This window comes from Siphateles boraxobius, unplaced genomic scaffold (assembly GCF_051911475.1).
Source record: "Siphateles boraxobius isolate OS27281-9 unplaced genomic scaffold, OSU_SipBor_1 12, whole genome shotgun sequence".
Lineage (NCBI taxonomy): Eukaryota > Metazoa > Chordata > Actinopteri > Cypriniformes > Leuciscidae > Siphateles > Siphateles boraxobius.
The window spans coordinates 26,423,905-26,568,083 of NW_027508722.1; the positions used below are offsets into that span (position 1 = coordinate 26,423,905).

The 144,179-nt window shown below is 38.8% G+C and overlaps 1 protein-coding gene and 1 long non-coding RNA gene across 4 annotated transcripts; both read left to right on the plus strand.

Moving 5' to 3' along the window:
• The first annotated feature begins 3,339 nt into the window (after nucleotides 1-3,339).
• LOC143723980 (uncharacterized) lies at nucleotides 3,340-48,039 on the plus strand. Of its 3 annotated transcripts, XR_013197212.1 has the most exons (5): nucleotides 3,340-3,404; nucleotides 3,494-3,635; nucleotides 5,418-5,458; nucleotides 31,079-31,265; nucleotides 33,834-34,476. It is a non-coding gene; the product is annotated as an uncharacterized LOC143723980 (long non-coding RNA). The 3 variants fall into 3 exon arrangements; XR_013197210.1 differs by lacking the exons at nucleotides 3,340-3,404; nucleotides 3,494-3,635; nucleotides 5,418-5,458; nucleotides 33,834-34,476 and adding exons at nucleotides 10,907-11,013; nucleotides 47,950-48,039; XR_013197208.1 differs by lacking the exons at nucleotides 3,340-3,404; nucleotides 3,494-3,635; nucleotides 5,418-5,458 and adding an exon at nucleotides 10,907-11,013.
• A 92,613-nt stretch (nucleotides 48,040-140,652) lies between these two features.
• pou3f2b (POU class 3 homeobox 2b) lies at nucleotides 140,653-141,792 on the plus strand. Its single transcript, XM_077205167.1, has one exon. It carries the CDS (start codon nucleotides 140,668-140,670, stop codon nucleotides 141,790-141,792), a length of 1,125 nt encoding a protein of 374 aa, XP_077061282.1. The 5' UTR covers nucleotides 140,653-140,667.
• The last annotated feature ends 2,387 nt before the right edge of the window (nucleotides 141,793-144,179 follow it).

Here is a 144,179-nt window from a genome sequence, read left to right on the forward strand (position 1 = left end):
AACTTTTTCATGTAGAAATAACATTGTTTTTTTCTGTAGTATTTGCTTCATCACATAAAATAATTTTTATCAGTGTGTAGACCGCATCAGTGATTTATAATCTATTTGCTATTCACATGATGCTGGTATTGACAGGTGTCAACCATGGGCGGGGCTGTCATATGCAAATGTATTTGTCCCTATGACATCACAGACCCTGTTTACACCTGGTATTAAGATGCATTTTGGTTGATCGGATCACAAGTGGACAATGCTAAATACAGACGTAAACATGTTCTAAAACGCTTTGAGTTTGTCCACTTTCGACCACTTTCAGAGGTAGTTTAAAACGCATTCGACCGGATTACTTTCGTAGTGGGCAAATGCATTCGAACAGCCTCAAAAGACTTAATGCGTAAACATTATGGAAGTGTGCTAGTCAGGTGGGATTTAAAGTTTGGTTTGAAGACAAAAAATGTACCAAGCACAATGTTCTCTCACCATTCCTGATTTTTAACATGCACTCACCGCTTTCGGCCTGCTTTTGTGGCTATCAGAGCAGAAACGAAAGCTGATGGTCTGTGTGGTTTTCCGTCGTCTCTGGTCACATTCATATCTTGCGTGAACTCATTTCGCCCATTAGATTGAAAGACCTGAAAAAGCCCATACATTTATCCGCGCATAGACCCTCCACTCGAAGAAATCAGGACAGAAGTGGTTGAAAGTGAGCAAAAGAGAAATGGATATGCGTCTCCCTCATCTACTCGTGATCTGTTCAACTAAAAAGCATCTTAATACCAGGTGTAAACAGGGCCTCAGATCCCACAGCTATTTATGGAGTTTGATTAAATAAATGCTCTGTTTATAATGAGGAGGACGTTTTAAGCTATGAAACTAGCAGGAAGATTTAATGATACACAGATACATGTAAGTGTCTTAAACTAAAATTTTAAACAATGCACTTTATGTGTACACTACAAAGACTGAAATAGTATTTTCTTCGTATTTTACACTTTCAGATTTAATTCAATGTGCTACTTGCTGGTTAACCCACCCTTAAACCTCACCATCCCACAAAACCTGTCCCTAACCTTATCTGTATTCCACCTCAGTGGTGGCAAAAGTGTTTTGCAATACAGTATGAGCACAAAAAGTACACTGTATCAAACAATTAATCTTTTAATGCAAGTACATATAGTTAAAAAGACTATGTTGGGTGGTTTCCTGTACAGGGTTAAATAAAGACTGGAGTAGGCCTAGAATAGTTAATCGTGGCTTAAAAAATGGCTTTCTGAAACACAGATTAAGTACAGATTACTTGCATCTGGACTATAGAGTCCTAAACTAAAATAAACAAGATTAATTTTAAACCAACTGATCTAATCTGAATTAGCATGACTGAGGTTGCCTATAAATCACGGAATAAACCAAGAAAAGCTTAAAATTGTATGCAACTAAGAATCAAATCAAAGTAAAACAATGGCAGCAGAAAAAAAAGACTGCAATCAAAAAAACTTTACTGAACAAAAGAAAAAATCTTTTTAAGCAAATAGCAAAGAAAAACTGCACACATCAGCTGTGGAATCAAAGAAAAGAAATGCATGGAAATCTATTTGTAGTTAATTTAATGCAAATGGACACATCTACAAGAAAAATACAACAACTTAAGGTAAGAATGAATCATCAGCTTTATTACCTTACTGTTTTGTGGAATCCGTGGGTTGACATTACCGTAGTTATTCAATACAGGTGCTATGGAAGAATGTAAAAATAAACCACAAAAAATGGCTGCTGACGCTTGAAGAGAGAGGTTTAAGACTGGTGGAGGAACTGCAAATAAAGATACTAACCAGTTGGATGAATTACTGACAGATGTATAATTGAGAGTCAGTAACCTTTGGAGAACATACCAGATGACAATGATTTCCTGGAGGAAGACTAGAGCTAATCCAGGAATAAATTGAGGCTAAATTAAACCTATCAGGTTTAACTTCAGATTAATTTAGTGTTTTATAGGACACCGACACATACATAAACATACACGCACACGCACGCATGCACACACAGTCGCATACACGTATGTGTACTGTATGTATACGTCTATATATATTGATCTTCACTGACATAGTCCAAGTTATCTATGTGTCTTCTTTAATCACAACATTAAACTGCCTCCTGTTCCACAATTTATTTCTTGAGTAGGTCTAGTCTTCCTCCAGGAAATCAGCTTATTAAACTCTGGACTAGACTATGTCTATATAATCTGGTTTAAAAGGCCATTTAAATCTAGAAATAGGCTTAATCTCTGTCCGAGAAACCACATTTATAAGTATAAAGTAATGAGAGTATTATTTAGTATAAACTGGGCCCAAATAATTTTGCTACAAAAAGAATCAAATAAATCAAAATGTCCGAACATTTTTTCACAAACACATTCACTAAAATGAATCAAACAGACTTCTAATGCAACATAAATGAGTTATTGATGAAATGAAAATCCATTTTATTAAAGGTATAGGGTAGGCAATTTAGGTAGGATAGCAATAGCAAGCTAGCTTTGAAAGCATGAGATCGTAACCCTCCCTTCAAAGCAATCTCCAAAGCCACGCCTCCTTTAAAACACTTGAACGAACACCGCGGAGTCTGCAAAGCGTCACGAGAAACGTTGTTGAATTAAATTACCTCATGTTTCAAAGCACATAACATTACAATAATAATGAACGTAAACAACAGGGCTCTTGTACCACCTGACTGCTGCAGATTTATTTCGGCATTGATAGTGTTGAAATAGAAACGCAAAAATCTGAGTCTGAGAACATGAACACTTCCGGGCAGAATGCCATGGGCTGCCATCTCATAATAAGGGTTATTACATGGTGTGAACGCAGCATACGCTCATTGTTTTGGTTCAGGAGGAACTGTAAAAGGTGGCTGCTGTCAGTGCGGTGTCTCTGACTCTGCTTAGAATGAATTGCGCTGATGACATGTGATGTCTGCGCGAGCAGGGTATGCGGATGTATGGGAATGCATACATTGACAGGCAGGTATCGTATCATTTCTTTCGGATCGAATGCAATGATTGGACGAACATTTTTTGATCCTGAGACTTCTACAGAAGATATATGTACATGTTTTAATATTTAGACCACTTCTATTATTGATTGCTATCAGGATGTGAAGAGCGTTTAAACCAGTATAACAAAAAGTTTTTATTAAAAAAAAATGCCTATCCTAGCTTTAATGACCCGAACATGTTGCAAAATATGCTATGGGAAATCTAGTTAAGTTGGTTACCGTTACTACTTTGAGTTAGTTGCTGCATCTGATACTCTGTAACCTTTTTTCGCTAACCTCATGTTTGTCTTCTATTCTTTATCACACAGACATCCTATTCCTGTTTAAAACAAAAACAGCACCTCCAGATTGTAGGTCCACAGCACCTCAGCAGCAGTAAGAGAGGCATTAGTTCTGCCTGTGTGTGAATGTTTACAGGATGTGTATGTATTTATTACAGTGTGCACTGGAGTCCACAGAGCAGCCCCGTCGCACAGGCCGTGGCATTACCGTTTGTGTCTGTATGTCCCCGAGGGGACATGTGTTCCACATAGTTTATGATTATGGTTTCTGTGGGGGAACAAGATGCGGCGAACTAACATGTGAGTTATACACCAACAGCCACACTCTCAAAAAACAGAAGAGACAGGGACCGCACCATAGAGCTTCCCTTCGCGAGTTCTGATGTCTTTGTTTATTTTGTTGTTTTTTTCTCGCACATTCCTTCTCTCCTGTCATCTTTTAGATCTGACAGCAGGAGTAGCTCCTGGCAGCAGCTTGATAGACATGTCAGGAGTGTAAAATACCTGTGTGGTATGAAACACTCGCACACACACGCAGAGTTCAGCTGTGCTGGGTTAGAATTATTCATCACAACCTGATCCCTGTTGGTCTCTGAACCAGAGGCTAGCTGAAGCATTAACACTGCCTGGCTTACTTTATATAGTATTCAATTAACAGGCGGCATTTCAGGATGCTGCATTTAAGACCAATTATTGGCTTAGGTGTAAAGTAACAAAATAGCATTTTTGGGTAGAATTTGTAGCATTGTCTGTGAGCCAGGTATTGGTTTGTTTTTCCAATAGACTTTTCCTGGTGTACAGACTGTGTTTTCTTAGAACTTTCCTAGACCAGTTAATTTGAATAATGGATTCAATTGTTTATGTACAATTCAATTACTGAGTTTGTTCATTCTGCTGAGATACATACTGAAACCAGGTAGTATACTCGCTTTTGCCTTTGTACAACTCAGAAAAGTCAAGAGAGATAGGAAAAAAGGAAGGTTGGAAATGAGATCTGGACATGACATAGGTCAGGCTTTGCATGTATTACTGTTATCAATTGTACCAAATTACCACCACTTTTTTGTAAGGGTGTTTGCATGTTTTTTTTTTTAGATGGGGAGTGTTTTTATTTTACTTTATTGAAATGGCAATTTATTAGCGCTTACAAAGATTTTTGTATCATTACGATAAAATCACCTATCCAAAATATAAAGGCACCCATTTCAGCAAATGACTCATATAAATATGGCAATCATAGATATACAATGGTATATATCAAAGTACCATGAAATTATGGGCATTGCAACAGTACCTCTGTGTTAGTGATGCGGACCTAATTCATTCCTGGACACAACTAACATCATCCTGCATAATCTCAAAGTTCGCTTCGTCTAAATGTAATAATCTAAATACACTAACGTTTGATTTATTGCTAGAGATGGCTGCTAGACCGCGTGAATATGGAGTAATTTTCATGGCTACAATAACAACTAACGAAACACTCCTTAATTAATGTTGTGGGTGCATTTGCATTGCGTTACACTGATACGCCCATTTACGAGAACGTTCAGGCTCAAATATGATTATCACATTAAACCCAGATATGATTAGCGTGTGTGTCGTGCAGGAGCTGATGGAGATGATCAGTGTTTTGATGGCAGTCTGAGGGGCTGATCCTGACCGAGATGCAGAGACTGAAGGCGTGTGTAATTGATAGTGACAGTCCTCTTCTACATTTAATTGCTGACCATGAATCAGATTACTTCCCCAAACTGTTTTCATTAGCGCCGAGAGATCTGTGGCAACACAGCTTGCACTGGATTCATATTGGCCTGTGGTGGATGGCTATTGGCTACCCTATCGTTGCTTATGATTCTCATATTCTTAAAGATGACTTGTTTGATTTGTGACATGATAGATTATTTTTGGTATAGTATTGGTCCATCCATCCATCCATCCATCCATCCATCCATCATGAAGGATATTATAGTTATTAATATGTTCTTTTTGAGGTACTTTACTACACTAACCAAACAATACAATGCTTTTTAGACACATAGTCTTTTTTCTTTATACTGTCTTTTGTAATCTTTTTTGCAGTTTCTTTGAGTGTCATGCAGATAGCATTGAATATGAAAATGGTAAGCAGTATGTATTACTATTACCATCATTGAACTATATTACCACCACTTTGCTTATTTGTGAGTGTGGGGTACCACTTTTTCTACACTCTAGGCAAAAAGAAATGCAAATGGATTTTAATTGATAGATGTAATGTTGATTTATTTAGCTTCCCCCTGTAGTCAGTAATTGTATCCCTTAAAACTCATCTTTGATCCCCAAAATAACATATTTAAGCGTTTTTTCCCTTTAAAAATTCCTTCATGCCTTAAAATAGCTTGAATGTAACTCAACACCCTTGCCTCATTTAGTATGTGGTTCTATGAATATGCAAATAAGTCCCACCTCCACTCACTCATACCAGCTCAGAGATCCACTCGTTGATGATCACACATTTACGTGATTGGTTACAAGGTAGTTTGTGACGTCAGAAACACCAGCGATTTCAAACCGCGTTTTTGATACTGTCTTTGGTTCACTGCAGTTTTAAGGAGAAGATACTCAGTATTGGTGCTGACTTATGAATTTACACATTTTTTGTCTTAAAGCACATTAAAAACACCACATAGAAAGTGATTTTTACCACATGGGACTTTAAAGAAATGCATTAATAAACTCTCCCCACTCTTATCATTTGCGTCTCTCAATCATAGGCAGCTGAATTTTGTGTGCCTATGCATGCATATATGGTCATTGACAATACAATTGCACAGTTTTCTAGATTAAGGGGCCAGTACAGTTTACCCCCTGACACATCTTACCCCACTCCTACTGTAGTCCTCAGTATACTTACAAGTCTATTTTAGTCAGTCATCTCTGTGAGACAGCCTACTGTTACAGCCATTTCTGGGAGGTATACTGTCATCTGTGGGAGATACTTTTACAGTCATTTCTGAGGTACTTTAGTCAGTCATCGCTGGGAAATACTGGAGTCAGTCACGCTGAAATAGTATAATATACTCTGAGGATGACAGGCATGTCATTGAAGTTGACATTTGAGCAAAAACACTTTGAAAGCAAGCCTATGCTATTAGAATGACTCTCACAGTGGGGTTTATCAGTCGTCTTCGCTGTCAAATGAAAGTGTTTTTCAGTTTGCTGTGAGTTCGTTCACAATAGAGGAAAATAAAGCATGTACGAATTTACGATGATTTTTCAACCAGACAGCGGGAGCTAAATGGCATTAGTACAGGTTGAATGGAGACAGCCTTAGTTTGGTCCACTAGTGTTAGCATTGCGGACACATGTGACCAGACTCGGACCCCATACACAGCATGGGGGAGTGTGCTAGAGCTCTCCCTGCCGCTATCCATCAGCGCAGGTCTCGGCTAGCCCGAGCTCGGCTCCCACTGAGCGTAATGGGGTGTAGGAGAGCCCAGGGAACAGTGTGCACTGCGCTAGGCTCGGGCCTGGCAGCATTATAAACTTACTGTGTGATTATTGTCAGAGCGGGACTCTAGCGCCTGGGGGTCCGCTGTGATGGGTAGTGTGTCAGAGAGGAGAGCGAGAGAGAAAACGCAAGCTGAAGGAGAGAGAGGAAGCAAGGGGAGGGGGAAGATAGATGGCGTGGTAGACAAAGGGAGCTGGAGGAGAGAAATACGATGGAAGAAAAAGGATAGAGAGGGACAAGCAATGGAGAATCGGTTAGAAAGCAACTCTATGGTGAGGGAGAGAGAGAGGGATGGAAATTAGAGAAAATTGTTAAGAGCCTGACTGCGCCAAGATTGTTTTTCCCTTGTTTTTTTTTTTGCCGCCTCTAAATGCCAGAGATGTGGCCTGTCTCTGGCGAGGAGAGGGAACTCAATTTGGGACAATTTACTCTACAGTCTTCTCGCTGATATACCTTCGGGACAGAGAATAGGGAGCGAATGAAACTGAAGGAAGATAAAATCAGCGAGACACTGACACACACAAACACACACACACTCTCATACCGCACACACATGGATTTCACTTAGTTAGCTTGAACTCTCCCAGTTGGTCGATATGATTTGGTCTCTATGGCAATGAAAATGAAAAACCTTTGAAAGGGTCAAAGGAAAGCCACTGGATTTGATTTAGCTCCAGCTTGAAGATTGATGTGGCTAGACAGGGTGTGTGTGGATGCGGGAGTGTGTCTGCTGTGGATATTTTGTGCCCTGTATTTGCATGCCACTAACCTTATGCTTCCATTTGACCTTTAACCCCACATTTAATCACACAGGACTGACAAAAATGACATTGTGGAAACAGTCAAGTGTTGGGGAAGCTACTTGTAATGACATAACTAAGTTACTAAAAAAGTAGCTAACTTTTTCCTTAAATAGTTTCAGATATGTAACCATACTTTAATATTATTTATTATACTATGAGAACCATATTTTTCTGGCGCAAAAACAGTTTTTGAATGGTTGAACTCACAAAAACCAATGAGGTTCATTCTTGGGTCAAGCAGGTTACAAAAATAAAACCCTAAATTTAATTTGTTCATCATATAAAGATGCCAGCAGCCATATCACCCTGTAGCCTAAGACTGGTTGCCCACTGAAGCTAAGCAGGGTTGAGCCTGGTTAGTACCTGGATGGGAGACCTCCTGGGACAACTAGGTTGCTGCTGGAAGAGGTGTTAGTTAGTGCAGCAGGGGATGCTCACCCTGTGGTCTGTGTGGGTCCTAACACTCCAGTATAGTGACGGAGACACTGTACTGTCAAAAAGCGCCATCTTTCGGATGAGACGTTAAACCGAGGTCCTGACTCTCTGACTTTTGTCACAAAAAATCCCAGGATGTCTTTCAAAACGAGTAGGGGTGTAACTCTGGCATCCTGGCTTCATCACTGTCTCCTCTCCACCAATAAGCCGGTGTGTGGTGGGCATTCTGGTGCTCTATGGCTGCCGTCTCGTCATCCAGGTTGGTAACCGCTCAATTTATATGGATTTATATGGAATTTATATCGATCTCTTTATGAACTTTTTGAAGTGTCAAAGTCGTAGTTGCCAAGCTGTCAATGGAGAAGTGGCTCAGATTTTATAAAAAATATCTTTATTTGTGTTCCGAAGATGAACGAAAGTCTTACGAGTTTGTAACAACACGATGGCGGGTAAATGACAGAATTTAAATTTTTGTGTGAACTATCCCTTTAACAACCATATAAACAATCACAGCGCTATCTGGATAGTTTCTGGACTTTCGGTCAAATACAGGTTGTTTTCACTGTGTGTAAAACACAATATGCTTCAAATGGTTATTTATATCTAAATATCCCATATTAATGACAAAACAAGGCAATGTAGCTGTGGAAAGAAACTAACAAAGAATAGTTTGTTCTGCATCACAGCAGTTCTCCCCTCTGTCATGTTTAAAGTTTATGGCCCGCACGACTCGAAAATTCGGATACAAAAATTATGTGAGTTTCCCAGTAGTAAAGACAACTTGAGAGGGATGTTCATGTCTTATTTTCTAACTCGTATTTACATTAATTCCGATAGCACGTGAAGGCAGAAAAAGTGCAGTAAATGGTAAAACTGTTTCGCTACAAACCAGTGTGTTTATAATTAAGGCAATACATTAAAATGCTATGGTAATAAATACAAGTTTGAAATATCAAGCAGCATAACAAGCTGTTTTGTACAGCTGAAAATAACTGGAAGCGGATGACACTGGAAGCAAGACACATTAAATTTACAAATGGATGGCCTGTTCTATGTAAAAAAAGCAAAGAAAAGAAAAGTGGATTGGGACAGGCCTTGGGACTCTAAAAGGTGAATCTTTTTTTTTTAATATGGTTCTTTTATGAGCCATCCAAACAAGCTGATTCACTTGAATAAATTGAATCCGCTCATCTTTAAAGGTGTATGCAAACACTCCAGCACTTCGATTGTTGTTCTCTGTTAACATTGCCTAGGCAAGGCAAGGCAAAGCAAAGCAATACAAGTTCATTTCTATAGCACAATTCATACACAATGGTAATTCGAAGTGCTTTACATAGAAGGAATAAAAATAATAAAAATAATTAAAACAGTTAAAATAAAAAGGAAATAAAATACAATGCATACAGTCAGATGAACAGTGGCACAGTGCTCATTCAGTAAATGCACAGCTAAACAGATGTGTTTTGAGTCTGGATTTGAATTTGACTACTGTTGGAGCACATCTGATCTCTTCTGGAAGCTGGTTCCAGCTGCGGCTGGCATAAGCAGACTCACCTTGCTTAGAGTGAACCCTTGGTATTTCCACTGGGTGTGATCCTAATGATCTGAGTGATCTGTTGGGTTTATATTTGGTTAGCATATCTGCAATTTATTGAGGTCCTAGGCCATTGAGTAATTTATATACCAGTAATATTATTTTCAAATCAATCCTAAATGTAACTAGGAGCCAGTGTAAAGACCTAAGGACCGGTGTGATATGTTCATATTTTCTGGTTCTGCTCAGAATCCTGGCAGCAGCGTTCTGTATGAGCTTTAACTGTCTTATGTCTTTTTGGGAAGGCCAGTGAGGAGTCCATTACAATAATCCACCCTGCTGGTGATGAAAGCATGAACAAGTTTCTCTAAGTGTTGACTGGAAACAAAGCATCTAAAGACGTGTCTAGACGCACGTCTTTCACAGTTGGATAGTATTTATTTTGAAAATGAAAAACGTATTTGAAACGTAAGTTGAAACGTATTTGCAATTTGATTGTAAATGCAATTGCTCTACTGAATGTCTCACCAGACTGGGTGGGAATTCGTGCTTGGGACGAGAGCAGCCCATCTCTGAACTAGCAGTAATAAGGTGAGATTGTGCCTCCAAATTTGTATCGAAAAACTGACAGAAGCAATGAAACAAAAATTTCAGTTATCTGCTATTTTAGATTTCACAGTGTCTTTAACATACAATAAAAAAATGTAACACAAGCATTATATAATAAAATGCAATATACTGTATGGAAATACATTTTAAGAGTTTGCATGTGCATTTGCCAACATTATTAAATTAATAGTTCTGTAGTTCTGCATGGACATGATGCTAACAATAAAATCCAAGTTTTGATTCCCAGGGAATGCACACAAATTTATAGATTGAATCGGGCAAATGTATAAATGTGAAATGTAATACCTATCACAAAGTTATTATGAAGTGTGACCAAATAATTTTTGTAGTTGTTTAGTTGTAGACTATTAATATACAAAAAAATGTGTTTGTATGTATGTTTGTATGTATGTATGTGTAATATATATATTTAAATGTATATCTCTAACACCATATATATATATATATATATGTATATATATATATAATGTATTTGTATAATTGTCTACAGCCATTCACTTGATTTTATGGCAAGGGCACTGAATATTTTAGCAGTGGATGTGCTGGAAAGTTGGACAGTGGCTCTTTATGCCTGGAGGCTGCTTTAGTATGCAGAGCAGACTCTATTGATGAGCTATCGCACAACGCCCAGCTACCTCAAACTGCTGACATAGCGCTTCCTCTTTCCCAGCTCTCGTTCTCCGGGTGTCTCTCCTGAGCATAGAGATCTGACTCTTCTCGTCTATAGCGTGCATGAGAGGAGGAGTATGAACATGTGTGTTTGATCTGGAGAAAGAGAGCGAGGTCAGTATCATAGTAAATGGTATCTGCATGATTTCTAAGAAAGATATAAAGATAACCTGTTTATACATTGGTCCAAAAGTCTTTTTGTGCGAGTTTGTTCTATATTTATTTATATAAATGCATATATCTTTTTATTTTAGATTTTTTTTTAATGATAAAAGAAACATTTGATATAAAATAAAGAAGGATTATTTAAGATTCTGAAGTATTTCTGTTAGGCCTACTAATCAAATAATCAAATTTTATAACATGAATCATGTTAACTTTGTACTGATCAGGTGAGATGCTCATCCTTATACTGAAGCACAAGACTCTTTTTGGATTATTAAAAACCTGATTGTGTCGAGCAGGCCAAGGGCCGTGGGAGAACGGCGCGAGTCCGGTGGCGTGATTGATAATGAGCTACACCTGCACGACGCTCACGGAGAACTGCTGTCACATATAACAAAACACAACATAAATCCAGGCCTGGCCTCTCTCGTCCTTCACCGTCGTCGCTCCTCCTTTTATGCTTCCGCTCCTCCATGAGAGATACGAGACCGGTGCAGCGTGCAGGTGTCGCTCATTATCAATCACGCCACCGGCCTCGCGGCGTTCTCCCACGTCCCTCGGCCTCGTCCTGTTTGCCACAATGATCATCAGGCTTTACACAAACTTGTGGAGTTCATGCAGCTCAAGTGCTTCTGTCATCGAAGCAAAAACTGGACATACAAATTCAAAAAACTGAGAAATTAACTTTTCATTCAAAATGTTTTGCTGTTAATTTCATTTTTAAATAAAAAAATAAAAATGCAAATATAGATGCATTTTCACCAACATTCTTAGATGTTGAGCCCCAGTGTATGTCTGTCAATGTCAGATTAAAAATGTAAACAATGAAGAGGGATTATTTTTTCCTTGGGACAGCTGCGCTTGGTTATTTATGAAGGGAGGGTAAAACACAAATTAAAGGTAGAAACAAAAAGCACACAAATGGTTGAATGAATTGGAATGCTCCAATAAATCAAATCTTGACACATCGAAACAACTTTACACAGAGGTGTGATTTTTAATTTTATGTGGCATGTTTATGCAAATTAGTTTTTTTTTGTAGAGATTCTCAACTAGACCAATGCTGAGGTAACAGGAAGAGAGGAAGCACAGATTGACATGTGTTTAGTGTGTGTGACGATTCTCCCTTCATCCCGTCTGTGTGTGTGTTTTCTTGCACACGTGCACACACTGTGGCACTGAGCCCCCCTCCTACCCAACCTGCCACACTGCTGCACTGGAAAGGGTTTCCAAGGAAACTGTCACCCATGGCGAGGTCCGGTAAGGGTGAACTGCCTCTTGCATGCACACCTAAATTCAGACCCCTAAAACCTACAACACGCCACCCCAGAGCGACAAACCCATTGAGTCAAAAATCACCTTGAATTAATTGCACTCCATGTGTTAACCATTTTATTATGCTGCTGTGTTTTTATTCATGTCTTTGAGGTGAAAACTCAAAATAGTCTATATTTATTATTTTATTGTGCTTTTATTATCAGTGCAGATTGTTCCATGCATAATAACAAAAATATTATGGGTAAAAATAAATTTCTATTTTGAAAATAACTCGCATTCTAATATAAATTACCTACTTTTTATGATTTAATCGATTTCATTTAAACTTTTTTAAAATGATTATTTACATGATACCTGCATACAATTAAATTTGTAATTATTTTCTGTAATTACATCTATTATTTCACCGTTGACCCTTACGTTACCCCTTACACCTACCCATACCACCAAACCTGTCCTAACCTTACCCATATCCCATAGCAGCACAAGTGTTTTGCAAGTTATGTTAAGGACACCTAATATAAAGTGTGACATTTCACATTATGGAAGTAAAATGAGTTGTAAATGCCTTGCGAATATTGACTTTACAACCTATATTGTTGATTTAATAAACTGTACACCAGCAATTGCCAACTCAGAAGCCCTATATACAGGGCCTAAAATTAACACTCGACAAGCGCTATATGTGAGTTAAAATCTGCATTGGCGAGTATATAAATCGGTGACACTCGCCAGTTGGCTGGTAACATATTTATGAATTCTAACAATGCAAAATTGAGGGGCCAGCGCTGCATCTTCACGAACGTTAAAGCCTTGACAATTGAAATATTTAAGTGCAGGAAGACGCTCACATCCGAAACACGTGCCCAGAAAGCCCTGACAGTGTCTCAGACAGTGCACAAATGCTAAACTGAGCTCTCTTTCGTGCCTTCTTGCACTTGAGCGGGCAAATTCACACAAAATGATGTCAATAAATAGTGTGTATCCAAGTAAATCTAATCGGTTATTATATGTACAGTGCTGCAAATACTCATTTAAGATTCTTGATTTTTAAGATTGTGAGTCGGAAGTTTTGAATGTATGACTTTGTTACTCCATGCTTTCCTGTTCACTGGAGGTCTGTAGTTTTAATGCTGCACTTTCCTCATTGAAATCCTGCAGATGTGATCCTAATACTGAGGAGAGATCCCTCCTTTGAGAGAGTGAGGTTTGTTTGTATATAGAATTCATTTAATTGTGTTTTTGTATACAGTTAGTCAATATTGTAATAGGGTTAGGGAGCACTTTTTCTTGGCTGTCGCTGTGTAGGGGGCAAACACAATTAGTCTGTTACCTGGCTAGCAGCCAAAGCCCTCACTGTGAGAGCTAGACTTGCTCCGAATATCTCTGAATGTGATGGTGGCCAGTATACAATGCATACCTATTGGGATTTTTGCGTACAGTATTGGCTACTGTTTTTTTAACAGTATATTCCATTCAACAATGCTGTTGTTACATGACCTCATTATGTTGCATGTTTAATTCAGTTTGGTATCCGATAATCATCTCACTCATAAATTATGTATTTATTACTATTTTGCAATTTGAAACCATTTTGTGTGAAATGATAAAATAAGTCAAGAAAAATGTGTTAAAAATTGTAGTTCATGTAGCTTCCAGTTCATTCGTAAGGTTAAGTCGAGGGCATTGTATTGTGGGATACAGTATTCCACACAATTATGTTTTTGTTGCAGATTTTACAAATATAGGTCATCCGGTTCTCCTGATTATTTTGGAAACTTTTTTGGAGAGGTTATAAGGATCAAAGGTCATTTTTAATACCAGTGTGCACATTATATGTATAAATGGGTTTTTAAATAATTTCCAAAGGATATATGGCAGGTTGCAGGGTATCATTTCAGACGGAAGGTCTGCTAATGAGCTGTTGATATCAAAGACCTCGCTGTCATACACTTGTAGCTATTGGAAGAGAGCTTTCTTTTGCTTGTTGAGTTTCGCATTAGTAGTGAGTGTGGCTGAGCTATTATACATGAGGAGCTCTTGCATATGTTTTGATATGGCTTCGAAACCCACCTCCATGTGTTGGTGTAAACAGCCATTATCAGAAAAAGCGTGTGAGGAAAAGGAGCGTTATTGTGTGGGAATGCTGTCGGTCAGGTGTAGGCATGCAGCCATGTTGAGTTGACCTGCAGTGGCCTCCCCTGAGCTCTCTCCCAATCAACCACAGTGCTAATTACAGCAGTAATTATGTAATTACCATGCCTCTGAAACGCATCCAACACAAGCTGAGAAAAGTCAAAGGTAACATGGAGATATGGCCAGAAAAACACACTCATTCGAACACAGAACCAGTTCTTCGACTGAAACGGTCTTTTTTCCATTTCTGTGATATAATTTCTCACTTTCCTTTTTGAATGACATGAGCCAGATAACATGTGATTTCCACATTAGCACCAACACATCGGATTCGACACAGAATCAATGGAATCAACGCAATAACTGCTATCATCTCTGATGGAAAAGTATTTTCAAAACAGTTTGTTCGTTTTTTTTCTTTCTCTTTCCTTCAGACTGTGACGTGGAGGAGGATGTAGTGGGTCTTCTCTCGATGGTGCTTCTCTTACCTGCATCACAGCCCCTGCAGGCACACTGAAACCTCGCCATGACCTTTTGCTTTAAAACACATAGAGTTGGACCCCCCACCAGCCCCTGACTTAGATACGGGTCAACTCTAGAGCAGGGCACACCAATAAACACACACACACACACACACACACACACACACACACACACACACACACACACACACACACACACGCGCACACACACAACATCAACTCTACTTTTGGAAACTGTTAAAGCTATTTAAAACTATTTACATTTGTTTATTTATTTACTTATTTTGGGTCACATTTTTTATTCATATTTTTTTTATTAATAAATACATAAAAATAAATAGAGCAATACAATTAATCTTTTTTTTTTAAACTTCAACACCCACAATTCATTTGGCCGTCCAAGGCCACTCCCACCAGTCTGCTACTGCTACTGCTACTGCTATAATGTTTGGCCCCGGTCAGTACCGCTGCTAGCCATTTTGGTGCCCTAAGCATAATTCCTTTATGATGACATTTATTTTAACTAGTTTAACTTTAACTTTTTAACGTGCAATCCAACGGACCCCTGAGCTTGGGAAGTTGGTTGTGTTTGGGGGGAGGGGTGGCGGCGGCACCATCGTTACTTTCTAGAGCAATTAAATCCGCCTGTTTTGTTATATACATCCCTAAAAAGTGCCTAATAATATTTCTATACTGAAATAATATCGGCATTATAATTATTATGAATATGGTATGATGATTGATTTTTCATTAGGCTCTTTTTGGTGCCCCCTCAGCACTTGGTGCCCTACGCACAAAGCGTGCTGCGCATGGTGGGAGCGGCGGCGCTGGCCCCGGTCACAGAACCAAGGGATGGGCCCCTTACAACACCCAACACCCAAGATTGCTTTATTTTCTTTTTATATATGCTTTTTTTCAAAACTTGTTTTTATTTTCACAAGGTTAAATTCAGTGTACCAGTTGCAACAATATAGCAAGAAATTGTAGAACAGACTAATTTTTACTATTATATTATTTATAATTAGTACTATTATTTAATTTATTAGACAATAAAAAATAAATTAAATAAGTGAATTATTAACATTAATAATATAAATGTAAATAATAGCTACATTAAAATGTAGCCTTCAAATATTTTTCAGTTTTGAGTGGACGGGAATTCTGATTTGTTGCTACACTCATATGCTAAACATATTTTGTGATTTTCCTGTTATTGGCTACAGTGCTCAGCGCTACAAACAGGAACGCTGTAAACCTGGGCCGTTTGAAGCCGTCTATCTGCGTGCATTAAATTAAGTCTCTATACTCAGTAAAACAATGCATAAAGACTGGTATCGTCACATTGGCACAATTTAATGATTTACTTTGTATAAAGTACCGGTAGGCTACTTTTGACAAGACTACTTCACTGAGGTAAAGTGGTAAGTAATAAGTTACACAGTTACACTTTTCTCTCGCAAGTCTCACCATTCTTCCTCCCCTCAAAGAAACTAGTCAGAAGTCAAAGTCTGCCCTTCTGCAGCTTTCTTTCCCTTTCCCTTTCTCTTTCTCTCCAATCTTTTATTTTTTGATAACCTGATTTAGGCTTCATGTTATGTAGTGCGAGCCGAGGCTCCTTTCCATGACAAGCTGAATTTATCCGCTTCGCAGGACAACAAGGCCAAACCATTTGTGCTTTTGATGGGGGATCGCTAACATGGGAGGACACAAACTGCTAGTCAAATAAAGAACATTTCTCAGTTTTACAGATATAAAATTGAGTCTTATGAATTTTTATTCCTACCGATAGCATAATGTAACTGTGATTTTGTCATTTTAATATTACGGATTGTCAATATATCTTTGTGCCCCTCCCCCTCCAGAGTCTACTGCCTTGCTTTAGTAGGTGACACTTCTTCAAAAACTTTTACTTATAATGCTGTCAACTAATATTGTTCCTGGGTGCAAGGATTCAAAGGATTTAGCGGAAGTTGTAAGTTCTGCCCAACCCCCAAAGCAAAACGCTGTCGTGTACAGGTAATAAAGCTGTTACCTAATAGTGTTCCATTTGCCATATTAATGTTTAAAGAGTAACGTTAGAGAGATATAGCCTACTACAAACATTGTAACAATAAAAAGCGGGTTGAAAATCGGCGAAGTTACACGTTCAGACTCGGGCAGTGGAATGGGAAAAACTCAAGGTCTGGATACGCGTTTTTTAAATGTTGATGCTGATTTTTACTTGAGTGCAGTGTTTCTCAACAGTTATACACGTCACGCGTGTTTACAAAGAAAGACAATGGAAAAGTAGCGCATTGGAATGGAAAAACGTGTTCTGTGTGAATGGCCCTGTGTGTTTGGTGATGCATGTTGGTGTTTCATAATGACAAAAACATGCTTTGCATTTAGGTTATACTTCGGTCTTAAATTGCTCAAAATGTAAAAATCTGAATTATGGCATCAAGTCTTAGTTTTGCATTAGTGCTTTACTTTTACTTTTAAATCACATTTTAAATCGACAGCCCTGCTTATTTTTCATTTAAATATGCGAATGTCCAAAATGACAACATTGTCCGCCTAATTCTCCCTTTGCCTTCTGTATCATTTACGACATTTTCGGTTGTTTTTATTTTTATGTCATTCTTTTTCCTATTCTTTTTTTTTCTTTCTTTTTTATAGATCCTAGGCACATCCGCAATCCCGAGGCCCTATAAGGAGCTTTCACGCTTTTTGGTTTGCTTTAGATGTTTAATACCCCTCTCTTTTGTGTCAGGGAGCTGGAGAGGCGTTAAGAGGCGCTGATAAACCCACTTAGATCCCTTCCTGGCCCGTCACCCCGGCCTGCCAGGATGCTTTAGCGGGGAGCTGATCTGTGACGGCCTGCCACTCAAACTGAGCACTTCTGAAAGCTAGCACAATAGAGCGAGCACCGCAACACAGAGCGCAGGGAACCGACGAGGAGAAGGAGGGTGCGAGAGAGGGCACGTTGGATCCCCTCTCTATTTCATCCTTTCTTTTTTTTCTTTTTTCTACCTCATTCTCCTCTACACTTAGGGGGCGAGAGTACCTTCGACCTTTGCTTCCCTCTCCTTGTGTTCCTCACTTTCGCTGCCCTCTGACCCTCTTGTCCTTCCTTTCCTCCTTTCAATCTCTCTCTCTCTTTGCCCCTCACTATCTCTCTTTCGCTGGCGAGTGACAGTGGGCCAGTGAGGAATGGGGACAGAAGGGGTGATATGGATCAACGGTCTGTCCAGATGAAGGGACGCACGCTGCTCGGAAGATAATGGGGAGAAAGAGAGAGAGTGAGTAAAAGGAGAGTGACAGGCACAGAGAGATTGACAGGGATGGCTGTGGCGCGCTTGCTGTGATCCCAGGGGGCTGTTGGGGGTAGCGGAGCCCGAAATGTCAGTGGTGATATCTGCTTCTCTCGCGGTGTCTGCCTGAGTCCTATCACAGCACTGCAGCTGGCTGTCCTCGCCCTCTCTCTCTCTCTCTCTACGTGTCTCTCTCTTTCTGGCCGTCTCACTCTGTGTCACTGCTTTACCGTTGCCACATTTTCTCTTTCTTTCTCTCTCTTCGTACCTCTGTGTATATCCAGCTGTGCCCTACATCTTTCACTCACCTTACTCGCCATCTAAGCGCACACAGGTTCACTGCCAGTCAAAAGTTTTGAATTTTGTAATGTTTTCGAAAGAAGTCTCTTATGCTTACTAGGCTAGATTTGTTTGATTACAAATACATTAATAACAGTAATATTGTGAATTTTCAGCAGCCATTACTCTCATGATTCTTTTATGATTCATTACTCTCATGTAATGAATAGAAAATGTATTCTAATATATGCTGATTTGGTGCTGAAGTAATATCAATTATATTGGTACTCAATTATGAATAATGGTTCTTATTATTATCAGTGTTTAAATTGTTATAATATATCATTTTTGCTGCTTAATATTTTTGTGGAAACTTGATACATTTTTTGGAACTCTTTGTGTCGGTGCGTGTGGGAATAATTCCGTGGATTCCAGTGCAAGGCGAAAGAAGTGTTTAATGAAGATAAAACATAAAATAAACAAACCAAAAAGTACATAGAGCAAGGCAAGGCAAGGCGCAAACACAAACACAACGTAACAAATACAACGAACAAGCACAGGACAGCAAACACAGGAAGTCTAAATAGGAAGGCAAACAAGGAGGGTAACGAGACGGACAGGTGGAGCAAATCAACCAATAATCAGATAACAAGTGGGAGGGGTCAACAATGACGAGAGCACATGGCTCAACATAACAAACACCCATGTGCAACACAAGACCGGACAGACATGTGACACTTTGATGAATATAAAATAAATGCTGTTCTTTTGAATTGTTTCTTTTCAATATACATCTTTTGTAACATTATAAATGTCTTTAATGTAACCTCTGGTCAATTTAATGTGTCCTTGCTAAATAAAAAAAACTTTAAGAACTACTTAAAGAAGAAATGTTTCTTGAGCAGCAAATCAGCATATTAGAATGATTTCTGAAGGATCATGTGACACTGAAGACTGGAGTAATGATGCAGAAAATTAAGCTTTGCCATCACAGGAATAAATCACATTTTAAAAAGTAATATAATAAAAATGGTAATTTCACAATATTCATGTTTTTACTGTATTTTCAAATAAATGCAGCCTGGGTGAGCATTAAAACATTACATTTTTTTTTTTGAATTATTCCAAACTTTTGACCAGTATATTCGGTAACAAATTAAGCATTATTGTATTGGCCTTTACTGATATTGTCAAATCTACATGGTAAAGGTATTTGACTGGCAGCATGGCATTCAGGCAATTGGCACGATTCAAGTTATATTTTATGTTCTTTTTTGCCCGGTGCTGATACTTTAAATGGCCAAAACAATTAAGACTACATGTAAATGTAAGTGTTGTACAGAATGCCGTTGGAAGCATTTAAAACCTTGTTTACACCTAGTATTATCATTGTTGTCGGATGGTCTGATCACGTACGTGGTCATTTGAGACGCACTATTTTTACACCTGGTAATAACATGCGTCTCAAATGTGTCTCCTGTGACCACATGTGATTGAGGGGTCGAGTTGAGGGCCTCTGATTTCATGTCTTCATACATCACTTAAAGCATCAGTATCACTACGTGTTGATAAAGCATTGAAAATTAAAACCTCCACAAAAAAATTGACATTTTGAGTGAAATAGTCACTTTAGATATCCATGTTTCATATTCATTTATGTTTATTAATTTACGAGATGCTTTTATTCAGAGTTAGTTATCCGTCACTGTATACTGCAGAAGTTCTTTGCAGTCTGTATTAAGGATGCATGTTATATTGGCACCTGCAACACTTTATTTTGATAGTCCACTTTAGACATTCTACATGTCGACTACCAGTCATTAGAGTATTAGTAGACTCTCTGCTTAATATGCTTAACAGACATTCTACTGACTGACTATAAGAAACTTTTCAAGTACATCTCAAATATTCTACTAACCTAATAGTCTATCAATACTATAACGAGAGTTAGTTGACATGTTGTTGTAAAGTTACTTATAGTTAGTAGAATGTCTAAAGTGGAATACCGAGATAATGTGTAACCTTGTATATCGTTTCATCTTTAGTCTTTATTTGCATGAGCTTTTCTACATTTTACAAATCCAATCTTTCAATGTCCCATGAAACAGGCAAACTTTAAGACCCTTGTTTTAGTGCAGATAATTAGACAGTCCATTTACACTATAAATGTAACGTGGTCCCAAATGTAGCTTGAGTGATTAGATCACAAAATGTTTCGAGCCTTGTTGTTTTCCACCTGTATTTTGTGCAGATCAAGATGCTTACACCTGGTATTAAAATAACATTTCACCCAAAAATACAAATTCGGTCATTATTTACTCACCCGCATAACGTTTCCAAACTTTCTTTATACTACAGAACACAAAAGAAGATACAATTTTGGTTACCATTGACTTCCATTTTATGGACAAAAAACAATGAGACGTTCCTCAGAGTATCTTGTGTTCCACAGAAGACAGAAAGCCATACAGGTATGTATCTACATGAGGATGAGTAAATTAACAGAATTTTTGTGATGATTTATTGCCTTGACAATACAATCACTGTTGCACCTGTGGCTAAGCGGTTAGGACTTGGTTTCACACGTTGAGCTGTGTTGCTCATTTGAGGAATGTGAGTTGAGTCCTGTCAATATTAAGGTCTGTCATAAAAGGCTGAAAAAAAAAATAATTCGGGACATCCCAAATTTTGCCAAGGCTCCTAACGGCTCAACACCCCTAACAACAAAACCTTCATTTGTCTCATCTGGTTCCCACCCAGTCCAGACACACGCTTATTTTATTCCCATCTGTAAATGTGTGTCATAACCTCTCATACATGTCCGTCTGTGTGTGTGTGTGTGTGACTGAGTGTTTGTGACTGAGTGTGTCTGTCACCTCTTAATGATGTATGCCTGACCAGTGGAGAGGTCACTGTCATAGACGAGATGGTCAATTGCCCTTGTTCCGCGAGCAGCGTGGTGAACGCTCTGTAGACTCTGCCATTAAACAGCACTGCGGCCCGGCCCAGACAGAGACGTATTAGCTCTCTATCATTCTTATTGATCACTGGAAGGCACGAGCTTCTGTCTAATCAAATGCCCATTAGTCTGTGTGTGTGCGTGCAGTGCTGCTTTTTGTTGCCAGACAGACAGTGAGATCATGTTATTCTCACTGTGTGTGTGTGTGTGTGTGTACTACTGTGTGTGTGTGACATAGAGAGAAAGGGTGTATTGCTCATTGAAGGAGCTCTAATGTAGCTTAAGCAACATTGACACAGTCGCCGTTCCCGAGTCCTGGCAGTACAACGTCGTCTTTCTTATTTTATTTTGCATTCCGAAGAGGATCTTTTTAACTGATGTATTTGGATGTGGATGGAATTGAGTGAGCGCCGTTCCGTCTTCTGCCGTTTGGCCTGAATTGTGTTTATTGCTGGAATTCTGCTAATGGGTTGCTGTGGGAACTTAGCCAAATGTCCACAGCGCTGCAAGCATCACGGACCAAACCAATGGCTCTTCACATGAATTATCATGTCCTACTTAAAAAAAATAAACAAGCTTTTGGGCCTTTTGGGAGCCTTTCACACGTATAAGTTCAAACCCAAGAGTTGTTGAGCACTGTAGTATTCTGGTGCTTTTGTTTTAAATGCACAATCTGTAACTATGTGTACGATACATTAGCCAGCACAACAAAACACTTGACATAATGTGCGGCGTAGAAGCTATTATTATTGTCATTTCTAATTAAAAAGTGGACTATAGTATATCTCTGCCAGTTATGCACACATGCAAAAAGATGCACACACATGATGAAGTGCAAACACGTTTTTAATCTTCGAGTTGTAGCTGTGTTCCAAACCCTAGTGAGATGCTTTGCTGTCTGCTGCCTACATAGACAACTGCCACCCAAGTCATCATGCTAATGCTAATGCTAACTGAAATGGAACCTCATAAATGACTGTTTTGAAATGTTACGGACAGCAACTTAAGTGAACAATTGATTTTAATAGAGTAGGTCATTAGCATGTTGTTAAGCTTATGTTGTGAAATAGTACATACATTTTTTTTTTCAATTTGTGGAAACATAATAGACATTGTACTTACATTGTACAGACTACAGAGTAAAACATTACATAAATATTACACGCATAGGCCTAGCATACAAATATTGAATAAAATAATACATTTAAAATGTACTATTTTTTTTATCCAAAAGTTTTTGGTATTGAATGAAATGTGCATTATGGGATTGCCTTCTCCATGAAGGATACATGCTAGATGCAGACACATTTTTCATTGTTCAGCAAATTTTCAGTCATTTTAAAATGAATCAATCTGCGTGATCGGGATTTTTGAGGTCGGAACATTTCCCCATGCAGATTATGCATCGGTTTGAAGTTGGTCATGTTAATTCATTGCATTGACCAACAGAAAGCTGCTTAGTTTGAAAGTGACTTCTATGTGAGCTGTCCTTTATACATTGCTACTCTATTGAATATTGACAACAGACCCATGAATTCAAAAATGGTAAAAATTCTGTAATGTGACCTCACCTTCAGCATTTGGCCAACTCGTGGTACAGTTGGATCCGAAAGTCTAACAACACTATTGAAAGTGCTTCAGTTGTGATTTATATTTTAATATATTTATTATAATATTAGCATAACATAATTTGAGTGAAAAGTTTAGTTCAAAAATTCAAAATGTCTCAGTTGCTGTCTAGGTAGGGTAAGGTTTGGAACAGCTTATGACTCTTGCATAAAAATAAAAGAGGAATAACTCTCTCTCTCTCTCTCTCTCTCTCTCTCTCTCTCTCTCTCTCTCTCTCTCTCTTTCACTTGCACACTCTTGTTCCTTTGGCTGATGTTAATTGAGTCTAATTGAAAAGAAAACAAAAGAGGGAAGCTTTTGTAGCCAGGCTCTTTGATTGGGTTGTGGTGTAGATCTTGTGTCAGCTGGAGAGGATGGAAAACAAACGAGTCTTGGCCTGGTCATCAACCGGGTCATTAAACCCACCTTCACCTACTCAGGGTACTTAACATATCAAAGCTCAGAGCTGCCCTCAATCACTGTGTATGTGTGTATTTTTGTGTGTAGGATGTTTATTTGGTGGGTGCTTGCTTATTCTGATCAGAAATCGTAGGTGTAAAATATCTTAAATTACTGTAAGCATGCTGGTGTGTGTTTGCCATTAATGTTCTTAAAGGGATAGTTCACCCAAAAATGAAAATGTTGTCATCATTTACCTATCATAAGTTCCAAACCTGTATGAATTTCTTTCTTCTGCTGAACACAAAAGAACATATTTTGAAGAATGTCAGTAACCAAACAGTTAATGAGCCCCATTGACTTCAATATTATGGGGAAAACAATACTATGGAAGACAATGGGGACCATCAACTGTCCCTTTAAGAGTAAAATGATACAGATTTTGGGCAGCTTTTCCAATATTACAGCTTTTTAAAAAAATATATTTTATCATTTATTTATGAATTAATTTATGAAAATGTATGTATATGTAATTATTTATTCGAAATTTCCTTCTAATGAAAATATGAATCCAGTCACATTTATCATTTTTTAAGTGTAACTTAAGTGTCCACTAGGGCTGGGTACCGAGTTCGATACTTTTTAGGTACCGACCGAATTGCCTCGATACTAGGGCTAGGCTATCGAGTATCGAAAAATGACATGTTGTTCGGTTCCAGATTTCGATACCTAAGGAGTTAACTCGTCAACGTCAGTGCTCAAAGAAATACATATGAAATGCACATACACGCAAACTCTACATCACACAAGACGCGCGGAACTCTCTGCGCACATACTCATATGAGACGCGCGATCGCACGCACAAACTCTCCACGCGCATACTTATATGAGACTCGAGCACACACACAAACTCGCGCACATACTCAGTGACACGCGAGCACACACACACACAAACTCTCGCGCACATATTCATATGAGACGCGAGCACACACACATAATACCTTAAAGATGTGGAAAAGTCGATCAAAAGTGTGGGAACATTTCTCCAGGCTCGATGCCAACAGCGCGCGATGCAGTATTTGCGGTAAAATAATTGCTGCAAAGACCGGTATGCCGTCCACGACAAATATGATGAAGACCTTGACAATGCACGGAGTAAACATAAAAGTTGCTCCGTCTTCGACTGGTAAATAGAGAGATACCTTGTTGATCACTCTGACAGTGTTTATATTGCAATAAATAATAACCTACTGAATGTACACTGCCGTTCAAAAATGGGTTGGTTAGTCAGATTTTTTTTCAGTAAGGAATAGGATGCATTAAAGATATCAAAGGTGACATTAAAACACGTGTAATGTTACAAAATATTTCGTTTTTAAATAAATGCTGTTCTTTTTGAATTTATTCATCAAAGAATCATGAAAAAATGTATCATAGTTTCCAAAATATTAAGCAGCAAACTGTTTTCATATTTCTGAAGGGTCATGTGATACTGAAGTAATGATTAAAAAAATTCAGCTTTGAATTCAATTCATTTCAATAAATTACAGGCAGGTGCCCCCCCACTCTAGAGCCTTGCCCCCCTAGCTGCCCCCCTAACTTTGATGATCCAAAAACTGTACTTGTAAAAACAACCCGCCACTATGTCCACAATCTTCTCAAAACAGTGAACTAAACAATACATTTATCAAAAGTGAACAATTTAATTTTTAATTTTAAATGTATTATTAGCCCCTCCCCCTCAAATACTTATGGGCCTACGTCCCTGATTCAAACGTGCAGAGAAGCGGCGTTCGCTCAGTCTTGCTGACTGGCTCACACACACAGCGAGTCTGCTGCGGTGCAGTGGCCCTGCAAACCGACTGGAGAGACTGAGCTGCCCCTGAGCCTCTGAAGGTGAAGTGAGTTTCCCCAGGTGTAGTTTAAACACACGTTTAACTTAAAGTTACATTTGTAATGATTGTATTGTATGCTAAAGACGATTCAGCATCAGCAAAAACAGCGAGTCACGTTAGCCAAAATCAGCAGTAAAATCGCTCCAGGCTCGTGATTTGTAAGAGCACTCTTCCTTTTGATTAGCCTAATTTTAATTTTAGTAAAGACAACAGCTTAATAAAAAATATAAAATATTGTTTCCACAACGTTTGATGGTCGCGGTTACGCCGACGTTACGTTACAACACAATACAGTGCCAGTTAGGAGATCGATCATTTGATTAGCTAATCAGTCCTATAAATCCAATTCCTCTCAGATATCACAGCAATGAAACCAGGTTACAACTGGGGAAATAACAAATACAATAGGATTAAGTAGTCTAAACATAACTGGTGTGTGCATGTGATAAATCTTTCTGATTTTATATTTGTTATATAGGCTACTTATAGCTACATGGCCCTTACCCAATAGACATTCTACCTACTAAATGTAACTTGTCAACTTATTCTACTAAACTGAACCCCAACACCTAACCTAACAGTCCTCTAAAACTCTAGTAATTCTGTAATGGAGTTAGTGGTCTTAAGTGGACCATGGAATTAGAATGATTTCTGAAGGATCATTTGAAACTGAAGAATGGTGTAATTTTAATATCCAGAATCCAGAATCGGTCTGTCTTCGCTGGCCAAAGATGGTCAGCGCAGACCACAACGATCTGCCCAGGTCTGTCGGTCCTGGTCGAGCCCCATCCAATTGTGTCCCAGATCTTGTCGTAGCGAGTCGCGCCATCGTGTTAAAGGGCGTCCGCGTGGCCGCTTGATGTCGATCGACAACCAGATGGTGACTTCGTGCGTCCATCTTTCGTCCGTCCGCCGCATCAAGTGCCCGGCCCAGCGCTTCTTGGCCTTGTTGGCAAAGTCCACCGCGTCGGCCACCCTGGTCATGGCCCGCAGCTGCTCGTTGTGGACGTGGTCGATCTGTTTAACCCCGATCATGCGGCGCTCGATTGCGCGTTCAGTCGCGGCCAGCTTTTGCCGGGTGGCCGCCGTCGTAGTTCAGGTCTCGGACCCGTAAAGCATGGCTGGCAGGACGGTGCTGTTGAATAGGGCGGCCCTGATGTCCGGGTCAATGGCTCTGTTGGTGGCCGTCTCGGCAATTGAGCCAAAGCTGACCCAGGCGGCTCGGCGTCGTCGTGCCAGTTCTCGACCAATCCTGTGGTCGGTGGTTAGCTCCTGGCCCAAGTAGATATAGCTATCGGCTTGCTGGAGCTGGTGCTGGCCGACATGAAGGGTGGTGTCTGCCACCTGGTCGTTGCGCATCCACTTGGTTTTGGCCAGATTGATTTTGAGGCCGATCCGAGCGCCAGCCTGGCTGAGCTGGTCGAGCCATGCTGTACATCGACCACCGAACAGCCTATTAGCACGATGTCATCGGCAAAGCGCAGATGATTGAGCCAGCGGCCGTTGATCTTGATGCCGACCTCGTTCCAGTTGAGCTGCCGGAAAATTTGCTCGAGGCAGGCGGTGAAATGCTTAGGCGAGATGGTGTCGCCCTGCTTGACGCCGCGGCCGACCTCGATGTTAAGCGGCCGGTCGAACAGGGTGATGGCGCAGTTGCTGTTCAGCTCCTGCAGCAGGGCCACATGCTCGTCACCAATGCCTTGTTGTTGGAGGGCGAGCAGCACAGCGTTGATCTCGACCGAGTCGAAGGCCTTCTCGTAGTCGACGAAGGCCAGGACTAGCGGCATCTTATACTCCCTGGCCCGCTCGAGCAGCTGGTTCAGTACCTGCATATGATCCATGGTGCTAAAGCAATATCTAAATCCGGCCTGCTCGACGGGCTGCTGTTCGTCTAGCTGCTTGGCCAACCGGTTGAGCAGCACCTTGGTGAAGATCTTATATACGGCCGACAGCAGTGTGATCGGCCGGTAGTTGCTGAGCAGCTCACGGTCGCCCTTCTTGAACAGCTGTACCATCTTGGCCGTCTTCCACTGTTTGGGGATTTGACATTGTGCCATGTAGCGGCTGAATAGGGTCGCCATGGCCGTCTAAAGGGAGTGGCCGCCTGCTTTGAGCAGATCGATCTCCACGCCGTCCAAGCCAGGCGCCCGGTCAGCCTGTGCCTGCTCGACTGCATGTCGGACCTCGCTTACCAGCACTGGTAGGATGGGTGGCAGCTGGTCGAGCTGAAGGTTAGGTGGGGGGACGGGCACCTTGCTGGCGAATAGATCACTATAGAAACGCCTGCACTCGGCCTCAATGCCGGATCGAGTCCTGGTCGTCCGCCCGTCTGCCGTCTTCAGTGCTGGTATTTGGCCACGCTGCTGTTGCATCGCCAGCCTGAACTTTTTCAGGCTCTTGCGGTCCTCGGCTGTCGCCAGCAGGTGCCTCTGTCTGTATTGATCGAGGTCGGTCTTGAGCTGCTGCCGGATCTGCTTGCACAGCAGGCCGTACTCGACACGTGTTGGTCCGTCAGCGCGTATCTGCCTCCATCTCTGCATCAGGGCCTTGGTGGCGTCCGAAATTCGGCTGGCCCGGCTGTTGGTCGGCACTGCAGCTGCATCGCGGCTTGACTTGAGCAGGCAAATAAAGTGGTCGTAGTCCTGGTCGATGTCGGTTTCAAGCTGTGTCCAGTTGGTGTGGTTGATCAGAGTGTAGAAGGCGGCCAGGTCAGTGGTGACCGGTTGCTTTGCCCGGTTGCTAGCTGCCAGTGCACGCTTTTCGGTCCTGCCGTCGATGACCAGCTTGGCTCTTACCGGCCGATGGTCGCTGCCTGTGTCAAAGAACTTGCGGCCGATGACAGCGACGTCCTGCAGGATGCGGCGGTGGCTGCAAAGGACGTAGTCGATCTCGTTGGTTGTCTCTCCATTGGGGGACATCCATGTCCATCGGCGGCCGGGGCGTTTCTTGAACAGACTGTTGCCAATAAACAGCCGGTTGGTCTCGGCCATTGGAACCAGTCGCTCACCCGGTCCGTTCCTGTTGCCGCTGCCGAACGGGCCGACAAAGTGCTCGCCATCCAACCCCTTGCCCACCTTGACGTTGAAGTTGCCCATCAGGACAAGGTAGGTGGCACGGGGGGTAGTGGCTGCCTCGACGGCCTCGTATAACTGCTCAAGCACATCGTCATCTTGCTCGGCCGCAACTGCTGCTGTTGGTGCATATATCTGCACGATCCGGATGGTGGCTTTGTTGTGTAGGCGCAGGGTGAGTACGCCGACTCGGTGGTTGGTCACGTCGACCAGGTCAATCATTGGTGACCATCGTTTGGATACAATGAAGCCAACACCACCGACAGGGCGCGTCTCTTCCCTAGCGCCCAAGATGACCGTCCTGCCGTCATCGCGCCGCACGTGCAGTGGCTTCGGGTGCTTAGTCTCGCACAATCCGAACACGTTACAGCGAATGCTGTTCAAACCTTGCAGGATGGTAGCCAGGTTGGCCTCATTCGACAGTCCTGGCGTTGAAGGTAGCAATATCGAGCGCCATGGTGTTAATAGTCCGGTCCTTTAGTCGGTTTCCAGATGGCGGCCTGGTACCTGAGATTCTTAGCAGCCTCTCGTCCCTGGCCGGATCGCTCCGCCGCCGTAGAGCGGGCGCAGGGGCGTGCAGGGTACTGAGGCCCTTGTTTGTCGTTGTCGTTGCAGTTAGGTTCAGACCTCGGCTTGCAAGGCCACTAGGTCTGTGCCCTCGTCCTTAGCCAGGTATCTGTCATCTTATCAGCATGGTTAAACCTACCAGGAATTGCTTTGTGAAATTTTTTGCTGCAAAGCACAACAACCGTCGCCTTAAGCTTTCCTGAAAAAGATGGGTGATCATGGGTCATTTGTGGACTGTAATTATAAGTTTTTAATTATAATAAGAACTTGAGTATTGTCTGCTGTTTTATACTTGTAGTCCACTGCATCTTGGACACAATTATAGTACTTTTTTTAAAATATATTTTCATTTTGCTTTTCATACTTTTACTTTTTAAAAGATGCACAGTTTTGTTTTGTTTGAACACTGCACTGGGCTTATTCCTGTTGTGAATTAAAAACCTTTGTAGTGTGTAAGGGCATGATTAAACAATACCTACTGTAGTTTAAAAAGTGTTTTTGTGTTTGTTTTGTTAAAGCAATTCACATATAGAGATTCCCATGTACCGTCTACCCCTGCCACCCTGCCAAGACCTCTTGCCACCCCTTTGCCCCCCCATGTAAAATTTTCTAGATCCGCCACTGGGCACAGGATCGAAAGATTTTGAACAATACCCAGCCCTAGTGTCCACAAATTTTTTTCAGCTGCTGTATAGTATCCCACCACATCTCAAAGTGCAAAACATAAAGGCTGATCTTTGATTAAATTATATTAACTAGTATTTATGTCTGTAAGGCTGCGTTTACACTTGGCATTAACATGCGACCTGTATCCGGATGTTGTCCACATACACATTGAAAAGACAAGTGTCCAGGTTCGGATGTAGTCGAGGACGCATTGTGTCGGATCTCAATGTAATTTAAACGCAATCCAGCCATCGTGTCTGCATTCACAGGCGGACGTCATTTAAATCCCCGCCCAGTCTCCCCGCGAGGCTGTCAGAAAATAATGTCCAGACGCAGTTTAGACAAGAAATGAAACTTATTTGAACCTTACAATAAATGTCAATCTTTAAAACAGTTTATTTAGTCTTACATGATACTATGTGTGTCATTTTTCATTTTAATTGTGCAACATTATCTGAACGAGACAATCCGCCTGTAGCCTATAATCACAGTCAGTCATGAGATCTTAATGAAGAGCTGTACGCTGCTTTGCCAGAGGAATAATCGGTTTTAAATGTTGAATTTCAGCATGTTTATCAATCTCCCATTTCTGTCAATAGTCATTGCACGCTATAACCTTGAACCCAGATGATCGATGTGACTTTAACATGATCAACAGTTATTTTTGCATGATCAACTCTGGAAGTATTTAAAAAAAACTGAATTTGATCTAATTACTGGAGATTGCATAGGAAAGTAAGGTGAGTGAGTGAAAGCAATTGGGACATTGTTTAATTTGTATAATCTTTAGGCTACTCTTTTCTGGTGTCGTGCCACAGACCTAATTTAAATATTATGCAGGAAACAGAATTCCGATCGGTTATCCAGATACAGAGGCTACGTGTACAAATGTAAACGCCTGTTTGTTTGTCAATGTCCTGATTGGCTAATGATCACGGTGATCGCATGTTAATGCCAAGTGTAAATGCAGCCTAAGATGGATCCGAATACAAATTTGGTAGTTTTTTTATGCCACTTGCATCCTAAAAAGTATGTGCATTTTAAGTGTGTTTATAGAAGGCAGACCTAGGTACCAAGACATTGCATCATTCGAGGGGCTCCACTGTGTTACTAACACCGCAGGACTAAAAGAAACTCTACAACTGGAATTGTATTTATTTTTTGTTTTACCTATTATTTCTGCACATATGAGCGCTTACTGACAGCCAGTCACCAGGCTGTTATATCGAGACCAGGCTGTTTTTTTTTGTGTGTATTTTTTGCTATATTTTGAGAATTTTAATAACATTAAGGCGTGGGTAACGGTATAAGCACCTGGGAGAGAATGTATTTGTTTATTTCTGAAGTGTGTGCGTGTGTTTTTGTCTTCTCTGTTTTTCAGAAGGGTATGATTACTCACGTAGCTCTGCGGCGAGCTTCCATTCTCTGTGCAGACAAGAACGTGCCTGCATCACCCCGCCGGTGCCTCGCTTTCACTCTGCCATTGCCAGCGTGGCTCTGCGTGAGAGGCAGAGGGAGAAAGACTGAGTGACGTGGAGAGAAAAAAAGATGGAGAAACCGTAAAAGAGGTGAGGGAGGACGTGAATCAGTTGATGAGGCGATACCTTGTCCGTACACGCCAACACAAACTGTGCTGAGGTAATGGTATGGTAATGATATGCTAATGATATGCTAATCCAGCAGCAGTATTCTATATCAGCGGTGTGAGAGGATTTCAGTGAGGCCCTTCACCAGTGGGAGGAAAGGAAAGACCTCCTGATCTCACTGTACACACACACACACACACACACACACACACACACACACACACACACACACACACACACACACACACACACACACACACACACACACACACACACATACATTCACCAAATGGATGCACTCACACACTCATTTTTCTGATTGTAGACAGTTTGGTGAGTCTAGGCAGTAAGAGGAAGAGTTGTGGAGAAGCTGAATACCCAGCTAAACTCCGACAAACCTATTGTGCCCACACACACCTGCGTATTTCTGTTATTCCCACTCACACTAGCCACAAACAGAAAATTACAGATTCTTTCACTACTCTAGCAATTCAGCATTCACACACATCACACAAGTTGACAGATTAAGCATTGTGATGATGGGGCGACTGCGAGGAGGAGGAGGATGATGATCTGATTTAGGCCTGTCTGTTTTTATCTATTGCATTATTAGTTGTGCTGCACTCTCTCAGGTGGCTTCAGCCTGCAGCTCTTTGAAAGTTACAATGCTCTTTGACTCATTACCACTGCCAAATGAAGAGTGTTCACTATGGACAATTTTGCTTTGACATCACAGGTATAAATTACATTTTTATATATATTAAAATACACTTTTAATTTGAATATTTATTGTAGATTGTAATAATATGTCACAATATTGCTTTTTACGGTATTTTGATCAAGTAAATGCAGCCTTGGCGAGCATAAGAGACTTAAATTTTTTTTACTGAGCCTAACTGTTGAATGGAAGTGTATATATCATGGCTAAAATTGAGTTTGTCTGTGAAAAGGAATTAGGAGTCATTCACACAGAATGTGTTCTTGCACTTTATGGACCAGCTGATACTATAGATGTTGTTACTCCATTTGGATACAAAAAGCTTCTTTTATTCATTGATGGCCATTCAAAAGTAGCTGTACAATGTAAACTCATTAAATAATTATATTTTCAAGCAACATACTATATATTATTAATATTTCATTATACTAAATTAGGATGATTGTTAGTAAAAGGTTTGGGACTGTATGATTTCTTATGGTGCCATCAGCCACTCAACGTTGTCATGATGTAATTTCCTGTGACTCCAGAGTGAGAAGGCATTTATGGCACAGATGATTGATTGGCTCAAACACTTGTGCTGTCCCATGAGCAACAATGACAGATTTTATTAACTTCAGTGCCATGCAGATTCAGGCTATGTAGATTGAGTTTTTCAGAGGGTCTTTTCTGGGCCTCTGCAGTGAGCTTGAATCAAAGCATCGGAGCTCAGCTGCATTGTAAGGGCTGGAATGTGTGAGCACAGTGGCCTGATCGCACTCTGTGTGTGTGATAAAGAGAAAGCCATTCCATCACTGAAAGCTGATGTTCTACAGAAATGTGTGATTGACAGGTCCCTCTCACATACACATACCTTAGTACACACACACACACACACACACACACACACACACACACACACACACACACACACACACACACACACACACACACACACACACACACACACACACACACACACACACACACACACACACACACACACACACACACACACACACACTCCTTTTGGCACAGTGGGAGCTTTCCTCCTGGAACTGAATGGACCAGCGTTGTAATTGTCAGTTGGGGTTTAGCTCACATGTTTGTGATGGACAGTGTCAATTGTTTGAAATGGCTTTTTAAAAAGCTTGCAAGTGTTTTAGATATTATTATTATTATTATTATTATTATGTGTATTATTTACTTATTATTATTTAATAATTATTAAGATATAATAATATTATATTATTATAATGTTTCTATTATTATATATTTAAAACTACAGTAATGCAAACAGTAATACATGTTTAATTTAATAATAATTATACAATAATAATTATTTTTTACTTAAAATAAAATAAATGTTTAATTTATAGTAAATATTATGATTAAATTCAACATTCATTGTTTTATTTTTATATTGTATTATTAAATTAAAATATAATAATGAAAGCAGTAATAATAACTGATGATATTATTATTATTATTTGGGTTAATTTCTCACCAAAATTATGTACCCTCTAGCACTTGATATTCTTTCTTTATTTGTTTTTGCCTTAAAGCTGCAACCGTGGCTTAAACAGTTGTGTGAGTTTGGGGTGGGACTACCTGTTAGTCCGAACAGTAGTAGATGGAAAACCATTTAAGAAACGAGTTTTAAAATGTTTGTGATCCTGTTTGGTGTTGCTACTTGCTAGTGGTACTGAAATGAATGCAGCGTTATAGTTCCTGTATACTCAGTAACACTCATTTGTTGTTGCAGAGCTCATTTTGCGCACCGGCACACTACTTGGTGTGATTTTCAGTGCTCATTAGGTTTCATGAGATTTTGCATGTTTGTGTATTTGTAGACCTTGTGAAGTGTGAGGTGGGGGGTACTCGCTGCTCCTGCCTCCCCCAGCGTGAGCCCCCTCAGTGGGTGGGTGAGGCTCTGGATTCCCCCGGGTCAGTCCCGCTGCTGGACGCTGGATCCATTCATCTGCCAGAGATCTTTTCTTCTCCACTACAAAGCAACACTGCTCCCCTGACAGCAGCTCTCCTGCTGTGCAGTATTTATCTATTGTGTTTAGTTAGACTCATCTGTGCTCCCTCTCCCTCTTACTCTTTCTCATTCTCTCTCTTTCCTTCCACTTCGTCTGATCAACAACAGTGCACAAAAACAAAAATAAATCTCCAAACACTCGTGTTAAATATCAGATTGGCTGGGTGCATATTGAAGGTTGGCATTTCAAGCGAGGTCGCTTTTGTCCCTCTGTGTTGTGCAGCTATTGTATTAGTTCAGAGAGTAGGTGTGGACTAATGTGTCTCTCTCTCGCTCTTTCTCTGTCTTTCTCTGTGTGAGGTTTATTTTGAAGCTCTGTTCAGGAGTGAAGACAGACAGCCCCCCCTTCTTGTCGAGCTCTTTAAGTGCACTGTTTATTAGTGCTGCTGTATTGGCAAATAATAACCCAGATACAGGGTTCGTACTTTTCTGCTCTGGGTGTTACAATGTTGTATTACGATATTTCTAATTATATTACATCGTTTTTTTAATAAAACATACTTTACTATTTTCTCACCTTTGGCGGACTGAGATTTTCTCACTGTGATTGGCTTAGAGGCATTTTTTCCTATGTCTATTCTATAGACATTGTTTGCATGCAATAATATATGGGTATAGTAAACGTTTATTAGCTCAAGGACAGAAAATTCATAGCTTCTCTGAGTAAGTAAAAAAGTATTTTTAAAACATTTGCCATAACTCTGTATCATTGATACGTATGACAGTCACTTTGTGCACTTTAAATATAAGGGAGAGGGTTACAATTGTGTTTGTCAGTATATTATATATTTTATATTATCGCTGCATGATATTGGAAGAAACACATTGCGATATTTTGTTTTTCTGCTATATATATTGCGATATGAAAACAATTTCACCAGACGATTTTAATAGCTCTATTTGTTAAGAATTAATCATTGTAGGATGATTGGGGGTGATTTTGTTGGAGAGTGCATTTATTATTTATTATCAAAATAATAAACAAATTAAAAGCATTTATAGATACAACCGAACAAAGATTGAAATGGAACAAGCAGTGCTTTGTTTTTTTAGGTAAATCTAACTATTCAGGTACAGATATTGAATCAAATTTAAAATAACACAGCATAGTCTTCACTGTATAAATTTAATGTCATTAATTTACATGCAATATGAAATACAATTTATCTTTGTTAAAGCTACAAAAGTGATTTTCTCTTTCTTTTGTTGTTTGATTAACATTTGTGACAAACAGCTGCGGGTTTAATGGGCTGCTGTCACTTTAAGACAAACTCACTATATAATCATTATACAATGGATTCATTTTCGTGTTTACAACACAACCGGCTATGTTTACAAGGACACTCGCCGAGAAGGGTATTTTAACTTTGACTTTTCTCTGTACATGTCCGTTTAAGTTCGTCTGCTTGGCTCTATGTACCCGCACAGAAAACAGAGCGCGAATTCAGTCTTCTTGCACTTGATGTTTAAACTGACACTGACAGGACTTAAAAAAACGTGCAAGTGATAAACTGTCACTGGTTAAATTTGCCGAATCGGAACCAAGCGGCAACCTACCTGTCTCTCTCTTGAAACCAACACGGAAGTGAATTAAACTGCAATTCAGCATCCAGGCACTCCAACTCGACCCAACACCCGCCTTTTTGCCCATTTTTGTTTATCCGGGAGTGACGCACGGTGACGCGTTGCCAAGATGGCGACGGCCGACTCCGCACACTTTAGGCTTCAAAAACGCTCTTCAAACCTACGGGTGATGTCATGGACACTACACTACGTCCATATTTTTTTACAGTCTATGATCGGAACCGATCAACAATGATCCATACTTGGCATCCCACATCCTGCGTGGGATGTGACTATCGTGGATGCTCACATAGCGATATCGATGCTAAAACGATACATTGTGCAGCCTTATTTTATACAGTATATTATAGTAGTATAATAAATTACATTTATTAAATAAAAACATTGCAAGTTATTTTAAAATAATTTAAAATAAATAACATAATTACCTAATGCTCATTACTTTTTAACACAGCTAACATAAACACTGTTGGCTAAAGCTAAACAACACCCCTCCCTCTTTCTTCTGTGTTTTCCACAAGCGGCAACATTCTAATCTGAAAAATGAAGCCTACCCCGAAGTGCAAAAAACTGCAATACATCGAAAATCCGCTAGGGGCAGGTCCCAAAAGGGAGCAAATGTCCATAGACCCCATGTTAAAATGTCCGTTTTCACAGCATAAAATTCATGTTTTTACAGATTGGTCCCATGGACTTTTATTGTATTTTTCGATAGGTTCCGAATGCCTGACAACTGTGAGGGGGGTGCATTTTTTTCGAACTCGTTAGTTTAGATCGTATTTAGATTTAAAATGTATGACAAATAAGGGCGTGGTTAGCTTTGATTGACAGCTGATAACGGGCTGCGCCGAGTGGAATTCCTGAAATTTGACGTCTCAGCCATGAGCTGACACAACACATCATACCACCTCTGTATCCTTTCTGAACATTTGTATTGAAATATCGTACATAAAATGGGTTGCTCTGCTATAAACTGCACTAAACGACACTGTAGGAGTACTTCGCTCAATTTTTTCCGGTAAGTGACTTCCACTTCTATTTCACGTAGTTAGCACTATTTAGCATCAATGTTTGTGGGCAGTGGCACTGCGACAGTTAGCATTAAATCGCCTCAGATAAGTTAGCGTCCGAGGTACTTTACCTTAACTTTATGGTTATAACTGACGTTTGAAACACTGTAAATGCGTCTGCCAAATGAATAAATGTAACATAAGAATAGACTGATATGTCCCACATTGGAGTGTTAATATATTTTGAGCATTTTTAATATACCATTTTAGCTTATTTTACCTAGAAGTTGCAAACACAACTCCGTTCAATCGTTGTAGTAATAACTTGTTAACTGTTCACATGAGTTTACCCGGATAGTAGCCTACCTTGCAGGATACAACTATAAGGTGTCTGAACATGCCTTTAAGAGACATACATGAACTTCACGTTACAACCACAACTTACCAGACAAATTCATATGGGTTGTACTCTTCAGCAGCTTTGCAGTGAATGTAGTAGCCATAGACTGTAAAAAGTAGGCTAGTCTGCCAGTCGATCTTACAACGTTACAGATAGCTGAGGCTGCTGCTGCTTGGCTGAAGAGGCGCATCCACTGGCCGGCTCAGTCTCACACAAAGCCCACCCTTTTACCCATATATGGATTGGCCAGAAGGTGGGCGGGGTTAGAATTTCCCAAGATTTTCAAAGATGGCGCCACCCATACCCCCCCATAAACGGCCTCAAAACCGTTATTCAGAATGTCTATTGGTGACTTCACAGATGCTTTGTCCATTTTTTTTACAGTCTATGGTTTTCCAGGGTCCTGCAGTTTCTCTCGATTTGTGAATCATTTAAAGGGATAGTCCACCCAAAAATGAAAATTCTGTCAGTAATTACTCACCCTCATGTTGTTCCAACCCCGTAAGACCTTCGTTCATCTTCGGAACACAAATTAAGATATTTTTGATTAAATCTGAGAGCTGGATCACTCCTCCATAAGCTTCTAAGGGATTGAAACTTGCCAGCCCCAAAAGTTATTAAAGACATTGTTAAAATAGTCCAAATGACTACAGTGGCTCAATCTTAAGTTTATCAAGCGACGAGAATACTTTTTGTGCGCAAAAACAAACAAAAATAACAACTTTATTTCAACGGTTCTTTTCCTTCTCTGTGGGCCTCTAGTACGTAGTGTGATAGCGTAGTGCTACGTCACATGTAGGCTCACTATTGGCCAACGCTGGTCATGTGTGTGATGCGTGTGACGTACAACACAGAAACACTTACGCTATTACACTAGTGAACTGACTCGAGGCCCACAGAGAAGGAAATGAATAGTTGAAATAAAGTCGTTATTTTTTTCGTTTTTGTGCACAAAAAGTATTCTCATCACTTGACAAACTTAAGATTGAGCCACTGTAGTTACTTGACTATTTTAACAATGTTTTTAATAACTTTTCGGGGCTAGCAAGTTTCAATCCCTTAGAAGCCTATGGAGGAGTGATCCAGCTCTCAGATTTAATCAAAAATTTCTTAATTCGTGTTCCGAAGATGAACGAAGGTCTTACGAGGTTGGAACAACATGAGGGTGAGTAATTACTGACAGAATTTTCATTTTTGGGTGAACTATCCCTTTAATGAAGGCATCACAACCAGGAAGCAGTGAAAGTTAAGGTTTGTTTGACATGTGTTGCTCTGTGACAGAAACACAGTGTGAAAGATGTTGTGCAAAACCACCTGGTGTGGTGATGGCGCAGTGGATAAAATACATGCCTTTGGTGTGAGACACCCGGGTTCGAATCCACTGTGAGACACCAATGTGTCCCTGAGCAAGACACTTAACCCCTAGTTAACCCCACGCCTCTGGCGTGCGACCTCTGAAATATAGCAATGAATGAATAGCTTTGGATAAAAGCGTCAGCTAAATGAATAAATGTAAATGTAAAAGATGCTTGCGTTCACGTGAAGACATTATATATATATATATATATATATATATATATATATATATATAGAGAGAGAGAGAGATGGAAAATAATTAAAAATATATCATGTGAAATGCGTGAAGATGAAGGTGCCTGAGGAATATTTTTTTGTCAAGCATAAATGAGTCGTTTTTTAATTTAAATCAGAATCATCAAAATGCAAAGATATCAAGAATTTTACAAAACATTTTCAGCCTTATATATTTACTTTATTAAACTGTACTTGCATTATTCCATTACAGGTACTATGTAAATGCTTTTAATTTTTTTTTAAAGTGAATAATACATTCCAAACTGTTATTTTCATGATCTCTCTCAAATATACACTATATTCCTACTATACTAGTCTTTTTTGTTTTGTATTTTGTTTACTTAAATTTCTCTGCACACCAAAGCTATGTCTCTTTTGGTCCTTTTCACGTGTTAATTTTTGACCCCTAGTAAACTCAACTCTCTCAATTACAGTTCAAAGATGCATAAATCCAGCCTAAGGCAATATTATAGACTGGATTAAAGAACGTCTGATTGTGAGATTGTTCTGAACTCTCAGCTCTGCTCATACAAAATCTCCACTCTTCATTTTCTGAGATTTGTCCTGCTATAAACTGCTCAGAGACCACTTGAATGACTTTATATATGTGCAGAACATCTTGTTTGGACCATTGCACCAGAGATAATTAGGCATTCATACACATCGATCGTGTATTGTTACTTTTGAGTTTAAAAGGGAGGTGTTCTGGAAGGATTTTGGAAAAAGAAAATGAAATAATTATACAAAGGGATAGTTTGAAAAATCAACAGAGCTAAAAAATATTAGAACACGTGTTTTCTTCCTACATTTCTCTCTCTCTCTGTGTCTGTGTCTCTGCTTGAGTGAAGGTACATTTCAGTCAGCCTGATCTCCTCTCACTCACAGCACAATGAGAGCTGTGCCCATAATGGCTGCTGGAATATCAAGCTACGGGGGGAAATGAGAAAGCAGCATCTTATGGGCTCATTCATCAAGAACTAATTGAGGCCTGGGTACACTCAAGTGCTGATAAAAATGGAGGAGTGTGTGTGTGTGTGTGTATGTAAGTGTGTTTTCTTTTGTGTTGTCAGCTGGAATGCGAGTGTGTGCATTGCCAGTGAAGAGCAGAGGAATTCTGCTCCACAAGGGATGTTTTCCTGCTGGAAGTGACTGCGTGTGTGGCGAGCAGAGGATGCGAGCAGAGGACCAATGGGGTTGTTGGGGGTGCGTGGGTAGCTCTGCATTCTAAACGGGTTGGGGGCTACGGAGGGAGCAAGGGGAGGGTGGGGGGCAGCATTAGACCTGCTTCACTGGACCTCTCATCTGGGGTTGGAGCTATTGTGCTACACTCCACCTCGCTGTATTGATTCCACCAGGCGGGAATTCTGCGCCTCTCTCTTTTTCTCTGTCTTCCCTCCCTGTTCCCTCCTTTTTACACTCTCATTTGCTCTCTGCCACCTTTTCCTTTTTCCCTTTCCCTTTCTATTTACCTGTTTCGCTCTCTTTCTGCACCACTCAGCCCATTTTTTTCCTCCTCCAGGGCCGTTTGACAGCAAGTCTTTGGAGCCTGAAGGATCATGTATACACACATCACCTTTAGCCACCTTTCAGTCGATGCTTATTGATTTTGATATCACAATGAAATATATTTTTTTCCCTGCACTGGTGATCCTTTTCTTCCTCCATCCCTCTCTTTTCAGTCTAATGTAATCAAGAGCCAAAACTGTTCCACGTTCTTCCGACTCAATCAAATTTACCTGCCTCTCGAGTATGTGCGTTTGTATGTGCTTGTGAAGCGAGGTGATGCGTCAGGTGCAAGTGTTTGTGCATGTGCTAATGTGTAAAAATATTTTTGGGGTTTTAAAAGAAAAATTATCTAAAAATGTCTAACATTAAAACATGATAATTGGTTAACTGCCACCATATATGGTGAAAAATGTGACATTTTAAATCATGAATATCTGGTGAATAACATGGCTGTAAAAAATGGTGAATAACATGGCTGTACACACTTGTTTCTCTCAGGTGTATGTGCTACTATGTCTCTGTGTAGAGTGAACGTTTGTGATGCTTGTGGGTCTGTAGAGAAAGTGTGTGTGCATGCTAATGTTTTTCTGTAGGTTTGTGTCTGCTTGTATGTGAAGTGACTTTGTGTGTGTGAACAGCTTCAGTTTTTCCGTCACTAGGTCTGTTATGTCTTGAATTTGATATTGATCTGATTTGATATGATGTCAATACGATATTGACTTCCAAGTCCTTTTCTTTTCGGAAGAGGTGAGCGTATTCATACACATGAATAAGCCTGTAATTAAATAAGCTTTTGGCAATTGTGTCATTTCAAGTTAAAAATGAAAAGGCAAAGCAAACAATCCTTACTTTAATAACTAGTGACGCTCATTACTGTTGCAATTGTGTATTGTTACACATCATAATTTTATGCACAAGGGATAGATTAGATTAATGAACAGATTAATCAGCTAATGGTTAGAGAGAGAGATTGAGGCATTTTAGTTTCACAATGTCTTTGTGGTAGGAGATCACACAAACATCACTGGTGTGTAAATAAATTTAGATTTTTAGCCAAAACTCATGATCCTTCTGATGATGATTACACAGTTTCTAGTATGTATGTAACACCATTTACCTTACACTTATCAACAAGTGATGGCGCTTCTATCAAAAAGCGCGGATTGATAGAAATGGATAGAAAATAGTCCCGATTAAAACTGAGGTATGAATTTTGACCGGCGTGTTTTTTGTGTGGTAAATTAATCAAGGTTTGAAACGCAAATCATTTTTTCACGTAAAAACGCACAGTTTTGTGGCCCCGGAAAATAACCGGGAGTACTTTATTGAAAAACTTCCAGCGGCCAGAACTCCAGGGAGGTGACAACTGAGTGGGTCAGTGTGTATGCACTATAGTGCTGGTAAGGATTGCATACAACTTCATGTCTTAAATGGGCGAACTAACCCTTTAATAGCAAGTCATTAATTTATAATGATAATATAAACACAACTTAAGTTTTGTTTTGTAGAAAGCCTTTCTTTAAAGTGAATTTTTTTTTGTATAAATCGTATCTTCATTTTAATAAATTTTTCATCAACAAATTACCTGGATTAATAAATAAGAAGCAAATATAGTAGATAGGGCTGGGTTTCGATTCAAATTTCAAGAATCGATTCGATTCCGATTCTCAAGATCTTGAATCGATTATCATTATTCGATTCGATCTGATCTGATCCGATCTTCGAGATTTAGATAAGTGTTTAAGAAAAAAGCATTTTTTCCAGCTGTTACCTGAATTACAGGACTGTAGTTATGCAACATATTGATACTATTATTATAGACATTTAACTGCAAATTAATGGAGTAATGATGGTTGTAAAGAACAATCACCCTTCCAGAGTGTTGATACAACTGCTTTCACAAACTTGCACTGGTGTAGACGACAGAGGACGCAGAGGTATTTCAGCAGCAGTACTAGGGCTATCGCGATTAGGCTACCGCAATCTTGTAGTACCGCGCTACTGACAAGTCAACCGCAGAGGATTGCAAGTAACCGCAGCAACCGCGATATTCACGTTTTTTTATAAGGCTATACCCTTCTTGTTTTGAACTTCATGCATGTGTATTGAATGTTAAACAAGTTCATAATGATAACAAACAAGACTGTTTATCGTGGTGATGTGTAGCCTACAGAGGCTTCACACAGACAGTGAATGAGAGAGATCGGCAGAGCGCGTGCAATTACCTGCGTCTGTCTTTGAAGTCATATGTATTCGTGAAAATTCGTATTGCTGTGTCAAAGGAAAGCGAATTATTTGTCGTATCATCCTTCTAACTTTCATGTCACGGGTATTTGCCATAAATGCGCGTCTGCAGCAGCGCTGGTCAGCATTCCACAGCGCGAGGAAGCCGCGGGAAAATAAAATCAGCGAGTCACGCATTGAATCAATGCATTATTGGTCTCTAATAAGTGAAGCATCAGCTTCAGCGTTACCCATGCGACGCATTGCTGCTCAGCTGAGCCTTGAAAAGTGGAACTCAAAGTTAAAAATAATTAACACATTATTTCATTACATCTCTTTTAATGAATCAGCTTTTTTGAACGTGTTCGTTGAATGAACGGTTTAATGACTCACTCAAAGCCCGTTGTCGTAACAATGTGCGCGCTGAGTGAAAGCCTTTCAATGAGCATACAGGGATCTCCCAGTCGCGGCAAGTTAAAGTTCACGGGGAAAATGTAAGCCTATTATTAAATCGATCCTCTGAGTTACAAATCGATCTTTAGAAATTATTATCAAAATCGATTCAGAATTGGTGAATCGATTTTTTCAACACAGCCCTAGTAGTAGACAATATATTCAGGATACGGAGGCGCCAGCGCGTGAACTGGAGCATGTCAACTGGAGCGCGTCTCATAAATGAACCGAAACTCAGCATCTAAGCTACTTGTCTCAGACCTATCTATAGAAAGCTTGAAATGTCTACTTTTAAACAAAACAAATAAAACCTCAAATAAATTGGCTACTCTCTGCTAATGTAGGCTAATTCATATGACGTGTGAATTTCTCTCTATAGGCGTGTTCACTACTGCGTCAAATTTTATCTTTGTAGCCAACACTGACATAGAAAACGCTAGTTTTTTAATAAACAATTCAAATGTTTCATGCATATTCACTACTTTTGCCGGTTCTTTGCGGCAAGCTTTATTTCAGGTGTTGCGTGATATCTCTGCTCCCAAGTAGCAGTGCTTCGCCTGTGCTTCCCCCCATATAGTCCGAAGTCAAAATCTGCCTAGGAAATCGCCTAGTCTTAATCTGCATTGCTATTTGTACTTGTTGTGAATAAGCAGGCCACAAGAAGTAATTAGTTTTTTTGTTTGTTGTCTATTACTCACAACATGCTATACGGCAACAAAGGATTCCATTCATTATGCTAAGCTAAGCTAGCGGCGGCGCTGCCAGACTAAGACAATGCATGCACTAAAACAAAAATGCATTTGCCCACCTATCTAAATGTAGGGGAGTGGGTGAATAACTGCAATTTCAAAAAACGGTGGAGTGTTCCTTTAAAGTCATAAAAAGATAAAGGTGAATTGAACAGCTGTCGTAAGGGGGTGCTCCAGCATCCCTAGTTCCCGCGGCCATGTATACCTATACATGCACACACACACACACACACACACACACACACACACACACACACACACACACACACACACACACACACACACACACACACACACACACACACACACACACACACATATAATTTATTTATTTTTCCAAGGGGGGAAGTGGAGTCTTTTCCCCTCTGAGAGAACACCCCTGACACACACATGCATACTTGCATTGATTTGCCAACCTGCTGTCACTGCTTGTCTGTACCGTATCTCTTAGCTACAAATCATGATTCAGAACAGGATCGGTACACACAAAGACATCCAGCACAGAGACTCAGTGGTGTCAGTGGGAGGTGTGTCGTCTTAAGCTAACCTCTGCCCTACAGGATATGACACTGATAGACAAAGTGGGATTATCTTTTCTTTCTGATCATCTGTTGCAAAGCCCAAACAAAATAGCAGCTAAAGATAAATAGTGGAATGTTAGATACACATCTCAATTTTAACGTTTTCATTTGTACATTGGAAGTAATACTGACACATGTAGCTGAATGGAAATGGGCTGTAAGGAATCAAATAAGCATACTGTATATCACAATGTGTTCCACAGAATTTCCCAATTGATGTATTGATTTCATGATTTTGCTAAATTTAGTCATATGATTAAGAATTGATAAATTATACATTTTAAGGTAACTATTTGTTGTCATACAATTGTTAAGGTGTTCTGAGAGGATGGTACTGGGGTGGGGGTGCTCAAACATTAGAACTTTTTTTAAAATGAATAAATACTTAAGCAAGGACACTTGAAATTTATCAAAAGTAAAAATTAAAACATTTATTATATAACAAAAGATTTCAAATTAATTCTGAATATTTTTTTTATTTATAATAATAAGAATGTTACTTGCAACAATCAGCCTATTAGAATGATTTCTGAAGGATCATGTGACACTGAAGACTGGAGTTATGGCTGCTGAAAATTTATCTTTGCCATTACATGAACAAATTACATTGTGAAATATTAAAATAGGAAATGGTTATGTTGAATTTTAATAATATAGCCACAATTTTACTATATTTTGAAATAAATTTATTTTCAAATAAATAAAGTCTAGGTGAGTATAAGAGACTTTAAAAACTCATTAAAAAATATTTCCACCACAAAACCTTTGAACAGTAGTGTATTTCCTGATATATGTACGTTTATTTCTCTTAATTTTATTTAATGAGGATAATGTGCCAATGTGGTTTAAAAAGTAATCTTATTTCATTATTTTCTTTGGACAAAAGTCATTTTTTTTTTGTATTACAAGTAATTTTGTCTTTTTTAGGGCAGTATATATTTTTACTGGAAAAGAAGACAAAAATACTAATTACGATAATAAACGATTAGAACCTCTGGACCACATCACTGAAGTGTGATTGTGTATGTTCACATGGACTTTCACAGCTCATTGGCTGTGGTGTGTTTTGGTCAAAATGACACTCGTCGGCCACGTAGAAATTCTTGTGACGGAGGTGAGCGTCGGAGTCAGCATTTTTTTTCCTTCTCTGTTCTTTCCTCCTCCTCCCCCCGCTGTTTAATCCATCCAGCTGCTGTCACGGCAGGGGAGCAGCCAATCTATCACGCCATCGAGACACATTCTTCTCACCTGCTCTGTGCCGGCACCGTGCCGTACCGGCCCTTTAATGAACAGCCAACATGATCCCGGCTGACAAGCAGGAAATGGATGCAATAAAGATTGTTTCTGCATGCTCTTTGCATTCCTGATAAATCACCTTACTGTTCGACAGACACCAGCCAGTGCCGCACACAAATCTGATTTCACGCAGAGAGAGACACTGAAGGAAGGGGCATCGGGCCAGGAGGGGTCAGTTCAATTTAAATGCAGGCTGGCTCAAACACGGAGCCCATGCGACTGGTGATCGTGTGTGTGTGGCGGGAAGCCCTGTGTGATGGACCCGTGACATACCTCGCACCTCAACTCATTTCTTTGGACGCTGCGGGTAGCTGCTCACACACACCCACAGCTTTAAGTCCAGGAGAGGGGTTTATTCAGTCAAGCAGACTCTGCCCACTAGAACGCTTTACTCTCTGCAATTCTGCGCCTGATACAGTCACACACCGGCCCTGCAACCTTGGACACTGCACTGTAATGAAAAATGAAAGCAGACTAGGGGCACATGGGGCGGAGAGAAGAACTGGGAGGGGGCATGAGGTGTGGGGATGGAGTGAGAGATGAGGAAGAGATGCAGATCTCTGGGCGGGTAATTTATGATCTAATCTTTTGCAGCCCGTGCCTGCTGTAAGTCACACTAGGGAGGGAGAGAGAGATAGAAAACTGGTGTCTAAAGAAGTAAGGTTGTATAGTCTCTGAATCTTGAAACTGAAAGGTTTAAATACTGGAGCCTAAGAATGAGTCATTAACTCTTTTAAATGTAGCAGACAGAGCCATTTAGATTTGGTGCTAAACAAATCGGCGTGTATTTTTTGTTCCTATCTTACTTGCCTTATTGTTACCCTATTTACTTCCTTAATGCATGTTCTGTGTATCAAAATGTAGCTACTAACTTGCTCCGTATTTGAAATGACTTTCCTTTTCTTCTGACATCAAGCCCTCTCATTTTTTGACCACTTTCTTAATGGATTTGAATGATCTTTTTTTGAATATTTTACATAGAAGTAAAATGGGATCTGTGAGAAAAAAATAAAATAAAAATGAGTGTTTATATATATATATATATATATACACACACACACACACACACACATTTTTAACGTCGACGTGAGAACATGAAACTTCAACATTTTTTAGCATAATTTTAAAGAAAATCATATATTTTTTAAACAATCTGATATTTTTTCAAACTTCTCTAATTTCATTCATAAATAAATTGCAAATTTACTTTTGTACTCTTTCTGAACACGTACATTTTATTTTCAAATGTTTTTTTCTTTCAAAATTACCTTCATAATCTTCTTTCAATTTAATTTAACTTTTAAAAAAATATCGTCCCACATTTCATTCATTATAAAACAAATTTTTTCCAAAAATTTCATACAACTTATTAAAACAAGTATTACAAATAATTTTTTTTTTTTAATTTTCCATCTTCCATTCATTTAAAAAAAAAATCTTGTTTATCTAAAATGTTCTTGTAATCTTCCCTTAAAAAAAAGGAAAGAAATTCTGTCATACACAGACCTGCCATATAAAGACACTTATTCATGATCCAATCAATTTCCAGTATATTAAATCAGAGTTTGCCCTATAGTTTTTTCCCCTCATTGAAGATCCTGTCAGGAATACATCACATTAAGGAAGTACAGTAAAATGGCTTTTGATTGCCGTTTCATCTTGACGAAAGGGTTAAAGAACCGTCCTCGGAGGACTGCATTTTTTTCAGATTTTGTCACCTCAGCGCACCAAATGCAGTTTTCTTTATGATTGTTTGTCATATGGAGAAAGGAAAAAGAGACACAGTGTTCTTTGTCTTCCTGAGAGTGCTGTTCTCTTGAGGAGCATTCAAGGAAATTGATATTGGCAGCACTGCAGTGTGTGTAACGGCAGCCATATCGACTGTGTGTGAGTGTGTGTCAGCGACTGGCAAGGTGGCGTGGGAGTCATTGCCACACTCTAGAGGCCTGGAGCTCATTTGAATGCATCCCGACACTATGACACCCCCCTTCACTGCTCACACACGCACACACAGTACTCCCTCTACCTGTTTGGGCTGCAATCATTTGCATGAAATAAGATGGAAATGGAGCCCTTATTTATTTCAGCAGAAATGAACTGTATTATTAAGGGCACCATTGTGCAAAGCACCGGCCGCTATGATAATACATTACCCAGGCTATTTCTGGAGCGCTCCAGTCACACATACTAGCTAATTTACTCCATTCTCTACTCATACCGCTACTTTGAGGGGCTGCCGCTTGGGTGGATTCATTGGAGTGTGTATATGTGTGTGTGTATATGGGTGCTTGTAGTGTTGAAACAATTCTTGCTTGTGTGTGTGGGGTGGGCAGCGCCTACATGCATGAGTGTGTGAATTATGCAGTTCTGCTGTATGTTTGAACTGAAATAATCTCTAATTCAGTGACATCACCCTTCTTATCAGCCAATAGGGTTTTTCTTTTCACCTCTGTGGCCTGTGAACAGGAAGAGCACACACTCACCATTTCCTGCTCTTCCTCATTAATGCTGACTGTTCTCTCCACTGCAGGAATGGTTTCAATAGTACACTGGCTGTACCCTGAACTCTTGGTGGATGTTTCTCAACCCATGATCTGATAGAACTGGCTTCCTTTACCTCATGTTGCAGGTATGCAGTCCATTACGAAATATGTTTCCATGCAAGTTGTTTATTTTGTCACGGATCTTTGCGTTTCAATCCAGAATTTTTTTTCCAGCCTCAAACTTTGCATAAAAATACATGGATGGAAACCCGGCCTTTGTTTTGTTTTGTTTTTTTAGACCAGGGGTTGCGATTTATGTGACACCAGGGGCAACAGTTGGCATGAAAGCTATTAAAGCAAGAGAGATTAATTTTAAATGCATTTATTTTATTTAGTTGTTTAATTTAGAAATGTTGATTTCCTCATATTTACATGTCAATTTGGCACAATAATGATCAAGAAAAATACACAATGGCAGGTGTGTCAAAAAGGTTGCTGACTCCTGGTTTAAACAAAAAGCGTTTACAGTATTTCACCCAAAGAATAAATTCTCTCACCATTTACTCTTCCTTAATTTGTTACAAACCTTGTATGACTTTCGTTATTGGAAAGATAGTGGGAAAATAAAAGAAGATATTTTCTCAGTGTTTTTTTTTTGTGTGTGTGTTTATACTAATGAAAGTCAATGATAACCAGAATGATTTGGCTGCCAGCATTCTTCAAATTATCATCTTTTGTGTTCCACAGAAGACAGAAAGCCACTATGAGGGTGAGTAAATGATGACAGAACTAACGCTTTAACATCCTGTTCCTATTAAGGTAACGAATATCAGTTCTCAATGAAGTGATATAATTACCTATGAAACCAGATATGTTAATGTTAAGGTAGCTAGCTATAAACATGCTGACAGTATAACTAGATTTGACTTACTCTGCAAGATTCTCTTTAAACTGCTGCTTCGCCATGTCAGTGACCTGAAAGAAAAAACTGACCACAGAAGAATGGCTGCAGCGTTGAGTATATAGTGCATACAACAAATTTAACATACCCGCTGTGTATGCACACGCATAAATGCACACAAACTGATTTGTGGCTGTTCATTCCTTTAAAGCCTTTCTAATGGAGTTTATTATCATCTGAACAACATTTTAGAGCATATGAAATCTGTCCTTTTTGAAGGGTTGGCACTTTTCAATCTGGATCTGGAAAAATAGTCTTATTAGAGGCCTATTAAGCTGAGAACTCACATACACATTCACAAAGAGTTTGAAAAACATTACTTGGTATTTTCCAAGTGAAATATAAGACATCTGTGATGTGATGTACTAATCTCTGGCTGACAGAAACAGTATCAACTTTTAAAGACATAATCTGCTCTTATACAGCTATTGGACTTGCCCCACTTTATGTTCTTATTTGGTAGATCCCCCCCCCCCCCCCCCCTCATCTGTGTGTCACATTTGTGCACATTAGTTCACATAAATGTATATGTTAGTGTGTGTAAATGTGTGTGTGCATGCATGTGGTTGCATTCAACTTCTGCCATGTGTTTTGGAAAAGAAAAAAAATCTTTGCTCGTGACCGACACTTTCATTGTTGTATTGATATTTCTTTGGCTCTTTCAACCTCTCTGCAAAATTCAGCCAATATCAAGTTATTGCCATTGATCAGGGGCAATGGCAGATCTCAATTTGAAGACCATTGGATTAGATGACACACAGCTAAACACCAGTCTTTACGCTTTCAAATGGAATATCTGGCTCATAATTACTGTAATAGCCTAAAGCCTATACTAATGCACTGAGGTTTTTAATTGTGGGTGGACTGTTTACATGTAGTACATATTGTTGTAAAAGGGTGCCTTGCCAATGCTTTCTTTTGTATTTCCTGCAATAATTACTAATTTACTAAGTTGTAATTTTGATGATGCTGCTTTTTGAATGCACTTACTACTGAGACAATCTGAAGCAACCTGAGGTTATCTGCATTGCTCAAGGGTGATACCGTGATATAATGGATCGAATCCATGCAGAGTTTGAATCTACAGTCTGTCGGTAACTTCTAGATCTTATCCACTAAGCTAGCCACACAACCCATTTAGATACAATATATCATTTAGAGCTGCTGAAGTTAACTCATCCAATCAATTTTATATGTTTAACAGAACATTATTATTATAATGTCATCAAACCTCAACAAACATGAAAACACCCACAAATTAAACATTTTTGTTATTTACTATGATTATATATGAAATTATAGCATATTTGCATTTAGTTCAGTGCATTTCCTGTGTATTTTAAAAATTGGAATTTTAAAAGTGCATTAACTTGACTACCGATATATATATATATATATATATATATATATATATTGAACGTCAAATTGGTCGCTTTTTTGTTATTAATATTGAAAATTATTATTACTTTTTGTTGTTATTATTTGACTTGTGGTGGTTGAGGAGAGATCCCCTGATAAGATTATTATTTTTATGATTATGATTAAGCGCTTTGGGTGTACAGTAGTACATATGAAAAGTGCTATATAAATGCCTCATTCATTCATTATAGCTAAACAAATGAATTCAAGTGCAGAATCCAACAGAAATAGTAAGATGATTATTATTTGGCCCCAATAACTATGATTTATTACCAATAATATTGCATTTTTTATCCTATAGAAACTAAGCATTAAGCATTTTGAGTTGACATTCCAGGTGTAAATGTATTCAAAATATAATATAATATAGTATAAAAATATAATATTTTATATATACTATATTCATTTATATACATATTCCATATTTTACTGTACATCCCTAATATAGATATAATATATTTGTACAAACTGATTATAGATGTATATCTGTGTACATATCAATTGAATGTACACTCAGAGGCATTAATTTGATAACTGTTTGGCCATGTTTATCAATACTGCCATAAGTAAAGTGCTTATATCAATGTGCATGCATAGTCGTTGCTTTACACATGAGTGTAGTGATGGATCGTGCAGCTCTGTGTTTACCTAGTTGGTGAATTGGATGTGCTCGTGGCAGAGGCATGGAGCAGGCCAGGATGGATGAGGTTTCCAGGGTTGAGTGAGTACACATGGTCCTCATGCACTCCATCATGGCCCTAGCTGCAGCTCATCGCCCCCCAGAGGCTGACACTAGTGCTGCTAATGCGTTTCTTAATTACACAAATGTAGGAAATTGTCATTACAGCACAATACGTCACTTAGCGGGTTGGGGTATTCATGTTCACTTAGTTTGCAGTTAAAGCATGCTCAAGAATTTAATAATTGTGACTTTAATTGTCAGCAATTGTTGAAGTGTGTTGACATTAATAGGTGTAAAGTTCAAGAAAACGATACAAAGTTCTTACCGGCTGTGCTCCGTAGTATAGATTATTCATTGTGTGAGTTTTAGCAGTGGCCCTGCTCTAGGCCATTAGAGTGTGATTGTATCATAGTGCGTAATGTGTTATAGAATGAGCTTGAGAGAGATTTGATGTGTGTGTGTGTGGTTTGTGTATGTGTGTGGCGGTAAGGGACAGGAGGGGCAGAGCAGAAATCAAATCACTTAATTGCTGCATTTTTCATCTCCATCTTTTGTTTTATGGCAGAGCGGGGCTCTAGAGTAGCCGCATGTGATTCATGGTTGTCAGGCAAGCAGTGAGCAGTGCCATCCCTCACCAGGCAGCGCCGGCCCTGCACCACACCAGCGCTATTACCCAGATGAATATGACTGCTCTGCTTCATACTCCCCAAAGCCCACACACCCAAAGAGCTAATGCTAACGCTGAGCACAGCTACTGGGACAACAAACTATGTGTTGCAGAGGAATGAACAGAAAGACAGAGAGGCATAAATAATGTGGGGATGGCAGAAAGACTAATTACGACATTTCATGACAAGATTTGATACGTGTGCAAATAGGATAATTTGTTTTTAGGATATAAAACGGATAGTTCTGGTCCTTTATTTGATGCTGATTGGTCAACACTCTATGATGCAAAACACCTGCTAGCTACTTAGCCAGGGCGTCATGTATCGTTTCTTTTTGAGGTTTTATTAAGCATGACCTGGGTTCAAATCTGACCTAATATGAAGTTTTTTAGTAAACAAAGTGAAATTGTAGCCAGTAATCCTTGTGCTTTTTCATTGTAAAAAAAGTAGGTTTTATATTTTATTTTATTTTGTAGTTTGTGAGGCATAGATGACAGAATTTAACCCCCCCCCCATTTTTTACCCAATTTTTTTATAAAGCACATTTCAATACAACCAAGGTTGCCCAAAGTGCTGTACATCAATAATAATAAAAAAATAATAATAATAAAACAAACATACAACAAGGAAACGACAACCACACACATAAGAATTAATAACCGGAGCAATTGAAAGCCGTCATTAATAAATGAGCTTTTAGCAAATATTTAAAACTGGAAATGGTCTGAGCAGATCTTATACAAAATGGCAATGAATTCCAAAGTTTTGGGGCAGCAATTGAAAAAGCACGATCCCTCTTAAGTTTTAATCTGGATCTGGGAACCACTAAGAAAAACTGATCGGAGGATCTCAGGGGCCTCACAGAGGAGTGCCAGTTCACTAATGTCTCCAGGTATTTTGGTGCCTTCCCGTTCAAAGATTTAAAGACAAACAATAAATGTTTAAATTCGAATCCGGAAACGGACCGGCAGCTATTTAAAGCAGTTGCTCTGTGCAAGGTGTGACTCTATAGGACTGACTTAGGTATGCACAATATAATAGTACTATAGGTTATATCATGTATTATTGACTGATATTAAAGCCAGTATCGATCATTATTGGACAAAAACTATACCGTTCAAAAGTGTAAAGTTTTTTTTAAAATGTTTTTGAAAGAAGGCTGCATTTATTTGATGAAGACTGCATTTATTTTCTATCTGCTAAAACAGATTTGTTTTTGGAAAACAATGTAACAATCGTAAATACAACGTTCTGGCATGGAATTGTAGATGGTGCAGGCTAATGGGTCCTTTAACTCACCTGTTCATAATCACATCGTTATCTATAGGGCGCAGCTGATTGGTTCCTGCCGTTTCAGTAATTAGTCAAATAATCAAATATTGATAATTTAATAACACTTAAATGTATCTTTTGCAAATCTCAAAATGAATACCAATTTTGTACATTGTAAAGTTATCGTGGCTAAATTAAAATGATTAATTTTAGTGTTCTAATTTATGTAGACAAAATTGCATGAAATTGTAATATTGGTCATTTATTGGTTGAAATCCAAAATATAACAGTGCATTCCTAAGACTGACAATATTTATGTGAATGTGTAATTTCTGCCACAGCATTTTAACTTTTTGTTAATTTTTTTTATTAAATTAATTAAATTACAAACATTTGTATATCTAGCAGAAGAATACTACTTCATGAATTTGCTCAAAATTGATTTAAAACAAATCTCAGATGGACAGTCTAATAAGTGTGTGACTCACAATATAGCATAAACTCTCATGCCTAAAATGATGTACTTTGTGTTTTTGTTTTTGTGTTTCTGGAAGCTATATCATCTACTTTTTCCATGAGTTAACAGTCGTGGTGTGGTCTGTTGCTGTGAGTCAGACTTCTGGTCAGATAGAATCTGCTGTGAAGGTGCTTCTCCTGTTTAATTCAATAGACTTGTTCTTTTTCTTCATGAGAGCTCAACTCTTGCACACTGAGAGTGTGGAAGTGTGTGTGTGCCAGCTGTGAACGTGTACAGCAGGGAGTGCTGGTCAGTGCAGCAGCTTTCATCAGCCTAGAAAAAGAGGGAAGGGCTTTTGTCAGTGAGTTTTGGCTTCATACATGAAGACATTTTAAGAGGGAGAAACCTCAGTGCTGGGTTCAGCTCCATTCTTTTCTCCCTCGTTTGTTTGGAATAGAACTTCAAACAGCATGACAGTTGTTTACTTGAAGCTGGTAGAAGGTTCTGGAGATGGTGTAGTGGAGGATGGATTCATCTCAATGGCAGTTGCTTGGTTGGCGCAGAACTTCCTAGCAGTACTTGATTTGATCTTTGCTCTGTCGGTTCTGCTCTGCCAATATTTTTTGAGCCAATCAGCTGAGCCATAAATTCCATGTGACTAATGACTCTGGAATGTGATGTCAGTGCTGACTGGCTGATGGCAGCACAAGTATGAGCACAGTCTTGAGCTGTGACTTCAAAGGCAGCAGACAGAGAGAAATATAAGTCCATTTCATGCTTTAAACATTCCTCCAAAGAAATCCCTTCTCTCTCTCTCCCTCTCTCTCTATCTCTCTCTCTCTCTCATTCCTTCTTTCAAAAATCTCATGGAAGGGTGAGGACAGACACATGCTGTGTGTTTTTGTTTAATAAGGGCAGTTGTGTTTAGACTGCCTCAATATAAGGAAAAGGTGGCCGTCTCTGTTAGACACATGAACACCTTTACCTCAAGTCAGTGCTTGATTCAGTTTTCTGGTATGATGACAGTTATTGATAGGGAGTTACTAAATGTATAGCAGTAGTTCTAATTGAAGCTATAGGTTTTTAGTAGCATTACAGTAGCTCGATTAGCTAAAACATATATTAAAAAACATTTGTGTAAATTGAAATAAAGCTGAAACAAAATAAAATGTACGCATGCACGCACGCACGCACGCACGCACGCACGCACGCACGCACACACACACACACACACACACACATATCCTTTTGTTTTTGAAGTGATATACAAAATTCCATGGTAATTAGAAAGAATTCAGTGCATAATCCAACAATATTCTATAGGATTGCATATTTTGAGTTAAGTTTTGAGTTTACATTCAGGTATAACTTTATGTGTATATTATACTATATTATATTATATTATAAGCAGTGGTTAAAGTGGGATTTGGTAGGTACAACAGGGAAAAATGACTCATCGTGGGACAACATATTGAGTATCGTATAGCAATACTTTTTGGTACAAGAGTGTCAATGTGCCTAAATAACACAATACTTATTTACTTGATATTTTAATGGTTTTATTTTGGTCCATCAACACTGATATGATGACGATACTATGTTAAAATTGCTGAACACTGGGCCAAAAATTGAGCCCTGATGGCATTGTAGCCACATCAGTCCACATTACTACCACCCACCCCTAACCCCACAGCCACGTGCATTTAAATGTGAGGTAGGGGGTTCGGGGGCCTGCTCCCCCAAGAAAATTTTGATATCTCTGACCTACATATGTGCAATTTAAGACTTTTGGAGGCCAAAAAAATGGATGATAAATAGCTTTAAAACCATGTCAGTGTGCATTAGATTATTTGTCAATACCTGCTCTCTCATCTTAATCTTTCTTTTTCTCTCAGTCTCCTTATCCTGCCGTATTTCTTCCCCTCCTAAAGCTGAACTTTGAACTTATAGTCTTTTAATTTTCGTCTGTGTCAGTGAAGAAAGTAAACATAGGGTCAACTGATGAGTTTTATGAATCATTTTCTTAGATAAGTTAATTTACTCAAGGCTACTAGATCAGCATTGCCAATAGGAACCGTCTACAAGCTTTGGAATTTGAAAAGTAATTTTAAATAATACAAATTATAGGCTACGTTTAATGCAGTTAGTGGAATTGGCAGACGTCCCTTAGGCATCATACGCTGTGGGAACGCGTCAAAGCATTCTCAGGTATAAATATGCAGCATTAATGCACGGTGATTTTGAACGAATATTTATTGTTGATAATGGTTACATAATGTTAAAACTAATCCTGCTATTGATATCTTTGTAAGACTGCCGACCCTATACAACAGTGGCAAGGGAAAACAATGTCCGGCGAAATATCGAACATTAAACTAACTTTACCGCGCTCAACCACCGTGAGTGCATTTCACGCATTTTTGCGGCATTTATAATCATTCGCGTTCAGCGAGGAGGAAGGGAGGTTGGTCGGCCAGTCGGTCCATCTCGGGACCAGCGATATTCGTTGAGATGAATGAATCTATTTATTTAATAATTTCTCTGAGGTGCCGGAACGCAGTTCCGGACCGTTCCGGCCCACTTTTACCCCTGATTATAAGCCAATTATAAGCCAATTAACCACAGTAGTCATAATAAATGTTTGTAAGGGTGGTGATGATTAAAAATCTTTCTAATTTGCTTCTGCTTGGTTTAATATTTTCTCCTATTTCCCTAATTTATTTTGTTTTTAAATGTTGGGACTATTTAATAAGATTTCAACTAGCAGAAGCACTGAGTCATTTGGGAATCACAAAGGATTTTGTAACCGAGAACTCTGTTGAATTCAAATGGGTTGACTCACATCACACTCTCCACTGGTTTACCTCTCTCTGCAGCTGGTTCAGTCAGAAAGTAGCTTTGTCCCACTTTTGGACTACATTTTTGTGTTTCCCACATATAACAGTAAATGGCAGTGCATTCTCCAGAAGAGAACAATTTTGCAATCACACTGGCACAACCTGCAATAAAATTTAATAGCACTGAGAGAATTTCTCTCAGTCTAGAACCCTGATACTTCTTATTACCTGTGTGTAGTGTAGTGAACTACTTTTTTAAAAAGGGTAGCTTACCTTTTGTCAAACTGCTTTAAATTGTGAGTAGCTCAACAAGCTACAGTTTCAAAGTAGTTTCCCCAACACCAATGACAGCGAAACAACAAAGGCACATGTAGCTGCCCTTTGGCACTCATCCAGGATATCACATTTCCTGATGGAGAATCAACTTTCTCTCTCTCTCTCTCTCTCTCTCTCTCTCTCTCTCTCTCTCTCTCTCTCTCTCTCTCTCTCTCTCTCTCTCTCTCTCTCTCTCTCTCTCTCTCTCTATCTCTCGGTCTCTCTCTCTCACTCTCTCACTCACTCACTCACTCACTCACTCACTCACTCACACACACACACACACACACACACACACACACACACACACACACACACACACACACACACACACACACACACACACACACACACACAAACGCACACACACTTATATTTTTGATGAGTTTCTTCACAGAAGGTGGTTCATTTTATTTTTTATTCTTCGTGTGTTTGTACACTCAGTCTTTAAATATTCATCTCAAGGTCAAAATGAGAGAGCTTTTGATGTTCATTTCATGCTCTCTAGCCGCATACTCAGTGTTTGTATGTTATCCCTGACCCTCAGCTTTCAATGTCATGGGTTTGTGTGTGTAAGTAGTATTGTATTTTCAATGTGCCTAATCCAAAGATGCCACGTGGTTAAATGGCCTGCTTCTGGGAGTCCTTATTATCCAAGTAATTCATCACTCCTTACCACAAACACACACATACACACAGCTAGGCCCAAAACACCACTAATACGTCATTTACTTGACTCAACTGTCACGGTCCAAAAGGAAAGAGAAAGAGAGAGAAAATGAAGTCGGACCATCACAGGACTGAATGGAGAACTTAATCAGTAGACTTATGAACTAAATCTGAGTGAGTTTATAATGAGTGGATGTACGGCGAGGCTCACACTCATACTCTCAGTAATGATGAACATGTTGTCCATCTGAGATTTACCCATGCCCTCTTATCTTTCTTAAGCTGTCTCACACACTCTGGACCATAAGACTTTGCACTCTGTGACATTGTCTCATGCTTTTTACACACACACACACACACACACACACACACACACACACACACACACACACACACACACACACACACACACACACACACACACACACACACACACACACACACACACACACACACACACACACACACACACACATATATACACACACACTCATATTCAAAAATTTTGGTTGGTAAGATTTTTTGGAAAGAGGTCTTATGCTCAGCAAAGCTGCATTTTTTGATAAACAATATAGTAAAAAGTAAAAGCAGTAATTTTGTGAAATATAAATAAAATTTAAAATAAATTGTTTTTAATTTAATATATTATACATGTAATGTATTCCTGTGATGGCTGTGATCCTGTGTTCAAACTGTGCTGCTTAATATTTTTGTGGAAATCAAGATATATTTTTTCAGGATTCTTTGGTGAAAGTATAAAAAAAACCTTTATTCAGCAAGGACACATTAAATTGACCAAAAGTGACAGTAAAGACTTTTACATAGTTACAAAAAAAAACCCCACTTCAAATAAAATTATTAATTTCTTAACTATTCACTGACCTCAAACTTTTGAATGGTAGTGTATAATTCATCAAAATATCATCAGCATTCTGGGATATGTGTAAGAATTATGTGGTAATACTTTGTTCTCTTATTATCTGTTACAGAAATTACCGTATTTGCACAGCGCATGTGTTCCTGGTGCATTGAGCTGTGGTGTTCATTTGGATGAAGCAGGTTTGAGTCCAGTCTTTCAACTCTCCCAAACATTTCTTATCATTTTATTCTGTAAGTGTCAAATATAAGAGCCCAAAAGTCAAACATAAAGGAATTACAATATTGGCATTTACTTTATTTCACAGCTATGACTAAATGTTACTATACGTATGTATTGACTAATTATTCATAAATATACATATTAATTATATCCAGTCTGAGACCAGTAATATAATTATGTGTGTATAATTTGATTGTAATGAAATGTGTGTGTATGTGGTCCAGGACCAGGTAAACACTACATAATGAAGACAAAATGTTTTTTGGTCCCCATTGGGAACACAAATTATAATTCAGACTAAATTATGTTTTTTGAAAATGTAAAAATGCAGAAAATGCAGAAAAACAAAAGGTTTTCTGTGATAGGTAGGTTTAGGGGTAGGGTTAGAGGATAAAATATACAGTTTGTATAGTATAAAAAACATTGTCTATGTAAAGTCCCCATAAAACATGAAAACACAACATGTGTAGTATTTAGTATTTGGTATGGTACTGAATTTGTCCCCCTTTTGGCAGTGTCACAAATTTTCTTATTTGATTACTAACTTTTTTTTAAAATTGTTTTGTTTATTTCTAGGTTTTGAATAGCAGATGTTCAATGTGGTCTCGGACGTTTGGACCTTGATCTTAAATCAATCTTAAATGAATTTACATAGTGGGTTCAGACATATCTCAGAGCAGCTGAGCTGTGTATGATGCAACTGCTCTCTTTCTCAGCTTTCCGCTGTCATAAGACGCTTCACTGTAATTTCAGCTAGCAGAGCAACAGCGCAGCATCAATAGCTAGTGTCACTCACAGTGCTGTTTGAATCAGCAGCCCTGTCAGACGACTGTTGTTCTCTCTGATTTTACATGTGTCACCAACACCGACATCTGATGCCATCACTCCACACAGCCAACCGGCACAGACGCTGAGTACACAAAGATACACACAGAGCGCAGTTGATGCACTGGCCTTGTTTTCCAGCAGTTACATTTTTAGCTTTTTTGTCATCAAAGCGCTTATTGACCATAGCATAGAAAAACCTTTTCTCAAGATACACATGCCATCAAGTTTTGGCACAGTTACAACTGTGTTCCCACAAGGCTGTGAAGTGACATTTGGCATCAAGTCTATTTAGTTCCAAAGCCCATAGTGAATTGTTGCTAAGCTGTGTAGAGATCTCCTAACAGCTGGATTCATGTGTGACTTTATATAGGGCTCAGCTGTTATTAACCCTTAGTGAGTTGTGGGCTGCATCCAGGGATGTTTTGTTTTTAACATTAATACATTTTGGTACATTTGAGATATAAAGTCACACTTATATATATATAAACAAAGTTGCAACCACGAGATTCGTAATGTATCCTATATCTCATAATAAGACTTTTTATCTCACAATTTAAAATAATTGTCCACACTTTTTATGTCCCAATTGTGCGTTTTTATTTTAAAATGTGACTTATATCTAAGTATCTCTCACTTACTTTTTATCTCACAATTGAGATTAGTTGACATGCAACTACATGTCAACTAACTCCCATTACTATTAGTAGACTGCTTAATATCTGCTAACTGTTTATTTTGATGGTCCCTTTTGAACATTCTACTGACTATAAGTAACTTTGCATCTACATGTCAACTTATTTCAACCCTAATACTGAGAGTTAGTTGACATGTAGGTGAAATGTTTTTTTTTACAAGCATGCAGTGTCTCTTTGAGTACACTATGACTAAATCTTGTAGTTGCGACTGTCAAAATTGCAACTTTATATCTCACAGTATGACTTGTCCCAGTATGACTTTATTTCAATCATGACAACTCTCAGAATAGTTGTAGCATGTTATTGAATATGGCGATGTTACAGTATACGGTCTTGGTGGACTAGATCTGTTACACTGCTGTTGATTATTGCTGCTGCTACAGAGCAAGTATGGACTTGACACTGCTAATGGATTCACAGACACTCTTCTGTGAGAATGTAAGATATGCTGCTTCTGCATAAATAGACAGACATGCATAAATCCTGTAGCAGATCTAGGCAGGTGGAGCTGGGGAGGTGGGGGGTTTCAGAGGAACTCTGATAGCTTGCTGCAGGACTTGCTTACAGCAAGCAAACCATACTGTTTAAATGCTGAGCAAGCAATCTCATTGGCTGCAGGATCAACAGAGGCCAATCAGCTTGTGCCATGCAGTAATGACATGATTGCTTGCAGACTGCATGTAAAGTACCTATCAGCCTACACCCTCTAGAGTTTCATGGCTGAACTATATATAGCTCACAATGTGACTATTTATTTTAAACATTTTCAGGGTTGGTTTCAAAAAAATTACTCTGAGGTGGAAACTGCTTCTATACATACCTGATTTGCTGAAAGGCGAATGTTAAGAAAACTCAAGCATTGCTAGCTACAGATTATTATTTTTTCACTGCAGCCAAGCCAAGCCGAACTAACCATTTTGCACTTATTTATGGCGTATGTGTTGTTGGGGTACGTCACTGTGCATCACCAGCTTTGTATTCAGCTATATTGACAAATACATGTGAGGGTTCTTGTCAGTGGGAGGGTGAGATTTCGGCAGGGGTTGTGGAGGGCTGATTTGGGCGGAACGGAGCGGGGGGTGCGAGGTGTTGAGTATGGAGCTGACAGGAGGCTGGATGGGAGAGAGCCTGAGGGGGGCTTGGCAGGGGGCCTGGCGCTGACCCAACACAGGCCCACTGGTCTTTGATGCTCCTGGGCTTCCAGGGCAGCTGGGGGTGGGAGTGGGGGGAGAGCAAAACATGTAGGGGGAAAAAAAATGTTACCTGTGGATCTGCCGACCTTCAGTGCGGACTGGGGAGAGGAAGCTTTGAAGTGAAGCCAGGTTGAAGAGCAGCATCGATCGCCAGGGAGCAGAACGAGAACGAGGGAGTTGAAGCCTGATATATAGATATTGAGGATGGGACAAGAAATAGAGAGGAGGAAGGAATATGAAAGAGGGATGGTGAGGGCGAGATGACGAGACAGCACTGTAAAATATAAGGCATATTTAGCTCTTCACTGGGGTGTCGAGATATATTTCACCACACTGGATGGATATCTGTGTTTTATTTGTTTATTTTTGGCCTTTTGCCACTCTGTTGAAAGGTGAGAGAGCATTCATAATAATTATGTATAGAGAGCAGGGTGTCCGCGGGTCCTTTAAAAGTCTTAAAAAGTCTTAAATTAGATTTTAAAAATTTAAGGCCATAAAAAGTCTTAAAAAGTCTTATTTTTACTTATGAAAGGTCTTAAATTTTCGATGGCAATTTGACTTAGACATATCTAAATGTTTTCCAAATTAAAACTATCTAATTAGCGTACTTTTTTATTTATTATTCGTTCTTTGTGGATTTGCTTGTTCACGTGACATTTCGCGTCACATTCGCGCCAGCATTACGTCTGTCTCCTGCACGCGAAACAGCAGGAGAGAAGAAGAAAGCTGGTTAATTTCAGTTCAATTGTAAGTTCATTCTTTATGTGTGTAGTGGTGTGCGATGTGTATTGTCTATTATGATATTGTAATCATTGTTTTACTTTAACGTTAACTATCTACGAGTGGGCACTGCGAGCTGACATCGCATCGTCTCTCATAGGTATTTTCCCCAATAGACGTATACAATTTTTGTATTTTATCATATGTTGTTATCATACAATATTACAATATTACATCAGCAAGAGGGCTGTTATCCCGTGCACAATAGCAAATATGATATTTATTTTATATAACAGTTAACTTAAATTAACATTGTGATTTACATTTTATAAACAATATTGTCAATATTGTTTGTTTTCCCTTTATTTCGCTGACAAGAATTTCAAAATGAAACCGTAGCAGAGTCTTAATGCAAAAGACAGCGATGATTTCTTGACTGAAATCCGCGTTTTGAAAGAATCATTTTAACGATTCAATTGCACTTCCTGAATGAATCAGCCGTTTGAACAAATCGGTTGAATGAATGACTCCCTGAGACTTGCCGCCACCTACTGGCGGGTTTAGTTTCACATTTAAAGTACCCTGTAATTAAAATGTTACAATTAGAAATCAGTTCATATTTAAATATTGAATTAAGAATTGAAAGAATTGAATATCTCATAGCTTTATTTATGCAATTGTAAATGGAGTGTAAATATATTAATGCCAGTTCTGATGCTGCTGCTGTGTCTCCTCTGCACTGCAAAGATGGATTTTGATTTAATGATTTAATTTAACTGGTAAAAGTGGCATTGTGTTATTATTCTAATATAATTTAATTTGAATGTTAGAATTTGACTTAAAAGGTGATGCATACCTCTAAGTAAAAAAAAAAAAAGTCCATATATGGGTGAAAATGCCCCTGGAACTCAATTTAAGGTTGCAAATATTGTCCTTTAATAAAAAATGTCAATTTCTTTCACTGCTGTGAACTGACCACTGCATAGAATATGAAAAATATATGTATCTTCGTGAGTCAGCTGTCAACAACAGGCCTAAACCAGCCATGGTACCAGTACATAAACACAATATAAATATCATCTTATTATCAACAAAACTTTGAAAATATTGAGACATATTTCTGTCAATATTGCGCACCCCTAATGTAAGGTATTCATTTTGATTTCTTCAGGTCTTAAAAAGCCTTAAATTTGACTTTAAAAAGTTTGCAGATACCCTGAGAGAGAGGATCAGAAAATGTTGCAATCCAGAATCATTCTTGTATATTTCATAATACTGAATTTAATCATCACAACATAATAACATCAAAGTGAAAATTTAATAAGATGAGGACTCCGAACATATCTTCCTTTTTTAAGAATGACTTAAGTGACGTTCTCTTAACTCCAAATCATCCAGAGTCGCGGCCAAAGCCGATTGGAAAGACCGCTGTTCGCCAGCAGCATCTTATTTGTTTTCAAGTGGCGGGGAAATCACGCGGAACTTTGCACGGAACCGTCACAACTCTGCCGTCATTGTTAAGCCCGCCCACCAACTCTATACACGATGTGATTGGCCTGACCAGAGTTTGGTTTTTCCAGCTCAAAAATCTATGGAGAGTTGCTAGACCACCCTTTCTGCAAAATAATTTTTGCTGCCGCTAGGGTGCGTCTAGATTTCTAGGCTACTGCAAGTATAGTATTGTACTGAATATGAATGTCTGTATGTTCAGCACTTGCATACTGTAGAAATATAGTAACTGCAATAGCCAAAAAGGTAAAAAAATAAAATAAAAAAAAACTCTAAATGAAAAGATGTTACTGTACACTCAAAATATTTGTGTTGTCGTTGCATCACAGTGCAATAATGGTTTTAGTGAGTGAGAATGTGTTTAGAGTTTTGCAAAAAGAGTGCATGAGATTTGCAAATGGTGTCTGACTGCCTGAACTTGTTTAAGGTTTTACAGAAAGAGTGATTTATTATTCGACAAATTGCTTAAGGCTATTGAGCATTTGGTTCAGAGAATGTTAGTGTTTTAGCAATTCAAAAAAACTGCAATAAGAAATGTTTCTTAGGCACTAAATCAGCATATAGATTAATTCTGAAGAATCATGTGACACTAAAGACTGGAGTAATGATGCTAAAAATTCCAACCCGATCTCACAGGAAATCGTGACTATTTTAGAAGGTGGCGATTTTGTATGAATTTGTACAAAGTTACTTATACAAAAATGTACAATTATTAGAAAAAAGTAAGGTAAAGGTCCACCCCTAACCCCACCCCGGCCTAAACATACTAGTCATTTGGGGGGTAAGTAGCCTGGCAAGCCAGACCTACATCAAGATGTTAGGTCTGGGAACTCACAATTGGCATACCTCAATCCGAGGGGCGGGATAAACTGTTGTCTTTCAAATTCCCTCTGCACGCAATAGGACAGCTCTACAACCAACTAGAGCAACGGATGGCTGTGGCTGAGTGAGTCCCTTGTGTTTTTCCACCAGCGGAGCTAGTTGATATATTGAACTTTTGCCGTATCCGGTCGTCAAAACTTTGAACACATCTTCCTTTTTTAAGAATGACTTAAGTGACGTTCTCTTAACTCCAAGTCATCAAGAGTCGCAGCCAAAGCCGATTCGAAAGACCCCTGTTCGCCAGCAGCATCTTATTTGTTTTCAAGTAGCAGGGAAATCACCCATGGAAATCACGCGGAACCGTCACAACTCTGCTGCCGTCATTGTTAAGCCCGCCCACCAACTCTATACACGATGTGATTGGCCTGACCAGAGTTTGTTTTTTCCAGCTCGAATGCCAACGGAGAGTTGCTAGACCACACTTTGCTGCAAAATAATTTTTGCTTCCGCTAGGGTGCGTCTAGATTTCTAGGCTAGGGGGTAAGTAGATTGTATGAAAATTTATGATTGAGATTGTACAAATTCATACGAATTAGCCTCCAATTCACCAAAATGTAAAGCTTTGCCATCATATAAAATGTAATAAATTACATTTTAAAATATATTAAAATAGAAAATAGGTATATTAAGTTGTAATTAAACCCCAAACTTTTGTACGGTACTGAATTAAAATTGCTCATTCCTTACTTAGACAAAAAGGTATTTGTGTTAGACATATCCAGATGTGGAAAAGGGAAGATTGTATGGTTTAACTCAGACAGAGATGACCTTAGAGTTGTTGTCGCTTAATGACTCCAATGTATGGATTGAGCCGGAATGTCATCTCTTAATGTGCTTGAGCAGATGTTCTTAGTGTGTGTGTGTGTGTTGAGGGAAGCGCTGGAGGAATATAGTCGGTTATGCTGAGTACTGGAAGCTGGTTGTGCAGGAGGAGATCAGAGGCATGCTGTGCCCAGGCTCCCCCTCCACTCTCTGGCTCTGCACAGGTCCTTGCTGAGATTTGACTCCCACCACACGCCCTGCTCCTCTCATGCATCCAATTCTCAACCACTCAGGATTTTTCCAGTGGAACTGAGTCCTTTCTGCTGCATGGAACCTCAAAACACAAACACGGAGCTTGCCTGTAGAGCGGTGGGTCTCAACTGGTTTTGTTTAAGCGCCCAGATATTACTTGGACATCCAGTGACGACTAGACACTTAACTAATATTGCTATGTATATTATACCTTAGAATCAAACCATGAAAGAACTGCATATGCCCTTCAATTTGCAACATTTTTAACATTTTGACAGTTTTTAACATTTGGACAGTCATAGCCTGTGCAAATCAATGAAATAAATGTGGATGTTATTTTCTGTTTCTTTCATCATTCTTTCATTCATTCATTCAGCATTCATTCATTCATTCATTCAACATCATGGCCTGGGCAAATCAATAGGGTAAATGTGGAAGTTATTTTCTGTTTCATTCATTAATTCATTAATTCATTAATTCATTCATTATCATGGCCTGTGCAAATCAGTAGGGTAAATGTGGAAGTTTAATTTCAATACATTCCATTCCATTCCGATTCATTCGTTCACGTCATGGTTGTGCAAATCAGTAGGACGTATGTAAAAGTTTTATTATTTGCATTTTATTTATGCATGATTATTATAGGTTCACATCGTAGCCTGTTTATATGTACAGGACAAATGTGGAAGTGTATTATTTATTTATTTATTTTATTCCCCCCCCCCCCCCCTGCGGTCTGTGACTATCAAATCCATGGCCCACCAGTTGAGAACCATTGTTATCTACATAATGACTTCATGAACGTCTGCAGTGTTTCTCCTTTCTCAAAGTATCTTTGTTTCTTGAGTGTCAATCAGATTGCTTCTAGAGCTGAATGTTTTCATGGCTTTTGGATCTCTGCTGGGATAAATGGCCCATCGTCTGGCCTGTCTCTGTGAGGCAGTCTCTTCCCAAATTAAACAGGCAGCAGCTCAGCTGTGAGCACTGGGTGTGTGCGAGCGAGAAAAGGAAAAGAGAGAAAAAGTGCTTGTAGGGAAGGGGCAATTTCCCAATGTAATCTGAGGAGGTTCATTACTCTTTTTTTTTTTTCAAGATCACCTCACCCCTACTGCCCTCCAAAACCGTATTTGTCTCTCTCTCACTTTCTCTCTTTAAGCCCCCCTCCAGCTGTGCGTCTCTCCCTCCACGCTCTAGGCCTCTGCCCATCTCCCTATTCACACCTCCGTCCCTACTCCCTTAATTATGATGTCATCTTTATGGGACTGTCACGGCAGGGTGAGATAAAGAACGAGGCTCTCGGCAGCATGTAAAGCACTGTAGGGTGTCTGGCACAGATGGGCTTGCCGCAAAGAAAAGACTCCATTTTAGAAGGACGCTTAATTACTGAGAAAAGGATTGTGAAAGCAGAAATGAGAGAGAGAGAGAGAGAGAGAGAGAGAGAGAGATAGAGAGAGAGACAGACAGAAGGGAGTCTGGGGGTGAAAAAGGGGGTTTTGGTGGTAGATGATTTTTTCCCTGCTGCAATATCAGCCTGGCACTTACTTATCTGTGCTATTTATTCGCCCAAATGAGAAATATGGATTTTTAAAATGCTATTCAATATCTTAGCTTGATAGAACTGCTTTAATGACTCAATTGCAGGTAGTTTAGGGATGTAATTCTCAAGCTGCCTTTCCTTTGTACAAGTTAATGTCTGTTTTCTTCCACTCTGTATGTCTGCAACCAATAGGGTCACTTGCAGAGCTGGTGTGGCTTCTGTAACACCCAAATTGATTTTTACATTGAAAAGTTGCCAGCCAAAATCAAGAAAATTGCGCATACCGGCTGTAGGTGTTAGCCTGAGATTTTAAGATGTTGTTGGGGGTTGCGTATGGGACGGTTGGCGCTCCTGCACCCATGGTCGGTCCTATTTAATGGACTGCCGTGAAATCATAATTGCGTGTTTATAAACATAACAGCTGGCTGTGGCAGAGGGTAATTGTTTTTCTACACACTTATGCTCGGCGTTCATGTGGGACAGTTTGCCTCACTGAAGTTACAAACTAAAAAATAAAACATAGTTTTATTCACTAAAAGTTAATCTCATTTGGTGGCGCAATGTTAATTTCCGCTTCTCCCTCCTTTACTTTAAAAAAGCAGCAAAAATCTTGAATTACAGTGAGGCACTCACAATGGAAGTGAATGGAGTCAATCTGTAAACATTAAAATACTTCGTTTTTTAATAGTGTAGCCACAAGACATAAACAAATGGGGGTTCGATGCCCTCCGTGCCAAACCAAACGATAATTTTCTGTTCAGGTTGGATATTTGCATGCACTTTGAAACAATAGAAGAGCAGGAATTACCTTTTTTATGATTTCTGCTTTAAGTGAGGTTGATGCTCAATATACATTTGTATTATCACAATTTTAGTGTAAAAATAGCTTACTAACATTTTCTGAGTAGATTTAGAACTGTGTCAAGTGTAACACTGTAAATCCTAAAACGACTTTAAGAATTATTTAAACAGCTCAAATTATTTTTTTTAACAGAGTAATTCAAATAATTGTATTTATAAAATTATAAGCTTCCCATTTCTGCTTTTAAATGCTTCAATAAATGGCCCCAAACACTTCCACTATAAGTACTTCACAGTGACCTTTTAATTTCAGCAAAAAGCATGTGGTAGTCAATGGTTGTATTGAGTTGAAATTGTATTGAACTGGGAATATTTCTTTAAACCTGTCTATTCCCGTTTTCTAGCTTATTCATTCATCTATTGTCACCCACCCTCCATCCATACTGCAGTCCTAAACTAATGACTCCCACCTTATGTATTTACCCCCATTTACTGGTTCCATTTAAATGCTGTGTGCTGGGAGTGAAAGGGTTAATTGGAGATCTCGCTCAGGGGTTTGTTCGATGACTCCCTGCCCTTATCGGCATTGGCGGTGACCTGCCGTTGACTAGTCCACCACAGCCAACCCCTCCCCTGTCCTGCTGTATTGATGGAGGATCTATCCTTTGGGAGCCCTCTCTGACACTGACCCCTTGCTCATATGTACTCTCCACATAACAGCTGTCTCCAACCTGAAGACACTGATGGATGCTCGTGGTAGAAGCGTCCTGACCCACTGCACGCCCCTCTTTCTCCCTGACACCAGCCTGGAGTTATTGGCAGGCTTGTATCGATAGTGCCTTTGACCTGACACTGCATGGCCCATCGTGTCCTAAATCACAGCAGATCATTACAGATGCACGACAAGTTGACGCCAGCTTAGGTCTTGTCACTGTGTAGCGCTGCTTAAAGACCTTAGGTTTGATGCCATATTTTGTTTGTTAATTAAAATGAGGCTGTGAAGAATTGATAAAGATATCACGGAACATATCTTGTTTAAATATAATGTTTATATTTAATGTTTATATATATATAATGTTTATATATATATAAGGTTAATATAAAAAAAATAAACATCAGAAACACCAGGGCTGCATTTATTTAGTCAAAAATACAGTAAAGAGACTTATATTGTGAAATATTATTACAAATTAAATGAACTGTTTTCTGTTTGAATATATTTTAAAATATAATCTTTTTATGTGATGGCAAACCTGAATTTTCAGCATCATTGCTGACTACACAGTTATATGCATATTATGCAGACTGTATATATATATATAATTGTATATATACTATATACTATATACTGTATCTAATTCTTTGAACATTGCTGCAATGAGATGTTTAGTTCTTTGTTGTACAATAAGCTTGATGTCAGCGGCGGGTGATTGAGATGCATTCAGTGTGTTTGGATTTGATTAACGACATTTAAAGCACTCAGCATGCTTTTTGTTTTAATGACTTCTTTGTCGCTTAGCGCGGTTCTTTCCTGCCACACTTGCAGCACGTCCTCGAGGCTGTGTGTTTTAGCCTGTTTCAGGTTCGTGTGTGTTCCCATCAGTGTGACTTAACAGTGCTTATGGCAGTTCCTTTTCACTACCTTCGATGGCAAAGCTCAGTGATGCATGATCACATGCGCGCACAAACTCCAACACACACATGCTATCTCTGTTGACAGGGGAAATTGTATGAAGAGCTTTTAAGGCAATTAGTGCATTGAGCAGAAGCTTTTCTTCTATTCATACTCTTCATTAACAGTTTCTTGAAAAGGAAAAATTAGATGCTGATATTGTCATCACTCCTGCCTGCTGAGAAGAGGCTTTCTTTAGATCCACAGAGCCTGTATGTGTGTGCGTGTAAATACATAGGTGTGTGTTCACCATGAGTTAAGAGGATATACTGCATCCGTTTTTCTGTGTGAATTAAAAGCACATAAAAAGTGTAACCCACTATTGCATTTAGACTGTTCCCTAGACCATGCTTTGCTGTGAAAGATTGTTTGCGTGCCCATCTACCTTATATTGTATCCTCTGTGTGTGTTTGTAATCTTTAATCTTAAGATCTTTAAGCCTGTATTAGTGCGATCTGTATAGTTTTTCAATAGAATTAGTAGTCTAAATGCAATTTCAGGAACTGTTAAATGATTTTTCATTCCAATTTATTCGCCCTCATTTCATTCGAAACCTCTATGCTGTTTTTTTTGTTGCCTTGTGAAACACAAAATACTTTTTAAAGAATCTTAACATCTCTCAAATCAAATATGCCAATAACATCTAACCAGTGCCATATGTGCCATTTAATTTAAGAATTGTGATGGAGGTAAATTTTGACTTAAATTGACCTAAATTCTTAATTGAAAGCTATCATATGGCTACAAAAGACTTGGAATATAGTGCTTAAGTCATGTGAACTACTTTTTTTTGCTGTTATACTGCCCCTGGTCACTACAAAGTGTTATGTAGAAAATATCTGCAAAGATTGATATAAAGTAAGAAATAACATATTTGGAACAACATAAAGCTGAGTGAATAACGCAGGCACACACTGTCTCACATGTCCTCGTCTCAGTATAATGTGGAACAGAGACGCATAGCAGGGCTTTGATTAGCAGACAACCGAGGATCTGCATTATTGATGACTGACACATTAACGACACCAACATAGATACACACGCATACAGCCGTGCACTCCCACGGGTAAAGGGTGTATTAAAACCTCTGTATATTTTGGCCCCTCACGATGTGTCTGACCCACTTGGGAACAGGGTAGACCTCCTGGCATCTCTATTATTCAGAAGTATGCTGTATTTGATCCCAGCACTGAATCTCGCTCGCAGTCAATCATTAATGGCTGATCGCAATTTTTTTAACAATTCTGGCCACATTATCAAAGCCTCTGAAGATTTCTCTGTCGGATTATTAATATTAGCATTTATTATTAATCAAGTAGATCAACTTGTTCTTAATATCCATGTACTTGATAAATGTGATGTTGAGATGCTTGGTACAATATAGCTGTGAAGTAACATTGAAAATTCTTAAAGTAAAACTAAAACATGCCATTGTTTTATATATTGTCACAAAGTTTTATATTACATTTACAGTAGTTATTCTTGAGATATACAAGATTTTTCTATTCAGATATTATTAAATTATTTATATTTTTAAACAGTATAGCAGGTTTCGGCTTGACTTTTTAAAATATACACCACTGTTCAAAATTTTTTTTGAATGTTTTCGAAAGTCTCTTATGCTCATCAAGCATTAATTTGTTCAATACAGTAAAAATAATATTGTTAAATATTATTACAATTTGAAAACTATTTTCTATTTGAATATATTTTAAAATGTAATTTATTCTTGCGATGGCAAAGACATTTTCAGCAGCCATTACTCCAGTCTTCAATGTCACATGATCATTCTAATATGCTGATTTGGTGCTTAAGTAATATATATATATATATATATATATATATATATATATATATATATATATATATATATAAACTATTATTATTATTATTATCAATGTTGCAGACAGTTTGGTCCAGGATTAATAGAAAGTTAAACAGAACATTATCTATTTTAAATCAAAATGTTTGTTACATTTCTAGTGCTTTACTTTACTGTCACTTTTATGATTTAATTAATTATTGCTGAATAAATGCATGTATTTCTCACTGAACCCAAACTGTAGTGTTTTTAAGTGAAAAAAATATAAATATTACTCAAAGAAAGGAGATGTTAATGTGTTGGCAAGATAAAGTGTGAAAGAAAAAAGCAAGACAAAACAAAAACCTAAACTAAAATTCTGGTCTGATTTTGAACCTAGGTTGGTGGAAATGGGGTTGTAGAAGATATTGGCTGGTGGTAACCTAAATGCCCAAGGTTCAATCCCCAGGAATGATCCATGAACTGGAGAGATGCCAATGTGACCTTGAGGAAGACAGTAAACCTCTGGCTGCTCCTAAGGGAACTTTTAACAGGGTAAGTTTACTTGTTTTTGATAAAAAATCATCTGCTAAATGTAAAAATAACCAAATAATAACTAGCTGAATTTGCCAGAATTCACACATTAAAAACATAAAGATGAATCCACATTATCAGTAGTGGCAAGTCTTGCAGAAAGTGTCTCTCTCCATGAATGTTTTACAATTAATCTGAATCGTCATTCCCAACCCATTTTACTTCTTTAATGTGATGTATTTCTGTAATGGTGGTCGTTATTTTGTCCTTTGAGAATTGATTGGATTGTGAAAAGAGAGCATTACAGACCAGAATGGAGCCAAACTGAATGTGAGGTTGTTGGCTGTTGCTTAACATTATGCAATACAATTTAGTTATTATATTTTGATTAAAGATTGCAAACACTAACAATTTTGAGTTTGTAATTGTATATACTGATGAATTATTCTCAGTAAGATTGGAATTTGTTTTAAGAAAGTGTTGATGTGCTAAGTCCATAAATAGCAGTGGCACAACTACTATCCAAACATTTCATGGACATAATTATGCCCTCAAATTCTCAAAATAACTTGTTTAGAGTAACTTTTCATGAAAAAGACTGAACAACTGCTAAACACAGTCTATAAGTTCATTTTGCAGTGGTAAATATCCTCCAAGCTACGTTCTTCACACATAATGGAAGCCACTGCTAGACCTCTTCTAGAAACGCACCTTATCTTCCCTCTGAAGAAATCTTTCGTGTTTTTCCCCGCGCATTATTCCTAAAATAAAAAAGACATTTTTTGAGAACACAGTAAACAACACCTCTGTTTTCGGCTATGATATTTTAGTTTTCACAGTTCCACCAGGCATAACTGTTAGCTTTTGAGGCTGACACGTGAAGTGCAATGAACAGAGGGCATGTGTTTCTATGGAGATGTTTATAACTATATAGACATTATGTAGCCCCGCCCCTTTTCAGCGCTGTGCTCGTTGTCTATTGTCTTACGGTCTGTATTTTCACAGTGATCTTGCGTATTTATGAAGGAACGGCTTGTTTAAAATCTTCCCAGTCTACTGACATTCATTAAGACATCTGCTTTAAACATTACAATCCTCATGATAACTTTTGTTAACTTTACAATAAGTAAATCCACTTCACCAGCTAATTACTCCTCGACAGCGATGCCATAGAAATATACACAGCGACCGCAAAAACAGAAGTTCAAAGACAATATTCTAAAGGCGCCCTTGTTTCTCTGGTGCATAAGGTCTATAAGTTCATATGAGGGTCAAAGGCCAAGTGTTGACTTGGGGGGGGAGAGAAGGATCGATTGGCTGTGTCCAAGCCTATGTGGCAACCTTATTGATCAATATGTATGTATATCTTGTTTTGTCTTTTGTCTGCATGTGCCTCTCAGTGAAAGTGTGTGTCTTTGGAGCACAGACCTGTGGGAGCAGTTATCTAGTACTTTACATATCTAGCACTTTTTGTCGTTTGAATTAAACGGGTAGTGTGAATGCTTCAGCGCTCTCATACAGCTGGTGCTTGACCCAACGCTTGGCAGTGGAAAGCTCTAGAACGAACATATTCAAGGACACGTTTTTCTAAACTTTGACCTTCCTAACTAGTGTTTTCACATACTCCATATGCCAATCCAGGGACTCGTCGTCAATCCTGAAAAGTAAAGATCGGAATTACTCTCTGAGATTTGTGGTAGTTCATTTTCTCTCCCTACATGCGCTCCCCATCATGGCCGGTGCGCGGTTGCTATGGCAACGGCGGTTGGGCTGGTGTCGGTGGGTGTGCGTGAGGTGCTGATCTCCTGTACGTGTGTTTGCGCGTAGCTGTGCCCCCTGCAGATGTTCTTCAGCTCCCCCGTGCTTCCTGCCAGCTGCTGCAGCCCCCTTCCAGCGCCTCATTAACGGAGAGAGCCACCGCACACGCATCCATAATTATACAAGCACACACGTCACAACACTGTAACACTACTAATTCCAGCCTAGAATCGATTAACCACATTTATTTAAGTTGCGGTGACCGTCGGCAATCTCTGAAGAGCAAGCACACACGCAACCCCTCACACATTTTTATTTATTACAACTATACATTCATATTATTCAACATACTTTTAGAGGACATTTTTATTCCTAGTACAGTAGTAGAAAGAGAACAGATCATGATGGGGAGATGGATTATTGGGTGGATTCGAACTCAAGTCCCCTGTATAAGGAATATGGCTAAAGGTGTAAAAACCAAAACTCAGAATCGAAGAACTGACTTCCATTTAATTTGTGAGTGTGAATTTGAATTGATTTAGTCAGTCCCCAGCCCACAGGACATTTAGTCTAGAGCTACAATAACCATCATGTTTACATAGCGCGCACACAATGCTTCTGCACTTACTCACGATTTCTCTCAACATTTGGACAGAAGAGCTGTCAGTCAATAAATGGGAAAACAAGTAACTTGAAAAAGTAACTATTTTCTTGTAATTTTAAAAGTAATGCGTTACATGACTAGTTACTTGAAAAAAGCTATCTGATTACTTAACTCTTGTTAATTGTATTTACCACAATACTTGTTAGCATTGACTTACATTGTGTAAAAAAATTAAAATCTCACCTTTTTTATGTTCCACAGAAGAAAGAAAGTCATACAGGTTTGGAACAACATGAAGGTCAGTAAATTTTCATTTTTGGGTGAACTATAGGAAGTGTAGAATTTCAGAAATGTTTACAGAGAAACATTACTCACTGAATTAATCATAACGTTTATTAACCATTTGCCATCAATTTTAGAATATGTTTTTTCACTGGAAGAATTGAAAGGGGATTTCATAGAATTTCGCTCCTATTCTATTACGTCTTCTATTATGTTAATTTCTGGTCATTATTGTTCCTTGAAACTTTTCTAATCGTGAAATCATTAGATTTCACTAATTAGGCCTATTTATTAAATGATTTAATACATTATTTTTCCCCAACTGATTAACATATTTCTCCAAATTAATTTGAATACTTCCAAAACATTTCACATAGCCAAGGATTTTATAGCTGCGTATAGAACCACTAATATTTTTAGGTATCGTCATAAAAAGGTTATATAATTAATGGATCTATGACAACACTGCTCAATAAATCAGTGAACTAATGGTAAATATCTCAGAAATTCATATATGAATTCCACTTTCTGTTTGCTACTTTAATTCAAATGAAATTAAAGAATTACATTGGAGATTACAATTGAGAAAGCTCTTTAAATTCCATTCTTAATTGCTCACAACAGTGGCATCCACTATAGGCCATGGCTTTTACTTAAATGCACTGTTACTACTACTCTCTCTCTCTCCCCCTATCTCACTTTCTCATAATTCTATCTTCCACTCATACACACGCTCACACACATACTGGGGATAGTTAATAATTCCCTAATTTCCGCTCTTCACGGCATGTGGAAGGTGTCTGAGATAACCTGATTTATCAGATGGGTATTGGCTGTATTAAAGTGGTGGACATTAATGGGTACATCGTTTAAACCACATTGTGAGACTAATGGATTTCAAAATGAATTTGTCAACATCGCAGCCGTGAATACAATAGCTGAATAAAAGTGAAACGATGGCCATGACCCCGGGCTTGTTTGAAGTGTGTGCATATGAACGTGGATGTCAGAGATGTTCTTGAGGGTTTGAGAAACCCTTACGCCAAATCCTGACCTTCGTTCTGGTTCATGTTTGCTATGTGACCTGTGACACCAGTGGATGGAGTTAAGATGGCTACGGTTTCATCTTCAAACCTACAATCCCTAGAATGATTTGAATCACTCCTTATCATAGATCAGTTTTGTATTTTCCCCTCATAGTTGTCAAGGTTCACTGAAGAAACTAATCCTGAACTTTTCTCAGACTATCCCTGTCTGCCTTTTTTAATCTACATGTCGTTTGCATACGACAGATTACTGTGGCTAATTTGATATACTACAACATATTGGATATTGGCTTTATTGATGATGTGAAGGAAAGGTCGCAGTTGCACCCTGATAAACAATGCACTTGTGTTCTTAGTTCTCGCTGTTTCTTCTTTGTAAAGTGTATGAATTAGTGTGCAAATTGCCTCTGTGTGGGGGCTGTTATAGACCATTAGAGTGTATAGATGTGTTTACTCTGCATATGGAAGTTTTGTTTACTTATGACTGAAATGGCTTGTGTTTGTTGATGCATGTTGCCATCAGTGGGGCTGCTGGTGTAATGTTATTACAGATTTGAACATGACGCTAGCTGCTAAAAACATTATCACTCATCTAGCGCAATCACGAGTGAGAGAGAAGGGAGACCGACAGAAAGAGTGAGCGATTAATTTGGAGAATATTTAGAGTTCTGACAATAGAAGAGCACAAAGGGAATCGTCACAGCGAGAACCTGCAATAACAGATGATCTCTGTTGCTGCGTGTGTTCTGGTGATGACTATTGTGCAAAGACTAATTCTCATGTTATTATTGCGCTTTTGCTTCTTTTTCTCAGACAGATCAGAGGAAATAACAGAAAATAATTTAGGAGAGGATTCAGGAAACATTGCAGGCCGGAACATTGAACATTTGTCATTTGAATAAGCACCAGAGCTCAACATGGCTGGAGAGTTTGTGCTAATCACTCTGCCACAGTCACCATTTCATAGCTTGTTTTTCTTCAGTAGAAATTGTGTTTTTGTTTGTGACGGCATGTGCATTAAGCATAATTGCTGTACACACATATACATGTATAAAACATGTATATGTGTGTACAGCAATTATGCTTCATAAGCTGTCAACATGTACAGTCTGTGTTAAAGTAGAATGTGTGAAACAGGTCTACAGTCACATAAATATAACATTACACATATGGTAGTGTTCTGTAAACACAAATTTTTCTGTAAACATTTTAATTTTAAGGAATGGTCATAACAGTTTAAGCTAAACCCAATGGACAAAATATCTTTATTTGCATTCTGTCAGCTTATTCAGTGTGCACATCATGTATGTTTTTCCTTTTAATTTTGTTGTCAGTTCATTCATTTAAGGTCATTAAAAAGTATTAAAAGTTACATTTTTAAATAGTCAGTTTTCCAAAGATAAGGCTATTAAAAAGTCCTAAATTACATTTCTGCACAGTTAATGTAAATTTTATGGAATAAAACAAATGAAATAATATATATTCTTATAGTGATTGGAGTGGAGGTCAGTGTTTTTTTTCTGAAAATGTTACTAAAAAGTATTATATTGGAAGTCTTGATTCCTGCAGATACCCTAAATTTGCACAGAATCTGATTAAATGAATCTGATTTTTGCTAATTTTTTGGTTGAACACAAACTCATACAATATATTTAAAAACAGTGTTAGAGAGTTCAAAGCAGTCATGAGGCAATTTTAAGCCTGAGCAAATATAGCATTGCAGCAAGCTGAGGTACTGATAGTCAAGTTGGGTCAGGCTGGTCTTTGGACATTGAGGTCTGTTATGTTTGTGCCCCCTGTGGGAGCTTTGGTAGACTGTGCCCGGCTGAATGCTGGCCCGGTGGTGAGCAGGAAGAAGAAGGACAGCAGGGGTGCAGCGATTTCTCTGAATACTAATGTGCCACTTTACCACCGCAACACACAAACTCTCATATATAACGCATGGCGCACGATCATAGCTGGCTCACTCAGATACACATATTCAGATTTAGCCACACATAACACATGCACACAGCCTTCTAGCTTTTGCTCGCACCCCGCCTCACAGCCAGCCCTGAACACAGATCCCTAATTATCAGTAGGCTCAGAGTCCGCCTCGGCACTCTTTAACAACACAGTGATTAATTAACAAGAGGCACAGGGGCAGGAAGGTAGATTCACCACAGAGAGAGAGAGAGAGAGAGAGGGAGGAGGAGTTGTGAAGGCTAACTGTTATTTTTACAGACGAAGCTAAAGGTACAAAATTACACGGAAGTAAAAGAAAATTTGTAATTTTTAGTCCACTTTCGAAAAGTCTGTGCAAAGGATGTAGGATTGGTTTTAACATTGGAAATCAATGAAAGTACACAGGTGCACCATTTGTTTTTCACTATACTCTGAAATGTGTGTATACATGTATCTACTGTATGTGTGTACACACATACTGTATATATATTTATGGAGTTTGAGCTTGATCTTATTCATAGATATTCGTACATGGCGATTGTGAATATAAGATGTTGGATATTTTATATAATTGGTGAAATTGTATGGATTGACAACATCTAAACCATGGAAGTATGCGCTTGAAAAAAAATCTGTAAGAATCAATATAAATGATATGTATATATTTGTTACACTGTAAATCATACCATTGTCAACAGTATATTAAATATATCTTTCTTAAAATCCAGGTTAAAAAAATCTAATTCTAACATAATATATTTGTAATTTAAAAGCTTATCTGCCTTTTTGCTTTAGTTATGTCACTGCCACAAACCATGATTTGTTGCTTTGGTCAGATGCACATTGCTTATGGGACATTCTTAGGGTACAGTCACATTTGCATCATTTCGGTGAAATTTCAGTTGGTCCAATATCAATAGTGTAGCATTGCATGAAGCACTGCTCATTTTCAAACCAATCAGCTTTCTGTTGGGTAATGCAGAAAATTGACATGAACATGAGTAAAATCTGCGTAGTTTCCTATTGAAATTACAGAATGTTGCCTGTGAAACTTTGTCGAACAACAGTAAATGTGACTACAACTTTATTCTACAGAGCATTTGTTTGAATTCAATCTCTGTAGTGGTTGCTGTATTGTCATCATTGACTTTGGTCCAGTTTATTAGAAGATGAAAACTGTCAAATTAGTTTTAAATGTGTATTGCTACTTTTACAGCCTTGGTCTGTATCATTGCTTAGTATAGTGTAGGTGATAACTAGCTGTACTCCTATTCCTATGTAAGAAAAGTGTGTGTGTGTGTTCGTGTGCGCGTGTGTGTGCGCGTGTGCGTGCGGTCATCTGAAATCAAGGCCCCTCTATTCATCCTCTGTTTAACTGAGGTTCACCTTCAACTACCATTGTAGCTCATAATGTTTCTGCCACTTACACCTCTGTGTCAGCGTGTATGTGAATGTGTGCATAAAAATAGTGTTTGAGGAAAGGTGAAAGTATGTGCTCAAGGCATATCTGAAATGGATATAAAATCAACTGCGTGTGCTTTTGTAAGGTGTTGAGGAGGTCATTAGCCTTTCACAGGCAACACAGCCACACACACACACACACACACCTCAGTAACGGTTATCATTAACGCTGTAGTTGGTCCTATAGGAGCCACATCTTTTCTGGTTCTCCTCATTTCCTTTCATGCCCCTCTGTTTCTTTCCCACCAGCTGGATTAAAGTGTTTGCATCCCGCTCAAAGCTACAGCATCATTGACGCTGATACATACTCTACGAATTCTAGTGCACACTACAGTGAACACTCTAAAGGCATGATTAGTAATCAGTACACTGTGCCACATGCTAACGGGTTTGTGGATGTAATAGGGAATGAATCAGTAAATGTTTCAAGTGCACCAGGTTTTGCTCTTACAAAATCATACTATTGTGCTTCTTATATAGCATTTTTGTGGTGTTTTTTTTTAGGCATAGGTTAATTATGTTCAGTTAATTTTTATTCTTGTTTCAATATCACACCATTAGCTTAGCAACATGCTACAGTAAAATTCTATTGAAATCAATTATGGCTCTTGGAGTGGAGTGTAGATTGCTGCCTATCTAGGAGGCCAGGAAGCAAGTGAAGTGCAGCTACAAATGAGGGCTACGAATTATAATAGTCAATGTCATAATGTGTCATCACCTGCTGTGTGAATTGGGACATACTCTTTTCACATACTGTTTTTTCCTACTATACGTATTATAGGAAAGTATGCAACTTTTAGATACAGCCCATGTTTAGATCAATGGTTCTCAAGGGGGCCTCATAAAACTTCCAAAGGGTCTTAAATGACTTAAAATTATTTAAAATAAGACAAAACAACGAACAATCCAGATATTTCATTTGAATTCAGCCCCTCAACAACTGTTTTTGTCTTTGTAGAACCAGGATATATGAACCCTTATTTTAAAAGTGTGATTTCTAGACCTGAAAAGCCATGTAAATGAATAGAATTGTCTAACCCCGTGTCTATTTTTATAATGAATATATTTTAATAGTGTAGGAATTGTTAGTAACAAATATTTTAAAAAACCCTTAACCTTTATCCAGTAAATCATGAACTGGAAAAAGTCATGGGGGCTTTGAATTGTTGTTGTGACCACAGGGGGCCTTAGATTCAAAGGTTGAGAACCATTAGTCTTGATGTATTATATGGTCAGTGAATGTATTTTGGGTGGTATGTGGTATGCAATCTAGGATTAAACTAGCATGCAACTCATAACAAATACAGACAACATGTTTATATCATTTTTTTTATATATGGTTTATATCTGTTTATATTTTTATATGTAGTTATCATGTTTTTATTAAATCAGCAGATGAAGAATTGAATGTGTGCTCCTTTTTGTGGTTAGTCGCAATAAATACACAAACTAAATCACTGCTACTATGCCGTTTCAATGGCAAGAGCAAGCTAGTTGACACTTTAAGCTCAAAATTCACAAGGTTCCCCATAGCTCTCGCTCTTTTTTTGTTGTTGCATGTAACCCCAAAGTCTTGTTATTCGGTTCAACACATTTCCACAGCCGATAAAGTCTGCCATCAGAATGGCACAGCCGGCACTGAGAAATGAGATCTGTGGCGTGCTCACACACACCATCTCGCCCAATCTCGCGCCATGCATCAAACAGGACGACGACCGCCAGACACCACTCCTTTTCTGTCACTCGTAATCTGACCACCATTCTAAAGATCAAAGCCAGTGACACAATATTTTATTTGTTTTTTTCTCTCTCTCTCAGCTAAAAGTGTTTATTGATTGTACAAACAAACAGGCGAGAGATGGGAGTCTCATGCATGTCAGACATGTCATGGAGGGCCTGTTTTGTTACATGCTAACAATAGATATCTCAAAATAAAAAGAAATGTATGATTTGTCTTTGTTGTCCTGGTTTTATGAATGGATGCGGTCATTTGATGACTTGAAGTGTGCAGAAAGGTTACAATTACGTAATCTATAAAGACTTGAAGTCATTAAGGCACATTACAGAATCTGAACCATTTTGTCTTGTACCTCTAATTGAATGTTTCTCAGGCTACTTTTAGGACACATTTGTCTGTTCTGTGTGGCGTCCTGTATGAAGCAAGGAAAATAGGTATTAGTGTATCTTTCTCTTTGCTATAGATTTTATTGTAAAATGCATATATTCAATAAGGATATTGTCACATTACAAGCATTATTATGCTTTCCTTGTCTATTTTTAATTAAGTTAAGGATAGATAGATAGATAGATAGATAGATAGATAGATGGATAGATAGATAGACAGATAGATAGATAGACAGATAGATAGACAGATAGATAGAGAAAAGGTTTTGGATTTTATATCATTTGTTAATTTAAAAAAATCTTGTATAATATGACTTGCTGTTTTTGTTTGTTTGGTTTTTATTGTATTTATATGATATTTGTATTATTGTAATTTAATTTTTGCCATTAAAATAGCCTTGGTTGCTGACATGGCACAAAATAAAACAATCTGAATAGATAGATAGATACACTGAAAAAATTATAAAAACGCAACACTTTTATTTTTGCCCCCATTTTTCATGAGCTGAACTTAAAGATCTAAGATTTTTCTATGTACACAAAAGGCCTATTTCTCTCAAATATTGTTTCACAAATCTGTCTAAATCTGTTAGTGAGCACTTCTCCTTTGCCGAGATAATCCATCCACCTCACAGGTGTGGCATATCAAGATGCTGATTAGACAGCATGATTATTGCACAGGTGTGCATTAGGCTAGCCACAATAAAATGCCACTCTAAAATGTGCAGTTTTATCACACAGCACAATGCCACAGATGTCGCGAGTTTTGAGGGAGCGTGCAATTGGTATGCTGACTGCAGGAATGTCCACCAGAGCTGTTGCCCGTGAATTGAATGTTAATTTCTCTATCATAAGCCGTCTCCAAAGGCGTTTCAGAGAATTTGGCAGTACATCCAACCGGCCTCACAATTGCAGACCACGTGTAACCACACCAGCCCAGGACCTCCACATCCAGCATCTTCACCTCCAAGATCGTCTGAGACCAGCCACCCAGACAGCTACTGCAACAATCAGTTTGCATAACCAAATAATTTCTGCACAAACTGTCAGAAACTTACTCAGGGAAGCTCATCTGCATGCTCGTCATCCTCATCGGTGTCTCAACCTGACTGCAGTTCGTCGTTGTAACCGACTTGAGTGGGCAAATGCTCACATTAGATGGCGTCTGGCACTTTGGAGAAGTGTTCTCTTCACGGATGAATCCTGGTTTTCACTGTACAGGGCAGATGGCAGACAGCGTGTATGGGGTCGTGTGGGTGAGTGGTTTGCTGATGTCAACGTTGTGCATTGAGTGGCCATGGTGGCGTTGGGGTTATGGTATAGGCAGGCGTATGTTATGGACAACGAAAACAGGTGCATTTTATTGTTGGCATTTTGAATGCACAGAGATACCGTAACAAGATCATAAGGCCCCTTGTTGTGCCATTCATCCACGACCATCACCTCATGTTGCAGCATGTTTATGCACGGCCCCATGTTGCAAGGATCTGAACACAATTCTTTGAAGCTGAAAACATCCCAGTTCTTGCATGGCCAACATACTAACCGGACATGTCACCCATTGATCATGTTAGGGATGCTCTGGATCGGCGTATATGACAGCGTGTTCCAGGTCCTGCCTATATCCAGCAACTTCGCACAGCCATTGAAGAGGAGTGGACCAACATTCCACAGGCCACAATCAACAACCTGATCAACTCTATGCGATAGGAGATGTGTTGCACTGGGTGAGGCAAATGGTGGTCACATCAGATACTGACTGGTTTTCAGAGGGTTTTGTACATAGAAAAATCTTAGATTTTTGAGTTCAGCTCATGAAAAATGGGAGCAAAAATAAAAGTGTTACGTTTATTATTTTGTTCAGTGTAGATAGATACATATATAAATAGATGGATGGATGGATGATGGCTGGCTGACTCAATGGAGGACATCTCAATAACAACTCGATCAATATCTACAACTTCTGCTGCTGCACCAGAGATGATGGGTCAGAGAGGCTTGGGAATTTGGACTGTATGCACATCAGTGGCGGCTGCTGGTCTTTCAAAGAGGGGAAGCTCATTTTCGGCCCACATCATAAAAATGGTTTATTATTTATACTTAAATAATAAGTCAATGATTCAATGTCAAAAGTCAAAATAATCAATGACCGTCTAGTTTTGAAGCACTGAAAAAAACTGTTTAAAGCAGCCCCATTGAAGCCAATGGACGCTGGGCTTCAACAGGGAAATGCACTGTGACGCTTCGGGAATAAATGAGAAGGAAATCGAGTCAGCCGATCTGCTATATGTAGCTGATTCTAAACGAACTCGTCTTCGAGATGAACGTGTTCTAACGCATTTTTAGTCAATAAAATGTTAACACAATAGTACATATTTGACCATTAATTTTTTGACATTATAGGGGAAGCCGAGCTTCCCTTGCAGTCTTAAAGAAATCCTCACTGATGCACATGTACATGTCCCAACTTCATTCTTTGCTCTGATATGACACAAATGCACAATTTTTGATTAACTGTTTTCATGATATGAAGTATTTTCCAGTTATTTAATTGGTTTTAAGAGGGTTGTCCTTCATGTTCACAATAATCTCCACACCACCACATTGGACAGCCCACCTTCTTCAAAGAGCCCCTGCCATCGTGGCGGTCACTCTGATTGGCACCAATGACGGAAACCCTCGACTGGTGAGGTTACCATGGCAACAGGGGCGTCCCTAGGGGCAAAAGCAGTACTGAAACGAAAAATGAGTCATCTGTTGATTAGGTTAGGAAGTGCATTTCAACCTTTTGCCAGTTCTTTTCCTGCTATCATTTGTAAGCAAAACTACAGCGGAAGCAAAAAAAAAGCTCTAGATTGCGTTTGCCATTGATTACTGAGTTGATGGACCATTTTTAGTTTCTTGGTCTTGGCAGTCAGCTATATTTAACACATTTAGTGAGCTTGTTAATTAACATGGAGTCGTGTATTGTTTGCCCTACTGTGCGGCTTGTATGTGAACAGTTACAGTTAACTGTGCATCTGTGTGTGTGAGAGTGGAGTGTGTATTTTCACATAAAGGAGAACTCGCCTCTGGTTTAGCTCCTGTTTGACTCCAGTTAGAGCACAGACAGTGTGTGATATTTACCGAAGCGTTCGGGTTGACCTAGGTGGCACCAGGTTGGTGGTGTGTGTGTGTGCAGGTGTTAATTGGGGGTGAAGTGGCAGTGTGAGAGGGAAAGGAAGGTGTTGATGCATGGACGTGTGCGGTGGTGAAAGAGAGCCACAGGTGACATGACGCTTCTGTGGCTGGAGACGCACATCTAGTGCAATCTGCAGTCTCGACCAAAATTACTCCTTTCTGTTCTGTTATCTCTCTTTCTCTCGGTCTCTCTCGCTGTCTTTCACATTCATTCAGGCTTTCAAAGGTGCTAAAGTGGGTGTTTGTGTTCGTGTTGTTCAGGTGACTCTATTCACAGTGTTCTGTCCTGGCACTAGCTCTGGAGGTCAGATAGATACATAGCCCTTGACATGGCTGTGTGCTGTAAACGTTACATACTGTATCTCTGTTGCCTAGTTTACTCATGACTGTAACATTTATTTTGGGTGATTTGATCACTCAAACCTAATATACTAACGCATTCTCATCCTTTGGCGTCATATGTGACGCCATATGACAAAACGGCGAAATACTACGCACATGGCACCCTTAATCGTCAATATAACACGCACTGTGATGGGTAGGTTTAGGTGTGGGGTAGGGTCTGCGTCTCATATTCACGCTAAAGGATGCCAGTCAACTTTATGACGCCTTGGGTTCGCGTGTTATATTCACGCTAAAGGGTGCCATGTGCGTAGTATTTCGCCGTTTTGTCATATGGCGTCACATATGCCGCCAAAGGATGAGAACGGGCTCAATATACTGGTGAAAACTAGGTGTGATGAAGCATTGAAATGAATTGTTATCTGATCTCTTAAAGGGATAGTTCATCCAAAAATTCTGTCATCCTCATGTCATTTTAAACCTCTAATACTTTCTTGCTTCTATGGAACACAAAAGAAAATATATCTATATATATTTCCATAAAAACTTTAAGCAGCATAATTATAACCATAACAAATGCTTCTTGAGGTCCAAATTAGCATATTAGAATGATTTCTGAAGGATTGTAATAAGAGTAATGATGCTGAAAATTGTAATAATGTTTCACAACATTTTGTTATTACTGTATTTTCGATGAGCATCAGCATAGCAGACTTTACAGAACATTAAAAAACGTACTAACTCTCTGTACAGTGAAAGTCAAAAGGGGTCCAATGTTTTCTGATCCCCAATGACTTTCAAAAGGTCTTTTTTGTATTCTACAGAAGAAAAAAATGTCATTCAAGAAAGTCTAAATAAAATGTAAAACATACGCATTCGATATTATCAGGTTCTATCAGGTACGGTCTTGTATTAATCTTAAATGCCTAATAGAGTTTTGTAAATTGTTACCATATATTTTATTGTATACCCTGTGCACAAAATAAGAATAGCCTTGTTGCTCACATTGTGTAAAAAGCAAATATAAAGCATACAAAAAATTACTCCAAAATTTGAGTCCCCTTAAATTAGTAGCTTTCCAAACTTGAGTAGACCTGCTTCCTGCTTATGAGAGCTGAAACACTGACCTCAGTACAGTGCAACAGCTGTTCATGTCTAGTTTTCTGCAGGAAACTAAAAGCTTTGCATGGTCGCTCAAGTGATTTTTTTATTGACAGCTGTGGACACGAGCACACAGTGAGTTTGGCCTCTCCAGCAGTCAGCTGAAGGATCCTCTCCACTTGAGAGAGGGAATTAGAATTGTTAATAATCTGATTTGCTCTCACAGTTTCCCTCATTTACATGCTAGAGGCGACACCTGTGGAACATGCTAATGAACGAATTAAATTAGAATAATATTTAGAATTTATATTTGCCTGTCCATAGGCTTGTGTGGGCAATACGATAAGACATTGTGTTTATGTTGTCTTCCCACTCGTGTGTACGATGACTTGATTATTGTGCACATCACACACTGTAATGTGCTCATCTAGTGGTGCTTTTTCAGTGTTTGTGAAATGTGCAGAATATGATCCTCTATTGATTTTAATTGATTAGCTGTTTAATCAGTTCCGCTTTAGTTCATTCTAAGTATGTGTGTAAATCAATCTTGTATTTATGTTTTTACGCCACAGGATTTTCGGCATGTGTGTCCAAGCGGAGTTCCACTTCCTCTGTGATGTTGATGGCTCTGGGCCGAACTTGTCAGCATGAGGTTCTGTTATTTGGACAGAAGTCAGAGATTTTCTCTTTCTCACATTCCCTTTTCTCTCTTTCTCATTCTCCACACTGTCACAGTACTGTTTATCACAGCCTTACATTCATTCACCTGTTCCCATCTCTCTTTCACCTCCATCATCTGATTCTGATCTCTCTGTTGTAGACTTGTATTTCGTAAAGATTTTAGCTCTAACAGAGAGTTTCTTACCTTTTTCCTTTCCTTTACCACCAAAGCCCCATCACCGACAGTACCCCTTCATCACCGACAGTACCCCTTCATCAACACCAGAAATGTTTTCTATCTATCTATCTATCTATCTATCTATCTATCTATCTATCTATCTATCTATCTATCTATCTATCTATCTATCTATCTATCTATCTATCTATCTATCTATCTATCTGTCTATCTGTCTATCCGTCCGTCCGTCCGTCCGTCCGTCCGTCCTTAACTTAATTAAAAATAGTCCAGGAAAACATTATAATGCTTGTAATGTGACAATATCCTTATTGAATATATGCATTTTACAATTAATTCTTTGGCAAAGAGAAAGATACACTAATACCTATTTTCCTTGCTTCATACAGGACGCCACACAGAACAGACAAATGTGTCCTAAAAGTAGCCAGAGAAACATTCAGTTAGAGGTACAAGACAAAATGGTTCAGATTCTGTAATGTGCCTTAATGTCTTCACGACTTTATAGATTACGTAATTGTAACCTTTCTGCACACCTCAAGTCATCAAATGATGATGATGAAAAGTCTATCTGTCTGTCTTTCTGCCCTATCTATCTATCTATCTATCTATCTATCTATCTATCTATCTATCTATCTATCTATCTATCTATCTATCTATCTATCTATCTATCTATCTATCTATCTATCTATCTATCTATCTATCTATCTATCTATCTATCTATCTGTCTGTCTGTCTGTCTGTCTGTCTGTCTGTCTGTCTGTCTGTCTGTCTGAAATTGAACATTTAAGGAAAATAAAAAAATAATTGGTCAAATAATATGCAAAAATTGTATATGTTTTATTTTAAGAACATATTTGTTACTTGTGTACAATAAAGTGCTAGATTCATCATTTTATTGGTGTGGTGTGGTGTAGTGGTTACAGCTCAAGGCTGAAAATCAAAGCTGCTGGTTTGAGGATTCAATTTTAATATAGCATACCCCTGCCACTCTGTGTATAACATGAATCTAGGTGTGCAAAGATTATGAATACTTTGTTAGATGGAGTGACATTTTAGCATAGCGAGTCTGTAACCAACCTGTTTGTGCTTGTTTGTGCTACTCCGGCTGGTCATTGTCACCAGTTTACTTTTCCACAGATATGCTCTGTATATCTCTCCTATCATCTCATTGTCTTTTATTCTCTAGCATTTTTCTATTACTATGAAGTGATGTTGTCTCTCTCTTCTCTCTCTCTCTCTCTCTCTCTCTCTCTCTCTCTCTCTCTCTCTCTCTCTCTCTCTCTCTCTCTCTCTCTCTCTCTCTCTCTCTCTCTCTCTCTCTCTCTCTCTCTCTCTCTCTCTCTCTCTCTCTCTCTCAGTCTTTTCTCTGGGATGTAATCATTCTGTCAGTGGAGCCTTAGAGAGTAAGGCCACTCTTTAGGGATTTGACTAATCATGCTAGAATCTCATTGTAGATGCTACGCACGTGCCACGCTCCGCCTCCCTAATCGCTTTTAACACTACATCCAGCACAGCCAATCCCTCAGACACACACAAAAACGAGATCTGCTTGTGATTTTTTGTGTGTGTTTGGATATGTCGTGTCAGAATCCTCTGCTTCTCATTCTCAGTGATATCTGAAGCGGTTTCTTTTATGCAATCACAATTTGCCTCTTTTTGATTTCTGAAGAGGTGGTATTGGTAATTTTTGAAATGAAACCGGTTAAGTGTGTTCTTCAGCCATTGTTGTTCTTTCTGCACAAGCACAATGTCTCCACACTGACGAAAAAAGTCAATAGCGCTTCAGACATGGCGCAATCATCGTTTTATCATCATTTTTGCTGAATTACTGATATTTCTCCCTAATATTGCTGCAGTAGCTCTCATTGTTGTGCGATCTCACAGAATAACCCATAGCTGCAGGTGTCTGTTCTGTTTGAGGTGATTTAGATGTGCTATCAACACAAGCTTCGCTAATGACTTTATCAATTAGCCCAGTCCAATAGCTACATGGCCCTGATTTCCTTTAAACATTCACCATCCGTGGCACGCTGATTTGTGTAGTTAATGAGAGCGTGTTACAGAGAGACAGAGGGAGAGAGAGAAAGTGTGTGCGTTTGTAAGTCAGTCTGGCCATGCAAATACTGTGTCCAACGAAGATGGATATAGTATCCTGTCAGATCAAGATGATGGTCATGCAAATTTATGAATATGAAACAAGGCCCTAATTATTCAATCTGTTCCCTAATAATTATAAAGAAGAAGTCACTTGTTCCGTGTTGCTCCTATTATTAAAGGTGAAATGTGTCATCTTTGCGATGTTAAAATGCTTTCATTTATCCCAGCTTAATATGCAGAGACATCTATAAGGAAGCCAATGCTCTCTCTCTAGTGCTTTTAAAACATTACTTTTTTTGTTTTACAGTAAATTCCTAACCAATTTAAAGTTACATTTTCAAATAGCAACATATTCAATTAACCAAAACTGACAGTAATGGCTGTAAAGAATTTTTACAAAAATGTTTTCTTTCAAATGAATGGTGTTCTTTTCTAACATTCTATTCATCAAATAATCCGTATCATAGTTTCCATAAAAAATATTAGGTAGTTTTCAAACTGCTTTCAACATTGATGATATTAAAAAATTATACTTGAGCACCAAATCAGCATATTAGAATGATTTCTGAAGAATCATGTAACACTGAAGACTGGAGTAATGATGCTGAAAATTCAGCTTTGCCATCAGAGGAATATATTACATTTTAAAATATATTAAAATAGAAAATACATTTGTAATAATATTTCACAATATTAGTATTACTGTTTTTACTTTTTTTCATCAAATAAATGCAGCTCTGGTGAGCATAAGAAATAAAAATCTTACTATATAAAAAAAAATATATGTATATGCCCCAATTTAATGTTACACAAAATAAATATCAATAAAGATTGATTATTGTATAGAAATATACCCCTGTCCATGCCATATGATGAATTTACATAACATATGGTATACTAAAGGGTTGAAATGTTAATATAAATTGTTAATTTTGAAATGTTAATAAAAAAATGTTTTTCCCTGAAAGATGATGGACGATACTGAAGAATATTTTAGCTTATTTTGGCACCATGTACCATAAGTTAAGATAATTTTAGGAGCATTATTTCCCACAGTATCGGAAAGACCAGCCTCGTTCATTCTAACATATATATATTTTTAACATAAGTCTATAAGTAAAACATTTTTTGTGGTTTATGTGAATATTTGCTGCTAGCTGTAACTGTGCTTCATAGGTATACAACTTTAAATTAATGACAAACAAATTTCCTTTCTCTTGCTGTGTCTGTACAGAAAAGTCAAACAAATTAGAGTTGTATCTAGTCAGATTAGATTCTTTTTCCAGATAAAGGAGAAGAAGAGTGTGACTTCCTTCTTTCTTCTCTTGTTCTGGTACCCCAACCCATTTTACACCAAAAGTCATATTAATATTGCGTAGTGCGTGTGCAGAAATAGCATTGACCTGAAATATTTGACGAAGTGTTAAGAATGTGGAAGGCTGCTAATTTAAATGGTGAAATAGGCAAGTGTGATTTCTCTTTCTTTAAATGTACTATAATATAATGGAGTGCAATGCCCCCCACTCACCATCACCATCCCACACCAGCCCCACCTTCTCTGGTTGTAGCGCAACCCCGCTTCAATAAATTAGTTCGCTGCATGCTCGCAGGGCCCAAAGCTGCTCATTTTACACGCGCACTCACACACACTCACTCGAGCCTCATTGATCTGCCCACAGTTCAACTTAATTGGAAACACAGTAACACCATCTACAGACACGTATGCACGCACAAGGAGGAGGTGGTGGTGGGGGTGGGGGGGAGTTGTTGGAGGAAAAGAAAAGGTAGAGATGGTTATGCTTGTGCTATATACTGTACTGGAGATAGTCATTAACACTTTCATGTCATAAAAGGTACCCGGACACAGAGAGGAAACCTTGAGGTTCAAACCAGAGCTGATGAGGAGAAACTGCACACAGCGGAGCTGTAAGAGCCTCGGGATATTGATCTGTCCAGCGAGCTGACTGTCATGCAGCTAATAGATTCCATCAGCCATATCTGAGTGCTGAAGTCAATGAGGGGTGATCCTATTAACCGGGGATTTGTAAACAGTTGATTTGGAAAAAAAGAGTTTTTCTGATGCTCATTCAGGCCAGATCAGGGTCAGATCAGAGCTATCTGCCATTGGCTGTAAGAGCTTGTCATGTTAGCATATGACAACCGGTTAGAATCTCTTCACAACACTGTTTCCACTTGGTATTAAAGTAAAAAAAATTTAAAAAAATTCTGTCACACTGTATTTACTTACTCTCATATTGTTTCAAACCTGTATGACTTCTACTGAACACAAAAGAAAAATGTTGGTAACAATTGACTTCCATTGTTTGGACAAAAACAAAATGCTGAGACATTTCTCAAAATATCTTCTTTAACTTTCCCCTGAATAAAGGTTTGGAACAACATCAGCGTAAATGATGGCTTAATTTTCCACTGAATAAAGGTTTGGAACAACATCAGCGTAAATGATGGCAGAATTTTCAGTTTTGGGTAAATTATCCCTTTTAAGATGATCGTAAGTGGTCAGGTGACCACCATGCTTTTTGCACCTAGTAGTAACTTGTGTCTCAAGTGCATCTCCTCTGACCACATGAGATGAGATTTTGAGTCTTTGATTTCATGATAAATGACCAAAAGTTGAAGTGTTATAAACTTATTAGTGTTTTTTGTCCATTTTAAAATGTACACAATTTCGTTAAATGCAAAGTAACACATATGCATATTTATGCATATTATATGAAATAAATGAGATTTTTTTTAATTATTCATGTTTTTAAAGATTAATTTTGAGTGAGCATTAGATGATGATAAAGGTAGATAATGATCTAGATCTAAAAATGGTAGAAATTAGTAATTAAATATCCAATGTTGATCGATAACGATAAACAAAAGAGATCTCTAATATTGGCCATAACCAATATGATATCTATATATCATGAATCGCTAGTTATTTCATTCGGATGGTTATTTATGTAAAGCCCAATTTATTCTGCAAAATTTAAACCTTAGTTTAAGTGCAGTGTTTGATTGACACGTGAGTACTCGGTGGTGAAGCTCAAAAGATTTTGTACACCTTTACCAGGTGTAAACGGTGTGTAGAACTTCTTCCTGAGAACCATTTCTTGTTTTCCATTTAGAAGAAAAACAGATTGAAAAAGAACAGTAGCATAGTTGGCAACAGTGTATTTTCAAGACAGATAATGTTTTTTGCAAATAAATAGATCTCTGTGTCTCTGCTTCTGCTAGGAGACAGCCTAACTCACGCCAGGATTCAATAATTAATTCCTGTGTTGAGAGTTGAGACGTGCTGATTGGGCTGATTTTCTCTTCTTCTTTTCCTCCTTCCCCCTTCTGTTATGATACAAAGGAGGCCGTTTGAAGTAATTTGTCCCAGTGAGAGTGACTTGGAATACCATACAAGCTTTGATTTAGCAAAGCAAATTTAATTTTGTTTGCTTTATGCAAACCAGCCAGGACCGAAGGGGCTTTCTCTGATTTTGCTTTGGGGTGGGGGAGGTATCCGGTTCTAATGGGAGCGTGAGAGGAGCATGTTCACGAACGGATTCGGTATCTAATATAGCACAAGGTTCAAACTTACAGCACCCATTCCCCTCTTCCACGCCTTGAAATAATTGTCTATGTTGTCTTATTTCTGTATGTTTCATACTAATATCGAAAGCAATTCCGGCTTCTTTTGTTTTGCTTTTAGAGAACTACCTGATTCCTAATATGCTTAGCTAATCTTATGGTTGTGTCTAGCTGTGGTTATGGATCTATTGTGCACGGTTCAGAAACCTTTACGACTGCTCTCTATTGTGTTCTAGCCCATGTAGCAAGGCTTTCTCTTCAGGGTCACACAGTCTACTGTTTGTGAATTGTCTCGTTCAGAGCAGTACAAGCAGCCACTCAGGTTGGATTCTCAGTAACAGCCCTTGATAATGGTGGTTCTATAATGAAACAGTCAAAAACTATCCCCAAGGTCACAACCTAAAAAACTTGTGTCTCCAGCCCTCATTCCTCCGGGGGGGGTACAATATAGAAAACATGTGGTCCACTTTTGTCTAAAGACTATTCAAGAAATAATGAGTGAATAAAGCAAAAGCCCATTTTTTTATTGTGTTATATATATATATATATACAGAGAAACCTCTCCTTGACTAGCCTCAGTTCTTTTGTTATACAAAACTTATCCAATATCTTTCAAGCTCTCTCTGCAGTTTAAAGGTCTTAATTGGATTCCATCAATATATTGCTTGACACGACCTCGGGTCTGCCACATTCCCTCTCTACTCTGTGGAGGGAAGCAGCTTCATTCATTCCATCAGGCTTTGTAATGTCGTGAATATTCTTGGCTAAATTGGCGGTTTTCAGAGTTATTATTTAAGCCTGATTGGACTGCAAAAGCATGTTTTAAATGAAGTGAATGTCAAGAAAGAAAGAAGGAAAGAAAATAGCACGTTACCTCCACACACAAGTCCGTATAAAGTATCTTGCGCTCTGTAGGCCGACTCGAGTGTAAAACTTTGTAAGTATATGTATGAAAGGTACAAATGACTAGGTTATTAAAAATAGAATTAGGCTGCCAGGCTTTGAGTATAACAGTCAGCCCTGTCGTTTTCTCACTCGCCTGTTTCTTTCTTTGTTCCATGGCTATTGACTGACATGGAGAGACGTTTGATTTTGCCTGTGCCTGACCCTGGCCCAATAAAAGGAGCAGCGTACCACATCCATGACAGGTACGCCATGGCACAATGCATCTATAGTACACTCTACAGAATATTGAATGATTAGAACTCCTATACAGCTGGTGGTATTGAAATCTCAGCAGGCTTTGGTAAAGATACATTGACATGTACAGTTAGTCTTTTTGTAACAGATATCTTGTGGTCAAAGTGACTTGCAGACCTGTTGTAAAATTGGATTAGTGCATTGCATGAGGGCACAACGTAGTATCCTGTACATGGTTTAAAACCAGTAACCTGGTAATTTACTTTATATATATATATATATATATATATATATGGGTGGAATAATCTCATCTTGACTTGACTTGGCTTGGTTTACCAGATCCTTATTTATTTATCTTGCACCCCATTAGGTGTTATATATTAATGATACAAATTAGTCTAAAGATTGAGACCGTTAGATAAAATAATTCTATTTAGCATAAATGTAATTTAATACATTACAAATATTTGTAATGTTTAATATATAAAAAAACAATTAAACGTTTTTAAAATTTATAAGTTGATTTAATTTCTTTGTATTCATTTGTCATCCTTTTGCTTTAAAGATTCCTCAAGTTTGTGCAAAACCTGATGGTCACGTTCTTCCAAAAGTGGAAGTGGAAGAACATTTGACCATCTGTACAAAAAAAAAATCACATGACCAATGTCATAAAATTTCTTACATTTGTTTAGTGGCCTAGCAATGCTTCAGTTTCATCAAAAGCCTAATACTTAAATTGGATTTTAAATCCCAATATGTTCTGGCTTTTGAACCCAACTCCATATTCTGACACGAAGGTGGTATTTATTTTAAAATGTAATATATTGTTTTCTTTTGTCCTTCTTTTTTTTACAGTTGACATTACAAGGGCATGTGAGCCCATCCAAGCACATTTGCTCACTTTGATTTACCATAGTTAGAGAATAGCTGGAGCGCTCACGTGACGTAGTTCTCAAAGAAATCAAAATGAAGGGCGTTTTAAGCACACATTCCTCAAGGCATCTCATAAAAACTTTTACAACTCTTTTACATGTTTTTACAATGTCACGCTGTCAAGACGCCAGGTTTTGACGCTATGGATTTTCCTCCAGCACACAGTGAATGATTTTCTATCCCTCCCAACCGCTTTTTTTTCTCCATGCAGAATCATATAATAGAATCCCTGGTAATCACAGTGTAGTGCTGAAATAATAGATTAATCAGATTAGGATGATTCCGAACAAACAGCGCCTTTCCTGAAATGTATCGATGTTGTCTGATGTAGCGGAGGCCTGTTAATACCTCGATCACATTGCTTTCCCATGCAGATTGCGCTAATTATATGGAGGTGATAATGTCATGGATACTTGCAGTCTAGCAGCAGGATATATGGTTTCTTATCAGGCCCGTTTGGGATGGATGATGGAGGATTGGAAATTGCTTGCTCAATTAAAGCGGTGTAAAAGTACGCGATGGGTCATTTTCTGCCAAATTATCAAATACCTGTATCGCAAGGCTGTGAAATATTGGATTCTGTTTGGCTGATTTTAGTGTAGTAGTTAAGGATAAGTGGTCTTTGATTGGTCGAGAAGCAATAAAGAGCTAATTTTGCACTCAGCTGATAGCAATCTGGGTGATAAGATTAAGGGGAACTTAAAATAGCCTGACAAAAAATATGCTAGTGGGTTAGCCGTGTTTATACATTAGGCTGTTGCCTGGCTGAAGGACAGATGGCTCAGCTGCAAGGAGGGGCACGGTAACTGTGAGGCGTGACAATTTGTAAAAAAAAAAAAAAAAGAATGGCCGCATATCCCAGCATCTCTTGTGTGTACGTGTGTGTTTGTGACCTCAGAGGAGAGTGTATTCTAAAGGCGTTGATGTGGAGGGGCCAACCCCTAGCTCCCATCTCCCTGCGACTATAAACACGTCAGCCGACACACGCCGCTGCAATCTGGAACCAGATTTACTGCCCAGGAAATATGGCAGCCTTTTTATTGGTCCAAATACTTGTCACTCATAATTTATTGGCTGTTGCTAGGCCTGCTGTGATGTCAGTGAATTGTCCCTGCCAGGAACATGAGAAAAAGAGAGCGAGGGAGGGATAGAGAATCTGTTTCATTCATGAAGGGCTTAGGGTTTTGTCAATGTCATAGTTCTTTTGATCTGATCTGTCTCGCGCACACACAGACGCACGCGCACACACACACAGACACACACACACACATCCTCAGCATTTCATTTCCTCAGATCCTCATTTCCATGTATGGTGGACTTTTTACTAGTGGACCATTTGAGAAAAAAGTTGATTTTGTTTAATGATAATTAATATTTAGGATGGGATTCGTAAAAGAAAAAGTAATGGCTCTGGCTTTGATTCCTCCTAATGATTCCGATTCCATAACATTTCCATTATAAATTATTTTAGTACTTTTTATTACTTCGCTCCATGTTGTCATTTGAACAACAAATCAGTAACTACACTGATTTAGACCTCTCTGTTAGTTAAGGTGTTTGTGCTTGGTTCACTAAAAAGTACCGACTTATTTAAATAATTAAGTCAGGAATCTTACACTTAATTTGGAAGTCGAATTACATTGTTTGCACTGTGTTTTTTTTGATTCACTAAAAAGAAATAATCCATTGGATTCATTTCTTTAGGAATCAGACTACACTGGTTGCACTGTATGTTTTTGATTCAGTAAAAATAACCAGTTTATAAGATTCATTCATTCTGTAATCGGACTTCTGTTTTAGAAAGGAAAGGACTTATAATTAAAATTATTATTATGATTGATAGGAATTCTCATATTGAAATGGCGATCAGCCAATAAACGTGACGTGGAGACATTGTCTCCTCTCACCTGACTTGTATACATTTATTTATTATTACTTCATCACTCAGATTTAGAAAAGGTTTTTAAGAACAATAAGTACTTTACAGGCTGTTTTATTTTTGTAATATTTTAGCAGACACTGCCTCCCATAACTCCTCAGACAAAATAACCCTGATGTATTGCACATTCAGTTTGCCCGGAGAAAGATACCAAAATACGATGCAGTCACTTCTTCAGCTGATGAAAAACAAAGAAGTGCACACAAATCCCAGTTACAACTCTTTCTTGACCTAAACCAAAGAATGTACAGCGGTGAAAAGAACAGCACGTACAAACAAGCTTAATTTAATTTAATCTCTTTTGATAGAATAGGTGAAACCACGGCAATTATTGTGTCAGAAGTGTGCAGAAATTGGAGAAAAGAAAAGATCAAAGCAGCCTGTCCTTTCTTGAAAAGACAAAATGAATATCAAGGAGAATGTGAGAGCAGTGAGGTGGGACATTTAGAGTAAGAAAAAAAAGGCAGATAAAAAATGAAGTTCAATGCCAATGACTCTTTTGAAAAATGATGCACAATTTATGAAGGACTATTAAAATGTTTATATTTACAGCATTTTGTTCTGTATCAAAATAATTAATTGCCACTGTTTGCAAATTAAACGTACATTACAACATAATTAAGAAAGCAAATGAGTCCAAGCTTCCTTGAGAGATTGAGAGCGAGAGAGATAGATAATGTACATTTTAAATGTGTTGGAGTTAAATAGTTGCAATGCATTATCTTATTAGATGTGTATGTTATTGTTTTGGTTCAGTGTTGTTATGGATCATCTGGGTCAGGGCTGTATTAATGATACCACTTTGTATTTTGCACCGTTTCTTTACCCTGCTATTGCATCAGATATATCATGTGAAGTATTTCAGACATTCACCCTGATCTTCTCTTGATCTATAGGTGCTTCCCGTTATAATACAAACAAGTCAATGCGCAACACTTCAAACAGGTGTTGTATTTTCTTGGCACGCTCGCTCTCAGCTGCTGAAGCAGTATGGGGAACGACGTCTATATCACAGTCAAACTGCGGCCCATAAAGTATCATTTTTTGCCATAACCTTCCCTCTTTAGAGAGAAAACAGATATAAAAGTATATAGCGTGTGCTTTACTGTCACCCCTTCACCTTGCCTGGCAGCGGCACGCACTGCTGATGGATGCCCCACGTCGCCTGCCTTTTAATTGCTCGTAAATTTTTGATCCAGTAAAACGCCGCATTCTTGGAGCACAGCAGCTCTAGGAGAAGCAAAGAGCTAAACCATGCAACATAGAAAGAGCAAGAGAGGGTGACCCTGTGTTACAGCAGTGAAGGACAATCAGCTGACTCGCTTTGCATGTTCAAAGAACATTATGGGCAGGTGCTTAAACATATCACATTACATTAGACAAATGTTGATTATACATTAATTAAATGCCATTAGTGGCTGCTTCTGTTTAATGTAAATAATTGGACATAAAATGATGGCATAATAAGGATCATCTAGTAAATAAAAACAATATCCAGAAAGTGATTTTTCACCTCAGTTTAGGATTAATTTTCTTTGCAAAATCCAGTAACGTGGCAACACAGATTAAAATGGCTGGTTTTGATTCAATTTAATAGCAGTTTTAACAATTTCTTTGAATCTGACCACAATTTAGCCAAATTCATTTGTCACAGGATGAATCATAAAAGGATTTTTTAAACTTGGGTCTGCAAGAGGGGTCTTGGGAAAGATATTTTCAGGTTTGTAGGCTACATCTAATATTGCTCTTATGCACGTCCTGATTTTGCAGAGTTAGACGTTTTCCTGTGTCAACATATTTTGTTAATCCCAGAACAACATTCCTGTCCGAAAATTTAGTCCTAACCAAATTCCTACCACTAAACCTAACCCTACCCATAAGTTATCCCTAAAATCAGAGGGAAATGATAGGTGAATAACACTGATGTAGAAGCACTAAACCTTAGGAGTCTTTTGGGATTCAAAAGCCTGAAAACTTTTCGTTCATCTCCGGAAATCAAAAAAGTAAAATATTTTTGACCCCCCCTTTTTGGCTTTCTGACCCCCTATAGACAGCAATGTCATAACCACTTTGAAGCTGTTCATTGTTTGTTCATGTTAGTTCACAGTGGGTTAACTAATGTTAACAAATACAACTTTTGATTTTAATAATGTATTAGTAAATAATGGAACTAATATTAACTAATATTAATAAATGCTGTCGACGTATTGTTCATTTTTAGTTCATTAGCTAAGGTAGTTAATTAATGAACCTTATTGTAAAGTGTTACCCGACTACAACATATTCACTTTAAGCACAAACTAAAAAGTGAAAGAGTAATGTAAAGTAAATGAACTACCCTTCATACTCCTCTAACCTCCTTTCATCATTGCGTTCTCTCTCTTGTTCTCTCTCCCCTGCAGCGAGCATGTTTCTTCTCATCAGTCAGGGCTCCATTGGAGATTCGCAAGGGTGTGAGAGTCTAAATGGAGAATGTGATTTCACGAAGTGCATGTTCCTGGATCAACATCCTTGTTATCCTTGAACAACATTACAATCAATCATCAGATTTGAGGGAGAAGTTTACAGTTTGTCAAGTTTAGGCTAACAACCAGGCTTAGGTGCTTTTACATCAGCGTTATTCACCATCATTTCCCTCTGATTTTAGGGATAAGTTATGGGTAGGGGTAGGGTTAGGACTAGTTTTTCAGACAGGAATGTTGTCTTTCTTGGTAAAATCACAATGGCCGAGTGTAAATGCATTCTCACTGATCAGAGACCAGCTCCTGTTCTCGAACACTTCCAGACCGGCTCCCACATGGCTGAGACTGACTGTGAGTCAGAGGTTACACACAACAACAGCACAGCGTCATGCACACACACGCTGACCAGCGGCCTGACAGAGAGTGAATGAGATGGGTTAGTGTAATCAACCCCAGTAATGTCACCCCCAATTACTCATTCTCTTAAAAGGCTATTAAAACATAATTGCCGAACGATTTACATCCCTGTTAATGCAGCCACGGATAATTTATTATTTTCCATAAGCCTTTTTTTATGCAGACAAAAAGAGAGAGAGAGACTGTGTGAGGGATAATAATATGCTTATGCAGAGAGAAAGAGATGTTGGTTGCCCGTAAAATCATTTAAAACCCACCCAGATGCCTCCAGGTTAGTTAATAATAATAAAAAAACACTAATATATGCTAGTGGACCAGATAATATTCAGGTTGAAGGTAGACTAGTATTGTGTTGTCTAAGTCCCGTTTCTGTTGTCCTGGGAGATTTTAGCTAGTCCACAATAGACAAGGCGCCACATTTATAAACGTGTGTCAGTCTGTTCTTAAATTCCATGGATTTCATTCAGAAGTGAGGAAGAAATCAGGATTTATAAAAGAAAAAACTGAAGGTTGACTGAAGGGGAAAATGATGTGTGTGCCAACTGAAGACCATGCGTACAAACTTTTTGTGGAGTTGATACGCTAGTTCACATTGTATTTGAATTTAACAAAAACTGCTATTTATACAAAGGGGGATGCATTTAGAAACATTTTTGTCTAAATGGCCATTTACAAATCGTTCGTAGCAACATTTTGGATATTGTTGTACGTTCACATTTAGGATCATTCAATGCACGTCTTTATAAATGAGTCCCCAGGTTAAACCCAGCTATCAAGTCTGTCCTTTTAACTTAGCACTTGCATATTGTTGTCTGACTGTTAGTTTAACTGCTTCTATTGTTCTCATTTGTAAGTCGCTTTGGATAAATGCGTCTCCTAAATGAATAAATGTAAATGTAAACTTGTTTCTCACCTCTCCTGCCTACAGGAATCAGGACCTTGTTTTTCCCCCAGTGTCTTACTCTAATTGGTGCTAATAAAGATCAATTAGAGTAATTAAGTGCTTTGGTTGAATTAATCTTTGCTGGTGAATATATTGCTTGGACTCGTTACAGTCCTCCCAGCTGAAGTTGGAGATGATGATCCCAGGGTCGTCCCACTGAGGGCCCTTGAACCGTTCTTTAGGTCGAGGCGCCAGGAACGCCTCACCTGTTTAACGGTTTTGCATTTCTCAGGACGGAAACACTGTCCATTAAAGCTGCTACTTAATCTCCTTGACCATAATTGAGAAAAACCTATTTATATCTGCATATCTCACCATATGCTCACGTTCGCTCACACTCTGTCTCTCTCTCTCTCTCTCTCTCTCTCTCTCTCTCTCTCTCTCTCTCTCTCTCTCTCTCTCTCTCTCTCTCTCTCTCTCTCTCTCTCTCTCTCTCTCTCTCTCTCTCTCTCTCTCTCTCTCTCTCTCTCTCTCTCTCTCTCTCTCTCTCTCTCTCTCTCTCTCTCTCTCTCTCTCTCCCAAGGCCTGTGTTAGTGGAAAGCAATTGTGTGGAATGTGTAAGAATTAAGTGCCCCATCATTCAGACTAGACATGCAATTAGATGAGCTGTGGCAGTTTCCAACATACAAGCACAGAGTCTTGTCACTATAACTCAACCCTTCCCCCTCCTTTTCCTTCTTTCTTCATAAAACACGCACATACACACAAACACTCACATATTCAGTGAAATTAAAATAAGACATTTTCTGACTCGTTTACTAGCATAAAACTGTTGAACTAGTAGTTGTGCTTGCAAAGTGTTGCTTTTTAAGTTGAGCATCACTATTACTGTTGCTCATACTTAAAGGTAGAGTTTTTTTGTTTTAAACGTGCTTTTCAACTTGTTTTACAGCGCTTGTGCTATAGACTATATATATACATTACCGTTCAAAAGTTTGGAAACATTAGGGTTTTGTAATGTTTTTGAAAGTAATATCTTAATCTCACCAAGGCTGCATTTATTTGATCAGAAATACAGTAAAAACAGTATTACTGTTACCACTTTTAAATGCAGCCTTGGTGAGATTGACTACTTTAAAAATTTACTCAATTGACTACTTTTTGTCACGTTTAAAAACCTTACTGTTTCCAAACCTTTGACCAGTAGTGTATATAAATATATATAGAATTATGAAATTCTTCAGTAGTCCTGGGTTAACAAAAAAAATATTTTGTAAAATATTGCACAAGAAACCCCCTACCACCTGGGAAAGGCTCAAATCTAGTTACACCAGTGCTGTATGTTAGTTGTAGCAGAAAGTGTAACTGTTGTGCTCAAGTTTGCTGCGAGTCTGCTTTGCGCTTGCTAATATTTTTACCATGTAGCTGCTAAACCATCCAGGGAATGACTATTGATACCAGGATGTGTACTCAGCACAATTTCCACTAATTCTGATCAATGTCGTCAACTCGCCAAGTACAAAATGGTGAATTGCTGTCGTAGAGGGATAATTGCCTTTCATGCAATGAATTTGGCATGCACTTCTCCCACTAGACCCAGTTGAAACGGTGCCTCTACCCTCAAAACCGTCGTCCTTAATGAAATGGTAATTACTAACACAGCAGAACAGCTGAGAGGCTCCACCAAGCCAACAAGGACAAAAAAGAATTAAGAGAGGTAGAGGGGAATGGAAGAAAAGAAAGAGCAAATAGGGAGAGGAATGAACTGGATTTCACTAATCTCTCTGCTACGAAGCTGTAGGAGTTTGGTAGCTTTGTCGTTTCAATCATTTGTCCACAAATTAGTGGCATTTCTGAAGATTGGCCACGTTTTGCTCTGTGAGAGTGCCTATGCCTGCATGGTAATTGATTGCTCTCTAAGCGAACATGTCTTTAACCTTTCCGAGGTCAGGCCCAGTCGGATGCCATCAGTCCTGTCAGAGTTTTGGATGCCTGGAGCCATTTATCTTTGCGTGCTCCCGCGTTCGCTGCCCAATTTGTAGCCAGTGAGGCACTGTAGGTGGTTTAATTACGACTGGAATGGGAAAACAAAACGGGAATGGCACCTCACACAAAGGGCTCCACTGTGAGCAGAGTGTCCACGTGAGCCTTTGCCAGCAACCCAGCACCCTGAAACTGAGACACAGAGGGCTCTGGAACAGAGCCACAATGGAGGCTGAACCACAGCCAACATGAACCTGAGCCAACATGGAGACTGAAGAAACACCCTTGTGTGTGTTTGTGTGTGTGTGTGTGTGTGTGTGTGTGTGCGTGTGCGTGTGCGTGTGCGTGTGCGTGTGCGTGTGCGTGTGCGTGTGCGTGTGCGTGTGCGTGTGTGTGTGTGTGTGTGACTGAATTAGTTGCATGTGAGTAAGTGAATGTGCATAATGCGCATACTCAGGGCATGTACAATAAAAGCGTGGTTTTATTTAATTAATTAATGCAACCGCTTTACTTTGAAATTTGTATATTGGATATAGTGTAAGGATGTTTTAAACATCAGAACTCAGGCAGAGATTTGGAATTGCTCCCAGCTTCATTATTATATATTTTTTAATCAAACTTGTACATTAAATATAAGGAAATGAAACATCAACACTATAGAGTTTCTGTTTAAAAACTAACAGAAACTGCAGGTGAAATTGAACTTTTAATGATTGCTAATATTATAATTATATAAGAATATTATATATAATATAATTATATAACAATAAGAATATTTTAATGATTAAATTAATATACAATTAATATTAATTAGTTTTTGCATGTATATTCCTTTTTTATTTCAGAATTCTTATACTTTTCCAGTTTGTTTATATATATATATATATATATGTATATATATATATTTATAGTAACATTAAAGAACATTTAAAATCCTACACACACACACACACACGAACACACACACACACACACACACACACACACACACACACACACACACACACACACACACACACACACACACACACACACACACACACACACACACACACACACACACACACACACACACACACATATTATCAATGTTGAAAACAGTGTAAGTGCCTCTTAATTTTTTTTTTGTGGAAACCATGCAAAAAAAATCAGGATTTTTTTAAACAATAGAAAGATCAAACAAAGAGCATCTCCCTTGAAATATAAATATTTTGTTAATATAAAAGTTTTTACCTTCACTTTAGATCAATAGTCTTAGATTAAAAGTATTAAATTCTTTCAAAAAAACTTTTACTGTCCCCAAACTTTTGAGCAGTTGTGTGTGTGTGTGTGTGTGTGTGTGTGTGTGTGTGTGTGTGTGTGTGTGTGTGTGTGTGTGTGTGTGTGTGTGTGTGTGTGTGTGTGTGTGTGTGTGTGTGTGTGTGTGTGTGTATATATATATATATATGCTATCAATAATTATTATCCATGATTGCATTTTTTGCCACTGCATCTGAATAATTAATGACTGTCCTAGCATGATCACTAGAGACTTGTGGTCAAAAAAGTCATGCCAGCACAGTGTCTATTTTCACCAATTAGACATTAAAAAAAAAGATTTATAACAGAAGACATACAGTATTTAAACCCCAGTCTACATCCATAACAGAAGACGTACCGTATTTAAACCCCAGTCTACATCCATCCTTTGGACCATCAATCAATGTCCAAGACATTCCGCCTTCATTTGCAGTCGCAAGCCTGTTAGATAATACATTTTGCCAATCACAGCAATGGCCCAATCACAGCGTCCCTGCAGCAGGAGAGATGGCAGACATCCTCCTCTGGCTTCTGGAGAGTGGCAGTTTCACACACTGTCTGTCACCGAACTGCTCATAGCTCTGATTGGATAATGAGAGGGTGTTAGGAGATCTACTGTGTCAGAGTGGTGGCATCACTCATTGGCAACTCTGATGTGTGTGTGTGTGTGTTGTGTGTGTGTGTGTGTGTGTGTGTGTGTGTGTGTGTGTGTGTGTGTGTGTGTGTGTGTGTGTGTGTGTGTGTGTGTGTGTGTGTGTGTGTGTGTGTGTGTGTGTGTGCGCTTGTCTGCCTGCCTGGCACTGGAGACATTAATGGGGTTTGTTTGCCAGTTTGTACACTTGATACGTCTTTTGAAGGTTCATATATTTTGGCCCTTGTGTGAAAATCTGTGATTTCAAAGTGATACATGACTCCTCTTGTACATTATCTGATAATTATGGTATTATTCTTATTCTTAAAGTGTTTACAGTGCATCTAACGGCTTAGGTTGTTGTGCGTGTGCATGTATGTGTTCGCTGTGTGCTCAAAACAATGAGGAATATTAGTTTTAGACTGGGAGAAACACAAAATGTATCTCTTTAAAATATGCCCATATAAATATTTCTGCCTGAATGAATAGCAAATTCAAACAAGCTGTCAGTCAATAGGTGCGTGCACTGTTTTGAAACTGAACACTGCAGATGAACATCAAAGCTGCTATATACCGTATAATGCTTTGTGTGTGTGTGTGTGTGTGTGTGTGTGTGTGTGTGTGTGTGTGTGTGTGTGTGTGTGTGTGTGTGTGTGTGTGTGTGAGGTTAAGTGCCTTCCTTTTAATGCATTCTCAGATTTCCTCTGCTCTCTTACAAGGCCATATATTCTCAGGTGGTGGTGTTGTGTATGTGTGAGCGAGAGTACCCTGACGGGCTTGTAAACTGGCCTGCGGCTGCTCCCTGGGTTGCTCTCGCGGGCAGATAAATTAATTAAAGAAATCCGTTTTTTTTCCCACTTTCTCTCTCTGAGCCAATTACTTTGAGCCGGCGGATTGTGTGTGTTTTACTAGAGAGTGTCGAGCTAATTAGAGATATGGCGTGGGACATAGAGAGCACTTCTGCCTCTCTAACCTGATCCTGTGGCTCTAGATAGAGATAATGATTGAAAACAAACACAAATGCGCCTCTACCATTAATGGTTAAATCATAAATGCTCACTTTTAAAGAGTGGTGTAGGAGGGTGCTAGACTGAGAATGTGAGAGAGAGAGAAACTTGTTTTCGTATATGTCAGACTGAGTGTTTCTTTAGTGCAGTGTGGGAGTTTGTCTTGGATATGAGAGTGTTGTTGTGACAGTTTATGGTAATTATCCATATGTAAGGACACCCATTGCTTTTGGCCCAAATATTGTGTTATGGGGCATATTGAGAGGTTAAATGTGATTGTGGCAGATTGACTCTGAACTTTAAACCTGATGATTCTTTGGCTTTCTCTCTCTGTAATTAGGTGATGCTGAATAAGCTGCACAGATTTACATAAAGACAAATTGTTGGTCACTGGTTGCTCTTTTGTTGCTCAAAACACAGAATGGAGCCTTAGATATTTCTTGTACAGTTCTTTTGGATCAATACACAATAAGTATACAAATTGTTAACGTATCAAAGCGATCATTTGAACATAAATTTTGTCTATGATTCTGATAATAAATTAAAATAGTATGATAACAAATACCAGTTTGCATTATCAAGCAGCATAATGGAGTGTTTTTGTACGCTAAAATAGCTGGAAAGACTGCATATTCAAATTAGTAATGGTTGCTCTGCCCTGCCTTAAAACCAAGGTGGATATAATAGTATTTTGTCACTAAAATTATTGTTTCATTCACTAATAATTGTGTGGATTATTTCGTATTTGTACGCACGGGAGAACTTCTACGGTGGCAGAGAAGTGCAAAACAAACCACAATTCCGAAAACAAAACAACAAATTTATAAATGCAATGGAAAGACTAAATTAACATTTCCGAAAACAAAATTACAAATCAGAAAACACATCGACAAATCTGAAAACAAAATAACAAATCAGAAAACACAATGACAAATCTGAAAACAAAATAACAAATCCAAAAACACAACGACAAGATGGGATAGTACTTAGACTAGGGTAGTCACTGCTATTCCATAAGACCCTCTCAGTTAGACTTGGATAACACTGGGAAAGCGTGCCCTTTCGATGGAAAGAGGGATGCTACGGAAGCCACATCCAGCCCCCAGACAGGTAACATGTGGAGTATACACATATGGACTAGGCGTTACCGGGCAGTGCAACATATGGAATGTCACTGAGGTGGCTCCAGCCTATAACAGGGGGGAGACTCAACCGGTCAGCAACGGCAGAGCAAACTCTGCCAAGGGAAAGACACTGGCTCGTCGCAGGGAGCAGTACCGTGGAATAATACACAAATGGGATCGCCGTAGGGATCACAACATATGGACCCAGCCTAGCACAAGGATTCTTCCATGTCCAATGCCGACGGGGTATGGAGGAACAACTGGAGCAAGAATGGTGCACATATCTAGTCCATAGGAGGGGAATGGTGCAGCAAGCCGACACTTTTGGCGCTTTTCCACTGCATGGTACGGTACGGCTCGGCTCGGTACGGCTCACTTGTGGCGCTTTTCCACTGCATGGTACGGTACGGTATGGCTCGCTTCGGCTCGCTTTAAATGGTACCACCTCTGTTGAGGTTCCAAGCGTACCGTACCGATACTAAAATGTGACGTGGAAGCACTGTAGATCACTGATTGGTCAGACAGACAGAATCGTCACTACCAGCGTCATTGTATTTGCGAGACATAAAACACGCTAGATTTAAATAGCCAGTAACAGCCACCGCTGTAGCACCTGTTTTAAAATTACTTGCTTGAAGAAAAAAAACTTCCTAAAAAGAAATGGCTGAATCGTGGTCAGTGGACGAGAAGCACAGACGTTCCTCTTGTTGGTTGCCGAGGAGTGGATAAACTATAACGATCAGTCATAATCCCACCCACTTTGAAGCGGTACTAACTGCAGTGGAAAAGCAACCGAGCTAAAGCGAACCGAGCCGTGCCGAGCCGAGTCGTACCACGTAGTGGAAAAGCGAAGAGAGCCGAACCGTGCCTCGCCGAGCAGAACCGTACTGAGCCGTACCTAGCCGTACCATGCAGTGGAAAAGCGCCATTTGAACGGGGCTTACGGTGTTAACTGGCTTCTATGTGAAGAGAGCACACAGGAAGCAACTGGCTCAACACGTAGGCTATAGAATCTAGAGAACGTGTTAGGTGTTGCCCAGCCCGCATCTAGAAACATCTGTCAGCGAGGCACCCTGCGCCAACGCCCAGGAAGCAGCTACACTCCGAGTGGAGTGAGCTCGCAGTCCCAGGGGACAAGGTGCATCTTGGGACTCATACGCCAAGACGATGGCATCCACTATCCAGTGGGCCAACCTCTGCTTGGAGACAACCTTTCCCTTCTGCTGGCTCCGTAACAGACGAAGAGCTGGTCTGAGGTCCTGAGGCTTTGCGTTCAGTCCACATTCTGTCAAATGGTTGAGCACATTTTGAGTCACTATATTTTATTGAGAGGAGTACCTAACTTAACTCAAACTGATTGAGCCATCTCTACCATCTGGTTGAGGTATGTTATGCTAAAAAAAATCCACTAGATGTCACAGTGTCAATCAACAGCACTTGTCACAACACTTCTTCTAACATGAATGTCAGAAACAAATAAATGACCCCAGCCATGTGAACTGTTTTTGGTGAAATTTTGCAAGCTAAGCATATATATTTTTTACATATTACACTGTAAGAGCCCTAACTTTACAAAATTATGTTAATTGGTGCCATGAAAAAACTTAAGTATTTTTTTAATAATTTTTCAAAAACATGCTCAACCAAACGGTCGATTTGGCACACAACGGTTAACTGTCACCCCCCTTTTTGAGAATGGACATTACAATGCACTATTAAAACTTGGTTGTAATTCAAGAATGCTTTGGAATAAATACCTAAGTTTGGTCTTGTTTTAAAGAAAATACTCAGCAGATTATTGCTGAAGTAAAAGCACTTCAAAAAAATAAAAGTATGAAAAAGTTATAGAAGTTTTAAATTTACATTAAATCAAATATACTGTACTTAATATTTTTTCAAAGCCATATATCTAACCAAGTTGTGTTCCAAATTTGAAGTTGATGTCACAAAAATGGAAGTTCCCATGAAATTTTGTTTAGGCGTAATACCAAAAATGACATCAATTCCATTGAATTTAATTGTACGCATTCTGCTGTAACAAATTAATAAATTTCTGTCCAAATAAAATTTCTGTCACAAAATATGGAACCTTGAGACTCAGACCTTTCTGACAATGTGTTTTGTCAAGATTAGAAAAGGTTTTGATCATAAATGATGATGGGCAATGAAAAAGTATGGCAAAGTATGTGTATGAATTCCGGTACCATTTTTTACCATTAAGTGACATCTCAACCATTTGGTAGAGGCTGATATTCGAAAAATTATAAAAAAAATACATTGAGTGTGGGTACTAGCGACATAAGGAGATAAGAAATGCAAACAAAAAAATGTTCCATCACTTTTTTCTTGGTGCGGACTATAAAGGGTTCTAGATTCTATTTCAGATAAATGCTGTTCTTTTTAACTTTCTATTCATCAAAGAATCCTGAAAAAAAAATGTAAATAATTGTTTTCAACATTGATAATAATGAGAAATGTTTCTTGAGCATCAAATCATCATATTAGAATGATTTCTGAAGGATCATGTGACACTGAAGACTGGAGTAATGATGCTGAAAATTCAGCTTTGATCACAGGAATAAATTATATTTTAAAATATATTAAAATCGAAAACAGTTAGTTTAAATTGTAATAATATTGCACAATATTACTGTTTTTTGTTGTATTTTTAGTGAAATAAATACAGCATTGGTGAGCATAAGTGACTTATTTTAAAAACATAAAAAATCGTACCGACCCCAACTTTTGAACGACAGTGTATATATATAATCCAAATAGAAATGAAAGTCAAAAGCGCATTTTTAGTACATAGTCATACCTGTAAACAAATCCTGTTCAAATACGCTATATGGGCCATTCTAAATAGTTTGTTCAATGTTAGAGTTGGAAACATCTTGAAAAGAAAAATGTCTTTTTCCATAAATTTCTTATAAAGTAGGCTATTCTTTTTTAATGTAGGCCAATACATTTTATCATACATATTTTAAAGTTAAGGATTCATTAGTTTGACATAGCTTACATTGGTTATTAGTGTTTACAAAAAACACTAATAACATCTTAGTTGATGAGTTTATTTTTGACAAAACATACTATATATTTAACATATGAGCAGAAACTGGCTAACAAAAGCTTATTTGATATTTTAGAATAAAAACTACGAAATGTTGTCTTTCATATTTCATCTGTAACATAGTAAACAACACCGCCCATCTGTGGCGTTAATGCATTCACACAGAAACGTGATTCAAATTTAAAGGGATAGTTCACCCAAAAATGAAAATTCTGTCAGTATTTACTCACCCTCATGTTGTTCCAACCCCGTAAGATCTTTGTTCATCTTCGGAACACGAATTAAGATATTTTTGATTAAATCTGAGAGCTGGATCACTCCTCCATAACCTTCTAAGGGATTGAAACTTGCCTGCCCCAAAAGTTATTAAAGACATTGTTAAAATAGTCCAAGTGACTACAGTGGCTCAATCTTAAAGGTGGGGTATGTGATTCTCTTTTCCATTTTTTCCAAATAACTTGAAATCCTATTCCTAACCCACTTACAGCCACTGAGTTAGAAGCACCGAAATGAAAATTAAGCAATTTAATCACCTGTGGAACGGGCAGGACTCGAAAAACTCCAGCCAATCATTTCCAAGACCACCTAGAATCATTGGACAGTAAGTTCGTCAATCAAACGGTCGTACCACACCCCCCTCCCCCCAGCGTGCATGACTCCCTTTGTGCGCATACTTAAAGCTTGTGACGCATGCACATCTCGTCAGTAAAACTGGTTCCATGATTAGTAGTAAATAGTCATTACAATCTCTCGCGCATCTGAGTTTTCGCTCGTGCATGATTGCGAATCCATGTTCTTCGAATGGGTGGAGTCAGGTCCAGCGTTGGAGTAAAGAAGGTAGGACCATTTGAATTGTGTATTTTTTAAATCTGCCGGTCGTTTTCCAAATCACATACCCCACCTTTAAGTTTATCAACCAACGAGAATACTTTTTGTGCGCAAAAACAAACAAAAATAACGACTTTATTTCAACTACTCATTTCCTTCTCTGTTGGCCTCTAGTCAGTTAATGTAGTGTGATTGCGTAGAGCTACGTCACACGTAGGCTCAGTGTTGGCCGACGCTGGTCATGTGTGTGATGCGTGTGACGTATAACAACAGAAGCTTAAGCTATTACACTAGTGAACTGACTCAAGGCCCACAGAGAAGGAAATACATTTTTTTTTTTTGCTCACAAAAAGTATTCACGTCGTTTGATTAATTTAGGATTGAGCCACTGTAGTCACTTGGACTATTTTAACGATGTCTTTTATAACTATTCGGGGAACAAGTGTCAATCCCTTAAGAAGCCTATGGAAGAGTGATCCAGCTCTCAGATTTCATCAAAAATATCTTAATTCGTGTTCCGAAGATGAACGAAGGTCTAACGGAGTTGGAACAACATGAGGGTGAGTAAATACTTACAGAATTTTCATTTTTGGGTGTACTATCCCTTTAAACAGTCTTTTTGCATTTTCAGACACTATTCCATATCGCGATTAGAACAAAGCACAAGAATAAAAAACTTACTATTCACAATTATCAGCTAGATCCGTTGCTCCTCGAAATGAAAATAAAACAGCACATGTTCTGAGGTAAATGTCTCAGGATTATTCCTCACAGCCTCGCAAGACGACATAGTATATTAATCTGATTAAATTTTGTGTTTATCGAATTGATGTGGGCGTTTACACGTTTGCATGTGTTGCCTCAGATCATTTGCGTTTGAATAGCGCGCACTCTCTGTGGGCGTGTCAAATTAGCAGATTAATGAGCTGCGAAAACGATAATGAGAACGGCTGACACCGTTCTTATATAGATTACATAAACAGAGAATATTTATTTTAGTTTTGAGTTAGATAATTTAAAAGTAAACTTTTAAATTATTATAAACTTAAACGATTATAAAGATATATTGCTCATGCCTGGGTGAATATTATTCGCTGAGTTTTGTTTAAGTTTAGAGACGTGCTCCAGAAAAAAAGTTAATGGAGACAGAGGCAGAAAGCACAACCTGTTTATTTTCTTTATTTTACAAAAGCACAATGTTTTATTTCGATTGTAAGTGGACACATAAAAAAGTAGACATTTAACAGATTACTTTTTTATATTTCTTAAGTCTGTATGACCAAAAATGACAGAGTATTTTAAGTGTATTTTGCTGCTATGTGAAAAAAATAGAGCAAAACGCGTCTGCACGTTTGCCGACCACAGAGTGTTAATGGCAAACTTGGTCTTGACAGAGATTCTGCTTGCACATGTTTTAATAGACAGGTAAGCAAATATATATTATTTATTGTACATATACAGTTATATTGCACTTTGTTTTACTTCAGTATGGCTTTTTATCAAGTCTGATGACCAAGTCTATGGCAGTGAAATTAAATAGAGTATGTGTTGCACATAAATATTTAGCCATTACTTGCAAATACTGTGGTTTGTTCAAATTTACTTTTAGTACGATTGTTTTAAATGTGTAAAACGTCTCGGGTTACGTCTGTAACCCTTGTTCCCTGAGAAGGGAACTCGCACTGCGTCATTAGAAACAACTCTTTGGGGACACTCCCTAAGCGTACATCTCTGAAGTATGAATGAAACTATTCCAATCCTGATTGGTGTTGCGTCATGACGTAACATGTGACGGAATACCCGGAAGTATAAGATGATGCCGGCACACACACGCGTTAGCCTCGCGATGAAGCAATCCGCTCCCAGGCATGAAGGGGCATGGCAAGGTGACGCAGTGTCTCTTCCCTTCTCAGGGAACAAGGGTTACAGATGTAACCCGAGACGTTCCCTTTCGATGGAACTTGCACTGCGTCGTAAGAAACGACTCTTTGGAGAACGAATGCCCACCATGCCACGCACTAAATATGCCTTCCCTAGTGTGAAATTGTCTCAGGCACAAGCTAGGACAAGAGCACCTGGAAAGTTATTGAGGTGCAGACTATAAAACCTGATAAAAGTTTGTGGGGTAGCCCAACCGGCTGCCTCACAGATCTCCTGAAGGGGCACTCCCGAGTAGAGGGCCCTAGAGGACGCCATGCCCCTAGTGGAATGAGCCCTCACGGCCAAAGGTGAAGGCAGATTGTACACCTGGTAGACCGAGGCAATATTGCTAATTATTTGTTTGGATGCAGGGAGCCCCTTCTTAGGTGATCCAAAACACACCTACAGTTGGTCCGAACCTCCTCCAAGAAGAGGACCTCTCAAAGTAAATACTCAGTGCTCTGATAGGACAGAGCACATGGAGCCCTCTTCTTCTGCCGACACATGTGGTGGAGGATGAAATGCCTGCAGGACCGTAGAACGTGCTACACTGGAAGGGACCTTGGGCACATAGCCAGGTCTCAGATGCAAGATGGCCTTGACTCCTCCCCGGGCAAACTCCAAGCAAGCTGGCGATATTGCCAGGGCCTGGAGATCTCCCGTCTCTTAAGCGAGGTAATGGCTAGGAGAAAAGCCATCTTAAGCGTCAGGTCCTTAGCTGATTGACTGAAGTGGTTCGTAGGGGGCCAGGGATCAGACCCACAGCTTCCAAAGCTCGGGGCGAGGGTGTAATATCGTGCCTTCCGCCTGAGACAGTAGATCCCTCCTCAGAGGAATCTGCCATGGCGGGCCTATCAGGAGTGCTATTATGTCTGAGAACCATACTCGGGCCGGCAAAAACGGGGCTACTAGAAGTAGACTGACACCATCTCGACAGACCCTCTCCAGAACTCCCGGGAGCAGAGCGATCAGGGGAAATGCGAACGAGCGCAGCCTCAGCCACACCTGTACCATGGCATCAAACCCCAGTGGGGCTGGGGCACCAACATGCTTTTCTTCGTGTTGAGTCTCAACCCCAAGCTCTGAATATGACCAAGGACGACATCTCGATGCCGAACTGCCATTTCTTGAGACTGAGCCAAAATGAGCCAGTCGTAGATATTATTCAGTACCCGGATGCCCTGGAGCCTCAGTGGGGCCAGAGCTGCATCCATGCACTTGGTGAATGTGAAGAACCCAATATTGGTACGCTTCACCCCTGAAAGCGAACCTCAGAACCCTCCTGTGACATTGAAGGATGGAGACATGGAACTATACGTCTTTTAGATCTATCGTGACAAACCAGTCCTCAGACCTAATTTGGTTCACGATGATATTGATAGTGAGCATCTTGAACCTGAACCTCCTCAGAGAACGATTCAAGTGTCTCAGATCTAAAATCGGCCGCAACCCTTCAACCTTTTTTGGAACTATAGAGTACCGGCTGTAAAATCCGAACTCCCTGTCTGGAGGAGGAACGCGTTCTATTGCTTGTTTGACAAGCAGAGAGTACTTCTTGTTCCATTACCCGAGCCTGCTCTGGAACCACTCCAGTCTGTACCACCCCAGGGAATGGGGGGGGGGGGCTGCAGTCTGTATCCTAATTTTATTATATGCAGGACCCATGCAGATATGTTGGGTAGGCATTGCCACGCTTCTACAAAGTCTACTAAAGGCAATCACCCTTAGTACCCACATATTGTGTGTTCCTTGAATTGTGAGTAGATTAGATCTACTAAATCTAATCACGCCTTAGGTTTTTCTCGAGCACTGTTCTCGACCCCCTGAAGCAGAGAACTGTCAGGAATTAGTCGAGACTGATTTTGTGACCATAGTTGATGCCTGTTTGCAAGCTTTTGGGACGAACGATACGGTGTGCGTTCAATGGAAATTGATGTGGCCTGAAGCGTCTTGGGCGGCGGGAAACCAACATCGTTTCCTTGAGAGTTCCGCTGCGAGAACAACCTTGGTTGCTCTGCTGCGGGTGGGACAGCCCTTAGAGGTCCTACTACTCTGGCTAGGAACTCTTTCCTGAAGCCCTCTTCGCCTGATGGACGGCCCTCAGGTTGCCCTTCTGATCAGAGGACTTTGAGCGAGAGCGCTTCCTCTGTTGCCAGGCTCCCGAGGGAGGGCCTCTAAAGGCAACGCTCTCCTTTTGTACCTGGCGGTACGAGGAGCTTGTTGATGGCTGATGCTGACCGCTCGGTGCAGCCTTCTTAGATTTGGATCTAGAGTGGCGAGGGAGTAATTGCTGGAAAGCCGCAGATTGCTTCCTCACCTCCTGGAACCTGTCAACGACAGTATTCACTGCGTCACTGAACAGACCAGAAGGCGAGAGCGGTGCATCCAGGAGAAATGCTATATCTTTATTCTTTATACCAGATAAATTCAGCCACAGATGTCTCTCCATAGCTACCAGAGCTGCCATGGAGCGGACAGATGGCACGGGCCATCTCCTTAGTACCCAAGAGAGACAAATCTGTGGCTTTACTCAACTATGCAATTTCCTCAAGAGTTGGTCCCTCGCCCTCATCCAAATATTTTAAAAGGTCGGCCTGGTATGCCTGCAAAATCGCCATTGAGTGCAGACATGAACCAGCCCGACCTGCCGCCATATATGCCCTGCCCTGGGCTACAGAGAAGCAGCACTGGACTTTTGCTCAGTGGTCCAAAGTACTTTTTTCGGATGAAAGCAAATTTTGCATGTCATTCGGAAATCAAGGTGCCAGAGTCTGGAGGAAGACTGGGGAGAAGGAAATGCCAAAATGCCTGAAGTCCAGTGCTGCTTCTCTGTAGCCCAGGTCAGGTCGCTTCTGCCGCTGTTTCTGGTTCAAAAGTGGCTTGAGCCGGGGAATGCGGCACCTGTAGCCCATTTCCTGCACACACCTTAGCACCTTTGGCTCTGGATGTTTCTACTCCAGACTCAGTCCACTGCTTCCGCAGGTCCCCCAAGGTCTGGAATCGGTCCTTCTCCACAATCTTTCTCAGGGTCCGGTCACCTCTTCTCGTTGTGCAGCGTTTTTTGCCACACTTTTTCCTTCCCACAGACTTCCCACTGAGGTGCCTTGATACAGCACTCTGGGAACAGCCTATTTGTTTAGAAATTTCTTTCTGTGTCTTACCCTCTTGCTTGAGGGTGTCAATGATGGCCTTCTGGACAGCAGTCAGGTCGGCAGTCTTACCCATGATTGCGGTTTTGAGTAATGAAACAGGCTGGGACTTTTTAAAAGCCTCAGGAATCTTTTGCAGGTGTTTAGAGTTAATTAGTTGATTCAGATGATTAGGTTAATAGCTCGTTTAGAGACCCTTTTCATGATATGCTAATTTTTTTACATATGAATTTTGGGTTTTCATGAGCTGTATGCCAAAATCATCAGAATTAAAACAATAAAAGACCTGAAATATTTCAGTTAGTGTGCAATGAATCTAATATATATGAAAGTTTAATTTTTATCATTACATTATGGAAAATAATGAACTTTATCACAATATGCTAATTTTTTTAGAAGGACCTGTATATATATATATTTAATAGTAAAAAATAATGACATGAATATATTCATAATTCATAGAGACTTTTACATTTTTAGATCTTTTTGTACTCTTTTTTTTAGATGCTGTTAGATATTTTCATATTGTTCGTTTCAGCGTATCCAAACGTTAACATCATGTACTGTACATGATAGCACCACATAGCATAGTCCTGTAAATCATTTGGTCTTGGAAGAATTTGGTGAGAAATATTTGAGTTCATATTTAACTTTCTACTGTAGACTTTTGTATCTTAGCGGATTGAGTCATGGTTTTGTCAAATCTATTATGAAACTCCTGAGATAACTTTTTCTCAGGAGAATGTTCTGAGAAGCAGGCAATTTTAGCAAATTCTCCATTTGCTCTACATTAAATTTGTTTAGGAGAAACGATTGAAGTATAAGAAAGATCTCATTTGTGATTTTTCGTTCCATTTCTATGCACAGCTATAGTCTTTTAGTGTTCTGGTCATTGTGTGTGAGAGTGCTTACTTGAATGTCTATTGCATGTGTGCATATTCATATGTATTTGTTGTTGTGGACGTTCTTTAGTGTGTTTGCGTCTTGTGTGTGTGTGCATCAGTCTCTGCACGCTCTTGATTGACAGGCGGGCAGATAAACTGGGATGCATGTGTCTGTGTCTCAATGACACGCCGCTTTGCCCAGAGGGACGGGGGAAGTGGAGCGCCGCACTTCCTGCGGAGGGGCGGGGTCCTCTCTGCGGGGGTTTTTGAGCTGGCACACGCGCGGGCAGCAGCCTCGCCACCCCCACCCCCGCGGGGGAGAGAGGGCCCCTCTTCTCAACCTCCACTAATGTATAATTCATGCTAAGTAGCAATTTTGATGTTTTGCTGGAGGGATAAAGAAATCCAAGAAATTCATAAATAAAGTTTCCTTTTTTCTCATCTCTAGTTAATTTATGTTATCACACAATTAGCTGACACAGAGCCTTGGATGTATGGCTCCCCTAGAGTTGCGCCTGTTCTACCGAGAGAGACGTGCTGAAAAATGACCCAATAAGATTGGTCAGGCTTCCCCAACAGGAGAGGCTTGTCTGGTGTCACTTGTCTCATGTAATGGACCTCGATGCCCTATGGGACAGCCAAAAGTCTTCTGATCCAATCACATCTTCTTATTATCCCTGTAAGCATCTCCAGTTTCTAATAGAGCAGAGAAACTGCACTGTTTTTCCTAAATACTTGGAAGCTTGTGGACTGTGTCTATGGTTTTGAACACAACATGATCACATCAATGACATTGTTTTGAAAAAGAATCAAGGTGTTTCAGTATTTGTAGCAGTATACTCTACACAAAAATGTGTACATTTTTTATTTACATTTATTTGACATATTTATATAAAACTACATTTAAATATAAAATACATATCTGTTATATGTATTTGTATATATGTATACAGTATATGTATGGCACATATATACAGTATATGGATTACTTTATACTATACATTAAAAATATATTCTAACTATTCATAGCATTGAACACAAAATGATGACTGCAACAGCATGTGACAATCTTTTTCAATATTTGGATTAATAAGTTGATGTTATATATTAAAATTTATATACATTTTAAATATTTAGCTAATTTACACTACACTCTAAAAAATGCTGGCTTGTTTCAACCCATTTTTAGGTCAAATATGGGCAAACCCAACTGTTTGGCTTAAAAATGTCATTACAATTTTTAAACCAATGGTGGATTTGTCCATATTTGACTCAAACATGGGATGAAACCACACAGTATTTTTTAGAGTGTAGATTGTTTCTTTATGGCACTGAACACAAAATGATGACTTCAACTGCATATTATGTGACATATTTTTTTTAAAAGCACCAAGATGTATTTGTTTTTCATAATGTGATTCCCGAAACAAATTTATTACAAGGGTTCTTGCTTTTCGTTAAGTGGTCGGACAGGCGATTCTGAACTGACTTCAACTGTGCAGTCACGAGTTGACTGAGAGTGAGCAGCGATATGGTGACGGTCCCTCTAATGGTGTCACTTTCAGCTCAATCCACTGATCTGAGTGCAGGTGTGAGGCAATAGAGCGCTCACTATATCACCAGCCATGCCAAAACTGTCATCTCCCCCCGCCAGCTTTTTCATTAAGGCCTTTTACTTCACGCAATATCATTTGCTTTGACATTTCGGCGGGATGTTTTTAGCACCACCTCTGTTTCCTCTGCGCTGTTTGAAAGCCAGTGGTCATTTGTCAAATGGACTGATTTGTTCTTCAGCCCAGCAAAAAGTCCCAATGCTTTACAGTGTGATTTAGCTTCAACACTGTTAATGTTACAATGTGTTATCAAATATCTAAAGCGCCACAGATGGTTGGATGCAGCTTGCATGGTGAATGTTTTGAGTGAATGTGTTTTGTTTGTTTAAAGGCTGCCATTAAAGCATTAAACCAGCAAGAGAGTTGCTGAAACGCCAAAATTCAGTCTCTGTAGTGCCAACGCCTTCAAGGTCCCAGTGTGCACGTGTTTAATTAAGACCTTTTGTCATAATTACTTAATCACACTAATTAGTCACAAAGGTGAAACAGAGCTGTAACTGTACAGTTACAGTAAGACTGTAGTGATAAGATGGTGTTGTTTACATGTTCTTGGAAATCAAATCTCGTTTTAATAGATATTTTGAACATACATCTTAAAAGATTAATATAATCTCTTAAAAAGATTAATATAATATTTAATCTGCTATTATTTAAGTATCTGGAAGTCTTAAATCTCTTGTAAAATGTTGGATATTTAAAAAATGTATAACTAGGCAATTGGTTAAAGTTGTAAAGTGTCAGATCGCATATTAACGAATTATTAGTTTTTGAATTAATAATTCACACTATTTGTAATTTATTTTAAATTTTAAATTAAAACTTTCACAAAAAAATGGTGATTAAGATGTGTCAATACTGTAATGACATTATGATGTTGGAAATCATTGTCTTGGAAATCATTAACAAATTGTCAGTATATTTTGACATATATAGCCCATAAAAAATGTATATACTTCTTAAAATGCTTTTATTTAAATATAATTTAGTCTTAAGTCTCTTAAAATATAAGATCATTTGCCATAACAAGGTTAGTTAAAGTTGTGTCATGATTTTGACTCCCCAAACATGTATTTATATTTATGAACTAATAATTCATATGTTTTAATGACTTACATTTTTTCTTAAAAAATATGATTTATAATGATTTAATGAAAATAATGATTAAAATGTGTTGATAATGATTAAAAGATGTTGAAAATAATGAAAATCATAAATTTATCAAATTGTTTATGATTTTTGATGTTTTTTTGTTGATTGACTGTATATCTATACCATGATAGTAAACTACTTAATAGACTAATATTAGAGTCCGCAGATCAAAATTCAAGTACGGTAAAAATGCAAAGAGACCAATCAGCGCATGTCTTAACATTAAGGAGGCTTTATGTTTGCAAGAGCTGTAATCGTGTCTGTTGTCTCAGAAAAGGCAATTTGACTCCTCTCTCCATTTCATCAAAGTTTCTCTTTCATAATTGTCTTTTTGAGGTGTCAGCAAAAAAAAAACTGTTCTTTTAAATCTCTGTGACTTTGTCGCTGTGTTTGTCGTCCTATAGGTGAAAAGCACAGCTAGCATCAGCACTAGAGAAGGTTCACGGAGGGTCTCCGTCACGGCCGTTCGGTGCGCCCCGGTGGACAGATGTGTTTGGGAGAGGGGTACGGATGAGGAATGGTCTTGGCTTGTCACCAGGCCAATGTGTAAGGCTGGCCGGCCAGTCGGCTCGCAGCTTGTGTCTGCATTCCCCTTCGCTTAATTAGGGGTTGTTGGTACCACAGAAGGTGTCACCAACCTTTTCAGTCCAATAACAGATGGTCGGGGTTTTTTTTTGTTTTTTTGAGGTCCTGCCAAAGCCCACTGTCCCGCTCCTGGGAAAATGACCTAACTTGCAGGCAGCTGCTTAGTGCGGCTTGAGTGCCTCTTAAAAGAGACTTCTATCAGGGAATTAACGGGACGTACCACTGCAGCCCGAGGGGTGTGAGTTTGAGATGAGTCCATCTTTAATCGCCCTCTCTAAGCCGTTCTGAGGGCCGAGCTCGTCGTTTGCATTGAAATCCAAAGTGACACTATGGACGAGGTGGGAGGAGGGCCGACACACTGACCGTTTTACGTGGCTCGGAAAGGCTCGCTGATCCCCCCTCCCAAAGCAGATGGTGTGTATAACAACACAGAATGTGGTCCAGGGGAGGTCAGGGAGGGACAAAAAGTGAAAGGGTCCCCAGACAGTTGGGGGAAGAAAAGGCCTGCGGAGCGTGAGGGAGGAGCCAGGGGAGGAGAGAGAGAGAAGAAAAGGAGAGAGAAAAAAGAGAAGTTTTTCAAAGCACTGGTCAGTGAGAGGCTAAAAGAGGAGGCAGAGAGCGTCGAGCTGCAGATGCGATACGTGGGAAGGCAGGGGGTCGAAGCTTTACAAGCTGCATGCTGGGTACACACAGCACTACTGCTGTCAGTCACCAACTCACTTGGCTTCACTGTCTCTTATTCTCTCTCGCTCTGTCTCTGTCTTTCCCTGTACATTGATCCCACTTCCCCTTACAAGTAGACTTCCCTCTACAAGTAGACTTCCCTCAATGAGCAATATTTATATTTTGGATTAGTCCAAAAACTGAAATAAAACTAAGTTAATATCAATATATGTTATTCTTATGTATATGTTATGTTATTCTTATTAATATGTTATTCAATAAAACCTATATATTTGTATGTGTGTTTGTGGTTCTGGTAAACCATATGTTAAGGGGAAATTGTCAAAAGTGTCAGAAGTCTATTAGAAATTTACACTTTAAAAAAATAAATTCTGATGAATATACACTCAGCTCCACACCAATGCTTTTGCAGGTCACTCATTTTATCTGAACAGCTTGGTCTCCAGAGATTTAAATACACCGTCATTAGTAAAAGAAAAAAACGTTATTTTCGTAACTGACATTTTTCCTTCTTCTGTCAATCTTTCCTCCAATCAGCTCTCTTCAATCAGATGCCCAGGCACATTTACCGGCGTGGAGAGATCCGCTAGATGGAAACCCTGAACTTTTAATAGCCCATGCTGGTGTTTTAGTAGATTGGTGTGAGATGCAAGGAAATATTTGTACTCACTGATGGCACAGCATCCTATCTGACTGTCACCCTTTTATCAATAAGTTCTCTTGCACACCAGGTAAAACTTTTTCACAAAATAGAGCAGATGTGACAAATTTGTCCCATCTCTTAGGCTGATGAATGAACCCAGGCCTTTGTGCACCACCTTACTGTTGTGATATGATTGTGTTGTGTTCGGAAGTGAATTGTAGTGTGGACTCCTATTTTGAAAAGGAAGTCAGAACTTTTGAAGTGTTGTGTTCTGACATAATGTGTGTGAGAACGGAAGTGAAAGAGTAAACACGATGAATGAAGTTCACTACTCCTGTCTCTTGTTTCTCTACTTAATAACTCCTGACAGAGACCACAGATTGGTTGCAAACAAGCTTCTCCAGGCCGATCTCAAGCTCTGATCGGTGAAAAGTGTAGGTCACTGTAACAGTTTTGTTGAGGAAAGTTGACTCAGATCTGGAATCAGTTCAGGAAGCTCCCACTCACAGCCACTACAAACATTCTCCTTTCACGCTATGCAGCAAATGAGCCAATTCATTTCCAGCCGATAAGAGCTCACGAGAGGCCTGATTTCAGCTTAATCACTTCATATTCTTGGCGTACATTTGTGGGTATGTTGTTCAAATGTTACCTCTCTGTGTTGTGTGAGAGCTCTTAGTCATTCTTCGAGAGATGTGTGTGTGTGTGTGTGTTAATGAGAGTGCAAAGGGAGCTGGGCTGTTTAACAGGAGTCATGTCTTTGTGTTGGCCTGCGTGGAGCGCTTTAGTTAACAGTGAATAATGGTGCTTGATTACAGCCCATGAGACGGCACATTGCTTAAAATCAATTCTCAATGCAATTACCCACCGCAAGCGCCTCCCCTCTCTGCCGGACAGAATAGGAAGTGATTGTGTCAAAGGACAACATCATCTCTGCAAATGACTTGTTGCCTCTTCATATAGGGCCATTAGATGTGGCAGAATATCAGTCAGGAGGCCTTTCAGCACACTCATATGTACATATTCACACCTTAGAGAGTGCTGACATGCTAAGATGTTGATTTATTTGTAGACACATCAGGATAGATGCTTATCAGGCTGTATACACACATCGGGAAAGCTACAGTCAAGTCCAATTACAAACACAAACACACAATTGAATTATTGATACCAGTTTAGCTTTGCTGTCTCTCTCTGTTTTCGCAGCCCTTTTATAGGTGTAGTTTTGGAGTGTTATTTGCAGGCCTGGTGCTTCAACAGGATCTAAAGTTGCTGGTTGGTGCACAGCAAAAATGCCCATTGGCAATAGAAGATAATAGGATAGTTTGTAATGTGGTCTTCCATGGGTTATAGAAAAGATTTCTGAAATTTGTTAGATTTATATAATTTAACGATTACAAAATTTTTTGGTCTAAACAATATTTTGTGAATTCATAAGTGTTTCATAATTGTTTCAGTTCGTTATTTAGCTTAAAATCCAATAATAGTCTGTTTAATTGCTGGTTCCACTGTGACAACTTACCCCATACAACAAACTGCAGGGTTTTTAAAAAATTTTCATTAATTGCAATTTTATTTTGCAAAGATGCAGTGAATTGATAAAAGGTGACAGAATGGTAGGTGACGTTAATAATGTTAAAAAAAACTTCTAAATGTTTCTTGACCACCAAATCAGCATATCAGAATGACTTCTGAAGGATCATGTTACACTGAAAACTGGAGTAATTTCTGCTGAAAATTCTGACTTTACCATCACATGAATAAATTAAATGTTAAAATACATACAAATTTTCACCCACAAAAAATATATTTATTTTACAAATTCGGTGGAGTAAAAATGGACAACTAACTCCAGTCTTCCTTGTATAATGATGTTTCAGGTGGTGGAATGTGTTTCATTATCGACAAGGAGGCTTATAGTTGACAGTGAAACACTGAGTAGTGTGTGTGTGTGTGTGTGTGTGTGTGTGTGTGTGTGTGTGTGTGTGTGTGTGTGTGTGTGTGTGTGTGTGTGTGTGTGTGTGTGTGTGTGTGTGTGTGTGTGTGTGTGTGTGTGTGTGTGTGTGGATGCCCTTTCTCTTCTAGAGGTGTGTGATGGACTGTTTTTGTGTCCAATTCATCAGTTGTTTTATCAGACTTTGAGTGATGGATGTGTCTCTATGCAAACCACTAGTAAATTGTGGTGGTGTGTCTTTACAGCCTGTAACTCACTCGTTTGTAGGTTAAACACTCACAGAAACACACATACACACACACACACCACAACTTTACTGACCAATCCTACATTAGTAACTGTTGCTTTCTGCCATATTATTAGAATTGAGAAATGTCTTTCAAGGAAATCCGCAGAAAATGTTTTGCAATGCCACACTTCATTTCAGCCCAAATAAAATTAATTCAGCACTACTTTATGAACAATTTTTTTACTTGATGCTCTGTAAAGCTTGTCTGATTAAGCATTTATTTTTTATTTCTTTTCATATTTTTTAATTCTGCTTTCTGCAAGCAGCCACAAAATCTGTTGTGTGGAGCGGAGTAATGTGAGATTTTCGGCCAGAACACCATGTGGCACTTTGTCTCTCGCTATGTCCTAAACCCCTCTCTCACGGTCTAAAACGGTATCTCTTTCAATATCTCTCTCTCTCGCTTTCACACTCGGTGTCCTTTCTTTCCTCTCTCCTTTGCTGTGAAATGTCAAATGGAAATTCAGTTTTTTCTGTTTATTTCCCAATAGATGGAGGCAACATCAGGATCACATGATACATAAAGTCACTGTTGCATAGAGAGAGATTGTGTGTGTGTGTGTGTGTGTGTGTGTGTGTGTGTGTGTGTGTGTGTGTGTGTGTGTGTGTGTGTGTGTGTGTGTGTGTGTGTGTGTGTGTGTGTGTGTGTGTGTGTACATGTGAATGTTTACGTGTAAACGGTCGGTGGTTCACAGAAAATAGAGGTCTGAAGATGAAAGAGATGGACGCACACACATGCCGACCCCCTTCCCAAAGATTTACTGTGAGCCTTTGTATTTATGTGAGGGGAGCTAGGTCTCAGTCACAAAGACAAAGTCCAAAATGTGTGTTTTGAATGACTTACAGAGTGTCAGAGTTTATATTTTATATTTATCCAACTGCCATTTATATTGGATCAAAACTTATAAATGGCACAAGTTTAAAACATTACCTTCAATTTATGTGAAATATTTACATAACTTATATAAAATAATACGGTAAATATATAAACTTTATGTTCTAAACAAATATAGCTGACTTTCTTCTGTGGAACACAAAGGGTACATTTTTGAAGAACATTTTGGTCACTCTTTTCAATAAAATGTCTTCTTTTCCTCACAAAAAAACAATTGTTTGGCCTTAAAGACGTGGGATTTTTATGTTGATTTTGTATCTTTTTATAAGTTTGAAAGCTTATTTATTGCAACTGTATGCTATACAAAAGAGTGATCTGCACATTTTTTGTGCTCCACATTAAAAAGTCATATTAACAGTGATGTAACTTTATTTAAATCGTTTTTTTTTCATTAGAATAATTCTGAAATTAAATAGATCATGAAAAACTTAAACTTAATTTTTTTAATGATAATTTAAATGTTGCCTAACTCAACTAACTCAAATAAATTGAAGTTGGAGTACTGAAAAAACAAAACTAATAAAAATGAAAATCACAGAACAAAACTACTATAATTAAAATGAGAACTGAAAATATCAAATAAAAGCTAATTCAAAATATGAATAGGTACTGTATAGTATATAGGTAAATGATACAAAAGTAATACTGCACATGGGTTTTAAACAACATGTGGGTTAGTGAATGATGACAGAATATACATTTTTGGGTAAACTATCCCTTTTAGACAATTTTTACTAAATTACAGTCAGAAACAATACATCTTTAATGCACTTACAACCCCCTTTTTCTTCCCCTTCAGCCCCTCACCTTAACGGCCCGCTACCGCTACAAAATTGTGCCTGTAAGACAGGGCTCTGAGCCAGTGTTCCAGCATCCCGCTGTGTTTACACAGAATCCTGGGAAGACTCCAAGGATTCCCGGTCTGTGAGACTCAATAATGTTAAGCCTAAAGCGCAAGGCCCACAGTACATCTGTGACTGACAGCACCCGTATTTACACACAAACACCGTCACATGAGCAGCATCTCCCATGCTGAGGGAGGGATTACCCACATGATCTCCGGTATAGCGAAAAGAGAATTCCCCCTCACTCACATACATGACTTCCGGGAAAGCACACGCTGGCCCAAAGTGGATTTGTAGAGGTGCATATATTTGCATGTATTTGCATAGCTAATGAGTTTAGGGATGTTGTGTTTTAGTTTTTTTTTATTTGATATGAATTGTACATGTGATGGAGTCCGGGTGCAAAAGCCTGTTGTATGTCATTCTAGAGATAAAGACGAGCAAACGCGGTCCTGCGGAGAGTGACTGATGAGATTGAGGGAGAAAGGGAAAGCTGGGGTTTAGCCAGAGCTATAGTCGTCAACACTACCAATCCCCTGCTGCTTTACATATGTACACCCAGCAAGAGCCTTGCTGGCCCACCACTACCGCCTCCTTTCTCGTCTGCCGCTCACCGTATGACCATCACACCTTACACATCCTCTTTCTCTCTGCCTCTACCTCGCCATCTCATCCACTCTCATGGTATCTCTTTCATTTCTGCCTGAACTCCACACAGCTCTCCTCATCTATCTCCTCCAATCTCTCCCGTTCCTAATCTCGCTCGTTCCCGCTGTAGCACCATCCATCTCCCGCAATCTCTCGCTCGCTCCATGAACATGCCTGCGTTCTCATTTATAAACACGCTTGCTTTCATCTGTTTCAGACCCTGTGGCTACTGTTTTCCGTCGTTCACTGAGTGCCTTAAGATGTAGCGCTACTCCATGACGTAATATTGTATGTCTCATGTTGAGCGATAAATTCATATTCCATGTCACATTTTATGTTTGAGAATGAGAAACATTCCTAGAAGCAATTCAAAGAGTCGTTGCATATCTACATTCTACAACGGGCCCTTTTCATGGACTGTGATGCCGTATTTGTGGTAGTACTTTTCAGAAGTTTGGGCTCAGAAAGATTTTCTGTAAAATAAATGAATACTTTTATTTAGCAAGGTTGCGTTCATTTGATCAAAAGTGACAGTAGACTTAAAACTGTTTTAAAGAAAAAATGTATTTCTATTCTTCCCAGAACCCTGAAAAAAGTAACATGGTTTCCACAAAAAAAGCAGCACAACTCTTTTCATCATTCATAATAATAATTAATGTTTGAGCACAAAATCAGTTTTTGGAAGGATCATGTGACACTGAAGAGTGGAGTAATGGCTCTGCCATCACAGTAATAAATTACTTTTTGAAAAATATTCAAATAGAAAACAGTTATTTTAAATTGTAATAAAATTTCAAAATATTACTGTTTTTACTGTTTCAAAAAAGTGTCGCCGTGGTGAGCATAAGAGACTTAAAAAAAACTTCAAATTTTTTTAAAAATAATACATTTTAATTTTAATAATAATGTATATTATTATTTTATTTACATCATCAGGGTTCATACAGATTTGGGATGGAAGTCCCAGTTTTTAAAATGCATGCTGAATTCTTTAACAAACACTAAATGCTAAAGGAAGTGAACAGCATTGCTGTATGTATTGCTTCTCTCTTGGTTAGGTTAGAAAGGTTATTGATCCACCAGTGGTGTCCAGTGGTTTATTTACCCACAACAAATCAATACTGTGCTCAGCTGGGGGATCTTCTGACCTGATCCTTCTTAAAACATGTGGTGATACTCTTGTATTACAAGCATCTTCAAGGATTCTGCTCTGCAGATATATGAAGCATTCTATTACCTTGTTATATTAAAATATAATATATTTTTCTGTTTCTTTCTGCTTCTGGTCATTTAGAAGATGATTATATCCAAGGCGATTTACAGTAGCTGCATTCATGTCCAGAATAGTCCCGCTGGGGCAACCCAGGGTTAAGTGCTGTTGCTCAGTGGCACAACGGTGATAGCACATAGTCTGCACTTTGTGGGAATCAAACCTGCTACTTTTTGGTTACCAGGGCTTGCCATTAACCACTACACCTCCCACAGTTTTACCCATCTGGTGGCAATGATTTGCCAAAGAAATACAAAATCCTGAATCAACATGTTTTGTTGGTCCTGGAGCAGCGGGAATGCTCAAACACAGTCCCAAACTTAACTCACACCTAATCATTAACTACCAATAAAGTCAGAGGAATATTTATCAAGCATGTTGATCCAGGAACATATCCTACTTACATTTACTTTTATGCATTTGGCAATTGGCAGAAGCTTCTATTTAAAGCGATTTAGATTATAAAGCAGATTACATTTCATTCAAGGTATACCGTAGATTTGATCAATCAATACATTACCGGGAACTCAAACAGATGACGTAGCCAGTGGCGTTGCTAGTGCTCAGTAGTTCATTCACTGCCTGTAGAAAAGAGTAGTATGCCAGTTAATATTTTGCTGAGTTTATTTTTATTGCATTTGACCTTATAGTGCACTGTACTATTATGGTTTTAAACATTTCAAGAGTAATAATAGATTTATTTTTAATTATTGTTAATAAATCTGATTTTTAAATGTTTTGTCTGTACATACACTGAACAAAATTATAAACTCAACACTTTTGTTTTTGCCCCCATTTTTCATGAGCTGAACTCAAAGGTCTTAGACTTTTTCTATGTACACAAAAGGCCTATTTCTTTCAAATATTTTTCACAAATTTGTCTAAATCTGTTAGTGAGCACTTCTCCTTTGCCGAGATAATCCATCCACCTCACAGGTGTGGCATATCAAGATGCTGATTAGACAGCATGATTATTGCACAGGTGTGCCTTAGGCTGGCCACAAAAAAAGGCCACTCTAAACTATTATGCCACTAGTATTTTGAAATTGAAAAATTTAAACTCTGACAGTAGAGCATTGCACTACCAACACTAAGATCATGGGTTTGAATCCTAAGGAATGCATGAACTAATAAACGTGTGGTCAGGAAATTACAGACATGGCATTTTTGGTGTGTTTTTTTATTTTATTTATTATTATTTTTTTTTTTTTACAGGTGGCAGATAACAAGGTGACAATAAGGGCCTGTGAGCAAGACCACACAGCGGAGGCAGCACAAACAAGAAGAAATCTTCAGGTTAAAGAGGCTTCAGGTTTGTTTTCGAGAGCTTGTTTGGGACCAGCAGAGTCACACAGACCTCCACCCTGCCGGTGTGTACTGCTAATAATCACGCTTTTCAGCACCTCATCGTCTCCGCTCGCTTTGTTGTCTTCTCCTGCCTTGTAATCACTTTCTCACCGTGTGAGCACCGGCCACTCTCAGCATGTCTCAGCACTATATGACGCTCTGCGTGAGAGTGTGTGTGTCACAGTAACCAGTGGCTGTAAGCTCAGCCGGCCTGCTGCTCACAGAGGGAGTTATATGTGTAATTACTGCATGACCCCTGCTGACCCCGGCCGTCTCGTGTCAGCGGTGTGTGTATTGGCCGTGCCGCGCCAACTACCTTCTTGTTAACCACAATGCCGAGGAGGGGACGGTATTTAGGGGTGAGACATGGACACTCAGCAGAGCATTAGCACAGTTCACACCGCTTGTCCATCTGCCAACTGTTGGAAGCACAAGACCTTTTAAAATAAATAATTAGGTTTATTACCCTCTTATTTTCTTCTGATAGGTTCAGTTTCATTAAGAGAAATCTGACTGGATTTACTTTTTTAAATTGTTATAAAATAGCCAGTATACAGCACGTACACATCAAGCCTAACAACAACATAGTAAAATCTTTCAAATGTAAATGTACCATTATAAACAGTTGTTGTAAAGCATTAACATGACACAAAAATCAAACAAATGTTGTAGTTCTGAAAACTTTTGTCAGTTCTACACAAAAAGGTAAAACAAAAAAACATATTTTGCTTCTAACAGTTTTTAAATAGTCTTTCATCTTCAAAATTAATTTCCTATCACACCTTTCATTATATTTTATAGTTGAGTGGAGTAGAATAGTGTGGACAGGAAATAATGGGGGACAGGGGTCAGGAAAAATCACAAGTCAGACTTGCTGCTTGATATGTAAAAGAATATGTGCTAAGTGCAATGTCTGTGGCTCTGAGGTATAATATTGCTGATTTGGATTTATGAATAGTTAAACACCATTTGAAGGAACTTTCCTGCTTTGTTTTACAAAGTACACTGTCATTCAAAGTCATTCAGTTTGGGGTCAGTAGAATTTATTAATGTTTTTAAAAAAAATCTCTAATGCTCACAAAGGCTTTATTTTATTTTATTTTATTTTATTTTATTTATCTGAATTAAAGAATTATTGTCTTTTTAAAAAATCTTACTGTCCCCAAAATTTTCAACAGTAGACTACATCCTTGTTCAGCAATTTATGTGTTTATGTTGTAGGACAACATTTAGAATATCTCTTCCAATAATGATAACCACAGACCTTATTTTACTCATAAATCCAAAACCACCATTCTTAAAACCCTATATTTTTCTCAAGGGAAGCCATGGCTTGAAAATGCTAATTCCATTCCACATTTTAGGACTACAAACAGAGCAGCTAATTAAATGCAGATAAAGGCATTTAGTGCTAGTTTATGATGAAAATATAACTTCAGAAGTTCAAAACTCAGACTTTAATAGCTGCAAGCGGCTCAGTGTATCAAAACACTCCATCTCGTTTCCGCCAAAAGCTATCAATGGTCCTGTCTATCTTGCTGCGTTTCAGCCCATTGTGTTGTGAATTTGTAATTCTATGCAATGGTGAATTGCAGTGATTATGTAGCCATAATTTAACCAGGATGATGTGTTTAATTGAATTGTTACTCCCTGATGTTTTTCTCTAGTGAGGATGCTGTTCTGTTGACAGATGTGTTTTGTCTGTGAATGCTTGTTGTTTTCTTCTTTTCATCCCTTGCTGCGTGCGTCTGTTTGCGCGCGACTACACGCTTTCTTCCTGAGTTTGTGACCTTGGGTGTTTTTTTAAATGTTAATGTCTAGACTTCTGATATAGTTTTCAGTAGCGTGCATCTGAGGACATTTTGCACTCGAGTACACAGTGTTGCCTTCATACCATTTTCTTTGGGTTGAAGGCTATTTCTTTTGCAAAGTGCAGCGCTGAGAACCTATTTCACCGCAGTCTTCACCCTCCCCCACATCATCTTCTCTCCATGTAAACACGCGCTTGCTTTCCTCTTCTTCTTCTTCCCCACTCTCCTTTTCAGTCTCTAGACTCGTCCTCGCCAGCCCCATCTCTGATATCCACTTTTCTTCACCTTCCCTCTCTCGCCATCTCCTCCTTTCTCTCACGCTCATTTCCCTCCATCTCTACGGAGGGGCAATTACCCCAGCGTCTCTAAACGCCGGCGATCTGAGCATCCTTGCACTATGCATTGTCTGCAGCAATTTACCAGCCGCATCTCCAGATGAATGCCTCCATTCACAATTACACCCCCTCCATTAGCTGCTGTCGCTGCTATGTTTGGAGGGGGGGTTTGTTGTCTTGTTATTTTTCCCTTCACGTCTTATAAAAAAAAAGCAATTAAATGTGGACAAAGCAAGTGAGGATGGAATTGTGCCCTCCTTTCCGAATTGAGAAGCTAAGTTTTTAGGCCTCATTTTGCAATCTCTCCTTTCCTTTTCTTGTCTTAGTCTCCTTTTTTGGGGGGTGGGGGTTGGGGGGCGGACTTAGAATTTCTCTTTATTTTCACTTTGTGTCACTTTTTGATTGGTGAGTTTAACTATCAAGGTCATGAGAAACAATTTCTAGGCATACATCTGACTGGCCTATGATATTAGAAGGTTTGCACTGACGACATCCCAGCAGCCTCAAAGTAGAATTGAAGGTACAGTACAACAGCCTGGATTGCACTGAGTGATTTAGTATTCCAAGAAATCATTGAAACCATCTAATTTCCTATAGATTTCAATTTCCCCTGCACTGATCGGCATTGATTGATCTCAGGTATAGGAACATGCCAGGCCTCTCTCAGGACTCTTTCGTGAAGGATTGTTGCAGGAATGAAAGCTGCTTGTTTTTAAAACTGAACATCAGGACTGTTCTTTGCAAAAATAGATTGGCCAGAATTAATCTGATTTCTTGTTGGGTAATAAATACAGCACACATTGGAATCTTTTGGCCTATAGCAGTAGCTAAAATCATGTATAATCAAAATGCTTTTCATATTCTTAGCAATAAACAACTAAAATACTTCATGCCACTCCTCTTTTGTTGTAATTTAGAGTAATGGCTTAGTTTGTATTAGTCATAGCTAGATGTATTTTTTTAGATGTCTTTTGGTGCTAATATACACTACCATTCAAAAATTTGGGGTCAGTAAATAAAAACATTTATTCAGCAATGATGCACTAAATTGATCAAAAGTGAATTCAATATACATGTAGGTAATGAAAAAGACACATTGGGATTGGCATTTACATACATTCTAAACTATATTGGAGTTAGACAACACGTGTCAGAACCCACTCATTGTTGTTATCATACTTTAGATCTTATATTATCTCATTGGAATCGATGTTGATGGAAATTCTGCAGCAGAGCGATGACATCTCAGTTCATTATCTGGTCTTGTGTATACTCTATTTAGTCAAGGCTGCAATTTCCCTGTTACAAATATGGTAGAACTATCACTTCTACCACCACAGATTGCTTTATAAATAATCTTCCTGAATAGTGTCTACTCCTTGGCATACCAGATACCTCAGAAGCTCTCGATGTTGCAACAGAAACTATTGACGCTCTGTTTTCCAGCACTTTCCAGCTCCTTTTCGGTTAAAGAAGATTAAGGAAAATAGTCTGAATCCGTGGTATAACGAACACACTCGGGCCCTCAAGAAAGCAGCTTACTTCTCTACTCTCTTAGAAGAAAACAAACACAACCCTAAGTATTTATTTGATACAGTGGCTAAATTAACAAGAAATAAAACTTCAAGTTCAGACATTTCCAAACAGCACAGCAGTAATTAATTATTTATGACTTTTTTTACATTATTAATTTCTTTACTTGCAGGATTGATACTAATATTACTATTATGATAAAATCATAACCATAAAACATTATCGCATCAGACGTCATGGTATAGACCCCCCGCGGAAAAAAATTCCATTTGTTCTTTGCTATAGCAGAGGAAGAATTGTCTAAACTTCTTAAATCATCAAAATGAACATGTATGTTAGACATTATACCTACTAAGCTACTGAAAGCGATGCTTCCAGAAGTTATAGATCCTGTTATTAATATTCATTCATCATTGTCATTAGGATATGTACCAAAAACTTTTAAGCTGGCTGTTTTAAAACCTGTTATAAAAAAAAAAAAAACCTCATCCTAAAGAATTACAGACCGATCTCTAATCTACCTTTTCTGTAAAAAATACTAGAAAAGGCTGTATCCTCACAATTGTGTTCCTTTTTAGAAAGACATGGTATCTGCGACTATGGTATCTCATTAGAATTACAAATGATTTGCTCTTATCATCTGATCGTGGTTGCATCTCTCTTGTCTTAGTGTTACTGGATCTTAGTGCTACATTTGATATTATTGACCACAAAATTCTTTTTTATAGACTCAAAAATTATGTTGGCATTAGTGGAATTGCATTGGCATGGTTAAAATCATACTTATACTTACTAATTTGTAGCAATAAATGAAGAGGTGTCATAATGATCACAAGTTCAGTATGGAATACTGCAAGGCTCAGTACTAGGACCATTGCTTTTCATGCTGTACATGCTACCATTGGGATATATCAATAGGAAGTATGGCATTAGTTTTCACTGTTACGCTGATGATACTCAGCTCTATATTTTTTCGCTCCATGGCGAAACATACCAATTCACCAATTTAAAGAAATGCATAGTTGATATAAAACATTGGATGACTAGTAATTACCTACAAGTTAATATTGAAAAAACAGAGATTCTATTTATTGGACCAAAAACTTCCTTATGTAATAACCTAGAATACTGATCGCTACTCTGTCAAGTCTTCGTCATCAGTTAGGAACCTGGGTGTTCTCTTTGATACCAATCTTTCATTTGAAAGCCACATTTCTAGCATCTGTAAAACCACATTTTTCCATCTTAAAAATGTATCTCTCAATGATAAATGTAGAAAAGTTAGTTGTGTGCATACATTCATGACCTCAAAGCTAAATTATTGTAATGCTCTACTGGGTGGTTGCCCTGCACGCTTAATAAACAAACTCCAGCTGGTCTGAAATGCACCAGCTAGAGTTCTTACTAGAATCAGAAAGTATGGCCATATTAGCCCGGTTCTGTCAACACTGTATTGGCTCTCTATTAAACTTTGCATACATTTTAAAATCCTGCCCATTACTTACAAAGCACTAAATGGTTTAGCTTCTCAGTACTTGAGCGAGCTCTTAATGCATTATAGTACTTCATGTATTTTGTTACCTAGAATATCAAAATCAACTGCAGGTGGCAGATCCTTTTGCTATTTAGCACCCAAACTCTGGAATAGAATTCCTAGCCTTGTTTGGAAAGCAGACACACTCTGACAGTTGAAATCTAGAAATCTAAATACATATCTCTTTAATCTGGCATACACATAACACATTATCAATTTCTATTATTCATATCAGTTAAATGATTGTTAGGCCTTCGTCGTCGTGACACCCATCGGCACAGATCCTCAGAAAAGACCACAAGAGCCAGACAGGTCCTCCACACAGACCCTATGGCCAGCTTCGGCTCCATGCCGGCGTGATGAATCCGATCTTCAAGCAAAAAGAACTGGATGAATATTTGAATGCTACTGAGCCAGATCTGACATTTGACTTATGATGCTGCCTGAATCATAATCACACCGTGTTCGTTCATTGGCCAGAGGAGAACTGAGCCTGATTTCTCCCAAGTTTTTTTTTCTCCATTCTGTCACCTGATAGAGTTTGGGTTCCTTGCCACTTTCCCCTCTGGCTTGCTTATTTAGGGACACTTAATATTCAACAATATTATTGATCTGACTGTACTGACGCTGTTGTATAAGTACTGAACCGAGATGAACGATGACATTATTTGCAGAACTGCTTCATAGATTAAATGAACTAATTGACTTGACTTCAGCTGAGCAACAGCCGAAATGAATAATTTCCCTGTTATCACTTTAAAGCTGCTTTGAAACAATCAGTATTGTATAAAGCGCTATATAAATAAAAGTGACTTCACTTGACTTGAAAAGTGAAAGACTTTTTTTGTTTTGTTTTTTATTTAATGCAGCCTTAGCATAAAATGTCTTCTGTTCAATGAGATCTTACAAATCCCAAACTTTTGAATATTAGTGAACCCATTGCTTTATTTTATTTTATTAATTTATGTCACTTCTATTGACAGGACTGATGTGATGTGACATGAGGAGAAAAGGGGGAAATGGAATGGGGAAATTACCCCTGGTGGATTCAAACTCTGATCATCTTGCAAATATGCCAGACCACACAACATATTGGAGCATGTGGACCACCATGTATCTGAAGTTTTATTGATGGTTTTCTTCAGCATAACTGGCATGCAAGATTTATGTTGATTGGCATTGCATTATGAGGATCAAGGAAATCCCTTGATGGTTCAAAGTTCTGTAATATTGGCAACATGTTATCAATATATAAATCAGTAAAAAAACATGTGTAGCGCCTTGTAATTTATGACGCTGTGTAACATTAGACATACCCTATATCAGATGTTTTCAGGGATGTTTTCTCCTCTGTAAAGTTAAGGTACATATCGGTTTATGTTGTGTAAGGCTGTATATCAGGTTTTGAATGTGTTGGGGGGGCTGCTCGCCGTCTCTCCTCTGGTTCTTCCCCCAGAGGCAGGAGCCTTATGGATCGCAGGAACGAGGAGGAGAAATAAATTGGAGAGTAGGATAAATCGATGCTTGACGGAGAGGCAAATAGACCTTCCAACCTCAGTCCAAATGCAGAGCTTTGGTTATTTTCCTTAGGGCTGTATTGGATCGGTTGACGGAGGCTGAGGAGAGGGCTCAGACAAGACTTGGCCTACAAATTATGTCCTTTGTTTTATCCATTAACGTTAGGAGAACCTTTACCATTTTGGGGTGGACATTGGTCCATGCTTGGGGGAAGGGTGTCTGGAGTTTCAAACCGCAATGTCAAATAGGGCATAATGTTACTGTACAGATTTTGGTTTGGTAAAAATTCTTCAATTTTGTTGTCTGTGTACAAATAGCTTACGAATATCGTCCTCATGGATAGGAAGAAATGCATTTAAATCATGACTTGAACCCCATATATCACTTTTTGACAGTGACACTCAAACCACTACAGTAAACAGTCAAGATCAACTGGTGCAAGTACAAATCTCAGGTCTCCACTACAGAGCAAACTAATGGTCAAACTTTAGAGAGTGACTATGTGCATGTGTGGATTTGTCTGCTTGTGCATGAGTGCATGAGATGCAGAGCAAGTTCCTAATGATCGTCTAAACCTACAAATGTATAATTTATTGATGTAAAAACTTGTGAATTAACCAAATAAATCTGTTTATCATATCATGCAATTACATCTCTTCATAAGACTGCTTTATTCATATGAACTCATACGTTTTTGGTGACCTGCTTCCAGTTTCATAAACATGCCACTTTAAGAACTAGTCTGAACTAGTCTGATCAACTAGCAATTAGTTAGAGTTGATCAGTCTTACATTTCAGACTCAAATTAGACCAATCTACATTTTTATGTAAAGGACTTTTAAAAAAAAATATGACCCGCCTCGCTAACTTGTAAGACTAGTCTAAGCAGTTTATGCAACCGGCCACTGGACTTTCAGTGGACTGACAAAATCCTCTCAGGTCTCATTAAAATGTCTTAACTGTTTTGAAGATTAACCAAAGTCTTATGGGTTTAGAATGACACAAGTGTAAGTAAATGATGGCAGAATTTCCCTTTATTAAGACTTGCATACATTAGGTCTTTTTTTACATCAACATCGATAACACCTTACTGTATTGTATGTCTCAAATCTTATTTTTCTCTCAGTATGGGCAAGTAGACAGTCTTAGGAAGTTTTTTTGCATTTATATGATGATTACTACAAGAGTGACAAGCAGGTGCATACAAAGTGTTACTATTAAAAGCCTTGCAGGCCAGGATGACTATTTTATTGTCTTACTCTTGCTGGTAACCCACCATCACTTAATGCTAACATATGCAATCCACACTACATTACAGATCATAAAGCGATTTACACGAAAACTGTTCCCGGATGTAATTTCTAGGAGTACTTTCATCTGTAATCTTTGTCCAAACTTGCAGTGTTGTTCCACTGTGGGATTCTGCTGCAATAGTGATGTTTCAATTAGAACAGCGTTACATACCGCCACAGCCTCGTAACACGGTGCATCTCCGACCATCTGCTGCACTTCCACATATGAAGAACGAGACACGTGGGGCTAATCGAGCTGCACATGAGCGATGGGACCAGCAGCTCGCTCATGTCTCTATACAGATTGAGAGGAGTTTGTAGGACCGGTTTCTCAGGTAGGCGACCTGCCTACAGTTCCTCCAGTTAATGTGCTTGGGCGCATGACAGCTGCTCTACAGTTTGCCCTACTAACCCTATTTGTGGAAAATACATGTACTGTTTTTGAAGTAACTTGTTGCCACTTGAGATATGTTTTTTTACCATTTTTCTTAGCATTCTAAGTCTCTACTGACTCTACTAATGTCAAAATAGGCAGTCTTAAAAGTACTCTCCTTAAGTTTTTATTTACTGTAAGCCATTTAGTCTGTTATTTGTCCCAATAGTGCCAGTGGTTTTGACCTTATACTGACCTTTATATATCCAATGGGACTGATTGCATGAAGTTTGTTTATGTGCTACTGATGTTGTTATTATTAGTAACTTCATGAATTTCAACATAGTGGCACCCATGACGGGGAAAAAACAGCTCCAATAAAACAGCTTTCTTTGGACTGACATGCTTAAATGTCTCACATGAGTGTACATCAAATGCTGTCCATTTCTCCAAATCAATTAAAATATAAATAATTAAAAAAAATATTAGAAAATGTATTGAGTGCTTCTTTAACGGTAGAAGTGGTTTGCTCAATTTGAAACCAGTTCAGTGTTTTAAATAAGAGTTTAAAAAAGTTAAATGTAATGCAATGAAATATTGCAATTAAGTGTGTATTTGGAATCCTTAAAATTTGGATTTGTCCGCAACCTGTTATTCTTTGGAAACCATGTTGAAGCGATTAAAGGTTTAGTTGCTCGATTCAAATTAATTCAGGGAGTCAGTCTGTTATTTGGCAGTGTTATTTGTTCAGGAATAAGAGTAAATAAAGCACAGTTAGGCTATAGATGATTTCTCACAGGATGTGCCATTTGATCATGGCTCTTGTGTGAAGGGGAAAAATACTACAGTTCTTCTACCGATCCTGTTCAAATTGAATGACATATCTGAACATGCTGGAGTCACTTTTGGTGCGTGGATGGATCGCATAACAGGTCTCCACTTTGCCTCACAGGGGTGGTCTCTTGCGCCCCCCACAATGGATGCAGACAATCGGAAGCCAATTGTAGTGAGGGACAGATTTAACGATGTCTTTGTGTGGATTAATTGCATGGAATTACTAGATTCTCGGTGCAAGACCTGTTCAACAAGAGCTCTACTCCCCCGCTGACATGGTTCTCCCCATTCACAAACAATCACGCGCACTGACTAATTCCCTTTTTAGAATTAACAACTAATTCACATTTTTCTAGAATGCTATATGTAACTCAGCTCTCAGTGTGCGAATTATGCGTTGACTTTCAGGGACCAGCTATTTGGTTTTTAAATCGATTTTTAAACGTAGGCTACGCCTAATGTCTAGGCTAAATTGCGAAATCTGTTGAGGTTCTTTTTTGCTACGAAAATACTTTGTTTACCTAAAGAAAATACTTTTTGAAAAAAAAACACTAATGTTTGTATTGTATATTATAAATAGGCTAATGATTTGTGATGCATTATTGACTTTCGCTAGACACTGACCGGAAAGCGCGTGACTGGTGTGCTGTTGCTATGGTTACCTGTTTATTTGCGGATTTGGCAACAGTTTTAAAGTAGCCTACATGATCAGACTAACTTTTAATATAACTAAAACATATTGTACGTTTGAATACCTTATTTAAACCTCTATTTGGGCTACCTGTATGAAACAATAATTCTACAAGACATCCCCCATGCACCCCCAATTTTCAATCTGCATTAATTGCAAGATATGTTATTAATCTTAGCTTTTGCTACGTTTCAGATGACCAGACCGTCAATGATTAGCGTAACTATGAGAAGAGTTTGATTATTGTGTTATTTAAAGCATGTCTTTGTAAAATGTAATTAATTATTTTCAATCAGTATTTGAAATGACCGGGATCTTGTGTGAAATCCACAGAGGGAAATATGTTGATGTATGTGGAGACAGTTACCTAAATAGACCATAAAAAATGGAATCTTTGCAGCATGCGGGTCATATAATTACTGTTAATTTAACGCTCAGATTCTCTGTCATTAATTTTTATTCCCTTAAATGTAGTTTGGCAGCGGCTCCCGGACCTCAGAAATAGATTTCACTGTATTTGAGAGCGCGCTGGCCCTTCCAAATGAATTACCATAGACCCCACAGTCCAAATAACAAGACTCGCATCATTTATGCGTTGTTAAGCCATGTAATTGAACGATCCATAGTTTGCATATTATACCATTAAAGTAATGTGCTTTGGTTTTCTCCCAACACGACTATTTAAGCTTCTGTGGCGTTGTGGTAATTCTCTGAATTACAACCTTAATTGCCATAAATGTTCTTTTGATTTGGGTGATTTCACTGTTACGCTACAATGATGTTGATTATTACGCCGATGAATTTCCGGAACGTGTCTTTAAAGTTGTCTCTTTTTTCGTTTTTTTGGAACACCCTTGAACCCCCACGCGCTTGAACACAATTAGTCTGACTGTGGAGATTGTTTTTGCGTCTTTTGCCGGTTTTCCCTCGTTGACTGATGAGCCTCTTGTTTTTTCGTTTTTGTGTATTCGTCCAATATTTTATAAATCTTATTTTGATATCGGAAAATCATAAAACTAGTTATGTAGACCGCTTTACAACAAGAACTTTAGAAGGTTTAGGCCTTCCATTTGTGTGTGTGTGTGTGTGTGTGTGTGTGTGTGTGTGTGTGTGTGTGTGTGTGTGTGTGTGTGTGTGTGTGTGTAAATAAAAAAATTGAAAAGTTTCAAACAAAATGAGTGTGTGTGCCCATAAACACTCTTACATTTAGGCTATAAACACCAAATATGAATGCTCTCTTCTATAAGTAGCAAAAATTATTTTAATTAGTATGTTTCATTTAGGCTATAAAAGACTGAAGATTACAATGCATAAGTTAGCCTAAATGTGTTGAATGTTTTTGCAGACCTATGTCAATGACTTTATTGGGTTTTGTAGCTTGTTTATCATGTTGGCTGTTGTTCAGTGATGCGTAATTGGACGGTGCTGTACGCCCTGCTTTAAAGTTCATTAGTTGTGCAAATTACGCTTTATTTACTGCATTTGAACAGTTCCTTAAAATCAGTTGATCTCTCTCTCTCTCTCTCTCTCTCTCTCTCTCTCTCTCTCTCTCTCTCTCTCTCTCTCTCTCTCTCTTTTTGTTTCTTTTTGTCTTTTGTCCATTACCCATTCTGATTTACGTAAAGCCTTCCAGAGGAGGCGATACTGGTGACGTATGAGGCGTTGTTTAATTTACTGCTCTCTATAGCAACAAGCAGCGCTGCTGAAAAAATGTCCCCCTCCTCGGACAATGTCGTGTGCTTTTCTTTACAGAGGCTCACAGAGGAGCCAGCTGGTCAGCTTTAGACACCTGCGGTCCCAAACGGCCCACTCTTTTCCCTCGGAAATATTCCTTTGACGTGTGTAGCTACACCATGCAAACCCATAGAGAGAGGGGGGGTTAAAAAAAGATTTATAGAGGCTAAAAGAGATTTGTAATTAGATATTGAAAATGGCCATTTGATGTTGTTTGGAGTAGGCTAATTATATTTATATAATTATATATTTTGCCATGCTCTGCAGCATGTGCTTCTGTCTGTCAATTGTAGCTATCATGTTTGAACCAAATCGACATCTTTGTTTTGTCTGGGATCACTTTAAGGTGAACGTAATCTATTCCCAAAGCGTTTAATAGTTTGGGAGTCCCCCCCCCCCCCCCCCCCCCCCCCCCCCCCCCTTGTTTCAATCTTTTATTTTTATTTTTTTACCTAGTAGCCTGAGTGCAGCTGTCTTTCATTCACTTTGTAGTACGCGTCCTTACAAACACTTATGTCATTTGTGTATGCCTTGCAGAGATGAATGAAAACTTATAGCCTACTGCTACAAACAACAAACATGAGAAGACATAACAACATAATATCATGTTTCTCGTTCTCATTATTATTTATACTTTAAAACTGTTGTATAGCAACATTTATATATAGGCCTAGCCTATATATTTATATATCTATATAAATATGTTATAGAAACGAATGTTAAATTTAATGTTCCTCAAAATAAATACCAATTTTACAAAGCTACAAAATTTTCACTTCAATTAATCTTCTCCAGATACAGCATAATTTTATTATGATGTGGAAAAAAACAGGTATTCGTTAAAGCCTTGTTTGTGGCAGTTCTTCAAAATCAAACACCTAATTGAGGCAAACGACATTTTAAAAACTAGTTAACACCTTTCCCCTCATCTAAAGCAGCAAATTGTTTTTTTTCTTAGAACTCTGAATATTCGCTGTGAAGTCCGTAAAGTTGACTCTATCCAAATACCTCGCTCATAGTTAGGCCAGCAAACATCGCGATAGAAAGATTAAATAGTTTCCCTTGCTTGACAAATGAATCCCCAGAACCTGTAATCAATAAATGTATGAAGTTACATCATATAAAATAGATTTTTTTATTTATTTTTTTGCATTGCACAAATTCTATTAAATAAGACACATACATACGCACACAATTGCAAATTCCATAACAGACAATTTTGAAATTAATTTCTCTCCAAGTTATAAAAATCATAACCTTTGATGTTCTTCGCTCCGGTCTTGGTGGCCCGTCGGTCCCTCACATTTCAGAGGTGCTGCAGGACACGGAGTTCTTTTGAAGGAAAGAGGCAGTGTTTGTTTAGGCTCTCGAGCATCCAATGAACTGAAGGCTGCCTCCAAAAAAGCGCGTCCATCGTTCCTTTCTACCCAATGAGCGCCGTCGAGGGGCGGAGCTCAGGTGCGCGCCGCTGCGTCCACTTGGCAAAGAGCCTGGGAGACGCCTGTGGCAAAAGAGTAACTGTCAAATGCAAGGTTCCTTTAATAGGAGCGATCAGTCCGGCTCCGAGAGTCATGGCGACTACAGCATCCAATCATTACAATATCCTCACCTCCAGCTCATCTATTGTACACTCGGAGCCTGGGAGCATGCAGCAAGCTACGGCTTACAGGGACGCGCAAACCCTGTTGCAGAGTGACTACTCACTGCAGAGCAACAGTCACCCGCTCAGCCACGCGCACCAGTGGATAACAGCCTTGTCACACGGAGAAGGAGGACCGTGGTCGTCCAGTCCCCTCGGCGAGCAGGACATCAAGCCAGCGGTGCAGAGCCCCCGGGACGACATGCACAATTCCAGCAATTTACAGCATCAGTCGCGGCCACCCCACCTGGTACATCAGACGCACGGGAACCATCACGATTCAAGGGCATGGAGAACAACGACGGCAGCTCACATCCCCACTATGGCCACTTCGAACGGACAGAGCCTTATTTACTCGCAGCCCGGCTTCAGCGTGAACGGTCTCATCCCGGGTAGCGGCCAGAGCATCCACCACCACAGCATGCGCGATGCGCACGAGGACCACCACAGCCCGCATCTCAGCGACCACGGCCAGCACCAGCACCAGCCGCACCAGAGTCACCACGACCACTCGGACGAGGACACGCCGACCTCGGACGACTTGGAACAGTTTGCGAAACAGTTCAAGCAGAGGAGGATCAAGCTGGGCTTCACGCAGGCGGACGTCGGACTAGCTTTGGGAACGCTGTATGGAAATGTGTTTTCGCAGACCACGATATGCAGGTTTGAGGCCCTGCAACTCAGCTTCAAAAACATGTGCAAGCTCAAGCCTTTGTTGAACAAGTGGTTGGAGGAGGCAGACTCCACATCTGGCAGCCCCACGAGCTTGGACAAGATAGCTGCGCAGGGGAGGAAACGGAAAAAGAGGACTTCCATCGAGGTAAGCGTCAAAGGGGCTTTGGAGAGCCATTTCCTTAAGTGCCCAAAGCCAGCCGCGTCGGAAATTACTTCACTGGCGGACAGTCTGCAGTTGGAAAAAGAGGTAGTGAGGGTTTGGTTTTGTAACAGGAGACAGAAAGAGAAACGGATGACTCCTCCCGGCGGACCTCTACCGGGTACCGAGGACGTATACGGAGACACGCCGCCGCATCACGGGGTTCAGACGCCAGTTCAGTGAGAGAGAGAAAACACAAAAACAATTCAAAAACAAGGACATATCTATCATATTGACTGCCTCAGTCTTCATTTATGATTATGTTCACATTGGAACTATCCAAAGTGAAAGCAGCTGCGGTTTAGACAACTGAGGCGGGAGAGCAGATTATATCCGTCTTCAATGTTACTCAAAATTCGTATCGCTGCAACAGAGGGGACCGTGCGTTCCCCGTGCGAGCAAAGAGAACGGTTGTTCTGTGAATACCCAGCACTGTGAAAAGACGCAGTTTTAAGGTGTAACCCTACTATTTATCAAACACTTTGAGACGAGCGAAATGTCCCTCAAACGCGAGCATGGGTGTCCCATAGACAGTTGTTTACATCTAGACACATTCACTGCATTTTCTTTGGCAGGACTAGCCTGAAAAGTGACTGGTGCTGCAGCATTTGACAAATACACGCCATTTTTACTTTTGTTGTGGGGCGACTAAGGGTGAACATTCGATTGGAAAAAACCCCCAGCAACATCAGTGTGACATGCATCCACCCACAGTAGTCAACAATTTTCTTGGGATCAAAGGCCTTTAAACATTATTATTATTATTATTATTATTATTATTATTATTATTATTATTATTATTATTATTATTATTATTATTATTATTATTTTAGATACATCATGGTTATGTACCAGTTCGCTTACTCATAGAGTGAGGTGCAAGGTCACACTAAACAGATGTTGTAGTCTTGGCGCCAAGAAATTAGTCTCACACAATTGATTCTGGTCTCCGTCTCCATCTTATCAATACGGGTGGGTCTAAATTGGAAAAAAATTAAAAGATACAGCATCAAACTTCTAGCATCAAGCTGCAGACAAGTCACCGAAGGGCTAGTGACAGAACCCTGACATTTCCTTCGATTTAGTCTTATTACCATAAAATACAATTGTTTCACAGGACTCCACACAGTGCTGTAAATATTGTATAATTTTTAAAGGACATAGTTACGTTATTTTCTCACTTGAGCACTTTTTCGTGTTATTTTGAATTTGGAAATTTTTTTAGAGGTTTTTGTTTATTTTATTTTGGTCTCATTTGTTTTAACTTTAGAGCTGGTATAGGCTATTTTGCCTTTATATTTATAGTAATTTAGCCGAATTTTGCTTGCTATCTCTTGCGTGAGTCAGTTGCTTTTTAACCCACATTCAGCTGCTTTTTTATAAATTATGAGCTGACTTTACTATATGTTTATGTATAGTAAACAATGTTCAGTCTTCAACAATGTTAGCACTATTTTCTACCCAACGAATTCAATACTATTATATATCTGAATCATTTGAATGTCTTTTTTAATTATTTTGAAATAGAGATTATTTACACAGTATCGTGGAGAATGGGAAAATCAAGTGATATGACCCTACAATATTTTCATTTAAAGTCAAACGATTCTTCATCGTTTCATATGACAAAGCGGTTTTGTGTATTTTATATTTCCATAATTTATCAAGCATCAATTTGAAACATAAAGCAGCACTATTATTATTATTATTATTATTGTTATTAGACTATTATTATAATTAAATAGGCTATTCTCCACGTTTACCCAACATCAGAGCTATATTTTGGACTGTTTGTTTTTTGTTTGATTGTTTTTTGTTTTTCTCTGCTTTATAGTTCTTCGTTGTGTTAGTCCCGCGTTCGCTTTTATTGGGACACGATGCAGTGATGATTTACTGAAAATGTAAACACTGGAAGATTTGAAAAATGGAAATATTTGTCCAAGAGTCTTGCTATACGTCACTATGTGTAAATACAATACAACAATCAGAAACTATTATTATTATTATTTTCTTATTGTATTATTTTGCTTATATTTTAATCAATATTTTTGTGTAAATCTATTCCACGGAAATACCAGGGACATCTGTTATTATCGTTTTACTTTTTTGTTTTTGTTTTTCAAAAGAAACATTTACATTAATTGATCAAACTGTCATGTAATTCTACAAAGGGAGCTATTTATTTGTCGTTTTATTTCCTTTGTCAGAAAGACTCCATCAAACCTTGAACTGGATGAATTTGTGGGTAAAATAAAATGCGCAAAGGTTGTGATAGAAATTTGTTTTTGTAGTAGGTAAAATTATGTTTTTCTAAATCGCAGAATCAAAACTCACATTGTATGTTGTCGGGTGTAAAAATTATGCGGGGATGTAAAAAATTATTTATTGACGTCTCGGTCATGTTTTTAACGAAATTTTAAAATGTAAAACAGAAGTAACACAACAGTCTTGCGTTTTCAAATGGGTTGAAATGTAACTCAGTCTCAAGTGAAATTTAAAGCGTGAAATGTGTAAGCCACAACAAATGCAAACCGAGAAGTTTTGTTTAATTTCCCTGAAAGGGGAAAATA

Bases quoted from the DNA above. Each gene is read 5' to 3' on its own strand.
- pou3f2b (XM_077205167.1), top strand. From the start codon at position 140,668: ATGGCGACTACAGCATCCAATCATTACAATATCCTCACCTCCAGCTCA.